Source organism: Microtus pennsylvanicus, chromosome 4, assembly GCF_037038515.1.
Source record: "Microtus pennsylvanicus isolate mMicPen1 chromosome 4, mMicPen1.hap1, whole genome shotgun sequence".
Lineage (NCBI taxonomy): Eukaryota > Metazoa > Chordata > Mammalia > Rodentia > Cricetidae > Microtus > Microtus pennsylvanicus.
Genome location: NC_134582.1, coordinates 84,265,144 through 84,387,039, shown reverse-complemented (window position 1 = coordinate 84,387,039; position 121,896 = coordinate 84,265,144). Strand labels below are relative to the sequence as shown.

Here is a 121,896-nt window from a genome sequence, read left to right as displayed (position 1 = left end):
TTTCTTCTTCCCAATCCTGTGGCTCAGATGCGAGTCCTGGACTGTCCTCCGCCCCTAAGGTCTGGGGGTCTAGGGTTGTAATGCGGGCTCCTGGACGGCCCACTGCCAGGTAAGCTGTGTCTCATAGTAGCTCGCTCTCGGGTCCCCTGACTTTTGTTCTCCACCTCTGGGAGCTGGAGCATCAGGAAAGTTCACCGGATCGCGCGAAGGAGCCAGGCAGTCCCCAGTTAGGAAGAAGGGGAAGGGGAGGTTGTTCAAGAGCCAGTAAACTCATACGCAGTTCGGGATGGGAGGGAAGCTGCCGGGCCCAGGAAGAGGAAAATCCCCCTGTCCATCCCACTTCGGGGTCAGAAGAAAGTTAAGGCCAAGGAGTTGCTTCTGGCTGAGGCAGGGCTGTGCGGACTGTGCTCACGCAGTCGGAGACAGGGGGCTCCGCGACTCGCCTCCCCTGTCGTCCCGGGGCCACCCTCTCCTCGCCGGGTCCTCCCGGACTGGCTGCTGGCTCCCCCGGGCCCGCGGCCCACCTTCTACCGCGGCCCGCCTTCCCGGCGGCGGGAGCGGGGCCCAGGCCGGCGGGCGGAGGCGGCGCCACCCGGGGCGCTGACGTAGCGGCCGCTCGGCGGCCGGGGGTCCCTTCGGTGGGGCCGCGGCTCCCCGCCCGCCGCCCCCGCGCGTCCATTCGCTTTGTGTCCCGCGCGCGGCCGGGCCCCCCGCGCACTCTCAGCCTTGCGCCCCGCGGCCCGGCGGGCGGCTCCCGGCGCGGCCCCAGCAGCCCGCGCCGGCATTGTGTGGACGCGCCCGGCCGCGAGCGCGCGCGCGGGCCCTGCCGAGCGCCCCCGGCCCCGTCCGCTCCGGCCGCGGCGCCCGCGCCCGCCGCCCCCGCCGCCCTCGCCGCGCGGCCCCCGGCCCGGCCCGGCCCGACCCGGGCAGCGCAGCGGCGGGGCGAGCGGCGGCGCGGCAACATGGCGACGGTGCCCGTGTACTGCGTCTGCCGGCTGCCCTACGACGTTACCCGCTTCATGATCGAGTGCGACGCCTGCAAGGACTGGTTCCACGGCAGGTGAGCGCGCCGCGGCCCGCCCGGCCCACCGAGCCCCGCGCCCGGGCCGCGCGCCCCGGGCCCCGCTGGGCACCGCAGCCGCGTTCGGCCGCCGGGCCGCGCGCCCTTTTGTGCCCAGGGCGGGGGCGTACGGCCGCGGCGCACAAAGCGAGGCCCGCGGCCGGGGCGGGCGAGGGGCGCGGGGAAGTTGGGGCTCCGGCCGCTATGGGGCTGGGACCCGGCCGTCTGACAGCGGGGCCGCAGTGGCCGCGGAGGCCCGGAGCCGGACGAGGCCCAGGCCTGGGGCCCCCGCCGCCAGCCCCCTGCGAAGTTGCAGGAACTTTCCCCGCGCGGGCTCGGGGCGGCCGGGCCGGGAGAGGCGGGCGCGCGGCCCGGCGCGGTTCCCCCGAGAGGCGCGACTGGTGGGCTCCGGACCTGGCAGGGCTAGGGCAGACCCGAGGACGGTAGCGAGGTGGTGGCCGGTGCCCCCAGTCCTTGTCGGAACCGGGAAACCTCCCCAGGACCTTGTCCTGGCGGGCCGGAACCCTCTGGGGACCCTGCGCGCCTATGGCCCGGGCCGGCCTGCGGGCCTAGGCGGGAGTGCAGTGACAGACCGATGTGAGTGTCTGTCTTGTGTTGGGGTGGGGGTGTTATGGCTTGGCCACCTCCTTCCTGGCCTGTTCGGTTCCCCATTTCCCTCCTCCCTGCCCCAGGCAGAGACACCCCAGTTTTGACGTGACCTTATGCTCTTTAAGGAAGATGGGGAGGGGGAAGGAGGTAAGCCCGGAGATCCTAAACCCGCCCTCTTGGCCCTTGACGGTGGCCATGACCTGGCCTTGTGCCTACTTTTCAAGAGCCTAAGTCCCTTCCTACTCAGAAGTAAGAGGAGGAGAAAGAGGTGATCATCCTGCTTAAACTGCTCCAACAGGTTCTCTTGTGTCTGACTTTGCCTGTGGGGTGTGCTTGGGCCTCAAGAAGGCTGACCCAAAGCTAGACGGGTCTGTCTGTCCCCCTGGGTGTGAGTTTTTAGTAGGTAGTAGCAGGGTGTGTAGTTCTGGATGGTCCCTGACCTTCCTTCCAAAGAGAAGACCCTCCTGTTTGCTCACATCCAGAATCTTTAGGAATCTTAAAGAGCTGGGGAGCTAAGGAGCAGGGATGTGATGGGCTGGCTCACATCTGTAGGCCCTAGGACAGAGGCTTATCCGACTCTCGTGGGGTAACCTGACTAGCCTTAGGAAGGGTGGTCTTTTATGGCTCTCTAAAAACTCTGGAATATCCTGTGCTGCCTCCCCCAAATATCTAGGGCTATAGAGAGCCCTCAGAGCTGTGTGACCCCTGGACTCTGCTCCAAATAGGGCCACTCTAAACAGTTAACTAACTGGTATCCATCTCCAAGGGGTCTGTGGCCAGATCACGGTGGAGGTCTCCCCCAATCCAGAAACGCTGGAAATCTGGTCCTCAGTAGCTCTAAGAGTGGTGGAACCCCCTTTTCCTGTCTTAATCCAGGGCCTGCAGCACCCCTGGGTACTTGTCAGCTGGGCTTTTGCCCAAGCAGAGAAAGGAGAGATGAGCTCAGTGAGCAGTCTTGATACTAGACGACATTTGTTATCTGTTTTTGTTTTGTTTCTGGAGGCCTAGTCACCTTACTACTTCTCCGAGGATTTCAGTTTGATCTGAGACAGGCAGTTGATTAGCCCAGATGCGTTTGCACCTGTTCAGGGCTCTGGGTTGTAACAGGGCTCAGTCATGGCAGGTGTTTTCTTATGCTCAAGTGCACCCTGAGTGGTGCCTGTTTGTGGGTTTAGACCTCTGACTAGCTCTGTGTAGGGTCAAGGGTTGGGGCCTAAGTGAGGCAAGGTGGGAAAGGCCTGGGCCTCTTCCTGCTCCAGTAGCCTGGGACAGATCCCTGAGCCCCTCTCAAGTCTCTTATTCAAGAGTGGGAGTGGAAGGCATGTGCTCAGCTTCGTGTGTTGTCTCTCCCTCCAGAGAGTCTTGGACTAAGACCCCCGATGGCTCTCTTCAGACCTGGGTAGCCGCACCTGGGTTGTTAATTCCCTCAGTTTACATTTTACCTCCCTTTTGAACAGCATGTATTCCTTTACACTTTTGATCTTGAGGAAACAAGACTTACCGAAGAAATTGTTAGCATGGTTTCCCCAGGAGTGGTAGAGCATACCTATAATCCCAGCACCAACAAGGTGGAAGAGGCAGGAACATCAAGAGTTCAAGGCTATCCTTGGTGTTATACATCCAGTTTGAGGCCAGCCTCAGGTGTATGAGATGCTGTCTGGAAAGTAGCAGCAAGGGCTGATGGGATGTTTCAGCAGAGAAAGGCTCTTGCTGACAAGGCCATTGACCCCAGTTCTAGTCCCAGGACCCACATGGGAGATGCAGGCTGTCCTCTGATCTCCACATCTGACCCATGACATGAACTCCCGTCCAAAATAAACTTGAACAGTAGTAACAAATGCACCCAAACACCAATAACAACAGAAGGAATTTTGCTACACATAGCCTCCAATCCACTTCTTCTAAGTGACTTAGTGGACTATGCCAGCTTTGAAATTAAGGCGAGAACTTTGGCTCAATGCTAGGGACTGAATGCCGCACTTTATTCCAACTTCTTTAGCCAGGTTTCCCTCCTTCAAGTACTTTTCCTGTTTCCAGATCCCACACAGAGTTGGATTCCTTACCCTGGCAAATGTCTCTTAAAAGGAAACTTTGTATCATTCTCTAAAATGGAGCATTATTGTAACTCCATACACAGTAACCGTAAAAATAAACACAGTAGCCAGGCGATGGTCTCACATGCCTTTAATCCCAGCACTTGGGAGGCAGAGGCAGGTGGATCTCTGAGTTGGAGGCCAGCCTGATCTACAGAGCCAGTTCCAGGACAGCCAGGACTATACAGAGAACTCCTGTCTTGAAAACAAAAACAAAACAAAGCAAAACAAAAAACCCCACAGTAATCAGAAAGCCTCAGTTTGTCCTACCTGGGGTCACATTACACATTTCCAGCAAGGCTTTGGTGGCAATTGGAATGAGGATCTCTTAAGTCACCTATGCTTACAGCGATGGGTTGTTGGTTCTTGACTGCTTCTGTGACCTAGAACTTGCTTGGGATGGCCACTTTCTAAAGCCCAGCTTGAGTCATGCTGAGTGACCTATGGAGGTCAGAATAGGATCTCATATTCCCTAGAACTGAAAGTATGGGTGATTATGAACTGCCATGTAGGTATTGGGATTTGAAATCACAGCACCCTGGCAGGTGATCTCTTTGGGGACAGCCCTGGTGCAATGGGATGAGGTGTGTGGCACACTGAAGATTGTTTATATGTATTTCTTGGAGAGGACGGTGGGGTGTGGGGAACATGGGGAAGGAGCCTCACTGTTAAGTCCATGGCATGAATAGGTTTTTTGGGCTTCCTCTCCTTAGGCCCCTGCAAGATTCTTCACTCAATCCTGCTTGGTCGTGACCGATACTCCCTTGCTTTTCTGGGATCCCTGTGGTGCCTGAGAGTTGGGATTTGGATGTAGAAGGGAATGATTCAAAGGCAGGACTTTGTAGAAAGCAGCTGGAGGCCAGTTGCTCCTGAAAGTGTCACACATGGTTCACTAGGTAGGGACCTGGAGCCCTACAGGCCTCTTTGGAATCTTACTCTTGTACAGAATCTCTTGGGTCAGAAACCTCAGTCTTTCCTTACGCCTGTTTCATCCATTGGGTGGATGGGAGCAGAGCCCACATGAGCAGCACTCCTGCCTGCCTCCAGCTTTGGAAGACCTGGCCTCTCACTTGTCACTGACTTGCTTGAAAGAATTTTGACCACTGGGAGGCAGGAATGACTGCATTAATTCATCCAACATCTTTAAGCCTGACCCTCTGACCCTCTTATGGGTGCTCATTCCATCAGAAGGTTCCTTGGAGGGGTTGCCAATAAAATCGACTTCAGAAATCTTAAAAGATGTGCAGGTGACTTACTGACAAAAGTTTCACTCGTTTCTCAGTAAATATTTGCTGTGTGTTCTAGGAGGGGCTCAGAGATGGCAGGTAGACCTCTTGCCTGTCTGTTACTGGGTTCTTCTTGTGTATGGTTTAGACTTACAGATGGACTTCTTTTTCACTCTGGGAGGTGGGGGTGTCTGGTCTCAGAGTGGCAAGTGAGATCTGTGGGAGCAGAGAAATAGGAAGGAAGGCAAGGAGGTCCAGGGAGAGGGGACTTAGGTATAGGCAGAAAGTACACTGTGGGATGGGACGGGGATCTGGGCCAAGTGTGGCAAGAGCAGGCTCTAAGGGTTGTTTTTGTTGCTTTGTCTTTTTTCTGTCTTTCTTTACCCTCTTCTCCTCTCTCTCCCCCTCCTCCTTTCTTTCCTCCTACATTTTTTTTCTTTTTGAGTCAGGGTCTCACTAACCCTAGGCCAGCTTTTAAGTCTTTATCCTCCTGCCTCAATCTCCTGGGCACTGCCATTAAAAAAAGGCTTGTACCACTCTACCTGTTTTGTTAGAATCCCAGTGGCTTGTTCTTAGGACAGATGGAAGGCAGGGATGGGGGGCCACCATGTAAGTGCAAAAGTAGGGCTCCTGGGGACATCGTGTCTGTCTGTCCCCCTGGGCTCTACCTACCCTCTTCCTGGGGTCCTATTGCTATGTCCAACTCCCTTAGACTGAGGTGGCCTGTGTGGGCTTTCATTATGTCAACTTAGCCTTAAGGTCCTTGGAGCAGAACCGCATCTGGGGTACCTGGGGACAAGAGGACTTGTGGCAGTGCTCAGCATGCCAGCTCTGCTGCTGGCCAGCAGAGTTCATGTCTCACAGGAAGGAGACATGGCCAAGAGGTGTCTGAGCTATCATAGACTCTGATACTGCATATGGGCAAGAGGCCCTCCACTGAGACAGCCTAGAGATGTATTTAGGAATAACAATCCATCATTTTAAATAAATAAACTATATTTATTTTGTATGTATAAAATTTTTTCATGTATGTATTATATATATGTACCATGTACATGTCTGGTACCTATGGAGGTCAGAATAGGATCTCATATTCCCTAGAACTGGAAGTATGGGTGATTATGAACTGCCATGTAGGAATTGGGATTTGAAACCTAGTTCTCTGCAAGAGCCACATGTGTTCTTAACCTCTGAGCCATCTCTCCAACCCCTAACCCATCATTTTAAGAGAAGGAATTCTCCCTATGTGAGTTTGCAAAGTTCTGGAAAAAGTGGGAAGAATGTCCATTCAGTATCAGAGGAGACTAGGAATCCTGACGGTGTTTCTAGAGAGGGATGCAGATGTCTGGAAGGAAGTAGCTTGGTGTGAGCCTCGTCCTAATCTCCATGATGTATGCTTTTTTTTTCCCTACTGGAAATAATTTGGCTGGCAACAGGCACAGTACAAGTACAGGATTGCAGCCCATATTTGTTTGGGGCCATTTGGGCACCAGGCATAACTACAGATGGCCCAAGATCTGGATGTCCAGTGCCAACTCCTCTATCCCAGGCCACCTTTTTTCCTACAACTTCCTCATAGTACCTCACACTTGCCAGGCTCTTACTTAGAAAGAATAAAGAAATTACTGTTGGAACTGGGCCACCATCTAATGCTGCGTGGAGTGCCCTGCAAGAGCCCACCAACTTCTCAAGTTCTCAAGCTCCATTGTGGGTAAAACAAGTCTACTGGCTGGGTCCTGAGACCATGATGGTGACAGTAGGGCTGCAGGTGCTTACCATGTTTAGGCCATGCTGAATGTCTGTGGGACTATGCAAGCCTCGTCCTTCCTGGTCTTCGTATAAACTGTGAGTGGAAGTCTAGTCTAGTAGGTCACAATGTCAACTTCCTTCTCAGCGCTGACCCGGAAGTAGCCAAGTCTCTATCATTTATGGTTTTCCTGACCCCAGCAGGTAGATATGTTCACCTCTAAGATGGTGTGGCAAGAAGGAGGTGCCTTGCTTGTGCTTTTCTTGTTCAAGGTTTGAACAGACACTGGGTGCTGATAGCCACGTGAGTTCATGGATGTGGCTGTATGGTGTGGAGTGAGCCCATCGGGAGGTCCACAGGCAGTGCTGGGTGTGGAGTGGTCCCTGACTAAGCAGCTACCCGAATAGTCCCTGCTGGGTCTCAGTGTATCCCCACCTCTCAGGCAGGGATTCCCGTCTGTGTTTCCTTCCTTCCCTGCTGGTCATCTTTAGTGCCCATTTTTCTGGCCACTTCTACTCTTAGTTTTGTGGACTTCTCTAGTCATACCCTGCTCATATCAAAGCCTTGAGTTTAAGTACAGAATAACGTATCTGGAACTCCAACTTGCTTGGCTGTCATCTCAAGCCCTGAGACCTGGAGGTCTTTTTTCAGGCAAGCAGAGCAGCCAGTCTCTTGCCTTTCTGAAAAGATAGGGGTGAAATGCAGTTAGTGTGAAGTTGGCCATTTTAAAGTAGACAGTTTACCTCGGCACCACACCAGGAAGAGTTCAGAGACATTCAGTGCATATGTGCTGTGTGACCCTCCCTCTGTCCATCAAACAGCCATGCCTCTTTCTCTGCTTGTCCTCATCCCCTACTGATGGGGCATCTTCAGGACCCGTGGATTTACCTATTCAGAATATTTTATGTAAACAGAATCACACAATATTAAACATTATGAATCTGACATCTGTTTCTATTTCTGAGGCTAATATACTTGAGGTTCATGTGTTGGTGTTATTTTATTATTTTTTGTTGCTGTCTTTTGAGACAGGGTTCTTCTGTGTTGTCCTAGAACTAGCTTTTTAGAACAGGTTTACCTGTAACTCACAGAGATCCGCCTGCCTCTGCCTCCTGACTGCTGGCATTAAAGGCGTGCATCACTACGCTCAGCTCTGAGTTGTCTTCTTTCTCTCTCTCTCCCTCCCTCCCTCCCTCCTTCCCTCCCTCCCTCCCTCCCTCCTTTTCTTTCTCTCTCTCTTTCTTTCTTTTTATGGCTGAATAATATTCTACTGCCTGGGTGTCTAGGCCACAGCTCTCCCTTGTCAGTTGGGTTGGGTTCGGGTTATCTCCTCATGTGGCTGTTGTAAATAGTGTTGCTGTGCACATTTGTGCACCAACGTTTGGTTGAACACCTGTTTCCAGTTTTTCTGGGTATACTAACCGCACATGTTACCGCTGAACTGCACCCCCAGCCCTATATTTAACTTTGTGAGTAACCAGCAGGGCATTTGCCACAGGGCCTGCCCCGTGCCCCCATTCTCGCCAGCGATTGCTGTTTCCCAGTCTTTGTATTATAATCATCCTCATGGGTGTGGGTGTCAAGTAGTGTTCGGTGGTGGCTTTGGCTTGTCCCTGATAACTGATGGTGTTGGGCATCTTGCCTCTGCTGCCTGGTGTTTTGGTCTTTGGCTTTGAGAGACATCTACCTAAGACCCCTGTCCCCGTATGCTGGAGATGGAATCTAGAGCTTTGCACTTGGTAGGCAAGTGTTCCACCACTGAGCCACACTCACTCCCTAGCCCCATTGCACACTTTATTTTATTATTTATTATGTGTGCTGGGCTCTGTGTGCATGTTTGTTTGCCACCGTAGCATGTGTGTGGGCAGAGGACAGCTTGCAGGAGTTAGTTTCCTCCTTCTATCGATTGGATCTTGGGCATCAGCCTGAAGTCGCCAGGCTTGGCAGCAAGCACTTTTACCTGGCAAGCCATCTTGTCTGCCTCTCTCTCCCTTTCTTTCTTTCTTTCTTTCTTTCTTTCTTTCTTTCTTTCTTTCTTTCTTTCTTTCTTTCCTTCCTTCCCTCCCTCCCTCCCTCCCTCCCTCCCTCCCTCCCTCCCTCCCTCCTTCCTTCCTTCCTTCCTTCCTTCCTCTCTCTCTCTTTCTTCTTTCTTTGTTTTTAAAATTGGATTGTTTGTCTTCATTTCTGAGCTTTAGAGCTGCTTTATGTATTCTAGCATTCTAGCAATTACACCTTTATCAGGTACATGATTTGCAAGTGGCTTTTTGTTTATTTTTCTATTTCTCTGAGTTAACTTTTCATGTTCTTCCCTTCCTCCTTTTTGGGTTTTTTTGAGACGCTCTTTCTCTGAGTAGCCCTGCCCTGGCTGTCATTGAACTAACTCGGAGATCTGTCTGCTTCCACCTTCCAAGTGCTAGAATTAAGGGCATGTGCCACCAGTGCCCAGGCTACTTTTCATGTTTTTGATACCATCCATTGGTTTACAAAAGTTTTTAGCTTTAATGAAATCCAGCTTGCTTATTTATTTATATTTCTTCTTCATGGTTTTAGTGTCCTAAAATCTCCTATCAAATCAATTGTTGTAAGGTTTGCTCTAGTGATTTTTTTAAGTTTCATACTCTCAACTCTTTATTTAAAAAATAGTTATTTTATGTGTGCATATGCACATGAGCACATTCACACCACCATGTATGTCGTGTGTGCGCACATGTGCATGCGCACCATCACCTACATGTGAAAGTCAGAGGAAAACTTGTGAGAATTGGTGCTATTTTTCCTATCATGTGGATTCCAGGAATCTAACTCAGTTTTCAAACTTGGCAGCAAGCAATCTGCCTGGCCCTCAACTCTTAGACTTAGGTTTTAAAAAATCTTTTATTTGTTGTTACTTTTTGTTTGTTTTAGAGACAGGGTCTCACTATGTGGCCCCGACTGTCCTGGAATTTGCCCTATAGACAAGGCTGGCTTTGAATCACAGAGATCCACCTGTCTCTGCCTCCTGAGTACTGGAATCAAAGGCATGCACCACAGACTTGGCTTCTAAGTGTTTTAAAAATTTCATTTATTTATTTCTGTGGCAGGGGGCACATGGCACAGGGTGTGTGTGTGTGTGTGTGTGTGTGTGTGTAGGTGAGAGTACAGTTTGCAGGAGTCAGTTCTCTTCTTCACCGTGTGGAACTCAGATCGCCAGCTGTGGCGGCCAGCCCCTTTAGGCATTTGATCCATTGTGTGAGGTAGATCTTGGGTTAGGCCTTATTTACAGGCTGTCTTCACTGCTGGTGATGTTCCTAAGGTTGATGCCTAAAGGAAGAAAAGTTTTTAGTTCCTGGCTTTCGAGTTTGGTGACATAATTACTTGGTCACATTGCTTTAGGCTTGTAAGATTCATGTTTTCTACATGTTTATGTGTGTGCACACACGTGTGCAAATGTGAATATGGAGGTCAGAGATCAATGTTGAGCCAGTTCTGTCACTCTCTACCTTATTATTCATTCTTTCCTTCCCTCCCTCCTTCCCTCCCTCCTTCCCTCCCTCTCTCCCTCTCTCCCTTCCTCTCTCCCTCCCTCCCTCCCTCTCTCCCTCCCTCTCTCCCTTCCTCCTTCCCTCCCTCCCTCCCTCCCTCCCTCATGGCCTGGAACTCCCTCATTTAGCAAGACTGTCTGGCTAGCAAGCCCCAAGGATGCTCCCGTTCCCTTCTTACCAAGCACAGGGTGAAATACCGCATCATGGGGTCTGTTTGTTTGTTGTTTTAACATGGGCCCTGGGGATCAGAACTTAGGTCCCTGTGGCAAGCACTTTGATGAACGCACCATCTCCTCAGCCCCAGATCCTTGTTTTTTTGAGACAGTTTTGCTGTGTAGCCCAGTCTCTCTCAAACTCATGGTCCTTCTGACTCATCTTCTGAAGTGCTGGGATTATAGGTGTGCGTCATCACTCAGCTTCCCATAGTGTTTTTTGAAAATAACTTTTGCTCTATTGTCCTCCATTGTTGAAAACCATGTGTATAAATGGAGTTTATTTCTGATCTCTCAATTCTATCCCTAACTATTTCTGTCTATCCTTAGGCCAGTGCCTCGTGGTTCTGAGTACTGTGGGTTTGTAATGTGTTTTGAAATAAGAAGTGTGAGCGTTATGCTTTATTCCTATCCACCCACAGAATTATTTTGTTGTTTGGATCCAGTATTTAGCCCCTTGCAATTTCATGTTAATTTGAGTGCTATGTTTCTGCAGAAATAAAAATAAAGAAAAGAAAGGCAGCTGGGTTTTGACAAGGATTGTGGTGTTTATAGGTTTGCACATTGCTCTCTTGACAGACTTAAGGCTGTCGGGACTTAAGATCCTGAGCACAGCATCTCTCTCTATCTGCTTCTGTCATTTACACCAGTGCTTTGTGGTATCCAAGTCTCTGACTTCCTTGCCTTGTTCCTAGATATTTTGAGAGCAGTGCTTCTGTAAGTCATTCAGTCTTACAAGTCTTTCTCTGTCCCGCCAGCCAGCTCCCAAATAATGACATAGAGATCTTATTAATTATGAAAACTTGACCTATAACTTAAGCTTATTCCTAACTAGCTCATATAACATAAATTAAACCATTTATATTAATCTATATTCATTCCCTTGGAGTTACCTCTCTTCCATCTCGCACCTTCTGTTTCCTCCCTGCCAGTCTGGCGACTCTGCCCCTTCTTTCCAGAGTTCTCTTTTTCTGCCCGGAAGTCCCACCTATACTTCCTGCCTAGCTATTGGAATTTAGCTTTTTATTACACCAATCACAGCAATATGTTTTTACATAGTGTACAAAATATCTCACAACCATTCACTGATGGTGCCTGACTTTTTTTCTTTTTCTTATTTTAGATTTGTTTATTAATTATACATAGAGTGTTCTGCCTGCATGTACATCAGGTCTCACTACAGATGGTTGTAAGCCACCATGTGGTTGCTGGGACTTGAACTCAGGATCTTGGAAGAGCTGGCAGTGCTCTTAACTGCTGAGCCATCCCTCTAGCCCCTAGGTGCCTTTTGGTTTTTGTTTTTCTTTAGTGTTGGACATGGAGTCTAGGGGCCTGTGTATACTAGACAAATACTCTACCACTGAGATATACCCAGCACCATTTCGGCCCTTTCACTTGTTTTCATAGTTCCCTTGTAACATCTAACTGGGTTTTCAGAATCACATGTGTGCCCCAACCCATTTTGAGTTTTATGCCCATGCTGGCATGGCACACCCAGATGCTGGGTGCACAATGCATGCCCTAATTAATACTTTTGAAACAGGGTTACCATCTTCTTTTGTAACCATAAGCTTTGCTGGGCCTCTGTGCCAGATGTGAGTCTAGGCATTTTTGAATGTGTGAGACTCCTTTTGTATCATGCATATGGTCCTCTTGTGCAAGTCTCCTTCTCCTTCCCTTACACCGTCATCCTGGGGGTTGCCTATATGGTTGAAGCAGTTTGGGGACTCCCAAGACTTAGGCTGGTGGTTTTTTTTAAAAAAATATTTATTTATTTACTTATTATGTATACAATATTCTGTCTGTATGTATTCCTGCAGGCCAGAAGAGAGCACCAGACCTCATTACAGATGGTTGTGAGCCACCATGTGGTTGCTGGGAATTGAACTCAGGACCTTTGGAAGAGCAGGCAATGCTCTTAACCTCTGAGCCATCTCTCCAGCCCCCGGCTGGTGGTGTTTTTGAGCTGTGACAGATGCCCCATGCAGGCAGCGTGTGACCTTACCAGTATGCAGGCTGCCCTGAGAGCTTGGTGGGTTACTCTCGCCAGGTGGACAAGCCAACTAAAGTTTAGCGGGTTAAGATTGCCCTGTTCAATACAGCAGAGTACCATATACATCTGGAGTGTCTGTCCCAGGTCTCTGCAATGGTTTCCCTCCACAGTGACAGGAAACCCCAGGTTGAGTGCAGGATCCTATCAGGCAAAGACTAGCACACTAGGAATGTTTTAGGGGGAAATGTGTGGAGTCAGAACGAGGCAGACCCACTGAGTGTATAGGCCAGATAGGCTGTAGAGTTTCTACAGGGGCAGGCCTAGACATGATTGGGGGTGGTTGGAAGTAGGGAGCAGTTCAGGAACCCAAAGACCTTTCAGGGAGTCTAGGAAAGTGAAACCATTCCAATCCCTGGGCTAGAGTGAGTCTCTATTCTTTCTCATCTCTTCTGATGTTCCTCCATGACCCTGCGAGGAACAGGGCAGGAGGAACAGTCCAGCTGCATAGTGCCCAGGTCCCCGGCCTGGGGACGGAGAGCTAGAGAGACAAAGTGCAGGTGCTACTGTGGTGGCTGGGGCAGGACAAGGAAAAACTGCCATCTCTTGTCTGTCTGTCTTTCTGTCTGTCTGAGTTACAGGCCTCCCTGCCCTCACAAGAGCAGCCTGAAGGAAGACAGTGGCTGGCTTGTGTGCTGGGTAGGGCTGTGTCCTTAGGAGCCCTGGGACATGTTCTCTGGCTGTGTGCGTGTGGAGCAGGTCCCACAAGTGGCCCATGTGGTGTGCAGGATGGGTAGCCCCTAGAGAGAATATAAGGCCACCACTTATTTTTTTCTCCCCCCACTTGGTTATTTTTTTAATTGATTTTATTGAGCTACACATTTTTCTCTGATCCCTTCCTTTCCTCTTCCCTCCCCTCCCTTCAGCCCTCTCCCAGGGTCCCCGTGCTCCCAATTTACTCAGGAGATCTTGTCTTTTTCTACTTCCCATGTAAATTAGATCCATGTATGTCTCTCTTAGGGTCCTCATTGTTGTCCAGGTTCTCTGGGATTATGATTTGTAGACTGGGTTTTTTTTTTTTTTGCTTTAAGTCTAAAAACCACTTATGAGTGAGTACATGTGATAATTGTCTTTCTGAGTCTGGGTTACCTCATTCAATATGTTTTCTAGCTCCATCCATTTGTCTGCAAATTTCAAGATTTCATTATTTTTCTCTTCTGTGTAGTACTCCATTGTGTAAATGTACCACATTTTCCTTATCCATTCTTCAGTCGAGGGGCATTTAGGCTGTTTCCAGGTTCTGGCTATGACAAACAATGCTGCTGTGAACATAGATGAGCTCATGTCTTTGTGGTACGATTGAGCATCTTTTGGGTATATACCCAAAAGTGGTATTACTGGGTCTTGAGGAAGGTTGTTTCCTAATTTTCTGAGAAATCACCACACTGACATCCAAAGGGGTTGTACCAGCTTGCACTCCCACCAGCAATGCAAGAGTGCTTCCTTTACACCTCATTCTCTCCAGCATAAGTTGTCATCAGTGTTTTTTATCTTGGCTATTCTTAAGGTGTAAGATGGAATCTCAGAGTTGTTTTGATTTGCATTTCTCTGATGCCTAAGGATGTTGAGCATTTCCTTAAGTGTTGAGAGTTCTCTGTTTAGATCTGTACTCAATTTTTTTTATTGAATTATTTGTTCTTTTGATGACCAATTTCTTGAGTTCTTTATATATTTTGGAGATCAAACCTCCGTCTGATGTGGGGTGGTGAAGATCTTTTCCCATTCTGTAGACTGCCATTTTGTCTTGTTGACTGTGTCCTTTGCTTTACAGAAGCTTTTCAGTTTCAGGAGGTCCCATTTATTAATTGTTTCACTCAGTGTCTGTGCTACTGGGGTTATATTTAGGAAGTAGTCTTCTATGCCAGTGCATTCAAGTGTACTTCCCACTTTCTCTTCTATAAGGTTCAGTGTGGCTGGCTCTATGTTGAGGTCTTTGATCCATTTAGACTTGAGTTATGTGCATGGTGATAGATATGGATCTATTTTCATTCTTCTATATGTTGATATCCAGTTATGCCAGCACCATTTGTTAAATATACTTTCTTTTTTCCATTTTCTATTGTTTGCTTCTTTGTCAAGAATCAGGTGTTAGGGCTGGAGAGATGGCTCAGAGGTTGGGAGCACTGACTGCTCTTCCAGAGGTCCTGAGTTCAATTCCCGGCAACCACATGGTGGCTCACAGCCATCTGTAGTGAGATCTAGTGTCCTCTTCTGGCCAGCAAGCATACAGACAGACAGAACACTGTATATGTAATAAATAAATAAATCTTAAAAAAAAAAGAATCAGATGTTAGTAGGTTTGTGGATTTATATCTTGGTCTTTGGTTAAGTTCCATTGGTCCTCCTGTCTGATTTTAATGCCAATACCAGGCTGTTCTCAGTACTGTAGCTCTATAGTAGAGTTTGAAGTGAGGGATTGTGATACCTCCAGAAGTTCCTTTATTGTACAGGATTGTTTTGGCTATCCTGGGATTTTTGCATTTCCATATGAAGTTGAGTACTGTTCTTTCAAGGTTTATAAAAATTTTGCTGAGATTTTGATGGGCATTGCATTTAATCTGTAGATTGTTTTTGGTAAGATTGCCATTTTTACTTTGTTAGTTCTGCATATCTAAGAGCACAGGAGAGCGTTCCACTTTCTGGTGTCTTCTTCAATTTCTTTCTTCAAAGATTTAAAGTTCTTGTCATACAAGTCTTCCACTTGTTTGGTTAGAGTTACTCTGAGACAGTTTATGCTATTTGTGGCTATTGTGAAGGGCGTTGATTCTCTGATTTCTTCCCTAGTCCTTTTATCGTCTGTGTAAAGGAGGGCTACTTGATTTTTTTTTTTAGTTAATTCTGTAACCTGCTACATTACTGAAAGTGTTTATGAGTTGTAGAAGTTCCTTGGTAGAAATTTTGGGGTTGCTTATGTAAACTATCATATCATCAGCAAATAGTGAGAGTTTGACTTCATTTTTGATTTGTAATCCCTTGATCTCCTTTAGTTGTCTTATTGCTCTAGCTGGGGCCTCAAGAACTATATTGAATAAATATGGAGAGAGTGGGCAACCTTGTCTTGTTTCTGATTTCAGTGCTATCTCTGTGAGTTTCTCTCCATTTAGTTTGATGTTGGCTTGCTGTATATTGCCTTAATTATGTTTAGGTATGTTCTTTGTATCCCTGCTCTCTCCAAGACTTTTACCATGAAGGAATGTTGTATTTTATCAAAAGCTTTTTGTGGGTTTTTATTTTTCAGTTTGTATATATATATGGTGGATTACGTTGACAGGTTTTTGTATGTTGAACCATCCCTGCATCTCTGGGATGAAGCCAACTTGATCATGGTGGATGATGTTTCTGATGTGTTCTTGGATTCGATTTGCCAGTATTGAGTATTTTGAGTTAATGTTCATGAGTGAGATTGGTCTGTAATTCTCTTTCTTAGTTAGGTCTTTATGTAGTTTCAGTATCAGGGTAATTGTAGCCTCATAAAAAGAGTTTGGCAATGTTCTTTCTGTGTCCATTGTGTAAAACAATTTGAGGAGTATTGGTATTAGTTCTTTGGAAATCTTGTAGAATTCTGAGCTGAAACCATCTGATCCTGGGCTTTTTTGGTTGGGAGACTTTTGATGACTGTTTCTATTTTCTTTAGTAGTTATAGGTCTATTTAATTTGCTTATCTGGTCTTGATTTAATTTTAGTAAGTGATTTTTTTATCCAGAAAGTTGTCCATTTCCTTTATGTTTTCCAATTTTGTGGAGTGCAGGTTTTCGAAATATGACCTAATGATTCTCTGTATTTCCTCCTGTCTATTATGTCCCCCTTTTCATTTCTGATTTTGTTAATTTGGATATTCTCTCTCTGCCTTTTGTTGATTTTCTTGAAGAACCAACTTTTTATCTCATTGATTTTTTTTGAATTGTTTTCTTTGTTTTTGTTTTGTTGATTTCAGCTCTCAATTTGATTATTTCCGGTCGTCTTGTTCTCCTGGCTGAGTTTATTTTTGTTCTAAAGTTTTCAAATGTTCTGTTAATTCACTAGTGTGGAATTTTTCTAGCTTCTTTATGTAGGCATTTAGTGCTATGAACTTTCCTTTTAACACTGCTTTCATTGCGTCCCATAAATTTGGGTCTTTAGTTTCTCCTTTTACTTCTTCCTTGACCCACTGATGCTTCAGGTGAGCATTGTTTAATTTCCATGTGTTTGCGGGCTTTCTGGAATTAGTGTTGCTGTTGAATTCTAATTTTAAGCCATGGTGATCTTATAAGATACATGGAGTTACTCAAATTTTTTTGTACCTGTTGAGCTTTGCTTTGTTACCTAGTATATGGTCAATTTTTGAGAATGTTCCATGAGGTGCTGAGAAGAAGATATATTCTGTTATGTTTGGATGGAATGTTCTATATATGTCTGTTAAGTCCATTTAAGTCATAACATTTATTAGTTCCCCTATTTCTCTGCTAATTTTTTGTCTGACAGACCTGTCCAGTGGTGAGAGTGGAGTATTCAAGTCTCCCACTATTAGTGTGTGGTATTCAGTGTGCACCATTTATTCTTATACATCACATGGGGCTGGGCACAAGCCAACATTTGGGCAGCTGTCAGTGTTTTAGTGAGGACTGATGTGCCCTACCTGGGCTGCCAGACTGTAGCAGAGACCCTGGCCCAATACTCCAGAAGTGTGGTGGTGACCTCGGGAGCAGACAAACATTCAGGCTGAAGGTCTCTGTGACTCTGTGATGTCGCCTCTCCTATTTAGGCCCCATTTCCCTATGGGAAAGACTGTGAACTGGAACTCTGAGACCCCTGAGATCCAGAAACTATCCAGAATTTGTGTTTTAAGCCAGGCAGTCTTGTAGATGAACACCGAGGAAGGGATGTGGTAAGCTTGGTGAGTGGAGATGACCCTGTGTTCTCACAAGCTACAGGTCAAGTAGCACAAGGGTCCCCACCAAGACCCTTCCCCTTTAGTGTGAGGGCTTGTCACCATGAGCGCCTGTGGTGTCTCTGCCTAAAAGGAGACAGAATTCTGCCACCCTCTGCCCAGCTGCCTGTGACAGGTGTTGGAGGACTGCCCCCTGGGAGCAGCTTTTCCTGCCCATGCTTTGCATATGGCTTGGGCACCTCTGATGCCACCCTAACCTTGTGGCAACTCCCAGTGGGCCTTGGGTATGAGGTTGTTCAGAAGAAACCAGCCATCCAGGTCCCCTGAATCATGGCCTCACTACTTGCGCTGGCAAAAGCCAGGACTGGAGGGCAGTCTGTGAGACCTGTCTGTCACCCTTGGCAACGCCTGGTGACTACACATTTATGCACGGTGGTCCCTGAATCTCAGCTGGGCACTGACATCCTGAATTGGCCATGCTTGGAGTCTGTCCATCTAGATAGCTGCTTTTCCTGGGGTGAGAGATGAAGAACTCCCAGGGTGAAGGATGAATGGCGGAGGAGCTCACCCTGAGCTCCTCTATAGTAGAAAGATTAACTAAGAAGGTGTCTCCTCCAGCCATCCTGCTTGCCTCTGGGAAGATCTGCCAGGCTCTGTTCTGGCTTTGAGCCCACTACTGTTATTTGGAGAGTGGAGACAGTAGCTGCCTTTGGCATTGAGGTTCTCATGGTACAGTGTTACCATGTGACCCACTTACCCCAGTCTGTGTTTAGCTGACCCTTAGTCTCCCAGCGCTCTTCTATGACTGATGCCTGCTGGCCTCCCTGGTCTGTTCCCTGTCTGCTGGGGATCTTGATCAGGCCTTGGAATTGTGCTGTGTGGATTGGAGGAAATCCAGCTGCCAAGCAGTCTCCTGGGTGGCTCCTCATGGCCTGGGTAGCAATCTTGTATTGGAGCCTTGTCTCTTCCACTTCTGAGTCACAGCTGGGGTGGGTCCCAGAGTCAGAGCTTCAGGGCTCTGAAACACTCTAGAGCTGCAGGCTAGAAGTGGTCAGCTCTGGATGTGCCTGGAGTCAGCTCTGGATGTGCCTGGAGTCAGCTCTGGTACTTGGATGCACTGGCAGATGACTCCAGGATCACCACCCAGCACCCATGTGGCTGATTCACAGCTCCCCATAACCCCAGTCCCGGGAATCCAACATCATCTCCTGGGCTCCGTGGGCAAATCTGTACCACATGTCCATTCTCATCCACAGACCCAGACACATATACATGTCATTTAAAAAATCAAATAAGAATCTAGAAAGAAAGGAAGAGCAAGGAGGAAGGGTGGGCAGAAGTGAGGGTATGTGGACTGCCTGGGCCGGATGCAGCCCTTCTCAACTTAAGGCACAGGCAGATTTGAGAATAACTCAGAGTGTTGTGAGAACAGAACGAGCTTGGCTGATGTCTTTCCCCTCTTACCTCTTTTTTTTTTAATTAATTTATTTATTATGTATACAATATTTTGTCTGTATGCCTGAAGGCCAGAAGAGGGCGCCAGACCTCTTTACAGATGGTTGTGAGCCACCATGTGGTTGCTGGGAATTGAACTCAGGACCTTTGGAAGAGCAGGCAATGCTCTTAACCACTGAGCCATCTCTCCAGCCCCCCCTCTTACCTCTTGAACTCTAATGCTTAATGAGGCCCTGAAGGCAGTTCTGGGAGTGGCCTAATGGGATTTATGTGCAGGGCTATCCCTGGCAACTTGTGGATCTTCTAGGGTAGTGAGTGAAGCTTCTTCCAGGGACCCTGGACGCCAGGGCTGTGACTCCTGCTTTGTACCCATGTCTCTTGGATCTTCTTTCAGTTCCTCCCACACAGAGGCATCTCATCTGCAGAACTGGGAAGGCTCTGAGAACAGGTTCAGGTGTGGAGATAGCAGCTTTAAACAGGAGAATTTGTGTTCAAGTGGAGAAACTTTCTAATCATTGAAACGTGCCCCAGGGGATACCATTTAGGGAAATGAGGTCCATGGCAGACCAGGGATGCTCAGTTTCGTGCTGTTGACATTCTGGATTAGAGGATGATCTGGAGTAGGGCCTGAGCAATGTCCTGTAGTGTCTATAGTTCTGGTCTCATGCAGGTGCTGGGAGCACCCCAAGTTGTGATAAAGTATCTTCAGCCTTTACCACTTGCTCTGAGGCAGACACAGTGGCACCCAGGGACAGGACAGGCCCCACCCCAAAATATTTTTTCTCATCTTGAGCGCCTGCAGTGCTGCCAAGTAGAGACCTGGGTTTGTCCACTTCAGTGCATGTTGGTAGCTGTGTCTGCCACATAAATAGCAAGAACTAAGGGTGTAGAATCGAAGGGTGTCAGATGACCACAGGTCATACTGATTTTGCTACACCCTAGGAGCTGAACTTTTGATGTCTGTTGCTATAGTTTTATTTTGTAATTACCTAGTGCTGCCATTCATTCACATTTAAGTTCTTCTACCCACAGTCCTGATGTTTTCCATTGGCGACAGAGCTAACAGGTTCAACGTGAGGTGTCTGGGCTGGCTGCTTCCCACCTGTTTGTTTCTTCTTTATTTGAGCCATGTCTGCCCCAAGGTCTAAACTCACTTTTGTTTTTTCAAATTCTATCCACTTTCCACCTTTCCCTCTAAGCCTAGGTCTCAAATCAGCCCAGGCTGGCCTTGAACTTGCTGTATAGCTGAAGATGACCTGAAATGTTTTTCCTGGTGCTTCTGCCTCTACCTCTCAAGAGCTGAGATTACAGGCATGAGCCATCAAGCCCTGTTTAAATGATACTAAGGATGGAAGCCATGACTTGTGCTTGCTAAACAAGTGCTCAACCAGCTGAGCTGCAGCCCAGCCCTTCTGTACACGTTTAAGGTTGGTTTGCAGAAAGGTGTATACATGGCACTCAGTTTCCCTGAGTGTTCACATTCTTCACTGTTAGAATAGAAGCCAGCATCCATCATTGCTGCCCATGGCATGGGCTGACTGACTCTGCAGCCCTCTTCACAGGCCCTCTGCTAACACCACCCTGGAGGCGTAATTGCGCTTGTACTCTCTGCCCCTCCAGCTGTCATGGTGACCTCCCTGACTCTGTCCTGTGACTGTGGAAGGTGAGACAGCAGCATAGGCTGGATCTGAGGATCCCTTTGCCTTTGAGGGGCTGCTTCTCCCCAGGTATGTCAACACACCCATGTGACACCTTGACAGCTCTCAGGGCCAGTCAGGGGAGGGATCCATTGTCACTTGGCAGGTATCATGGTGACATCAACACACACCTTTGGTCTGCTGAGATATGGGTCATGAACCCATTCTGTGACCATCTGGTCCTGACAGTGGCCAGACAACAATTTGTGAGCTTGGTGCATTTCCTCTTCACAGTTTCTTCTGCATCTCACCTTCTAGGAAGGAGAGAATTGACTCTGTGAGTCTGTGGAGTCTCATCTGGTAAAAGCAGGACTCTGAGACAGCTTGATTTGGCTGTGACTCTCCATTGGGTACAGGTTTACCTCTCTCTGTTGGGTGCTGGTTTACCATGTCATAGGGCAGCCATCTTGGGAGCATTTGGCTCAAGCTCCACTGGGAAACCGGTACTATGCGGTAGGCAGTGGCTGTGAGGACCGGGAGCTTTGCCACCTCTTGTGGCCCAATATTCTTTCCCTTGAGATGTTTTTCTGAAGGAGATCACTGTAACAGAAGTCACCTTCCATCTGAGAACACCCCAGACATAAGACAGGCAGTGTTGGTTGACTGCCACAGTCTGCTAAGCTACAGCCATTAGATTGTGGTGTGCCTCCTGCCTTCAGTCCGGCTCCTCCCTGGGGACCTTGCAAGTAACCTGGGTCCCAGGTTTGTTCCTTGTCTGCAGTGATGTTGGGGTTCTGGGCGTGGGGACACAGGAACCACTGGAACTCCTTAGTCTGTTCTGGATCCCCCCCACCTCCAAATGGCCCTGGCATCTCTACTTTGGAACATTTGGTTCTTTACCCAGAAGTCTGTGTGTCAAAACCTTGTCTTCATTCCTCACCAGGATCACCTCAGAGTGTTCTTGTTCTGGGAAATCCCCAGTCCTGTCACCTTGGAACGGGTGACAGGAGGGGGCTCTGTGGATACCTCAGGTTGCTTTCCCACTTGGAGCAGCTCCTCTGATTTTCTTCTTTAAATTTAAATTTATTTATTATTTTCTATGTGTGAATGTTTACCTGTCTGTGTGCTTATGCACATATATGTCTGGTATTCACAGAGGTCAGAAGAAGGTGTCAGATCCCCTGTAAAAGGAGTTATGATTGTGAGCTGCTATGTGGGTGCTGGAAATCTAACCAAGGTTCCCTGCTCTTAACCATCAAGTCATTTCTCCAGTCCCAGCTGCTCTGCTCTTGGCCTCAGGATTCCGGGATTTCATGGCTTTGCTTTTCTCATTCCTGGGGGAGGTTTGTGTTGGTGGCAGTGACTGACCAGCTTTGGTGACTGACCAGCCCGAGTGGTCTGTTCACACTTGGGATTCAGTGTCATCATGAGCCCATCTGGAAACACTGTCCACTGCTTGACCCCTCACACAGTATCCCTTAGTTCCTGAATATCCCTCTGATGGCCAGGACTCAGGAACCAGACTTCGTTCTCCATCTGCTATGTGTGTGTGTCTGTGTCTGCTCATCATATGTCCCTTGGTGTTAATTACCTGAGATGTGGCTAGGTGTCTCACCTGCTGTCAGCCACCTGCTCCTGGCCCTATGAGTGAGCCATGTCCCCACCATACCACAGTTGTGAAGACTGTAAATGGTGAGATCTTTCACAGTGTCAGAAGGTTGCAGAGCTCTGGCCCATCCTGTGTGCCATAACTCTCTGTTTCCTGGCTATTATCCCAGAGAGCCCACCCCAGTCCTGCCAGTTCTAGACTCCTGACCAATCACCTTCTCACGGAATGTGCCACCAGGAGGCACTGCCCTCCCCCAGTACCACTTGCTCCAGTCTAGAAGCTGTACCTCTTGTAGTCAGGGGCAAAGCCCATCTGGAGAGGGGTCTCATGAGCTAGGTCTCTACGAATCTTTGTGTTTCTTATCGTTCATGGCTTTGAAAAGGGTCAAAGAATAAGTGGTAGAAAATTCCAGCAAGATGAGTCATAGAGCTCACCCTCTAGCAGCAGGGATCTCCTGGGGCTGTCAGAGGTCTTCTGACTGCAAGAGCCACAGGACACAGCTGTCCCCGGGGCTGAGTAGAGTAAGCTCACTCCTTTGGTCTAGAGTCCTTATCTCTGCTCATAGGACCTTGGACTGCATTTGCTCTCCAGTCAGGGTTGTTTGCTGTCTCTGAGGGTTTTATCCAGGGAGAAGGCTTTAATTCCCAAGGCTTCTGGGAAGAGATATTTGCTCTACATCTGCATACAATTGGTTTCCTTAGAAACCACTGGAATAGATGCTCTGGAGCCTGCTTCAGATTTTTAAAGAGACCCTGCCCTGTATCTGGACGATCTAAAAACCCAGAGTGGTTATATAGTACATGCAAAGACATGTGAATATTCATTTAATAAATCAAGACTCCTAGGCTGAGGAATGATAGAACTGAGGGGTGATTAAATAAATGGCTGTGTGCACACACAATGGGAAATTATCCAGTTGCCAACAATGTGTTTACAGCGGCTTTAATGATTGGGGGAAATGTTTATAATGTAACATTAAATGACTTGCTGTAGGGTGACAGCTGCTATTAATTAGTTAAAACAAGCTCCAGTTTTAAAATATTTAAATTTAATATTTTAGCACTAAAGTTTTATTTTTGAAAATGAAGGGTTTAAAAGGTTATGATACTTTCTCTCAAGCACGTTTATACTTTCCAGTGGGTTTTCCAGATCAGTCGTGTTACTTTTTCAATGAAAAAAAAATGAATTCAGGACATGATGAGGAGAAGGTTTGTTGTAGATATAAGGGAGACCACAGCCGGAGGCATCTGGAAGGGTCCAGATTGAACCAGGCCCTAAGAAGAGGGTGAGGGAGCTAGAGAGGAAGAGCAGAGAGAATACCTGGGAACCCAGAGACCCAGAGGCCAAGAGACAAAGAGACTGGCATAGCCAAAATGGCTGGGTTATTAGGAATCAGAGAAGCTGGAGGAAGGAGGGCCTGGCCCTGGGCTGGTGAGTTTAGGGTAGGGGGTGGCATATGCCTGCCAGGATGTCTCTGTAACTGGTCATGGGGATGCTGGGAGAGGCTGAAACTGCCAGTGTCACCTCAGTCAGCTATTTGTCCCGAGTATGAGACCTAACACTTTTATAGTTAGAAATGAAGTAAGCTCGGTGTGGTAGTGCACACCTGCTCAAGAGGCAGAGACAGGAAGATTGACATAAATTTGTGGTAACCCTGGACTACACAATGAGACTCTGTCTCACAAAATTAAAAACGAAACAAACACACACACACACACAAGAGAAGCAAAGTAGGCAAGGAAATCAGCTGTGGGTGTGCACTGTCTGGCTTCTTCTAGAGAAGCTTTTAGACACCGGTGTGGGAGGGAGTCTCATTGTCCTACAGCTGTTGGCCACAGGCCTCTTGATACTGAAGACTGAGGGGGGATAGCCCTACTCTTTTGGCACACCCTGCCCCTTTTCCACTGTGACCTCACCCCTACAGTACTTTAGCCTACTGCCTGCCTTGTCCTCAGCCCCTGGAGGGCCTGGGAGCTAAAGGCTCAGCCCAGCCTTGGCGGGGCAGGGAGTGGGGGGTGAGTGGGGCTCCTTTCTCACACTCCTGGGTCCAATAGATCCTCCTAAGAGCAGAGACCATTGTGTAGAACAGTGGGGCCATCCTGTCACCAGGTGTAATCCTTGACCCCAGTGTTCAGCTTTATCACAAGCTGAGGGTAGTGTATGGGTCAGTTCTGGACATGCTAAGTACCCCTTCTTTACCCAGTGATGGCTCTGAAGAAAAGCTTAAGCTTCTGTAGGACTCTAGGTGCTAGGATGACTTCCAGTAGGGAATCCACACTTGGTCAAAATGACATGATTCCTTAGAGATGCTAGGGTACTTAGAGACACTAAATGGTCGCTGGCAAGCAAGTTCCTGAATACTGACAGATGTCAATGATTGCTCACAGATATTGGCTCTTGCAAGTACCACCCAGTTACTCCCTGGCATTTGGCTGCTTGCAGACACTGAACAGTGCAAACTTCTAGGTATTCAGGTCTCGGTGGCTCTAAACAATTATGAACAGGTATTTGAATTCTTAATGAGGCTAAGTCATTGCTCGCACATGCCAAAATGTTTTGGGCAGCTGCTCTACCTGGAAGCAAGGTGGCCCAAGGCTGAAATATGAGGAGCCATGTCAGTAGGATCATTCTCCTCCAGAAATTGCCATATAGAACTTCTGATTTGTTTGCTTTGTTTTTTGAGATAGGGTTTCTCTGTGTAGTTCTGACTGCCTTGGAAATCACTCTGTAGACCAGGCTAGCTTGAACTTAGAGATCCGCCTGCCTCTGCCTCCTGAGTATTGGGATTAAAAGTGTGTGCCACTGCCACCCAGTGAGAACTTCTGAATTTTTATGAGCTTTGTGAAATTGAGGATTTTGAGCCAAAGGGAATATTTTCTGTCCACGTGCATTAAGTTAACATAACACCCAAATATGGGCCTTTCTGAGTGTGTCAGGAGTACAGTGCCATGCAGGAGGGGCCCATTGTGTGTGTGTGTGTGTGTGTGTGTGTGTGTGTGTGAGAGAGAGAGAGAGAGAGAGAGAGAGAGAGAGAGAGAGAGAGAGAGAGAGAGAGGAGGTATCTTCACTTGTCATCTTAGTGTTTGAGACTGTCTCTCACTGATATGGAACACACCATTGTGCTAGCCTGGCTGACCAGCGAACCTAGGATCTCTCTTTCTTTGCTTCCCAATACTGAAGTCACAGATGCACCACTTCCATGCCTGGCTTTTATGTTTGTACTGGAGATCCAAACTCAGGCTGTCATGCTTACATGACAGGCACTTCACCTACTGGGCCATATCTCCAGAGGCACATCCTTTGTGAACAGGTTGAATGCAGCTGGCATGTGTCCACTCTGTGTGTGTTCTTTACAGGTGTGTGTGTGTGTGTGTATGTATGTGTGTCTGGCGTTCAGCTGCAGGCTCATGTAGCCACAGAAGCCTAGTACTTAAAGTGCCTAAAGAATACTGGATCTGGGTCTTTTGAGGTGGAGCTCATGAAGCAAAATAGCCAGCATCCTAGTGTAAATCCAGTTTCTGTACTCCATCAGGGCAGACTCGGTTACAGCCTTGTACTAATATCTGTCTGTGCCTGTCTACAGTGCAGAAGATATCATGGTAGTTCAGATTTAATAGCTACTCTCACTTGAATTCTCATGTCCACAGCAGCCATTGCTTGCCCACTGTCCCCAGTCTCTGCCATGCCTGACCTTTAGTGTCAGGTACTTGCTCTCCAATGGCCAGGTTTGGAGATTGGTTTTATACTAGACGCTGATTTCAATTTAGGTGCTGCATGTCACTGGGTCACCCAGTTCCCATGCTCCCCTGCTTATTTGACACAGAAATTCAGCTGCTAACTCTGGTCACCAGGTACAGGCCACCTCTTTATCATGGTTAGGGATGACCTCGAAGCCAGGAACTCAGCACCTTGTTCTGCTCCATAGGGGGTCAGTCCTGTGGATTCCCCACACTTGGCCTGGTTATGTGTGCATGTGATGTCTGTGCATATAGTGTTTATGTATATGTTGTATATATCATATGTGTTCTATTCTGCTAATAGTATGTGATATGTTTGTGTGAGTGTGGTGTATGCAGTATGTAGGAGGTATTTGGTTGGTGTATGAGCATATTTTGTGTAGTATGTTTTTATGTAGAAGTGTGGTATTTATATGTGTGTGTGTGATGTTTGTGTGTGATATGTTTGGAGTGTATATTTGCTTGGTGTGTATTATATATATGGTGTGTATGTGTCTATGTCTTGCAGTAGCCAGGTGATGGATGTGGTAGGACCTTACCAGCCTTGTCTGGTTCTCTGAGATTCTGAGGAGGTGGCTGTCATCTGTAGGTCTTGGCACCAGGCATTTCCTTTGAGAAGAAAGTTACAGGATCTGAGGGGTGGACAGAGCTTTCTAGAGAGCACTTCTGTGATTTTCACCTGTGACAGCTCTACTGTGGCCACCTGCAGCTGATCTTGCAGAGCCTTACATAGCCCTTTCCTATAGTGTGGGCTGCCCTGCTCAGCCACCTCAGCTGGGGTCTGAGAGGATGCCCCTCCACCCCCAAGATGAATGTGACACCCTGCATGCGGTCTTGTATATCAAAGGTTTGCATGTTTTTAGAATCAGGCAAGCAGCAGACATTCTGGGTTCACATCCTAGCACCCTTTTGAGCCGCAAGAACAGGGCTTAGTTCTATCTGATGGTCCAGGCAGCTGGGCCCAAAGAGTGAACATTCTCAGAACCCTTTGCAAGCTCCATGGAAAGCTGAGCCTCTGCTGTAGGCATTTATCCAGTGCCTTCGAAGAGCAGCTAACTTGCAGCTGTGTGCCCTGGTTGTGCCTCTGAAGAGGTGTGGTCCTCAGAGCAGTGACAGGGCTCCTTCTGTGGAAGCTGACAGGCCAGCGAGGCAAAGAAAAATAAATTACTTTCTTCAAACATAGGCATATACCCTAAATAAGTAAGTGTAACAAGCACGCACTAAAGGACTCCGGGCTTTGGCCCTTGAGACTAGCCAGACTCCCCTGCCTCCTTGCCACTGAGCCCAGATTTCCTGCCTGTTGCTTACATTTCCACCCCCTTGTTTCTTCCTGGGGACTTCCCACACTTTCTGAGAACAGGGTGTTTATGTGGGGTGTTTGCTACCTGCCCATGTCTCTCTGCACACTGCACTTAGAGTGCCTCTGGGCTCGGGGAGCCATCCTAGTCTGCTACCTGCTACTCAGTTCTGTGTGATCCGGTGGTAAGCCTTGGTTTCCAACAAAGTCTGCTCATGACGGCACCCGGGACTCAGGGTCCAGCCTCCCTTCTCCTGACCCCCTTCCTGCCCCATCATGGACTTGCTTCTCCTTCAGGAAAGTTTTCCATCCGAGTAGCTTTGCCCTGCATCTCCCACATCCCAGCCGAGAGCTCTGCAGGTGGGCACACACAGAAATTCTTTCTTCCCTTCCCTTCACTCTGTTCCCTTCCTTCATTACTTTTCTGGGAGTGGAGTGATGGGCCCTGCACACACTAGGTAGGGCTTTTGTATCGAGCTGTACCCAGCACTCTTTGCACAGTTGCACTTTTGAGACAAAAACCTCATGAGTTATGCAGGTGGATCTTGAACCTAAATCTGCCATCCTCTTGCTTCAGCCTCTTATGCAGCTGAGGTTAGAGGTCTGTGCTGCCAGACCCAGCCTGATTTTTAATAGACAAGTTTTAGACTGATTTTAAATTTGCAGAATGACCAAGCAAGAAGAACAAAGTCCCTGTATACCTCCCCTACCCTACACAACACCCTATTTCCTTATCAGAATCTTTTACATTTATGTGGTGTATTTGTGACAGTTGTTTTAGAAGAAAGGCATTCTTTGTCTAACATTATTTCATGTGTATGGATGTTTCACCTGCATGTATGCCTGTGCACCACATGTGTTCCTGGAACTTGCAGAGGCCAGAAAAGAATGTTGAATCCCCTGGGACTGGGGATTGTTTCTACATTTTAATGTTTATGACTGTGCACAGGTTTTAATGGCAACACAAGTTTTCAGCTCCTTCAGGTAGGTACCAGGGAGAGCAACTGCGGAATCACATGATAAGAGTGAGTTAATCTTCCAAGAAATGGCAAAGCTGCAACACTCTGGCTGTGACATGTTGATGAGTGAGTGTCCAGTCGCTGCCTTTCCCCACCAATGTTTGCTGTTGTCAGTGTCCTGGACTTCCATCATCCTCGTGGACATGCTGTGGGGCCTTGCTTTAATTTGCATCTCCTGGTGACATGATGTTGACAGCCTGCCATGTGCTCTTGCAGTGGCCATCTAGAGATCTTCCTGGTGAGGAGCTTGTCGAGGTCTAGGGCCCACTTTAAAATGGGGCATTTTTCTTGTTGAGTTTTAAGAATTCTTGCAAATTTTGGATACCAGTCTTTTTTTTGTTTGTTTGTTTGTTTTTCGAGACAGGGTTTCGCTGTGGCTTTGGAGCCTGTCCTGGAACTTGCTCTGTAGACCAGGCTGGTCTCGAACTCACAGAGATCGGCCTGTCTTTGCCTCCCGAGTGCTGGGATTTTTATTGTTTTTTATTGATTTTTATTGTTTTTTTAAATATTTATTTATTTGTTATGTATACAATATTCTGTCTATGTGTATGCCCGCATGCCAGAAGAGGGCACCAGACCTCATTACAGATGGTTGTGAGCCACCATGTGGTTGCTGGGAATTGAATTCAGGACCTTTGGAAGAGCAGGCAATGCTCTTAACCTCTGAGCCATCTCTCCAGCCCAGATACCAGTCTTTTAACAGATGTTTTGCAAATATTGTCTCTGTGGATCATCTCTTTTAACCGCACAACAGCATTCTTTTCAGAGCAGAAATTTTAGATTTTAATAAAACCCCACTTATCCACTCTTTCATAAATCATGGCTTTGGGTTTGCATCTAAGTCATCAACAGGGGTGGAGAGATGGTTCAGCAGGTGAAGGTCTTCACTGCAAAGTCTGGCTTCCTGGGGCTGGTCCAGGGAGGCCATGAGAAGGCAGAAGAAGAGACTGAGTGTGCAAAGCTGGTCCTCTACCCTCCGTATGTGCGCAGTGGTATACATTTGCTCTCATATGCATGCACACCTCTCCTCTTGTACATATTAATAATACTAAATTTTAAAGTCATCTCTAAATCCAGGCTCATCTCGATTCTCTCATGTGTTATAGGAATTTCATAGTTTTACATTTTACATGTAATCCATGATTCCTTTTTCTAGGAAGTATATTATATCTCTGCCTGATTCTTTTTTACTCTTTTGCACGTGGATATCCAGTTGTTTACCAATACTCTCTTCTGTGTCACAGGCCGGATAACTGTATCCATAGGATCTGCCTCTGGCCTAGTATTTCATTCCATGGGCCTGAACCCTTATAGCCACATGTTTTCCATCATGGCTGCCTTACAGCAGAACTAGAGCTAGCTGGTGCCTGTCCTTTGTTCTGTTGTGGTGTGCTCTGGGCCTGTTGTCTCTCCATATAAACCTTGGAATCAGTGTGTTAATTTCCATAGAATGATGTGTTGATATTTCTCCAGTATCATCTAGATCCTAGAGATCAAGTTAGGAGTAGCTGGCATCTGACAGCCTTCCTGTCCATGAACATGGATTATCTTTCCATGTTTTTAGTTCTGGGATTTCTTTCATTAGGGTTTTATAGTTTCCCTTATATTGACTTTCTGTGGAAATTTACACTTTTCTCATTTCATTTTGATGGTAAGACTGTATAAATGATGTTCCATTTCTTAATTTTCAGTGTTCTTTGCTGGCATCCAAAGGGAAATTGATTTTGTGTATCAGCCTTCCTGTCTTGTATCTCTGTCACATGCTTTAGCTCCAGGAGACCATCGTGCCACTTGTGAGGAGTGACCATCGCTTTCCTCTTCCCAGATGATGTTCGTCTTCTTGTCTCATTGCACCAGTCAGGGCTTTCACATGGGATAACTGGAAAGCAGCAGGGACAGATATGCTTGCCTCTCTCTCTCCTCCCTCCCTCCCTCTCTCCCTCCCTCCCTCCCTCCCTCCCTCCCTCCCTCCCTCCCTCTCTCCCTCCCTCCCTCCCTCTCTGCTTTCCTCCCTTCCTTTTCTTGAGATCATAATTTTCTTGATCTTGGCAGGATTCTGGTTTCTCACTGTGGGGTTTTTGGTTCATGGTAAATGTTTTTTGTCACAAGTTTCTATCTGTGCCCAGTTTACTGAGAGTTAATCATGCATGAGTTTTGAATTGTATCAAACATTACGTAATTTTTTTCTAACCTGTTGATATATTATGTAAATTTCCTTTCAAATGTTGAACCAGCTGTACATACCTGGAATTAATCCCAGTTGATCATGGCATATAATTCTTTATAAAGTTGGGTTGAATTTGCTAGTATTTTACTGAAATTTTTGTATCTATATTCAGTATTCATGAGAGATTCTGGTCAGATTCTTGTAACATCTTTGTCTAGTTATGTATTAGGGTAAGGCTGCTCTTGTGGAATGTATTAGGAAGGATTCCCTTCGCTGTGATTCTTTGAAACAGACTGTAGGGACAGGTGTGACTTGTATTGTATTGTAAAATATCAGAAGTGATTCACTAGTGACTTTATGTGGGCCTGGTGCTTTCTGTTTTGGAAGGTTGCTGATTACTGATTGAGTTCTTCAGAAAATAAAGGTCCTCTCAAGTGTCTATCTTTGTGTGCATTTTAGCTGAGTGTGTTTTAGGAAATCGGTCCATTTCAGGTGAGTCAGTGAAATCTGAGAGCATGGAATTATTTAGTTTGATTTAGTGTCTCTGAGTAGGTTTCTGCTAGACCTCACATAGTTGGGTCTTTTCATTTTTGCTAGCTATTCTAATGGTCTCTGCCTTTTAATCAGTACATTTAGGACATTTATTTATATTTAAATTGGTATTTAATATAAATTTATTTATATTTAAAGTGCTATTGATACAAGTGGGTTACTATTTACTACATCTACTACTGTTTGTTATTCATGGCTATGTATATGTACACACACATTTGTGTGTATGTGCTTGTTTGTGCATAGGTGTGCATGTGTAGATGTTCACACACCTTTGTGCCTATGTCCAGAGGTTGATATTACATGTCCTTCTCAATTGTTTCTTTACCTTATTTTTTGAGACAGTGTGTCTCACTGAATCTAGAACTCACTGGCTACACCAGATGGCCAACGAGCTCCAGGGATCCTGTCCCTACCACCCAGTGTTGGGGTTATAGGAGTGTACCACCGTGCAGCCTTTTATGTGGGTGCTGGGGTTAAACTGAGTCAGCATATTGTATCACACTTGACCAACTGAGCTATATCCTCCACTCTCTTCTTTTTTTTTTCTTTCGTTCTTTTTTTTTTTTATGCCCGCTTTGGTTTTAATTAAGCATATTATAGGATTTTAGTTTTTCCCCCCTCCTGTCTGGGTAGCAATAATATTTTCTAAGTAAACATTTTTAGTGGTTGCTGTGGTGGTTTGAATGAGAATGTCCCCATAGGTTCATGTATTTGAACACTTGGTCCCCATTTGGTGGCACTGTTTAGGGATGTTATGAAACTTGCAGGATGTGAAGCCTTGCTAGAGGAAGTGTGTTTCTGCGGTCTCTGTAGTATGTTTCTGAGTTTGTAGCCTCACCCTACTTCTACTTTGCGTTTGTGATTGAAGATGTCATCTCTTAACTTCCAGCTATGGCTGCTGGCTGCCGTGACTCTCTGAGATTATGGACTCTTCCTCTGGAGCCATCAGCTGAATAAACTCTCCCATAAATCACTTTCAGTCTTGGTGTTTATCACAGCAACAAAAGTTACTGATACACTTAGTTGCTTTTGAGTTTACAATGTACATTTATGACTACTCCAAGTCCTCTCTCACGCAGGACTCCAGCTGTTCTTGGTCTTTTAAGGATTCCTTCCCATGCTTTATAACATTGCTATTTTTTTAACTTGATATATCCTTAAACAACAGGCACAGTATACACTGTTGCTATTATTTCGAACAAATACTTATCAGTTGGGTCAATTGGGTCTAGTATGAGAACTAGAAGTCAGTGAGATGGCTCAGTTGATGAAGGCAGTTCTGCCAACTGACCACCTGAGTTTGATCCCTGGGTCCAACACGGTGGGAGCCACATAGGTGCCATGGCAACACATGCGTGTGCATCTTGCCAACACACACACACACACACACACACACACACACACACACACACACTAAATAAATGTTATGAGTATTTAAAGAATATGAGAATTAAAACTTTTGACTTGTTACTTTAATGGCATCCTTTCATTATATAATTTGAGTTTTCAATCTTTATAATCTTTCTTTTTTCTAAAGGACTTTAACATTTCTTGGAAAAAGAAAAAGAAAAAAACCGTTTCTTGGAAATACGGTACACTGGTGACTAGTCCTCACAAATTTTGTATAAAATAGAGATTATTTTCCTTCATCTTTGAAGAGTAGTTTTGCTAGACATGGTGCTATATACCTCGAACCCAGCCCTTGAAAGTTGAAGGCAGAAAAATCAAAAGTTCAAGGTCATACTTGGATATATACTGAGGCCAACATGGACTGTGTAAGTTCCTATCTCAAAAAGAAAAACTAATTAATTAAATTGACTGATGCATAATAATAAAAACTCAGAGTTAGAAATTGGTGTTCAACCTGAAGATCCTAAAACCAAAACAGCCAACCACTGGGTCTTACCTTGACCTTAGTCTGAAAATGGCAATCCTACCTCCAGGAATCTCAGGAGACTGTGTCTGAGAGCTGTCTTCCCCCGTCTTATATCCCTCTCTAGGGCTGAGATTAAAGGCTTGCACCACTGTCATTAAAGGTATTCACCATCCAGTTTCTATGGCAAACTAGTGTGGCTACTGGGGTAAAAGGTGTGTGTCATTATGGCTACTGAGATTAAAGGTGTCTGTCACTGTGGCTACTGGGATTAAACGTGTGTGTTACCATAATCTGGTCTGTAAGGCTAACCAGTGGGACTGCTTTATTTTCAGATCTTCAAGCAGTCTTTATTTATTAAAATATAATTGAAATGCCACTACAATTGACAAGGGAGCTGGTGAGCTGGCTAAGCCAGTAGGAGACATTGCACACAGACCTCATTAGTGATCTTTGTTCATTCTCAGAACCCACAGAGGAAGGAAAGAACTACTCCTGCAAGCCTCTCTCTGACCACCATATGCACATGAAAATTTTAAAGATTGCTAGACTCCAAATTCCCATATGTTCCCCAATTCTTCAAGCCCTTTAAATAGTTTGCCACATACTCTTGTTGTCCCATGGTTTTTGAGAAATTGGATGTAAATCTTGTTTCTTTGTAGATAAGGAGCTTTCCTCCTGCCCATGGGTTTTTCTCAAGGTCTTCTCGTTGTGTTTGAGTGTGCATGCATGCACACGTGTATGAATATGCACATGTGCATACATGCTCACACATGTGGAGGTTAGGGGACAGCTTTTGGAAGTAGGCTCTCCCTTTCTACCTTGTGGATCTTAGGTATTGAGCTGAGGTCATCAGGCTCAGCAGCAAGTGCCCTATCCGCTGAGCAGCCTTGCCCTCTGCTGTCTGGGATTTTGCTTTTGTCTGTGTTTGCTTTTGGTGTGCTTTATATTTTCTCTTGCAAATATAGTTTTGAAAATAAGCATTCTGTTTACTTACACCCTGCCACACAGAAGGGTTGGTGTTTCATACATACCTGTGATGCCTCTTCTCTGTCTCTTCTGGAAGCTGAGCTCACGTGGTTCAGTGTGTTCCACCTGGAGCTCCATGGTCTCTGTTACTGACGCTGTATTTCTTCAGAGTTGTACCTTGGGAAGTACCTCTCTTCACACTTGTCCCCTCACGTGGTGCCGATGGTGGCTGGTCAAAGGAGTCAAAGTGTCCTGGCCAACCAAGTCTCTTGCTTAGGTTTTATGAACTTGAGTCACCAGCCAGAGGTATGGGCTGGATGAGTGACAATCACTTCCTTCTGCTGCTCAAGAGCATCCCATCCTTGCTGCCTTGAGCCACCTTCTTTGAAAGGTCTGTACGTACCAGCAGTTGCTTTGGCTTGCATTCTGTAAAGATTCATTTGTGAGTGTCAGTATATTTTTAAGACAGGGGCCTCAAACTCAGAGATCCCCTGCCTCTGCCTCGCTAGTGCTGGAATTAAAGGTGTGTGTCACCACACTCAAACAGAGAATATATTTTAAAATAGATATATATGCTTATAAATTCAGATAGCTTTGATTGAAACAAAATCAGATTTTCATGATTACAAATCTTACAAGGGCTATAGGTATAACTCAGTAATAAAGTACCTGCTGAGAGCGTGTGAGGTCCTGGTTCAAGCCCTAGCTCCATAAACGCTAAGGTTTTCCATTTCATGGTGCAGATGCTAACAAATACTAACCTTGGGGGATAGGGAGGTGGCTCAGTTGGTAAAATGTGTGCTGTGTGAGCATGCGGGTCTCAAGTTGAGTCCTCAGCATCCACTTAAAAGCTAGGTGTCTACCTGAAACCCCATTTTGGGGTGGAGTGATAGGTGGTTCTCTGGAGTGGGCTGGCATGCCAGCCTACCAAGTCAGTGAGTGACCCTGTCTCAGAAAGAAAGGTGGAGAGCAATCATGCTTACTTACACACATGCATTCACACCCACATATGCTTGCATACACTTGAACATGTGCATGCATATATTCCTCGTGCATACACAAACAAATAAAATGCCAACTGTCTCACCCATGAACTCACGCTGGCAGGGGCTCCTGCTAAGACAGATGGGGGTGCTTGTTTTCCACCATCAGTGTTAACATTTGGATACTTACACTCCCCAAAGGCTTTTGTGTTGGGTGCTTGGTCCCAGCCTGTTGTGCGGTTGGGAGGTGACAGAACCTTGAGGAAGTGAAAGCCAGTGGAAGGAAGAAAGGTCTCTGGGGTACTGTACTGGACGGGCATACCCATTCTTCCCCACAGCTCTCTCAGACTTCTCCTGTGACCTGTTCCCACTGTAATGCTCTGTACCACAGGCCCAAAGAGGTGGGCGAGTGACTCTGGACCAAGGCCACTCAAACTCCGAGCCTGAACAAATCTTCTGCCTTTACAGTTGATGCTCTCAGGTGTTCGTCACAGTGGCAGACAGCTGAGGAACACAGTCAGCGACACCCTTTTCACTGCAAGTTCCAGTGGGCGTTTCTTACTGCAGTGTGTCCTTTTCTATCACTGTGTAAATGACAGCTTAGTCACTAGTCAGCCGGATACCATTTCCTCACCTGATTTTCATACAGAAAATGGTCTTTTCGCAGCTACACCCTCAACACACAGTTCCGCACTAGGCCAGAGGCTTGTGACTCATCTGCTAGTGATCATTTATTTTGGTTCCTGATGTTTTTCGGTGCAACAGGAAGCTGTTCTATTATCCTGAATTGTCTTTATTACTGTGCCCAAGAGGGATGCGGTGACCCCATTGGGCTTTGGGAGGCATGTCATTTCTGTGTCTGTGTGGGTGGGAGTGGCCGGTGCACTTTCAGGAACACATGCAGCCAGCCCTCACCTGGCCTTATCGTTCGGTTTTGAGGTAGGGTCTAACCAGGTAGCTCTGGGTTTTCCCAAAACCCACTCTATAAACTAGGCTGGCCTTGAACTTATGGTGATTCCCTTGCTTCTGCTTTCAGAGTGCCAGGCTGGCAGGTGTACACCACACCCAGCTCTTGACCTGGCTTTAATTAGAATACCAAGTGTGGGCCTTGCTGACTTCTCTCCAACAAATGCTGTTTTAAATAAACCTGTAAATGTGACTTTATACTTTTAAATGGGTCAGAAGTCAGATTTCCCAGACACAGCCCTTGAAATGCCTGTCAGTTCAGTTTCATGGAATTCTGGCTTAGCACCACATCCACTCATTCTCCCAGCTCCAGTTTGCTTCAAAGCCTGGTGACATCTCTGCTGTGTCCTGTAAGTGAAGTGATGGTGGCAATGAAATTAGAGGGACCCAAGGCTTCTCCCTTCCTCTTAGAGCGGTACAGCTACCTCTGGAAAAAACACAGCCAACCTTGAGTTCCCTAGGAAGGTCACAGAGCATTGTCATCAGGGATGTTTGAGATGTACCCAGCAAAACACATGGCTTTAGTGCTGATAACAATAAGTGACCCACCTCATACTTAGGGCAGTATGGTTTCTCCCTGTCATGCTTGGGTTTTCTTTAAGCAAATTCGTTCTACAAATAGGCCTACAGAATAGAATTCCCTGATAAGCAAGGCAGAGACAGACCCTTTGCACAGGCTCTGTGGTAGTATGAAGACTTCCTGGTCAATCTGAATGCTCCGTGGCTGGTGTGAATGCTCATGACCAGTATGATGCTCTGTGGCTGGTGAGTGCTCCATGACTGGTATGATTGTTCTATGGCTGGTGTGAATTCTTCACAATCAGTGTAAAATGCTTCATAGCTGATGTGAATTTTTCATGGCTGGTGTGAATGTTCCATGACTGGTATGAATTTTCTGGACAGTGTAAAATGTTCCATAGCTGGTGTGAATTCTCCATGGCTAGTGTGAACACTCTGGCCAGTGTGACTATTCTACAGTTGGTGTGAATACTCTATAGCCAGTGTGACTATTCTGCAGTTGGTGTGAATACTCTGTAGCCAGTGGGGATGCTCCCCAGTGGGTTTGAATATTCTATGGCACCATGCCAATGTTCCTTGGTCATAAATCACTTCCCATCAAGTTGTACCTCCAAATCCCTTCTTTCCCATCCTCTGGCATCTCACTTGCCATGTGTCTCTCTTGACTTACCTGTTATAGACATTTTAGTTGAGGGTTGCTATTAAGTATTAACACTGTGTATTGGGCTCCCCCCCCCAGTAATCTAGTTTTTTCTATCCATATGTGTTACTGAATATGTAAACTTTAGTCGAATAATATGTTATGTGTGTGATCACATGTTGTTGATCCATCTACCTGTCCTTGGATTTTGGATGCCTTACCCACTTTGGTTACCGTACATGCCGCTATTTTTTGTGAATAGGGCATTGATGGAATGCCAATTCTTAGATCTTAGATATGTAGCTGAGTAGAACTGCAGGCTCATGTGTCACTTTATTTTATGAGGAATCAATGTTTTTTTTCTGTGTCTGCACTGTTTTACGTTTTTCTTAAGTGAGGAAATTATGGAAGGGTCACAATCTCTCCACAGCCCACGATGTGAAGTTGCATCTCACTGGAGTTTTGATTTGCACTTTGCTAATGACTTGAACGATCAGTGTCGTTTCGTGTGCCTATGGCTGTGTATTCATCGTCTCTGGGGAAATGCCTGTTTGAGTCATTGGCTCATTTTAAAATTAGATTATTTTATTATTGAGCTATAAGAGTTCTTTATGGATTTGGATGCTAGACCCTTACCCGATCTGTAATTTTAAAATATTTTCTCTCATCCTGTAAGTGGCCTTTTCTTTCTCAACAGTATATTTTAATGTACAAAAGTGTTTTATAATTGAATTGAAAAAATTCTTTGACAGCCTCATACATGCATATAATGAACTTTGATCTTCTTCACACATGCCCTCTTATATTCCATTTCCTTTCCCTCTCCCATCTAAGCTCTTCTCATTTCCAACAAGTCCTTGCCAGTTTCAAGCCCTCTCCTCCTCTTCCTTTTTTGGCTCACTGAGTTTAACTGGAATTTCTTACACAAGCATAGGTGAAGGGGTTCTTTATAGAGGCACAGACAACTTACCAAAGGTACAGTACTGAAGAAAATGGTCCTCCCTTCCCTACCTAGTAACCATTAGCTGTCAGTGAATCCCTCAGGAAGGCGCAGGACTTCATGAGCACCTCCCCCATGATGAAATGTTCCCTGGCCCAGTCTTAGATGCACAGAAGTTTTTAGTTTTGATAAAGCCCAGTTTATCATTTGTAGTTGCTGCTGCCACTTACCCCTTTGCTGTTATTTCTAGTCATCCATTGCTGGATCCAAAGGTATGAAGATTTCATTCATGTTTTCTTCTAATAATTTTATCATTTTAGACCTTATATTTGGTCGATCAATTTGTTTTCAGTTAGTTTTTGTGTAGAGTGTCTTGTGGGCATTAAGGGGTCGAGACAGGCAGACCCTGAGAACTCACTGGCCAGCCAGTCTAGATAAAAATGGTGAGCTTCAGGTTCAGTGGAGACAGTAAAGCAGAGGGTAATGGAAGAAGACATCCAGTGTCCTGCTCTGGCCTCTCCATGCATGAGCTCATATGGGTGCATCTGCAAACCCATGTGCACGCAGTACAACACACACACACACACACACACACACACACACACACACAGTAAGAGAATCCATGTGTGTCTGTTTAAGGGGTATCTAGAATTATTAAGATTTGAAAGAGGGAACATGTGCTCATTAACAGGATATGGTAAATCCAGGTGCAGAGTCCTTAGAAAGCTGGGGACCATTCACATGCTGTTTCACACGACCTAACCTGGTCTTTACCACCCTCTCTTCTTCCTTATAAGAGGTCATATAGGCAGACAAGAAGCACTGCCTCTATTGGACCAGATAGTCCAAGGTCATGGGCAAAATGAATACCCACTATACACGCGCACACACACACACACGGAGAGAGAGAGGGAGAGGGGGAGGGAGAGGGAGAGAGAGAGAGAGCGAATAGACTTTCCTTATATCTTACAACCCTTGTCAAAAATAAATTGACCTCTGATATGTGGGTTTATTTCTGGGTCTAATTCTATTCTGCTCGTCTGTTTCTAGCTAGATGACAGTGGCATATTATTTGGTTACTATGGCTTTGTTGTGAGTTTTGAAGTTGTGAACTGTATGTTCTCTTCATTTTTGTTTTTAAAGATTGCTTTGGTTATTTGGGATCCTTCGCAATACCATATGAGTATAAAGTCAGCTTTTACCCTTGTTTCATCAGTGTACAAATCTTGCCTGTGTTTGAGGGACATTTCCCCCAAATGGTTTATCCTTCTTGATGCTCATATAATTGATTTCTACATTTTCTTTTTGATTATCTATTGCCAGTGTCCAGAAACACTGTGCTGTGTGTTAATCTTGCACCCTACAACTTTCCCTTTTATTTATTAGTGCTAGCATGTTTTATATAGAGGGTTTCCGTGTGATTTTCTGTATATTTAAGCATGTCATTTGCAAATAAAGATCATTTTACTTCTTTCAGTTAGTTAGAAGGCTTTTTATTTAATTTTGTCCCCTAATTATTTTGACTAGCAGCACTTCTAACATTGCGTTGAGTGGAAGTAGCAGCTACAGACACCTACCTCATTTCAGATCTTCTAGGGAAAGGCTTTTGGTTTTTCATCATTCTGTGTAATATTAGCTGTGAGTTTTTTATATTATATCTTTATCTTGCCGAGGAAGAGGAAGTTCCTTTCTATTCTTAGTCTCTCTCTCTTTCTCTCTCCTTCTTCACACACACACACACACACACACACACACACACACACACACACACACACGAAGAGCCGGGTGTTGTGGCACATGTCTTTAATCCTACTACTTAAGAGGCAGAGGCAGGCAGATCTCTGAGTTCACGGCTAGCCTAGCCTACAAAGTCAGTTCTAGGACAGTCAGGACAGCCAGGGCTATGCAGAGAAACTGTCTCCCTCCCCCAAATAAAAATAAATGAAATTATGAATAGTTCTATCTTTTTCTGCATCAGTTGAGGTACTCACATAGTTCTTCCTTGTGTCATAAGAGGTGAGAACACATTAGGGAAGATAGGGGTTGGGGAAGGACTGGGAAAGACCAGAATAAGAATGTGAGAGAGAAAGGGCCATGTGAACTGTGGCTGAGACTTGCACAATCCCTGCTGCTGTGTAACCTCCAGGGTGGGGCCTCAGAGCACACCCTTTTTTTGTAGTCAGATGTGATGTTCCAGCAATTGAAGTGTTGCTTTATTTCATGTGTTGAACTATCTTTACACTCCCGTGATAAGTCTTGCCTGACTGTGAACTATATACAGCCTCTTAGTGTGCTGCTGGACTTTACAATGTAGTTGGCGGAGGGTTTTTATACTGCTATTAATAAGAGATGTTGGTCTGGGTTTTTTTTTTATGCCGTTGTCTGGCTTTGGAATCAAGATATTATTGTTCTCATAAAAGGAATCAGGAGGGCTGGGGATAAATGACAGAATCCTTGTCTAACATATTTGAGGCCCTATATTCATTCCTAGCATGAAAAGAGGGGGTGGGTCAGAAATATTACTTTCTTTTCAATTTGTTTCTGAGAAGGATTGCTATTATTTTTTATAGAATTCACTAGCGGTGCTTCTGGGCTTTTCCTTTTTATTACTTTATTCATTTTGTGTGTGTGTGTGTCTGTGTGTGTGTGTGTGTGTCTGTGTGTGTGTGTCTGTGTACGCCCATGCTTGTACACAGGTGTGTGTCAGGCACACATGTGAAGGTTGGGGGACAACTGGCAGGTGTCTGTTTCCTCCTTCCACCCTTTGGGTCCAGGGAATTGAAATAATGTTATCAGGCTTGGTGGTGAGCACCTTTACCCCCGGAGCCATCGTGCTGGTCTCTGGAGTTTTCTGAGGGGAGTTTTTGAGGAACGACACAATGTCTTATTCAGATCTGTTCATTTTCTCTGTCATCACTGTGTACATATGTGTTGTTGGTGGCGGGAATCAATCCCCGCTCCAGACGTGCTCATCACGTGCTCTGCTGCTGAGTTACAGCTCACTCCGCTGTTTTGAATTGCTTGTTTGTAGTTTATGTGTTCCTAGGAATTTGTCCACTTCACCTCGGCTACCTAATTGTTGCTCTATAAATAAGTCTGGTTTCAGTAACCTTTCTTCATTTTGTCTGGTCAGTCTAGGTGAAAGCTTGTAAACTTTGGTCTGATTGACTCTTTCTGCTATTACTCCCTCCCCAAGTCCATATTTAATGCCGGGTGTGGTGGCGTACGCCTTTAATCCCAGTACTAGAGGCAAAGACAAGCAGATCTCTGAGTTCCAGGCCAGCCTGGTCTGTAGAGCGAGTCTAGGACAGCTAGGGCCACACAGAGAAGCTGTCTTGGAAAAACAACAACAACAACAAAGGTTCTCATTTGGGAAAACAAGCTCAGATTCAGAGATATGCTGCCCCTCGGTGGTGTTGGAGGGACACAAAAAGACAGGAAAAGGATTGACAAAGGTCAACCTTGTTATTTCCCAGAAGCTGTTCATCTTGTTTTTGGAAATAGGGTTCCTAATTGGGACTGGAGCTCACTGATTAGGGTGGGTTATCTAGCCAGTGAGTCCCCTGGAGATGCCCGTTTGCATCTCTGCGATGCGGGATTGTAAGCATATGCCACCACATCCCGCTTTTCTTGCATCAGTTCTGGGAATCTGAATTCAGAACTTGGTGCTTGCACAGCCAAACCCTTTCCTGACTAAGCCATCTCCTCAGCTCACCTTACATATTTTTAATAGGTATAAAATTTACAGTGGTTCCCTATGAGTCAAGATATCATGAGGCCATACTTTAAAAAAAAGACAAAAGAGCATATTTTAATTAAAAGTCATACTGAATACAGCTGCAACTGTATTGGACTTTTGATGACCTGTGGAGTTTGCCCCCATGTAAAAATCATCTTCCTAGAGTACCCTGGTGACTTCCAGACAGTCCGTTCCCTTAGCCCTTCCTGGGTGGAGACTCCGTGGCTGCCCTCAGGAAATGCTTCTTTAAAATACATCGGGTGGCTCTGTTTGTGCCTCTGCTCGCAGGAAGGTGTGTTGGTGTGTTTTCCAATTCAGTGACTTTTCCATTTGGGGGATTCATCTGTCCCAACAGTCTGGCCACACAACTGGATTCTCACTGTCTTCTACTGGCCTCTCTTTACCTGTAACCAAAGAGTGGAAGGTGTCAGAACAGAGCAGCATGTTTTCATTTTGCTGCTTGTGATGGTAGAAGCCTGTTGGCCTTGTGGCTTGCATCCTCTGATTCTGTCCTCATTCTAAGGGGTTTTTGGGCGCCAACTGATCAGTGCCAGTAGCTGCCTCCTGAGCAGGTTTCAGGCCCTGGAAGAACTGGGAGGGAAGAAGAAGGGGCACACTGGTCACTGTCCCTCAACCTTGCCCTGACCTCCTGAAGCTGAGTGGGACAAATTGTTGAGGTGTAGCTCAAGGTTCTCCTGTCTTCCCAGATGTTTTCTGTTTCCTAGCTTCCATAAGGGGCTGTGCCACTGGTTCCTAACACCCCCTCGCCTTCCCAGGGTGATGATGGAGGTGGTCCTCATTGAGGCATAGTGCTGGGTCCTCATAGTGAGCACCTGCAGCTGCGTGTGGATCCCACTGCAGATTCGTGTTTGAGGAGGGCAGCTCTGCAGCCCTTCCGCCCCTCCCCATCTAAGGACAACTGTTGGACAAAGCTCCACTGACCTCAGTCCCCAGCAGTGAGCAGGGGTTACCCCTGAGCTTATGGATGGAAGGCTGAGGGAGACTGATCGTGAGAGGAATAATGATCTGTCTCCTCCTGTTTCAGCTGTGTTGGGGTGGAAGAGGATGAGGCACCAGATATCGACATTTATCATTGTCCGAACTGCGAGAAAACCCATGGCAAGTCCACACGTAAGTACCTCGGCCTATCAAGGTCACAGCCCAGTGGCTCTGGTGCTGGGGACCCCTCCAGCTTAGCTGACTGCTTTCTGATTGATTCTTGCTCTCAGAAGCAGCCACACAGACTCCACCATCACCAAGGCCTTGCAAGGGCCACACCTAGCACCTATAGACTGCCCCATGTTAAGTGTGGGCTTGGGGCTCAGGTGATAAAAGAGGTATTCAGGGCCCCCAGCTTCGCCAAGCCAGACACATGTGTATGTTTGTGAATGGCTCTGCTATCCATCCTCTAGGAGCTCAGCTTACCCCACCCAGCATCCCACAGTGCCTGTTGCTGTGTATCCGATGTTTCTCCTTTCTACCCTTGTTCTCTGAGCCCTGCTGTGCAGCAGGTGCTAAGGGAATACCCAAGATGTAGGCTCAGCTCATATTGTGCAATTTCATCCAAGCAGGCTTTGAACTTCAAGGCTGAGCCCTAGTTATAAGTAGGGAGTGGACCTGTGGCCTGTAGAAACACAGGGACTGACGTGTGTGTGTGTGTGTGTGTGTGTGTGTGTGTGTGTGTGTGTGTGTGTGTGTGTGTAGTGAGTATCTACCTTACCTCTGTCCTCAGGGCTCCTGCCTATGTTGTTGTTAGAAATACTCGCATACACTGCAGGTAGACACTCTGGCTGTTTCACTGCTTACATGCCATGCCCAAGGCTGGATTGATTGAGCTGGGGGATTAGAATGGGTCACAGGGGACTGTGTCCAACTCCCTTCATAGTCACTGCATCGCTCCCCTTTCAGGAGACCCTCACCCAGGTACTCAGTGCAAGCCGAGAGACCATATCCCTGCCTCTGTGAGTTAAGTGCTGTAAACACAGAGAGATGAAGAGAGATGCAGACAGTGGGGTAGGGGCAGTGAGGTGGGGATACAGTCAATGGGAAAGACACAGGCAACTCAGGAAGTGGGAAGGGACTCCAGTACCAGAGTACTCAGCTAACCGTGGAATACAGGCAATGGGGACGGGAAATGGAGGGTCCACACTCCTGTTCAGTGAGCCAAGGCCTGTCTGAGACTCTGGGAACATTGGAGCCTGACCTAACTCCTGGTGAGGCTGGTGCTAGGTGGGTGGGATTTCCCTGTTCCTGGGCTCTGTCTGCTGTCTCTTGGCTCTTCTAGGGCCTGGCTCTAGAGTGCACATTGCTGGATAATGGGGCAGCTCTGGTTTCTGGTTGTACTCAGCATCTGCCAGTTCAGGACTCCTAAGGCACCTTCCTGACCTCCCCAGACACACTTGTGCTCCGAGTGTCTCTAAGTCACTGACAATAAGGACAGGAAAGAGTGTTCTCACTCTCCTGGCACCTTGTTAAGCTCAGGGTCTTCTTTACCTTTATATAAGAAATGAGACAGATATGGAGAGCTTCCACTGGGACCCAGAGCTGTCCTGTGGGGCCTGGGAGGTGGGGTCACCGCAGAGCAGGGTTGGATCAAAAGATACTAGCAGGCATGTTCTTAAGGAGGGGTGGGGTAAGGCTGTGTGTGCTCATCCCAGAGTCCCTAGTGAAGGTGATCTGGAAGATGTTAGGGTCTCCCTGAATGGTTCATGGTATCTCAGGGAGTCATTTCTAAGAGACTCTAGATTGTGGAGAGGAAGAAGTTGGAAAATGGGGTTGAGCCTCTTTCAGCAGTCATGAATGTTTGAAGGGGTCCTGACATGGGGGCTCTTGCTGAGTCTGCTCAGGGTAGAACGTAGGTGTGGTGTGGGACTGAGTGTTGATGAGTGTTGCATCAGTGACGAACAGCTTGATTCTTTTGGTGCTATCAGGCATCCTCACGGTGTCAACCACCTACCCACTGAGAAAGGCATGTGCACCGCCTCACCAAGACTCAGTCCCTGGGCTTGACTGGAGTTTGAGCAGAGGCTCCACAGTCAACCATGGCCCAGGTACCAGCTCCAGTTCCCATCCCTACCACCAGCTCCCAGGGAGTGACATGCACATAAGGTGCCTGCAGTTTTACCTGCATGCCTACCTGCATGTTTGTTTGTCACTTTTTGCCACAGGCTGGGTTGCTTAAATAGCAGGAGATTCATTTTGTGCCATTCTGGTGACAGAGAAGACCAAAATCAAGGTGCTAGCCCCTCTAGCATCTTCTCACAGGGTAGCGGGTGAGGGAGCCTCCTATGCTTTCTGTCTCCATCACCTGGATGTCAATTCCATGACTCAGTCTCCTCTCAGGTGCCCCACTTCCTAATCACCTTGAGGACTAAAGATTTCAACATAAGGCTCTGGGGCACAGACCAGTCAGAGTGTGCTGAGAAGTGTGTGTACATATGTCCATTTGTGTGTGCTCAGAGGCGGCTGTGTAAACACTGGGGTTAGATTGAGAGGCTTGTACTCCTTCAAACACCACGGTCCAAAGTCCTAGTCCTTTCTCTGTGAGTCTCTACTAGTCTTGGTTTTGAGCTGAGTGCCTATGAACACTGTGAGCAGTGCTGTCTGTGATGCTGATTTTAGTCACACTTCCATCTCCGAAGCCTTGGTGACAAAAGGCCTCCCATGCTTCTGGAGAGCTCCAGCCTGGGACTGGTACTAGGAGCTGACTTGAGGTTGAAAACCTTCCTCCTGCTTCTTGTTCCTTCTACCCTGGCTTGAGGCAGGGCCTGCAATGGTGGGTACCGTGAAGAGCAGGAGCCAGGGCCTCCCATGCTGCTTTTTCTTCATTAAGCAACAGGGGTGTGGGTTTTAAGGTTCAACCCCACATAGTCTGTGTGTTCTCTGAGGTGGTTTTGGCCAGTGGGTCTTGGTTAAGGCATCAGACAGGTTTATTTGACCAAGAAAAATCTAGTACAGAAATCTCAGGCTCCTGGACATGAGCCTGGCAAGGTGCCTGATGTGACAGAGGCCAAAGGAACAGTGCTGCTCTGCCACCACAGCGCTGTGGCAGAACATACTCAGCTGGGTGATGGGACCCAGTCCCCATCCTAACTCAGGCGTCACTGCCCCGTGATGTCGGTGGGAGCCCGGGTGTTCCCAGCACTGCCCTCTATTGCTCAAAGGACTGCATGACAACTTCAGTACCAGGGCCTGCATGACATCCCTGTGCCTCGGGCCATCTTCATGGCACACTGGCTGTAAGGTGGGGAAAGAGGTGTTGGAAAGGAAAGGTCCTGGCAGAAAGGTGACAACTCTTTGTGGAGGACAAGCAGAATGTGTCCCCCATTGTGGGATGGCGAGCACCTTCTAAGAGTCACCTGAGTGAGGAAGGCCAGGGCTGGCGTGGAAGCCTGACCTCCATTATGAGAACAGGGATGAAGATAAGGAGGTGTGAATGTGGGCTGGCAGGGTCTGTGGGAGAGGTTTTGAGTTTGCTGTGTTGGTAAGCTCCCTAGCTACCTTTTTGCCCCCTGCGGTGCCCAGGGGGATGTCTTCTTATAGTTTAGGGGCCTCCAAAGTTGGGTGGCAGCTGTGTTTGGAACAGACCCATCTTGTGTCTCCTCTACAGTCAAGAAAAAGCGGACCTGGCACAAACATGGCCCTGGGCAGATGCCAGACATGAAACCAGTGCAGAATGGCAGCCAGCTCTTCATCAAGGAGCTGCGGAGTCGAACGTTCCCCAGGTAGGTGATCTTTCTCAGGCGGGTGGACCAGCCATTCTTACCCAGGTGGTGGTCCTTCATTGGGTGGTTGGGCCTTTCCAGGTGAAGTGTTTTCTACGGATGATTGGCTTTTCTCAGCTGGGCAGATCTTCCACAGGTGGTGGGGTCCAAGCAATGCTGTCTACGGGGTGGACCCATCCACTGAAACCCTGCCTCCTTCCCCATCTTCTGATCACTGCACACAAGGCTGTGTGTACTGTCCCTCTCAGTATACATTACTGTTATTGGGGACTCCCCTTCTAGGGGAGGCAGGAGCGTCAGGCCTTCCATAGACTGGTCGCTTCTCTCTTGTGTGTGCACCTCTTGAGGGCACACATTGGCGCTGCTCTGGGTGGGAAGTACCACTCTCCGTCCTGTTTTCTGGCCACCTGCCTCTGCCCTTGCCACATGGTAGAGGCCTTTCCTTCCTTCTACTGCCTATACACTTGTTCTGTCTGAGTTCTGGCAAAAAAGTAGGCAAAGAGCAGTCTCAGGAAGCTGTTCTGGGTCACCCACAGTTGTGAGGCTGGTACTGTTTGTCTGATAGAAATCTTTATTTCTCTCTTACTAGTATCATTGCATAGAGAGTTTTCAATTGCTGGGTTTCTTTTGATGCTTATTATGTGATGTCACATGATTAACTGATCTATGGTTTACCCTGGCTCCTCTGAGCTGAGTGCTACTCCCCCAGCTCCCAACCTTCACTGAGATGTAGTTCACTAACTATAACACATTCATTTAAAGTCAGGAGCTCTTGACATGCATGTGCCTCCTCACAGGTGTGTGCATCCATACAGGTGTGCGCATTCTCACTGGTGTCTGTATCCTCACAGATGTGCGCATCCTCACAAGTGTGCATATCCTCACAGGTGTCTACATCCTCACAGGTGTGTGCATCTTTATTAGTCAACTTCAGAGCCTTTCATCTCCACAAAAAAATCCTGCCAACTTCTCGTTCCCCATGGCCTTGAGAATCCACAAGCACCTTTACCTTCTGAGCCCATTTTCTCATGTGTAAATCTGAGACATTTCCTAGAAATAGAATCACCCAGTATTTGGGTGCCTTCTTTTAATCTGATTATTTTCAAGGCTCATCCACATTGTAGCATTTGTCAGGACTTCATTCTCTTTTTGGTTGAATAATATCCCATTGTCTGGCTGGCTGGACCACTTGCTGTTTATATCATTCAGCTGATGGCCATTTGGGCTGTTTCTGTTTTTGTTTTCATATTTTTGCTTTCTGACTACTGTGAATAATTGTGGTCTAAATATTTAGACCCACGTTTTTGTGTGGTCATGTTTCCATTTGTTAGCGTGCAGCCACTGGGTCAGATGGAAATTCTGTGTGTAATAGTCTGAGAACCACCAGGATGCTTTGCAAGGCGGTGGCATCATGTGACATTCCCGCCAGCCTACAGGAGGGAGTTCTCCAGTTCCCCTTCCTGTCTAGCTTTTGGATCTGGCCAGCCGTCCTGTGGGTGTGAAGTGGTCTCTTATATTTTGACTTGCATGCCTTTTATGACTAGAGATGTTGAACAATTTTTAATTTACATGTGGGCTTTTCTCTTCTTAGGGAGTCTACTGAGATTCTTTGCCTCATACACTGTGTGTGTACACACACGTGTGCACCTGCGTTTGGAGGCCAGAGTATAATCTTAGGTGTTGTTTAACTGGCATGATTCATTCATTCTCTCTCTCTCTCTCTCTCTCTCTCTCTCTCTCTCTCTCTCTCTCTCTCTCTCGATGGAATCCCCCCAGCCCTTTGCCTCACACTTGAAAATTGTTTATTATATTTATATATTTATTTGCATATGTGTGTAAATGCATTCATGTGCATGAACAGGCCTGGACTTTTATCTGCTGAGCCATCTCACTGATCTTGCCTCATATTCAAAGTTTTTAAAATTTACTTTATGAGTGTTTTGCCTCTGTGTGTGTGTGTGTGCGCGTGCGTGCATGCACCACGTGCATTTTCAGTGCCCATGGAGGTCAGAAGAAGGCAGCAAATCTCCTGAACCCGGAATTATGAGTGGGTTTGAGCTGTCATGTAGGTACTAGGAACCAAACACGGGGCGTCAGCAAGAGCAATGAGTGCTTTTAACCACTGAGCTATCTCTCCAGCACCACCCCCTTATACCTTTTAAAATAATATTTGTGTCGTTGACCTGTAAAGGTTCTTTGCACATTGTAATGCCTTTTAAGAATTCTGTGTATGTGTTTGTGTCTGTGTGGCCCTATATATTCATAAGTAGAGGAGCTTGTAGAGTCTAGAAGAGGGCATTGGATCCTCAGGAGCTGGAGTTACCACCTGGCAGTGTTCTCTCTCCAGCTCCTCTTTCCATATTCTCGATGGATACTCCTTGCGCATGACTGGCAGAGACTTCCTGCCCCATAGTTTGTCTTTTTGCTTTCTTGATGGTGGCCTTTGAAGCAGAAAGTACTTTTGATGTTGTTGGTTTTATCTAATCTTCCAATTGTTTCTTGTGCTCTTGTTGCGATCTAAAGCCTTCGCAAAATCCAAGATCATGAAGATTTATCTTCCTGTCTTCTCCTAAAGGGTTTGTAGTTGTAGCATTTAGTATGTACTTTGATACATGTTGAGTTAATTTTTGCATATAGAATGGAGTAAAATCTAACTTCCTTCCCCCTCCCACCAATATCACTTGTTGGAAAGACTACCTTTTGCTATTAGATGGTCTTGCCATCTTTGTTGAAATCATTTGCTCGTAAGTGTCTTCATTTATGTCTGAACAAAATTCGAGGTACTGTCCATGTTTGTTCTTGTGCCAGGAGCACACTTGACTCCTGTAGTAAGTTGTGGAGTAGAGAGCTGTGGGTCCTGAACCTTTGCTCTATGTTTTCAAGATTGTGTTTGTTATTCTGGATCCCTCATGAGGTCCATGGACTTTTAGATCAGCTTGTGAGTTTTAACAGATTCTACAAGATGAAGTAGAAGGATTTGTTGTGCTTTCTTTTTGCCATGTAGGGGTGCAAGAGAGAGAAAGGAGAGAGAGAGAGAGGAGAGAGAGAGAGAGAGAGAGAGAGAGAGAGAGAGAGAGAGAGAGGAGAGAGAGAGAGAGAGAGAGAGAGAGAGAGAGAGAGAGAGAGAGAGATTGATTCATCTAGGTGATGGTGTCTCTCTGTGGAAAGGGTGGCCAGCATACAGGAACATAGTAGAGTTTTTCTGTCTCTCATCATTGTGGTACCTGCCTTCCATGTTCCATCACAGTTACCAGTGGACCTGTGTGCCTTGCTCTCAGTGGTGGGTGGCCGGAATCAGCACCACAAACTTGCCTACAGCTATCTTAGTAGTTTTCAGGGTGCTGTGGCAGGCCAACCTCCTGGAGCATGGGCGGCACATAGCCAGGTATCCTGAGGTGCCGGACCCACCCTTTCTCCACAGTGCTGAAGATGTGGTGTCCCGTGTACCAGGCAGCCAGCTCACTGTGAGCTACATGGAGGAGCATGGCTTCACCGAGCCCATCCTTGTCCCCAAGAAAGATGGACTGGGCCTATCTGTTCCTGCGCCGACATTCTATGTGAGTGACGTGGAGAACTATGTGGGTGAGTACTGTCCTTTGTGTATCTTATAGGAGCCTGGGGTAGGGAGGTGTTGGGATGAGGAACTGTGTTGTGTATAAGCACCCTGGCCTTATCCTTGTCTGATGAGAGTAGGTAAGGCTTAAGGCTCCTGAGCCAGGATCTACCACTGAGCCTGGAGCCCCAGTGATCCTTCTGTGGCTGTCCCCGCTTCTCTTTCCCAGTGCAGCATCACAGGCCACACTCTCCACTGTAAATGAGTGCTAAGAATCTGAGTTCAGAAGATGTAAATACTTTGCTTTACCCAATGACCCATCTCCAAGACTTTCATGAAGATTTGTTTGTTTGAGACAGGGCTTCACTGTGTAGCTCTAGATGGTCTGGAACTCTTTATGTAGACCAAACTGGCCTTGAACTCACAGAGCTCTGCCTGTCTCTGCTACCACACCTGGCACGTGGAATACTTTAAATACACAAAAGAAAGAGACAAACAGCAAGCCTGTGCACCTGGCTGTTGGCCACACCCTCCCACCAGTTGTGGGTTGATTTTCTCGTCCCCTAACTTTTTTCCCTTAAAGTGTTTGAAGACCTACGTTTGACTATATCGTTTGCGCATGAACTCCAGTGCTAATTGAATATGGTTTTAAATATACTTGCAATTCAGTCACTGCTCCACATTGATAATTCCATGATAGAGTCACAGGGGTGTCTTCTGACACTGTGACATGATGTTATCATCTACAAATGTGTTGGGCCACATTCTTGGCTATCCTGGGATACATGTGACTGTGGGCTGCAGGTTGGATACGCTTATACTTTGACCTAATTCTCCCCAGTTCCCTCAGAGAATTCCTGTTTAGAGTTGCTGAGAAGGCTTGCCATGTAATGACGACCTGAGTTTCACATTCCTAGAACCTACGTGACAAGCTAATGTGGTAGTGTGCATCTATAATCCCAGCACCCCTCCTGTGAGATGGAAGCCTGGGACAGGAATTACCCAGAAGCTCACAGCCAGCTAGTCTGGAGTAGCAACAAAGATCAAAGAGTAGGAGTGGAGACAACTCCTGAGAGTTGTCTTTTGACCTCCACATGCACACCTGCATTCACATACATGATGTGCACAATGCACCCATTTACATGTGCAAAGTTCTGGGTTTTAGCTCCAGAAATACAAAAGACTCTTTACATTGGGTCATTTGACTCAGAATTAAACAGGACACATGAGTTTTCATGTCCCTTACATATTCTTTTGTGACAGACTCACACCCCTGCCATTTTGTCAATTTTGTGGGCCCAACAGAATTTCTCATCTCCAGGATGTGATTGGTTGTCAGAGCCCCTGCTGTGGCATCCAGCAGCTCTCTGTGTCCTGGGTGTTTTCCCATGAGCTCTGGCTTACAGGCCTTGCATTCTCACTCAAGGATTTGTGTCTCTCCCTTCCCAGTGGGTGCTCCTCCATCTTTGAGGACACCTACAGTGCCTAACACACACCTGTAATGATGCTGCCATGGTCAGTGGGGCCTGGTGTCCAGGCTTCTTGTCCACAGATGTCCCAGAACTTCCACCTTGTGTTTGAGCAGCCACTGTTGACCTGTACAAAGGGCATGTTTGCCTGTCCATTCTGTATTGTTTCTTCCTCTCTCTCTCATGACTTTTCTATCCTTGGTTATTTGAAGAGCTTCGTCTTTTCCTCATCAGCTACAGAAAGGACAAAATAAGTGTTCTCTCCTCTAGTTATCAATTAATCAGAACAGCAAGTTGGTGCCTATATTAGTTCTGTATTAGAATTCTACCACTGTAATAAAATATTTGAGACAAACATTTTACAAAGGGGGAAAGGTTATTTGAACTTATGGTTCTATAGCTACAAGTCCATAATCATGGGTCCCAAAGTTTTGCATCCCTAATAAGATTGTGTGTGATGGTGCAAACTGATCATATACTATACCCATGAGATGAGGAAGCAAAGGAAGAAGGAACAAGAGTCCTACAATTCTCTCCAGGGACTTCCCTGTAATTGGGCGTTTCTCTCCCATCTACCTGTTCCCAAATACCTAGCAGCTGCTTTCCAAATTACTACACAGAGGCTTATATTAATTGTAAATGCTTGGTCAATAGCTCAGGCTTGTTACTAGCTAGCTCTTACATTTTAGGTTAACCCTTGTTTCTTATTTATGCTCTGCCATGTATCTCCTGCTCCCTCTTCATCTGCTGGCGACTCCTCTGATTCTGCCCTTCCCCTTCCCATCATAGTCTGGTCATCTGGTCATCAGGCCTATACTTCCTGCTTGGCTACTGACCAGTCAGTGTTTTATTGAACCAATATGAGTGATAAATCTTTACAGTGTCCAAGAGGATCATTCCACAGAATTTCCCTGTGATCTAGCATCCTCCCTACTTCCTAAATGTTTCTCTACCTCCAAATAGCAGCACAGGGTGGGACCAAGCCTTTGTGTAGCCATACCAAACAAATGCCTTTGAAATGCAGGGCTCCTGGATTTTAATATTATTCTGGATGTTATCTTCAAAATGTCTGTTGTTATCTCCAACTTATGTTGACTATGCACCGGTATATTAATTTTCTGACATGGTCTTTCTAACTGAGAAGAGATTCACTACTTCACAGTGTTATATTACTAGGTCCAAGAAAGGAGCATCGGTTACTTGAATCCACAGCAATTGTAGGTAGAGGAGATAAGGTCAACCCTTATCTATTCTGTGGGGGCACTGCCCACAGGAGAGTGTACAAGGGCAACCAAGGACATGTAAGTGTCCACCCTCATCACATCTTCTAGGGAGGCCATAGTACTTTCCTGGCATGCTCATGTCTTCCCACTTCCTCCCCAGGGCCAGAGAGAAGCGTGGATGTGACAGACGTCACAAAGCAGAAAGACTGCAAAATGAAGTTGAAAGAATTTGTGGACTATTACTATAGCACCAACCGCAAGCGTGTCCTCAATGTGACCAACCTCGAATTCTCAGACACCAGGTGACAGGCTGCTCTGGGGTGGGCTTTGGTGGGCTGGCTCAGGGTCAATGTCCCCAGTCTCCAGTTCTCAGGATGCCGTCAGGACTCTAAGGGCTGACTCTGGGTTTTGCATGGGGTTCTGGGGTTGTGAAACCTGGTTCAGTGTTCTACCCTGGTGTGGGGACTGTGAGGCCTTGCTTGGGGTTCTGCCCTGGGTATATGCTGCAAGGCCTGACTTGGTGTCCTACTCTGAGTGGCCTGCTGCTGTCCTGTGAGTTGCCCAGAAATCACCATGCAGGCTTGATTCTCCTTTCTCTTAAAGCGCACTGCAACAACTCAGATGAAATAGAAGCAAAAAGGAAACCACCCCACTCCCAGAGAAAGCCTCTGAGGCAGTATGAATGAGGCCCTTCCAGAGGCACATGCTCCTCACACACAGCGATGGTGTGCTGAGATGACACGCAAACACAGAAGCACAATCTGTGACATACACTCATAACACTGCACACATACAGTGCCTGTCCCACAGAGAGGTAGTCCCCAACTGCAGAACTTGCATGGGTCATATTAAGGGTGTGGAAAGAGGTTAGGGACTAGGGGTTGTCAGCGGTGCTGGAGTCCTACCTAGGTATGGGAAAGGCTGTCTCATATGTAAGATGGACACAGAGGATCAGGTTATACGGAACTACTCCAGACAGCCTGGTTAGGGTGTACGTAGACTTCAACAGAGGCAAAGTAGAGATTTGTGGGCTAGGTGTAGAGGCATGACAGACCCTGTGTGGCCCGAGGCAGCAAGAACATTCAAATCTGCTTCTCTGTCACTGCACATGGGGGCTGACATTTCAATAAACCCCAGGTGTATTAGATTATCTTCTGTTGCTGTGAAAGACACCATGACCAAAAGTAAGTTGGGGAGGAAAGGGTTTATTTCATTTTATAGCTATGGTCCATCATGCAGGGATGTCAGGGAGGGAGCCTGGAGACAGGGACTGCAGCAGAGGCCATGGAAGAACGCTGTGGGGCTTGCCTACAGGCCAGTCTGATGAAGGCATTTTCTCAAATGAGGTTCCCTCTTGTCAGATGACTCTGGCTTGTGTAAAGTTGAAAGAAACTAACCAACACATCAGGTCACCTCTGCCTTTTCCTACCTTCCCTGAAAGTGACATAGCTGATTTGACAACAACTAAATGTGACAGGGAATCTCTGGTCTGCCTATGTTTGCCCCAGAGAGAGGTGGCTTTTCTTCAAATGGTACAGGAGGCACTGGGCCATGTAAGAAACATTTCTTCAGAGAATCTTGTGATACCAACTCCAGTGGGCCACTTTAAAGGCTCACCCCTCTTCCTGGGGTAGAGACAATATCCTCTGTGGCCTCCGCAGCCCCACACAGTGACTGGACTCCTTCCACCCTCTGGAGCTCTTGGTTTACTCCCCTATAAAGTGAGATGGCTGCCCAGGGCCTGCAGATTTACGAGGTAGCATGTGGAAGGAGCCTTGTACTGTTCCTACCTTAGAATGCATTAAAAATGGAAGCTCTGGGCCCCATTCCTTGACTGCTTCCTTTTATGGCCCCAGAATGTCCAGCTTTGTGGAGCCACCTGACATTGTGAAGAAACTGTCGTGGGTGGAAAACTACTGGCCTGATGACGCCCTGCTGGCCAAGCCCAAGGTGACCAAGTATTGCCTGATCTGTGTGAAGGACAGCTACACCGACTTCCACATAGACTCTGGGGGTGCCTCGGCCTGGTACCATGTCCTCAAGGTGAGCCACATCTCTCAAAACATAGCTCACCCTTTGCCTCCTATTCTCTGTCCTCAAGATTACAGCCCCTCCAAGCCCTGTCTGTGGCCAGGAAGTTACCCATTTCCAGTGTAGGGGGAATACTGGGATGGCCAGTTCTGGGGCAGGAAGCCCACTAGATGTGTATGGGTAGAGGTACTAGTGACATATATGTATTTCCCGTTTCTAATGTCCTTAGGGCTCATTAACAATTATGGGAGGCCACTGGGTCACCTAATGCCCCAAGTAGAGTGCAGAGGTGCTGGGAAGACCTCTCAGCAACTACACTGACATCTGCAGGCAAGATGGCGGGTACCTGAGCCAGTAGGGAGGGTAGAGGGGCTTATCATGGAGGCAAAGGGGGACTTAAGAGAACAAGATGTATAGAACAACAGAAACCCTGAGCTTGGGCTCTGCCGGCAGAAACTATACATCTGCAGACTAGCAGTGCTGGACCCAGGGTGCTGGACTCACACCCTTTCTGGCTCTGTGAGACTCTAAGAAGTCATCATGGTGTCTGTTCCCAGAGCATGAGGATGAGGCTCTTTCTGCTCTGGGTGCAGAGCCTGGCCGGGCTCGCACATGACCACCCGGGAAATGATGTCTATCATTATTCCAGTCTGAAAGCCCTGAAGCTCTCGAGAGCAGACCTGTTAAAGACTTGCTGCGTGGCAGTTTTTTTTTTTTTAAGATTTATTTATTATGTATACAGTATTCTCAGTATTCTGTCTACAGGCCAGAAGAGGGCACCAGATTTCATTACAGATGGTTGTGAGCCACCATGTCGTTGCTGGGAATTGAACTCAGGACCTTTGGAAGAGCAGGCAGTGCTCTTAACTGCTGAGCCATCACTCCAGCCCCCAGCAGTTTGCGTTTTTTTATTACCCCCGGGCACACATGGGATTTGTGGTGCCGTGGAATAATGTGTGTACTGCTCCTGACCAAATCAGGCTCACACACCTAGAACCTCCCTAACAGGCAGACTTCCAAAATTAAAACAGTATTGCAGGTGGGAGTGGCGAGCCTGTAAGGATGCTTTTTAGGTCAGAACCCATCACCTGACCCCGGCAGGCTGAGAAGGGTGCCCATTGTCCCTAGCACTGGTGGACCCTGCTGCCTGCCTCTGTGCCCAGCTTCTAGTAGGCTATATTCCCTGGGAAAGAGTCTCTAGCACCTGTAGACTCTACCCCATTTGTAATGTTACCAGAACCCTGGGGGTCTCCATCTATCCCAGTGTTCCCCAGCTCCCTATGACTTCTGCCCCACTCAGCATCCTCAGCACCCAGTGTACTCTGCCCCCACCCCAGCATCCTCAGCACCCGGTGGGCTCTGCCCCCACCCCAGCATCCTCAGCACCCGGTGGGCTCTGCCCCCACCCAGCATCCTCAGCACCTGGTGGGCTCTGCCCCCACCCAGCATCCTCAGCACCCAGTGTACTCTGCCCCACCCCAGCATCCTCAGCACCCAGTGTCCTCTGCCCCCACCCCAGCATCCTCAGCACCCAGTGTACTCTGCCCCCACCCCAGCATCCTCAGCACCCAGTGTACTCTGCCCCCACCCCAGCATCCTCAGCACCCGGTGGGCTCTGCCCCCACCCAGCATCCTCAGCACCCAGCAGATTATCTTCCACCTCAGCAGCCCAGCACCAGGGGGCCTCTGCCCCACACCCCTGGTCTTGCGGCTCTACCAGTGAGCTCTTTTTGCAGGGGGAGAAGATCTTCTATCTCATCCGGCCAGCTTCAGCCAACATCTCCCTGTATGAGCGCTGGCGGTCAGCCTCCAACCACAGTGAGATGTTCTTTGCCGACCAGGTGGACAAGTGCTATAAGTGCACTGTCAAGCAGGGACAGACCCTCTTCATCCCCTCAGGTGAGTATGCAGGACCCAGGCTGATGGCTGTCATACTCACTGCCTATTCTTCATGCTGGAGTGCCTTGCTGTCCCTGACTGGCCCAGCCCTTATGGAAGGACCAGCAGTGGCCCTTTCACAGCAGGAGGCCTGGGTGGTTGGACCTGCCGTAGCCAGCACCAGGTTTCCTCAGGACTGTGTGGCAGCTGGTTTTGGCATGGGAGACCTGGCTCAGTCAGTAGCTCTGGAGGAGGAGGGTAGGTATTAGAAGTGTTTCTAAGGAACGCTTAAACTAATATAATAAAGTATGCCCTGAGCAGCTGAGGTTGCCACGTTCTCCTGGGAGGGTGAATCCCAGAGCTGAAGAGTCCACTCTGAAAGACTCCTTCCCTCTAAAGTAATTTGACCACATCTTGAGAGTGGGGCGCAGGCCCCACTGTCCCATGCAGGAGCTGGGGCCTTTCCTTATGATTATGTATATGGCTTTTTGTTTAAAATCAGGATCCAAATGAGGCCCCAGAACCTGACTGAACTCAGCCTCTGCCTCTGGCTCTAGGATCTTCCTTCCCTGAAGCCATCCTCACACTTACTTTGGGAGGCCTTTTAGTTCTCTGGATTCTGGCCCAAGCTCCATCCCCCTGGAATAACTTAGAGACAAATCTCAGCCTCTAGGAAGAGTGACAATTCCAGCCCTGCCTCTTCTCACCCCTGTGTGGGCAGGTCCGAGATTGGGCTCCCTCTCCTGATGCTGGGCTGCCCGGGTGTGTCCTGACTATGTCTGGTTGGCTCCGAAGCCTCAGTTTCTATCTGTCTGGTACTGGGGTGTTACCTCAGACACACTCCACTCTCTGTCTTTCTCAGAGGTTCCTACCTGGCAGGGAGGAACAATGAGGCAAGGCCTGGGATAGTAGGAGCTGTAGTCCGTGGTGAGTGGGGAAGGTGAAAACAGTTATGGGAAGAAGGTAGAAGCTAGCCACAGCTCTGCATGTCTCCCTCAGGCTGGATATATGCCACACTCACGCCCGTGGACTGCCTGGCCTTCGCTGGACATTTCCTCCACAGCCTTAGTGTGGAGATGCAGATGAGGTAGGAACTCCTGCAGTGCTGTCTACCCTTGGACCAGGCTGCCCAACGGGCACCATAGCCAGACTCCTGGCTGGACTCAGCTATGGGTTGCTATGTTAACATCTCTGTGTTGAGGGAAGGAGGAATGGGTTCCTTGGTCTGGGCTAGGGCAAGCCTAGTGGTGGTTTGGGATCAGGAAGGCTGTTGTCATCTTTCTTGGACTATGGCCAACCTCTCTAGTAACCATAACCCACTGCTTCAACTCAGAGTGGCCATCACTTTGGATCTCTTCAGGTCCAGGGGAGGCTGAGCTGGCTCCCTTTGGTGTGGCCTACTTGATGCTCCCTGCACTGATTCTTTCTTTTCTGTGGCTTCCAGGGCATATGAGGTGGAAAGAAGGTTAAAACTAGGCAGCCTGACTCAGTTTCCCAACTTTGAAACTGCCTGCTGGTACATGGGGAAGCACCTATTGGAAGCATTCAAAGGTACCTGTCACTCCAGGTTGGGTGACTTGAGCCTGCAGTCCTGGTCTAAGGGACATCTTGGCCCTTTGTGAGCCCTGGTCATGCCTCCTTAGGACACAGGATAAGAGGGTCCCTGGGGTCTTGGTGTAAGCTCTGACCCACCTAGACAGGGCTTGGGGGTCCTGAGCAGAGAGGGGAAATAGACAAGGCCTGTCCAAGGCCCTGTTTGGTAAGCTTCATGTGGGATGGGAAGAGATGGAAGGTCAGTCATTTCCCTGCAGGGCAGGTGCCAGGTGGTCGGGTCCCCCAGATTCCAAGGAGAACCGTTGGCAGTTGGGCTGGTGCCCTGGAGCAGTGACCTCTGGAAGGCCTCTTGCTGGGGCAGGCTAAGCAGCCACCACACTAACCTGTCGTGTCCTTCCCAGGTTCTCACAAGTCTGGGAAACAGCTGCCCCCACATTTAGTCCAAGGAGCTAAAATTCTCAATGGTGCTTTTAGGTCATGGACGAAGAAGCAGGTAGGGAGCGCTCACTTGTGTTCTTGTCTGAGGGAACAGGGAGTGGGTGGGGAAGAGAGCAAGCCTGTGTCCTACAGAGCAAGTGTAGGCACTGTCTTCCCCAGGCTGGCCTAAGCTGGCCTGCTGACACTAACCATGATCCCCTGAGGGGTGTGTTGGACAGATGTAGGTCGTCTGGGCCAGCCTGGGGTTATTGGCCCCAGGGCTAGATTCCCTCAGGAGTTTTGGCTAGGACAAGTTTCTGATAACCTGGAGAGGGCAGGAAGGGCCCCAGGAAGGGCTGGTGCATTGACCACACATCTGGATCTGGACAGGAAGTGCTAGGGATGCACTCATGGCTCCTGTTACTCAGCATCCACACAGTCTGTGGATGTAGCCTCCCAGCTAACTTGCTTTGTGACCTGGGGGTACCTTTATCTCCTCCTTATCCTCTCCTGTGCACTGGTTTCCTCCAGCCCCTGGGAACTGTTTCTCAGAGGTCACGGGGATGAAAGGGTTCCACTGACTTTCTCCTCTTGCCTGGATTGTTGCTACAGAAGGAGAAATGAGTCTGGCCTAGCCTAGGGTAACCTTGTGATATTGTCTCCTGCTAGGGGCTCTCGCTATGCAGAGTGCCTGTTCACCTGCTACTTGAGGGACAAGGGGCCACTTCTAGGTCACAGAGAAAAATGGGAGGTCTCAGAGAGCCTTAGCAGAGGCCAGGTAGGGAACCATGTCCATGGCCTGTTTCTACCCATGTGTGGGCCTGGTGGAGTGGACTGCCAGTGTTCTCCTGGGACCATTCAATGGCTGCCATCTTCTTGAGACTCAGAGCTGGGACAGTCCAGGGGTCCCTCCCACCTCACCTTAACTACATAGTCAGGAAGAGAAAGCTGGCCACATTCACTCCATAGTCAGCTAGCTGGTGGTGGCATCAGGCAAGACCCAGTCTTTTCCACTAACAGAAGCAGCTCACAGAGACAGGGCCCAGGATCTTGGGCACCAGGCCTTAAGGGCTCCATGGCAGCCTCTCACCCCATGGGAATGACTGAGGTACTGCGGTGGCCAGGTTGGCACTGACCCCACTGTTCCACAGGCTTTGGCAGAGCACGAGGACGAGCTCCCCGAGCACTTCCGGCCCTCGCAGCTCATCAAGGACCTGGCCAAAGAGATCAGGCTCAGCGAGGTAACGCCATGCCAGGGTGACAGACCCCTGGGACGAGCCTGCCAGGGAACTTTCTCTGCATTAGTGTTGTGCCCAGTGTGTGGAGAGTGCTTGGGGATAAAGGCGAAGGGAGAGAAGAGTGGGGAACCCTGAGTCCAGTCTGAGTCCCTGTTCTCCTGAGTCTGGAGGATCTGAGCCTGTGTCACACATGGGGCTCTAGGGTTCTGTGGACATGTCTTGTGTTATTGGACAGCGTGTGAGCATGCAGCATGCCCCTTGACAATGTGGAGCAAATATGGATGTCATATGGTGTGGGCTGTGTGCTCCTTTCTGACTGTAAGGGTCCCCCGAGTCCTGTCATGGTCTAGAGGGAACACAAATGATCCTCTCCTTTTCCCACACCAGAACACCTCCAAAACTGTCCGACCTGAAGTAAATGCTGTCGCCTCCTCAGATGAGGTCTGTGATGGGGACCGGGAGAAGGAGGAACCGCCATCTCCTATTGAGGCTACCCCACCTCGATCCCTTCTGGAGAAAGTGTCCAAAAAAAAGACACCCAAGACTGTGAAGATGCCCAAGCCATCCAAAATCCCCAAGCCCTCCAAGCCCCCCAAACCCCCCAAAACCCTGAAGCTCAAGGATGGAAGCAAGAAGAAAGGGAAGAAGTGCAAAGAGTCAGCCTCACCCACCATCCCCAACCTGGATCTGCTTGAGGCCCACACAAAGGAGGCGCTGACCAAGATGGAGCCACCCAAGAAAGGAAAGGTGGGGCCCTTGAGCTTTTCCCCCTAATGTGCTGAGGTCACACCAGAGGGAACAGCAAGGACTGACATGTTTTTGCTTTCCTTTGTTACTGGGTGGGGAGGGGAGACCAGCTGTGGAGTATGGTCTCCAGAGAGTACAGGGGTCCAGGGTGTGCCTATTGATAAATCTGAACAAAATACTTCCCTGTCTGCCAGCCACTAGGCCCGCACATCAGGCCAAGACCCCAGACAGATCCGCAGAGCAGTGAGGCCCCTGGAGAGAGCTAGCACAGCATGTTTATGTGTGGCAGGGTAGCACCCAGGAGGTCCACTGGATTGGTGCAGGGTGGTGGTGTTTAGGTGCTTAGTTTTCTTAAGTACTAGAACCCACCTCTGGACTAAGGCCCTGAAGATATACAAGGCATCAGTTTGAGGAGGACACTGGGGGAAGGCAGAGGGTTAGGAGAAGGGGTTGTTATGAGGGCCTGAGCCCCGGTGGACAGAGAGAGATGGGCTCACTGAAGGGTCATACTGAACCATGAGATTAAGGACTATTGGTTGTGAACTCTTTCCAGGATGAGTACACTTCTCTCCTACATCTTGGGGGCCATGCCCATGCCTTGTAATATTCCATTGGTGCTGTTTTTCTGGGGCAAGGAGGGAAGGAGAGAAGGATGTATGTATGTATGAGTAGGTTAGGTGGATGGGTGGGTTGGTCAGTTGAAGGACGATGGATGGATAGATGGACAGGCGGGTAGGTAGGTAAATGGATAAACAGGTGGATGAAGAACAGATAGGTGGTGGATGGTTGAATGAGAAATGAAGCCTAAATGAACAGATAGATAAATGGGCAGATGAAGGAATGGATGGATGAATGAACAAGTGGATGAATGGATAGATGTGTGGACCAACAGGAGTGAGCCACTGGGCTTCTGTGCCATTGTAACCCCAGCCCATTCACCTTCTCTGTCCACCTTTGGGTCATGACTGTTCTGTTTGCAGACCCCAAAGAGTGTCCTGAGTGTTCCCAATAAGGACACAGTCCACACACAGAATGACGTGGAAAGGCTGGAAATCCGAGAGCAAACGAAGAGCAAATCAGAGGCCAAGTGGAAGTACAAGGTGAGCGTGGGGTGTAGACCTGTGGGGCCTTAGGAAAGTCTGTGTGAATCTGGAGTGCACGTGACCTCCCATAAGCCACTTTCTGTGGAGAGTGTGGGAACAAACCCGAATGTGTCATCTTCTCCTTGTCTTCCTCCGTCCTTTCACCTTCTTCATGGTCTGGGTTCCCATTTCCTGAGGCTGCGCAGCACTCCAGGGTGGGTCCTGCATGCTGATGACTAGACCAGCATTAGCATCTATGACCAGCTTTCCTGGGCATGTTCTAGTCCCCAGTTACACCCACTAACATGGATTGGAATACTAGCCCCTCATTCCAGTGGGCTCAGGGACAACCTTGGTCTTGCTTTCAGAACAGCAAACCTGACTCTTTACTGAAAATGGAGGAGGAGCAGAGGTTGGAGAAGTCACCCCTGACTGGGAACAAGGACAAGTTCTCCTTTTCTTTCTCCAACAGAAAACTTCTGGGGTATGTGAGAGCCTGGGCAGGGGTGAGGGTGGACCTGCAGATGTCCCATATCACATACATGTTCCCATAATGTGCATGCAATCTACACTACACGTGACAAATACTGTGCATCGTTCTGTACTCACAGACATATCTGTCACATGCACACACCAGTAGATAGTCCAAATTGTACTTCATGTATGTATGACATCATACACACAAACATACATTTCATCATAACCTCTACCAACACTGTCCATACCAGACATACACCTCACACACCATACATATACAGACATTTATATACCCTTATTGCATGTGTGTGCACGCGCGCGCGCACACACACACACACACACACACACACACACAGTACATTTGGTTGACACCCTTCAGTGGCTCTTTCCAGAGTCACTGACTTGCTCACTGCCACTCTGTTGCATGGAACACCTTTGTTTCTGCTTCCAGAACAGTCTGCAGGGTACATGAGGAATACAGCTATAGTGAGGGCCAGTGAGGCAGAGTAGCTGGTGTGAATTAATGCTGAGGATCAAATAGGGATTAGGGCACAGGTCTCTGAGCCCAGTGGCCAGTAGGGCAGGACGATACAATCTCAGTAAATGCAAGAGTCCACATAAACTTATGGCTGTGATGGATGCCATGGGGAAGGGTGCAGATTTGGGTGTGGAGGGCCTCGGGGATGCTGAGCTGAAAGGGGAGATGCCAGCTTCGGACCTAGGTGAGTCTCAGCATGGTCACTGCGGCCTCGGTTTCAGTTGTGGGCAGGAAGATACCACACAGGCACCTGTGCCACATCCATAATCCCCACATGGTGTGGGGTGACAGACGTGTCCTGTGAGATGGAGAACAGGGCTGGGGCCAAGTGGATGCACTTGTGGTTACTTGGTGGAGTGGAACCCACACGGGCCTGGCCTTGCTACCCTGATTGGATGAGTCTGCTTCTGCCATTTCATTAGAAGTGTCATTTATGGGTCTCAAAGAAGCTTTCCATAGACATCAGTTCTATGACAGGGCCATGCGTTCAGAATATGCAGACAAAATAGATGAGCCTCTCGAGCCATACGCACAAGCATGTGCACGGGTGTGGTGGTCTGTGCTTTAACAAGACAGCAGGACCACAGCCTTTTCCGAGGATGCTGGAGGCTACTATGGCCTGGTGTGCTCTCTGTCAATGTGGCCAACATTCTGTTCAGCTTGTTGTCCTTCCTATTGAGAAAGTCTGTCCTGAAGGTCCAGAGAGGCCTAAGCCTGATCTACTCATGGGGGAAACAGCATCCCTGCCTTGCCATAGCAAGAAGAGAGACACAATATTTTATAGCCCAGTGGAGGTGCCCTGTGGCTCAGCCCTGAGGTATTATTGGTTTTTGGTTGTTTGTTTTGTAAAAATAAGTATGCATCAAAAGACATGAAAGTTGGATTTGATTTAAACTCTGGCAGGCTGGCAAGGAGGGTGGAGGCTGTGCTTGTCAGAACCAAAGTGGGTAGATCATTCCAGAACTTCGGTTGTTTAGGTTTTTCTCCACAGTGCTTGACTGGGCCTCATACCAGGTGACATGGAGGGAAGGAGGGAGCTATAGGATTGGGCCATGTCCCTTCCCATGAGCAGACTCCCCCAGTTGAAACTAAGGGTTGCATAGTCCCTGGCCAGCTGCTTGCCTTCCAGGTGGATGTTTTCTTCCAGGTCCCCGTAAGGTTCTGTTGTCTGCTAGCCTCAGGGCCCTGGGGTCACCCACTGACCTATCCCTTCTACTCTAGCTCCAAGGCCCTCAGGCCTCCGAGCAGCCCTGGTGTGTTCGGGACCTTGCAGAGCTTCAAAGAGGACAAGGCCAAGCCCGTGCGCGATGAGTATGAGTATGTTTCCGATGATGGGGAGCTGAAGATAGACGAGTTTCCCATCAGGAGGAAGAAGAACGCCCCCAAAAGGGACTTGTCCTGTGAGTGTGGTGGGCGTGGGCAAGAGGTTCCAGGTGGTCTTGGCCAACACCCCGGAGACCTCCACTTGACTCCTGTCTGTTGTGCTTTCAGTCTTGTTGGACAAGAAGGAGGCGCTCCTCATGCCCACCACGAAACCGAAGCTGGACTCTGCAGTATACAAGGTGAGCCACCAGCTCTGCCCTCGGCCTCTGCAGCACGCTTCTGCTGGATGTGCAGGGACATCCACCCTCGCCTGCCATGGACTGGGCTCAGCGTAGGAAGGACAAAGTCTTGCTCAGTCCTTGGCATGGGGATTAGCTGCTCCTCTGGGCCTGCTCCATGGGAGATAAATGCAGCAAAGCTTGTCCCCAGGTAGAGGAGTCCCGGAGTGGTTTCCTGCCATCAGATTCTTACACTAAGATGACCTCCTTGACTGACTCTCTTGGGGAAAAGGGTCATTGCTGAGGTTTTCTGGGGAGCCCAGGGAGAACATGAACCACCTGCTGGGATAAGCTTATCTAGACCAGAGGTTTTAAGTCACAGCGTCCTGATGGAATTTGGGGCTTCCTCTTAGAAAAGAGGCAGAGGGTATAAAGACCACTTTAACCTTTGTGGTTTCAAGAGCCCTAGGAAAGACTTGGCACACATATCTGTCTCATAAGAGCCTCGCCCATTGCATGAGCCTGAGTCTATCCTGTAGCATTCATTAGGCCAGACCTCCTTAAAGCTCATTTCCTCTTGAAGGACTCCCCCTCCCCCTTCCCCCAGTGTCTTACCCTGACCAGCTGCTCTCTCTATCTGGCTCCTCAGAGTGACGACTCCTCTGATGAGGGCTCTCTGCACATTGACACGGACACCAAGCCAGGCCGCAATGCCAAAGTCAAGAAGGAGAGTGGGAGCTCAGCCGCAGGCATCCTGGACCTGCTGCAGGCCAGCGAGGAGGTCGGGGCACTCGAGTACAACCCCAACAGGTGGGCTCTGACTGCATCTGCAGCGCTTAGAGCTCAGGATAGCCCGGGACTGGTCATACAGTAATGCAGACAGGGACCAGCCTCTGATTGCAGAGAGCTGGGCTTGGGGAGCAGCCAGGATAGGCCTCCTTTCATCCTTGATGGCCCCCGTTCGATTCACACATTGCTGGCTCGGGTTTTAAGCACTTCCATTGTTCATTTCTCATCGAAACTTTAATGGCATTTCCAGGTGTGCACTGACAGCTGACTGAGGGGCACAGCCTACACTTCCTAACACATCGGGGACAGTAGTTCCCTCCCAACTCTCTAGTTTCATGATATCTTAGGACTCCAGCTGTATAGGTGAGGAAACTGAGGTTCAGGGAACTTAGCCTTCTCGCGGCCCCACAACTTGGAGGTAGCAGAGGCAGGCCCAGGCTCTGGATTGTAGTTGGTATTTTTTTACTCTTTGGGTTAAGCAAATGTAACATAAAAGATTGTAACACACCTTTGCATCATTAAACAAATACTCCAGAGTGTAAACAAATGTAACACATCGTAAACTAATATTCCACAACACTGGATTGACCTGACTCAGGAGCCCAACTTGGGCTCAGGGCTGCTAAGGAGTTGTTGGGTACTGAGCTATGTTTACTTGTGAGTGCCAGTCCCTCATGATCCCTCATATTCAGGAAGGCAAGTCTCATAGGCCTCTCTTGGATGCAGATGACTGCCTTGGGCAACAGCTCACACCAACTCCAAGGCTGCTCCAGCAGGTGGAGGCCTGGGTCAGGTCTGCTGGTAGATGATATGAAGATTCCGGTAAGGTGGATTAAGGACTTGATTGAAGCAAGCTTTTCCTAAATTAGTTGGCCATATTTTATTTCATAGATTGCTGTTTTGAGCGCAATATCGTGTTCACAGTCAGCCAGCCTCAGGCACTTTCCTGGTGGGAGTGAAGCATGATGGGAGGGGTGTGCATGGCTTTGGGCACAGGATCCTGGCTCAGCCTGATATGATGCAGTGAAAGTCTTGGTGGCCACATGGCGAAGCCTGGCTGTGGCCTCTTCCCCATTGGAAGTGACAGCCCCTCCACATTTCAGACTGTGGACCTGTGCAGGACTTTACACGGTCTATGGTTGTGGCAATGCCTGGCTTTTGGGAGGAAGTATGTGTTAGCTAACACTTTGATAACTGATCTCGGGGTCTGAGAGACCCTCTCCCCCAACACCCTGGATTCCCCGTGACCTCAATGGAAAGGCATGGAAAGTTGGAACATGGGGTGAACCTGGCACCACCCAGGATGAGGGGATGAGGGCAGACGGGGCCTTGGTCTTAGCCATCAGGTACCTTGTTATGGTTGCTGTGGAGAGGGAACTCTGGGTGGCATGGAGATGGAACACAGATGGGGCCATTTGAGCCCTTATCTGTGAGGCCAGGAGGGGGCTGTCTGCTAACGAGAAACCAGAGCTGCCATGGCCTTGTGCCCCAAGTCTGGGGAGAGCGCTCTGCAGACACTGCTTCCATCCTCACACACGTGCCTGCTGTGCCTGCCGGAGCCTCGGAGACCAGCCAGCCCCTCAGCCTGCCGCAGGCAGTTCCTCTCCCAAAGTCTCCCATTTGGAGCATAGGTCATTTTTTGATGGTCTATTTGCTCTGTTTTAAGTACTGACTGTTTGGAAAAAAATAGCTGAAGAAAAGGGAGGAAAATATGTTAATTTCTTGAGGCTGGTTTGCTTGGTGTTTACCGCTGTGGGAGAAGAAGGGGATTTGGGTATGGTAATTGGAGGATTAAAGTATTATTTTCCATGCTGACTGGTTAAACTCTGCTCATTGATTCTCCAGCAACCTTGTAGATAGATGGGCCAGCTGGGTCTGGGGTCACCCAGATGGCATGGGTGGGCAGAGCTCATGCTCAAGTGGGCTCTCTTGGGGGTCCTGTCATCAGTGTTTAGGATCCTCATGGCGGATTTCCCTGTGATCTGCTTTGTACTAGGGCTTTGTACCTAGAGCGTATAAGTGAGCTATTTGTTCTTGACAGTGATCTGCCCCTGCTCTGAGAAGTCCATGAGACTGGCATAGCTCGACAGTGCCAGGGCAGCTGCTGGCCTGCAAAACATAGTCCAGGCATTGTGCATGGGGCAGAGCAGGCATTATGAGGGTGGCTTCAGCATTGCTTTCTGCAGAACTCAGGGCTGTGTGACTTGGCCTTCCATTATGACTTCAGCTCAGGAGGCAGCTTATACAGAGGGCAGTGGAGACAGTTGCTTCCCTCTCCTCAGGCTCAGGAAATGTCCCTTGGTCCATGGGGCATTGGCCTAGGAGATAGCTTTTGTCCAATCTTACCTATCCAGCCCCAGCGGGGCTGTTCCATCTCTTTGACCCCCCCCCCCCCCAGGGCCTTTGTCTCTAGAATCTTTGTGCAGCAGCTTTTCCAGGTCCCTGTTGGAGCTCTGCCTGGGTCCCTCAGCCTGTACACAAGGCGATGTGCCATCTTGAGCAGTAGAGGGAAGCATGGAGGGGACACCTGGTCTGCACAGTGCTGTGTGCTCTCACCGCCATTCATCACCATTCTGGGCCTGGGCTTGCCATGAAATCGTCTCACATACCCTCTTCTCAGAGCCCGGGCTGCCTTTTCCTGCAAAAGTCTTTCTTAAGGTGTCCAAATACTGGGATGTCATTCTCAGGTATTCAGGATATAGCAAGGTATAAGCTGGAGACAAGAGGGCTTTGATACAAGAGTCTCAGAAGAAAAGGGACCAAAGAGTGCAGGGTGGGGACAGTGGGAGCCTATGGGCCTCCAGTCCGGACCCTGCTGGAGCTGTACCCTGTGCTGCTAGAGCTTTTCTTCACCAGCTAGAGTAAGCCATTCTTTTCTAGGCTGGGCTCAGCTACAGGGCTGCTGAGCTAGAGTAAGTGTCTAAAGTCCCCAGAGAGAGCTCTCACTGGGCCAGTTTATCATGGAGCCATGTGCTCTCTCTGCCTGTGCATCACATGGACATTTGGATCCTCTGCTAGACTATGACTCGGAATCTCCTGGGGGGGGGGGGGCTAGGTGTGGGCATTCTTAAAGCTGTCCAGAAGGCTGTAGCTTAGACAGGTGGGAAGTCTAGACTGGAGGAGGTGAGCAGGCTGGGCCAGCACAGGGTGCTGAGGAGGCAGGAGCTAGATCCTGTTGGAGGGTCTGGTGGAGACTGAAGACTACCCAAAACCTAGCCCTAAGGGTCTCTGCAGTCCAGCAGCGGCCAGGCCTCAGGTCCAGGGATAGTGGTGAGCATTACTCCCTGAACCTAGTTTGGGATGCTCTTTCTGGAAGGCAGGGTACCAGTGCAGCCAAGCAGAGATGAGGGCATGGGACAGTAGATAAGGGCATTGCTAGAAGAGCACAAAAGGGCATAGTAACAAGGACTGCAGAAGAGTGTGGATGGAACCCTGTGGGCAGTCTGCATGGAGGTGGAAGAGAGGAAGTCTGGGGGTCAAGAGAAAGCTTGCAGTATGGAGGGACCCAGAGAGGGGAGCCTGGTTGAGTCGAGGCATGGCTGTGCCTAACAAGAGATGAGTTGTTACAGATAGAGATATGGTATGCATATAGGTGTGCATGGCGGGAGTGCGGGGCTGAGTACAGGTGTAGATGAGAGTATACATGCAGGTGTTGATGGAGGTGTAGGTGCAGGTGCAGGTGTAGATGAGGGTGCAGGTGTAGATGGATGTGTGTGCAGGTGTAGATGAGGGTGCAGGTGTAGATGAGGGTGCAGGTGTAGATGAGGGTGCAGGTGTAGATGAGGGTGCAGGTATAGATGAGGGTGCAGGTATAGATGAGGGTGCAGGTGTAGATGGATGTGTGTGCAGGTGTAGATGAGGGTGCAGGTGTAGATGGATGTGTGTGCAGGTGTAGATGAGGGTGCAGGTGTAGATGGATGTGTGTGCAGGTGTAGATGGATGTGTGCGCAGGTGTAGATGAGGGTGCAGGTGTAGATGAGGGTGCAGGTGTAGATGGATGTGTGTGCAGGTGTAGATGGATGTGTGTGCAGGTGTAGATGGAGGTGTCGGTGTGGGTGTAGAGGGATGTGTGTGCAGGTGTAGATGAGGGTGCAGGTGTAGATGAGGGTACAGGTGTAGATGGTTGTGTGCAGGTGTAGATGAGGGTGCAGGTGTAGATGGGTGTGTGCAGGTGTAGATGGAGGTGTAGGTGTGGGTGTAGAGGGATGTGTGTGCAGCTGTAGAGGGTTGTGTGCAGGTGTAGATGAGGGTGCAGGTGTAGATGGTTGTGTGCAGGTGTAGATGAGGGTGCAGGTGTAGATGGGTGTGTGCAGGTGTAGATGGAGGTGTAGGTGTGGGTGTAGAGGGATGTGTGTGCAGGTGTAGATGGTTGTGTGCAGGTGTAGATAAGGGTGCAGGTGTAGATGAGGGTGCAGGTGTAGATGAGGGTGCAGGTGTAGATGAGGGTGCAGGTGTAGATGAGGGTGCAGGTGTAGATGGATGTGTGTGCAGGTGTAGATGAGGGTGCAGGTGTAGATGGGTGTGTGCAGGTGTAGATGGGTGTGTGCAGGTGTAGATGGAGGTGTAGGTGTAGATGGTTGTGTGCAGGTGTAGATGAGGGTGCAGGTGTAGATGGTTGTGTGCAGGTGTAGATGAGGGTGCAGGTGTAGATGGTTGTGTGCAGGTGTAGATGAGGGTGCAGGTGTAGAGGGTTGTGTGCAGGTGTAGATGAGGGTGCAGGTGTAGATGGGTGTGTGCAGGTGTAGATGGAGGTGTAGGTGTAGGTTTAGAGGGATGTGTGTGCAGGTGTAGATGATGGTGCAGGTGTAGATGAAAAGACATAGGCAGCTGAGCCTCTGGCCAACTCAAGTTGTAAGAACCATTGGGTGACTGTGTGAGATCTGATCCAATCCATCTGCGCTCTATGCGTTTTCTTGTGACCCATGTCTATTCCTTTCCCAGAGTGTGGCTGAGAGTACAGAAGGGCCGGCCAGGCCTTCCCACTGCTAAGTCACCAGTCCGTGCACACCGCTCTCTGTCATCTGTTGGTTGTCCAGGCCAGGTGTGTGTGCAGCCCTGGGCTTTGGGCTGCAGTTACAGCACCTTGAACTACAAATTGTGGATTGTGGGCTATGAGCTCTAGTCTATGATCCAAATGTCCTGGGCTGTGGGCCAAGGGCCATGGCTGAGTGCCTGTTGTCTCTCTGTGTCCCCAGCCAGCCCCCTGCCTCCCCCAGCACACAGGAAGCCATTCAGGGAATGCTGTCCATGGCCAACCTGCAGGCCTCTGACTCCTGCCTGCAGACCACATGGGGCACTGGCCAGGCCAAGGGTGGTTCACTGGCAGCCCACGGTGCCCGGAAGAATGGTGGTGGCAGCAAAGGCACAAGCAAGCGCCTGCTGAAGAGGACTGCCAAGAACAGTGTGGATCTGGAGGACTACGAGGAGCAGGACCACCTGGATGCCTGCTTCAAGGACTCAGACTATGGTGAGTGTGGCTGCAGGACAGGGCCTCTGCCTGTAGGGAGCAGCACTGGCCAGGAACAGATCAAGGAGGTTCATGGTACATATAGTCCAGATTGTAAAATTCATCTTGGACTGGAGTGTGGTGGTGCATGCCAGAAGGATCTCTGTGTTCTGGGCCACCCTGGTCTATAAAGTGAATTCCAAGGCTAACCAAGGCTACACAGTACGACCCTGTCTCAAATAAAACAAAACACGATCCTTTGGTGGCCTGGGTAACTAAAGCCATGGTCCATTTCAGAATGTCTTCCCATGAGGAAACTCTGTCCCCATCCACAGTTCACCAGTCCCCCAGCCCTGACCGCTTGTCGTGTTCTTCAGGTCTTTGAGGATTTGTTCAAGATACATTATCTAAATGAGTCATATAACATGTGACCTTTTGTGGGTCTGTCCATACTGTGGCATGTGCCAGAATTTCCTTCCTTTTTCAGGCTGAGTAATATTCTTTCCTGTGTGTAGGAAGTGTACCATAAGTCCTTGCATGCATTCATCCCTGGGCCCTTGGCCTCTTCTTTTGGCTGCTGGGAACATGTACAGGTTCCTCAGTTCCTTTGCCGTGTTTTTGAGAGGGCCCTGCTGGGTCATAGGTCACTGTGTATTTAGCTCTCTGAGGTCTTGGCTGACAAGTGTCCATTCAACTGAACATTTTGCAGTGACAGAGCTTTGGGGTCATTGTACCCACCCTGCCTGTAAGATGGAAAAACTTAGGCCCAAGGATGACCCTGCAGAAACCAGCAAGGCTCTGGCCTTCTGCCATGGACACAGTCACCAGGCTGCCTACCAGCATAATCTGCCTGACTTAGGCACCTGATTTCTTCTTCACCCCACCTCAGGGAACATTCCATCAGTGTTGCTGGTCCAGGCTCCTCATCTACAGGGCTAACATGGGTTTAGTCCAGTGTCATTCTGGTGGACCCACAGTGCAGGGGTCACTATGGGGGGGTCCCTGAGCCAGGGATGCTCCAATGACCATGTACGCTACTAGGCAGGCACCTTCTTCCAGTTTGCTAGGAGGGTCTCAGGGCTTCAGACAGTGGAATTAGCCCAGTTGCCTCCGTTTCTCACTCCCCACTGTAGCAGCCTCCAGAAGGACTGCGTGTCTCGGGCTCCTGAGGGAGCTGAGGAGAGTGATCCAAGTGACTGAGGCTTTCAGGCACCAGGCCAGCCTGGGGTGGGTGTGGCTGGCAGCCTGTACACACACACTCCTGCCAAGTGTAGGTGCCCTTGCTGTGCAGTTCCAATTGTACAGCAAGTCTGAGAACCTAAGGACAGATCTGGGGCCACCACTCAGGAAGGTCCCTGAGCCACTGCAGCACCCCTCCCCCCCAGCCCTGGCTGTACCCAACCACTCAGGGGCCTGCTTTCCCATTGCCTCCTTCAGTTTACCCGTCACTGGAGTCTGACGAAGATAATCCTGTCTTCAAGTCCCGGTCAAAGAAGAGGAAAGGTTCAGATGATGCCCCCTACAGCCCCACAGGTAGAGCTGGGCTGGGGGCCTGATCTGTGGACGTAGGTGTGGCTCTAGACATGCCCAGAGGAGATTGATCAGCTCCCCATAGGGCCCCAACTGGGGCTCTGCTTTGTGTATTGGGACCTCTGAGCATAGACCTTACTTTAGATCCTTCTTACTTGGTCCCCTCCTTTCCAGAGTGCTGGGTTAGAAGATCTAGGAGGGGCACCAGACACATGCTGGGGTGGTGGGTGGGATCAGGCATCTCCACCTTTCAAGGTTTCCTGCCTACCTAGCTTCCCCTGCCCAGTTTGCTGGGCCTTCCATACTGCCTCATAGATTCCTCAGCATGGCCCAACCTGGGGAGAGCAGATGAGATCTGGCTTCCCATGCAGACAATTAGATATTTGTGGTCCCCCAGACTCAGAGATGGTTTGGGGTGAATGACCACCACTTCCAGCACCTGACTAACTGGTTTGCATTTTCCATGTCTTCCACAGCCAGAGTCGGCCCATCAGTGCCAAGACAGGACAGGCCTGTGCGTGAAGGGACCAGAGTGGCCTCTATAGAGACTGGACTAGCAGCTGCTGCAGCCAAGCTGTCCCAGCAGGTGAGGAGACTGACTTTCCCTACAAGAGTAAGTCTCCATTGTGTGAAGTTAGGCCTACCTCCAGACACCTCAACCACTGCCCGCTTGTGCAGACTGCCAGGGCTAGGGACTGGCAGGCAGGAGAGTGGCTCCAGATTCCAAGGAGGTACAGGGGAGCCAGGAAAAGAGCCCCATGCTCCTTACCCCAGACAGGCACTTCTCACTAACAGCATGATTACTCTTGGTGCCCAGGATGCCCTCACTGAGTACCTCTGGGGACTCCTCCCATCTCAAGGGTCCTGGCACTTAAGTGGTGCACACAGGCAGGAGCTGGGGCACCTCCACCTGCTCCTCTTATCTACTCTGATGGGTCATCTGTTGGCAGAACTCACAGTGGGCTCACATGGGCCAGTCTTTCTGCCGTAGGCTCTGTGGGAGAGCCCCCCCAGCCACTCCTCTGTGCTCCCTGCCTGGCGGAGCTCTGAGCCCCTTGAAGCCTGCATCTGGGTAGAGGCTGAGCTGACTGTGCCCCACCGTGATGTGTCTTGGGCAGATGATGGGTAGCACACCTCCACACTTTATTCTTAGGAGGAGCAGAAAAACAGGAAGAAGAAGAACAGCAAAAGGAAGCCGACTCCTAACACTGCCTCCCCCTCCATCTCCACCTCCGCCTCCGCCTCCACGGGTACCACCTCGGCCTCCACCACCCCAGTCTCCACCACTCCGGCCTCGACCACCCCAGCCTCTACCACCCCGGCCTCCACCAGCACAGCCAGCAGCCAGGCCTCACAGGAGGGCAGCTCACCTGAGCCCCTACCTGAATCACACAGCAGTAGCCTGGCTGATCACGAATACACAGCAGCCGGCACGTTCGCAGGGGCCCAGGCTGGCCGTGCCTCCCAGCCCATGGCCCCTGGAGTCTTTCTCACACAGAGGCGGCCTTCTGCATCATCCCCCAACAACACTGCTGCCAAAGGTACCCCTTTTGCCCTGTCTGCCCCTGCCCTTAGGAAGCACACTGCAAGGGGGATTCTGCCCTCCAGGCGGCAGGTCCTGGGCATCTGAGACAGTTGTGTCCATGCATCTGCATGGCCCCCGCCCTTCACACGATTGTTTGCTGCTCAGTCATGTGACACAGATAGTCTGAAGTCAGGAGATAAGGCCTGAACAGGGCTTATTGATTGCAAACTTCAGGAATCGACCTCAGCTCAGGGCTCTGATAGGCATGTGATCAGCGTTTGCCACAGGTGAAGCTGGGTGTGATATAAGCCAGGCTGGTGGGTTGAGCCCCTCTGTGGCTTAGTGTCATACCAGCCAGGCCTTGTGGCACCTTGTAGTCTCCTTCATCCTGCTTACCCACACTCCAGCCTGGGTCTAGTGGCCACAGTTTGGTGACTCTTGAGATGGCCCTGTTGCCGAGGGTGGGGCCAGGGCGGCCTCACGTCCTAGTCATGCCATCCTGAACCAAGTCTAGGATGCTGTCTGTACCTCCTAGTGTTTGGCTCCATGAGGGACTTCTGAGCCCAGGGCTCAGCCTAGCTGACTGATTTTATAGAGGTGGGTGGGGCTTAGGGGGCCTGTGGGAGCCCATCCTGCTCTACCTGTCACTCTTGACTTCTTTCAAAAAAAAAAATCTCTCCTCACCTCTGTAGGAAAACGTACAAAAAAGGGCATGGCCACCGCCAAGCAAAGGCTTGGAAAGATCTTGAAGATCCATCGGAATGGGAAACTACTCCTCTAAGGCTTGGAAAGCCAGGATCCTTCTGCTCTGCTCAGGACCCCCGGAGCCCCGCTACATCAGCCCCTCCCAGGAGGGTGGCTGTGCTGCCTGGCCCAGGGAGGGCCTTGCCTCCTCCCAGCCACCTTTCCCCAACACGAGCATCTGTCCCTTGAGCAGGTGGAGCGAGCGGAGCATGGCCGTCCCTTGTTGTGAACACGGACATCCTTTCTCAAGTTGCTTAGAGTGACCAGTTCCTGAAGGTGGCCCTGCCAACTTAAGGACCATTCCGGTTTCAGGACAGCCTCCAGGCACCCCACCAGAGACTGGTGACCTCTATGGTTCTGCTTGGGAGCATGAGGCCTTCAAGGAAGGTGCAGTGAGCCACGCTCACCAGCCCGAGTCCGAGCTGGCCCCAGGCTGGCAGCCTCCAAAGGCATAAAACAAGGCAAAGGACACAGAGAAAGAGAAGAGCTGTGGGGTAGTGAATGTTTCCTCCCTCCTCTTCCTAAGTGAGTCTTACAGCACTTGGCCAGTGAGGAGAGGTCGCCCCAGCTCCCTGGCTGGCAGGTAGCAGGCTAGATAGCGGGTGTCGCACCCCAGATGCCTGCAGACATGTGGGGTTGTCAGGACCCACAGTTAGGTTGGTGTGTTAGTGGGTGGAGGAGCCACTGTGGGGTCACAGGGGAAGGGTGACAGCTCAGCCACGTCTTAGGGTCCAGGGGACCCAGGCTAAGCCACGTGGAGGGGCCTCACTCTGGAACAGCACTTCTAGGCCGAGGCACCCTGCCCTAAGTGGGCAGACAGGTGGGCAGGGCCACAGGGCTGGAGCCAGCATGGCAGCGCTTGTCTGAACCCCTGGGTGGCATCATGAGCATGGGCCATCCCAGGTGGCGTGTCCACCCATCGACACAGAGGGGCTGGGTTTGTTTCTCAGGCAATCCTGTATTTTCATTTTAGATGTATTTCCGGAAGCATATTTTTCATAGAATGTAGCGTGTAAATAGCTTTTTAAATGACTTCTTTTTTATAAGAGCAAAAGTATCTCTAGGAATTTCTTTCTATAGAGTCCTTCATTAACCTTTATACGAGTTTTTGCTCCCCCACCCCGGCTTTGATGGACGGCTGGGTTCTGACTCCACCCCCTTTTCTTTCTTTCCTTTCCTTTTGTTACTCTTCTTATTTTCCTCTTAGGAACTAAGGTATTGCCTGAAAAACAACGGCGCCTGCGCAGCCTTACACTCTGTCTCTCAGAGCGGATAGTACAGATCCCTTCCCACACGCCCTGCAGCCGCGTCTCCAGTCTTACACCAGCTCTTCGCTCTCCTTCGTGTGTGATGGGGGTCGGGGATGCAGTTCTTTTACTAGCACCTTGTGAAGTATTTGTGTTTCGTGATGCTGTAATTTATTAATGTTTGTAGCTTTTTATATTTGTACATTTCTTAAGAGGTTTGTTTCTACACCCGTTACCTGGATGTGTTGTCCATGAGGAGATGCAGCTTGGCGGAGGCCTTATCCACTCCCACTTGACCTGTTTGGAGGGACGTCGTCCCCAGGGCCCGGGGCTGGGAGAGGGGCATCTCGCGGGCCCCAGGCTTACTCAGAACTGGTGTTTTTAAAGTTTCCTTGACCCCGTCCTTGTGAACATTTCTATAATCTTAACCCGGGCATCAAGCTGTTCTCTCTCCTTCTCTTTTTAATTTTATTATTATTTTGGCGACATGTACATTTCTAACAAAGTTTATCGTGGCTATTAAAGTGTTCTATTTCCCAGTTCATATTACTCTTGTATCGAGTCCATGAGGTCTAAGTCAACTTAGACCAAAGTTTTAAAAAAGTAAAAATATTTCAGGTTTTGTACAGAACCATGTCTTTGTCATACTTGCTTCCTTCCCATACCTTTCTGTCACCTGTGGGACTTGGGATGGGGCCAGCTCCCCTGCCTGGGCTGTGGGTGCAGCACTCCCCAGGGAGAGCCTCAGGCTGGACTCCAAAGCCACCATTCCACTCAAATGTCAAGCAGGAGTATCCATTCAGAAGAGCTCCTGGGGTCCCAAGGGTGGCAGCCTGAGGCCCTAGTCCTATAGCCCAGCCAGAGCCCAGTGCGAAGGCCTCCAATCCTCCCAGTATGTGAGGCGCCTCGACTCCCGTGGGCTCTGGCTAGGTGCATCCCTGGGGTGCATCTTTTGGCCCCCATTGATGTTATTTGCAGCCAGCCAACAGCAGCTGCCTTTCCCATTCTCTGCAATGTCATCACAGAGTGGCCATCGTGGAGGCCAGGTGACTGAGAGATGAGGCTCGTTCTGTTTGGGGAGGACGCTGATGGCAGCAGGTGAACAAGAACAGGTGTGAGTCTCTCAGACCACACCTCAACTGTGTGAGAAAGAAGGTCCAGTGACAGGAAGTGACTCTGCCCTCTGAGCAAGACCCTGTGCCCTCCCAGCCCCATGTGCTCCTGGGTTTCTATTTTCTTCATAAGGAACTGGAGGCCAGTGTGTAGCCAAAGTCATCCAGATACAAGGAGATAGCGCGAGACTCTATCAGTGCCCTAAGCCAGCCTGGAAACACTTGCCCAGGGGATGGATATGGACTGGTGGCTGGGATTCCTTGTGCCTATTGACATGTAACATATCACGTGACCTTGGGTGGGCCCCTTTTCTTTAAGCCTTGTGTTCTCTGGTGCCTGCTGGATGCTCAGAAGAGAGGCTCCAACCTGAGCTGTGGCTGCGTCAGTCCCGGGTGGGGTGGGAGGGGCCACACAACCTTTTTTGTCCCTGGGTGGGGTAGGGTGCTATGCAACCCTTTCCATGGGGGTGGGTCTCAGTGTTGCCACTAGGTGGCACCTCGGGCTCGAGCTGAGCTACAAGCTTCAGGCACCTCTCATGCCCTCAACCCCAATGAGCCGTGGGGTGGTCTGATGACCCTTCACCCCAGAGATTGCCCCCACCTCATCCCTGAAGATAGGAGTCAGCACTCAGCCCTGGTGCCTCCGTGCAGCCACACCCCATGGCCAACATCTGGGCCTCACGCCACCCTCAAGTTGACAAGCTTGGAGCCCAGGATTCCCGCAGCAGGTGGCCGTGAGGGCTGTCAGGGAGCTGAGGATCCTGGGTCTGGGAAGAACTTCCCAATGCCATCCAGTGTTTCCCAGGGCCTGGCTGCAATCCATGCCCCCTTCCAGCCAGCTGGCTTTTGCTGTGTGCCAGGCAGGCTGTATGTCTGTGGCCAAAGAACACGGGAAGGATCCACGAGGCCCAGCTCCTTCACTCTGAATCACTGGCTTTGTGAGTTGCCAGGAAGAGTCCCAGTGCAGCTCCGTTGGAGATGACACTTCCCTGTCAACCAGACCTCAGGCTGCTCAGACAGAACCATGGACCAAAATGAGGGACCATGGCTAGTTCTGAGCAGGCCTCAGGGAGCCCACATTGAGGATTTTGGAGTTGGCCCCAAGTAAGCAGAGGGAGCATAGGAGAGCCGCTTTCTCAGCCCTGCCCCTGGCGTGTTCTCATCTTCTCTATGCATGGCAGGGAGATCAGCAAGACAGTGACCCGGTTTACCCCTGTGTGCCCTGCTTATTTTGATACCTAGGTCCTTTGTCCTGAACCTGTTGGCAGAAATAGATCTAATTGGGAGCCCGTGGGGGTAATGCTCAGAATAAACACCAGGGGGCAGGGCAGGGCTGGGAACAGGCCAGTGACTGGCAGTTACTTCTCCCCTAGGGCATAAAACAAAGTTACCCGAGCTGGGGAAGGGGACAAGAAAAATGACATCGATTCAGTCAGTAGCTGCCTTAAGCACAAGTGTCAAGACCATCTCTTATACACATGACACAACCACTCTGAAAAAAGGGGAAACTGAGGCACAATGTCTCACAGCTGCTAGCGCAGACGTTAAAAGTGAAGCCTAATCAGTTCCGCGACTCTTGGGTTTCTACTCTGCTGCAGATGGTGCCCAGGAGGCAGCTCTCAAAGTTTCCCTGAGGCCTAGGCCCCTGCAAGGGTCTCGGCCACCACCCTCCACTACTCCCTCCCCTCTGGGTCCTTTTCTGTCCCCAGGCTGACCTGTGTCTGCATCCACCCTAGACTGCTGTGCCCTAAACAATGGTTCCACTTCACAGATGGGGACACTAAGGCAGGGCAGGACTGGGATAGATGGCCATTAAGGGTTCATGGCACTGGACACTGGTTCCATAGGAGAGTTGAGAGGCCCACTGTCAAGGGTGACTATAACCCTCTGAGAAGGTGGCACAGGAACTTGGAGTAAGTCACAGGGTATCGGGACTGAAGGCCATACCTTTCCGAAGTGGCCCGGTAGCTGGTGTGGTCATGTTTCCCATGTGTCTGCTGTGTACTAGACAGGGCCCCCATACTTCCTTGTGACTTACTTGGCTCTTAAGCCTAGGCCCATGGAAGGGGCAGCTGGGAACGTGCCAGGCTGTCTGGACTTGAAGGTCTTCCTGAGGAGGTGTCTTGAGCACACAGAGCACTGAGATCCCAGGGAGAGACTGCTGGTCTAAGGGGACAGACTATGCACAGGTCCTGGGGGAGGATCAAGTTGGTTGAAGAGGAGCTGGGAGGTAAGGATGAACGACAGAGGGAAGTGCCATCTTTCCCAGCCCTTGGCAAGCCCTCACCCACTCTGGCTATGGAGGCTCAGCTCTGTCATCTGCAGAGTGGGGAGAGCGACTCTCACATCCCTCAGAGGAACTCTAGGCTAACTTCTCCCCTCCAGACTCCTGGAGGAAGTAATTCTGCCCAGAGGACCATTTCCCTCTCCTGGCTGATTCTTGCATTGCTTTCCTGATGGAAGGGCATTGCCAGTTGCAAGAGAAGGAAGCAATGTGCTCCTTCCTTCCTGTGGCCAGGCCTACCTCGCAAGCCTTGCTTGCTGGTCCTGAGACGGAAGGGCAGGTGGAGACTGCCTGGCAATGTCAGGCAACCTTGAACCCCTGTGACCAGAGCCTCCTGGAATGTTCTCTTGACTCGATGCTTAACACTTAGTGTTCCCCGGTCTTGGCATCCTTATAATATAGACTTTGTCACATTTTGCAATTCACACTCTTTCTGTGCCCAGAACCGCCCTCCCCGCCCCCGCCACAGGCTCTATTGCGAGGTTGGACATGCTGGGCAGTGTTGTCCACTGTGGAGGGAGGGAAGGCCATGGGAGGAGAGTCGGCCAGTCGGTCTGCAGCCTGACAGATGGTAGCCTCTCTCCTGAGCCGCCCACCGCCCAGTCTGGGTCCAGTCGGCCTCCTCCTCATCCAACCCCCCGCCCCAACCCGGGATGCCACCTCGGCAGAAAAATGATGCAGTTCCATTAACATCTGACACGGATTTGCCGGCCCCAAACAGACGAGTGCGGTGTAAACACCCGGCGCTGGGCCCTAGCCCGGCCTCTACATGATCCCAGTAATTAATTGTCCTCCGTTGGCCAGGCCACACTAGGCCCCTTGATGCAGCCTGAGTAGTTTCCAAATCAGAATCCGGCCCTGCCCCTGTGCGTGGTGTTTACCAAACAGCGGATGTACTGGGGGTGGCAGGAAGGAGCAGAAAGAGGGGGTGAGTCCCACTTCTGGTACTGATGTCAGGGTGGGGTCCTTCTTTGCCTTCCCTAACCCAGTGACTGGGGACCTTAGTTTTCTCTTTGTAAAAATGGGGCAATTGTGCCATTCTCCCAACGTGACTGAATTTGAGCCAAGTGCAATAGGGTCTGAATGTTAGTGCCCCCCACGGCCGAATTCTGGGGCTACCTAGCCTTGAGTGGGAGAGGACAGGCTGTGTCACACAGGAGACCAGAGGCACTTTCTTCCATGTTGGTTGATTTAATAAGCACACAGGCCACCTAGATATAGTTCCAACTGTCTTTATTTTATTTTTCTTTTTGTCACAGAGAGACAGTTCTTTCTGTGCAGTGTCCAGTAGTAATAGACCAATATTTTCTCTTTTATGTGTGTCTTTTCTTATGAGACAGAGTCTCTGATAGCCCAGGCTGGCTTCAAACTCTCTATGTAACTGAGGCTAGCCTTGATTTTCCTGTACCCATCTCCTGCGTACTGGGTTTACAGGCATGTGCCACCACACTGCTTTAATGTGGTACCCGGGGTGCTGTGTATGATGGGCAAGCACCCTCCCCGCTGAGCCTCATGCACACCCGGGGACTCTTATGCAAACATTTAGAGTCCCCTGGGCAGTGGGATTGGTTCCAGGGTGCAGCTGGCCCTGGCTTGGGGAGCGTCAGAGTTTCCTTCCTCCTTTGTCAGTTGAGGAGAACAGCATGCCCCCCTTTTTTTTCTAGAGTCCCTCAGGATCTCTGACCACTTGGGAGGAGTTCCTACTGACTGTGACCTGGGAACAGTCATATTTCCCAGGGACACCACCCAGATTACAGCGATAAACTGCATCTTCTCTATGCCAGCTCCTGGAAAGGTCGTACGGAGCGGCCTGGGTCCTTACGCTGGTCAGCAGCCATCCATTTCACCCAAAAGTTGGGGAGACAAACTTTGCTTCCTTGCTCTAAGCTGCCCGGCTCTACCTTCTGGACACAGTGCAGTTCATGGCTGAGTGTTGGCATGCCCCATCCACATTTGGGATCTATGTTATGTGTCATACCAGTATCACAGGGGGCCTGGTAGCCCAATGGGCGAGCAGCTCCTGCCATGGAATTGTCATCATAACTGTCTAGGGGGTTAGGGTTGTCTGTGATAGCAACCTGCCAGGGCAGGTGGCTAGCTCCTGTTCAGAGGGAGCAGCTAAGGCTGGGGTGCATAGGCAGGTGACATTTCTGGGCTTTATTCTTTTGTATTTTCCCTCTGGGTTTGTTTGTTTATTTTTGTAGTAAACTCTGTATCATTTAGTTGTCTCCATGGCTCTGTGTGATGAAATCCTTTGCCCTTTCCTCGGATGGGCAGACTGTGAGATAATTCTGAAAGCTGTCCAGGACTTCAGGCCATGTCCTCCTGATTCAGAGAGAAGGGGCCCTGTGCAGAGACCGCACCCCCAGCGAGGATCCTCTTCTGTCTGGGTCGCACTGCCTCGTCATCCCTGTGTTCAGCTTCAAAACACAGTCTCTTCTGGCCACCTTCAGCTCAACCTGTTAACAGGGTCCTAACGTTTTGCTCCCCGACCTTCTCAACTCCCACAGCCAAGCAGGGAATGACATCCTTGGGGTGATCAAGCGTTGTGGAATAGAATATTTGTTTAACTATGAAAAGATGGGTTGCATTTGTTTGTGTTACAGAATAATTGTTTAACTATATAAAGATGCATTGCTGTTTCACGTTGCGTGATTGATCTACTAAAAAAGCTGAACAGCCAACAGCTAGGCAGGTGGGGCTGATGGGCAGAGAGAAAAAGGAAGCCACAGCCAGCCAGCCATGGGGGAAGCAGGCAGGAAAGCAGGGTGGATAGTGTAGAGATGAGGTAAACGAGCCTCAGGGCAGCACATAGATTAACAGAAATGGGTTAATTTAAGTTAAAAAGGAGCTGGCTAGAAACAAGCCTAAGATAAAGGCAAGCATCCACAATTAACAATAAGTCTCTGTGTCATTTGAGGGCTGGTGGTCCAGGAAAGCCTGCTACAGTCAAGCAAGCGTTCCCATGGCCCATTTGTCTCAGAAGACAGTCTGAATACTTGACCTCTATCTGATGGTTGGGAGCCATGCTGGGGACAATTAGTTTATGGAGGTCTGAGTGATCAGGCCCCTGGAGGAGACAGAGTGAAATAGTAGTAGTTTTTCAGAAGAGGACTCTCTGAGTGGGTGTTACAAAGAGAGATGGTGGCCTGCTTTGGGAAGGAAAGCGATTGCAAGCAAGAGACTATGGTATATAGACAGGGGAGAAGTGGGGACGTGGAGGGACAATGGGCGGGTATGTAAGCCAGCATTAGTGACACTGGGAGCTTGAATAGGTTCTGGGGCAGGGAAGAGTAGGCTGTGCTGAGCCCAACCAGCCAGATTAAGACAGACAGCATCCGAGTGACTCTGCTGGGGTCTGGGGTTATCACTGCTTCCTCCTGTGAGGGCTGGGTGATTCATGGGCATTGAGCACTGGACAGGTGGTCAGGGGCCTGGTCGGAAGGCAGGTCAAGTTGCTTGCACCTTTGTTAAGCAAACCAGGGCCTCCCAGAAGCCCAGAAGGGAGAGGCCAAAGTCTGGCGTTGCCAGAGCACCTATGTCACACCAGTACTCTGTTGTTCCACACTCAGCCCAAGGTGTCACTCATTACCTCCTGAATAGTCTGCCTCACCCTGAACTTGGCGGGGCTCAGTGAGATGGAGTCGTCTTTTCCCAGGGTGGGATGTACAAATCAAGGTATCTGGTTCTGTCAGCTTCTGTCCCTAGTTCCTACCCCACTGGTCATACAGGGGTCAAAAGTGACATGAATCTGTTCACGGCCCTTCCCATCCATCCTAAAAGCAATCATGTCTGCGGCCTGTGGGAGCTTAATGTCTCCTCTGGATAAAAGCCCATGGAGCTCAGGTCCTGGGAGCTGTGAGTCGGGCAGACTGAAGCATGTGGCTCTCTGAGGAGTGCGTGCCTCTAGAAGTAGAAACTAGGATGGAGAGAAAGCTCCAAAGATCAGGGAGGAGGGAGGTGGCCACAGGTCCAAAGTTGTGTCCAAGGTCGGGCCATGGAGAGGACAGGATGGATTTGAGGAGTCCTCCTAGAAACCTCCGAGAACTTAGGAAAGATGCTGAGCTAGAGAAGTGGGTGCTTGGAAAGTGAACCCCACCCTTCTGCAAGGTCCAAGGGTGAAGATGCTCAAACCAGTGCAGTTGGTACCAAAGATGTAGCTAACAGGACTGAATGTAGAAGTTGAAAATTTTTACTTAATTTTAATTACTTTGCTTTAAATTTAAATGGCAGAATAAGATTCAGTGAAATAGAAGATAGAAAAACAATAGGGGAAAAAATCCGTGAAACCAAAAATTGATATTTTAAGATCAATAACATCAGTATACCACTCCCTAGAAAAGACAAAACAAATAAACAAACAAAAGACAACACGAACAAAACAAAACAAAAAACCCAGAGAGGATGCACATGACAAATGCCTCAGACTGAAGCTTGGCTGTAGGGGTTGTTGACTCAGCAGGTTTAATCAGGCTGGAAATAGCAACAGGATCGGAAGGACGGCTCACTGGTTAAGAGCCCTTCTTGCAGAGGACCTCAGGTCAGTCCCCAGCTCCCATGTCAGGTGGCTCACAACCCCCTGTTACTCAAGCTCTGTGGGGGATCTGATGCTCTTTTCTGGCCTTCATGGCCACCTATTCACACACACACACACACACACACACACACACACGAGTCACACATGCATACACACACAAAAAAAATAAACAAAGTACTTTAAAAATGAAAATAGCAACAAATGCAGGGCTTGGGAGGGTTTAGCTGGTAAGAGCACTTGCTGTGCAAACGTGAGGACCTAAGTTCAAATCCCCAGCACCCACTACAAATCTAGGTGTAACCACCCACACCTTCAACTCCAAGGCTGTGGGAAGTGGAGGCAGGAGGACCGCTGGAACTTGCTGACTTCTAGCTTAGCTCTAGGTTTAGAGAGAGATTCGGTCTCAAGAGAATAGTGATAGAACAGGATACACGATGCCTTCCTCTCGTCTCCGCGCACAATGGGTGGATGGGCCTGCACATGTGCCTATATACTAACATATGCTCACAGACACGTGAATAAAGCAAAAAATTAAAGAACTAAAAATAGCAACAGTGAAACATTATGATAAACTGAATTTGACCACTTGTCAACTTAGATGACTTGGGAAATTCCTTAAAAAAATGAAAATGATGAAAAAAATTTTAAAAAACCAAACCAAAAAACCAGAAAATTCAGTCATGTCTCTGCATATAAGAAATTTGCACTCATAGTTAAAAAAGCTATCTAACAAAGAAGTCTAGGCTCAGATGGCATCTTTGGTGAAGTGCAGTGAACATTTTATGAGGATATATTCTAAATCTTTTTCTGAAAATAGAGGTGGAGCAATGCTTCTCACTGTATTCTACATGGCTGGAGTTATTCTGGTCTCAGAAGTAGAATTAGACTGGGGAGATGTCTTATCAGGGAGTTTGCTGCAAGCTTGACCACCTGAGTTTAATTCCAGAGACCCACAAGTAGAAAGAGTTAGTGCTATGGGAGAATGCACTGGTGCACTGTAAAGATTTGTTACTTGCCTGGGTTTAATAAAACATTGGTTAAATAAAAGCCAGGCAGGAAAGTATAGGTAGGGCAACCAGACTAGGAGAATTCTGGGAAGAGGAAAGGCAGAGAGAGATGCAGTCACCAGCCAGATACAGAGGAAGCAAGATGAGAATGCCTTACTGAGAAAAGGTCCCAAGCTAAACATAGACAAGAATTCTGGGTGAATTTAAGTTGTAAAAGCTAGTTAATAATAAGCCTGAGCTAATAGGTCAAACAGTTTATAATTAATATAAGCCTCTATGTGTTTATTTGGGACTGAACTGCTGCGGAACTGGGCAGGACAGAAAGAAACTTCTATCTACAAGTTAGGTTGTCCTCTGAGCTCCACACATGTGTCAGGGCACATGTACCTCTCCCCTCAAAAAATAAATTTAATTAAAACAATGAAAACCATTTTTTGTGTATACAGACTCTCATAAAATAATAGAAAATAAAATCCAACCATGTGTAAAAGTCAGTATGTTATATTTCAAAAGAGCTAATCTCTAGAAGGCAAAGCTGATATAACCATCAAATCAATTCATTTCTCCATATTGGAAGAACAAAGAAGAAAAACGTATAATCGAAACTGCTTGATAAAGTATATAGCCATGCAGCTCAATGGTTTCTCAAGCATAAAAATAGAAGGGGATGTGTTTGTCTTGATTGAGGCCATCTATGCATGCTGTTTCATGACAAGGAAAATAAATCTTTTCCCCTAAGAACAGAATTGAGGTAAGGATTCCACTCTCAACATTTTTATTCAGTGTTGTATTTTGCCAGTGCAATAAGACAAGAAAAATAAATCAAAGGCATACAGAAGTCATGACTTCCACAGATGGCGTCATCATGTTCAAAGACTTTTCTTCTTAATTCTACAAAAGATCTTCTGGAACAACTCTGAGCAAAAATACAGAGCATAAATCGGCTGTGTGTGTGCACGTGTGTGTGCAAGTGCATGCTTGTGCTCTCGTGCAAGTGTTTGCTAAGATGGAAGATACGGCAAAGACCAGCATGTTGAGGTTGCAGGATGTAATATCAGCACCAATCGATTGACCATATTTCTCCATGGGAGCAGCAGGTGTCTGGACACTAAAATGATACATATATTTCCACAAATATTGTTAGGAATACAAAACATGCTTATGAATCCATTCAGCAAGAATATTTGCAAACCTATAAGGTAAAACTATCACAAGCAATGAGAGGAGATTGCAAAGAATTTAAGCATGCCAAGAGATAAAACACATGCACTGATCGGAAGAGCCAACACTTTTAAGATGTCTATTTCCCCCAAACCAATCCCATACATTTATTATGATTCATTGGTGTGGGAAATACAAAGGATCTAGAACATTCAAAAGAATTTTTTTTTTAAACAAAATAGAAGCACTGTGCAGTGGTTGATTGTCAAGACTGGATGTGATGTAAACTAAGTGAACAGAACCAAGCAGTAGCTGCCGACAGACAGAACTGAAGAGGACATCTAGAAATCAATCTGCATGGATTTTTCAAAAGAGGACCCTGGGAATGTGATATGAAAAACGGGAGGCTTTTTACAAATAAGGTATTTGACTGGGGGTGGGGAGGAGAATTAACTTTGATTCTTTAAAAAAAAAAATCAAGACTCATCTAAGTGTCTGTTTTTCCGGTATGTCTGTATGTATGTGCACCATCTGTGTGTTTGTTGCCCAACAGAAGAGGGTTCTAGAACCCCTAGAACTGGAGTTAGAGATGGTTGTGAGCTTCCACATAGGTGCTGGGAACCGAACCTGGGTTCTCTGCAAGAGCACCAGTGCTCTTAACTGCTGAGCTATCTCTCCAGCCCCTAACTTTGATCTTAACTCATGCTTCCTTCAAGAATTAAGGCCAATGATACCAGAAAACAAAGTGAAATGTTAAAATAATGTATTTTCTCAAAGAGACAGTAGAAAATCTCCGTGTGTGGGTTAAATGTTAAGTTACATACATACACACCAAACAAAAACAAAACATAAATTAAGAACTGGCAAACTGTGCTTCATCAAAATGAATAGAAAACCCCTTTGCCAAGTCCTAACAAGAAAGTCTCAAAGCAAATCCACAAAGGGCATAAACCTGAAGACTAGGGAGACCAGGGAAGTCTCTTACAGAACAACTGAAGAAATTGACATCAACAAGGAACACCAGAAGCAGCTTTGGAGAACTAAAGATAAAGATCTCAAAACCCCTCAGATTTCAATTGGCTGTTACTAGCAAGGAAGCATTAGTTCTCAAGGGAGGGCAGACTTCTCTTAGGAAACCAGAGCATTCAGGTAGAAGTGGCCCAACCATGTCTCGTCTTTCAAGAAAAGCACTGACTGTGTGCAGGGAACCTATATGTTATGACTGAAAGAGGATGAAGATGCCCTTGGCAGACTGACTACGACAAGCCTCACTCTACTGGGAGGGTTCAACAAACCTAAGGCTTTAAGTGCTAAGCAGCACAGCTTCAAAGCACGCAGAGAAAACTCTGATAAAGCAGGAAGAACAGACAGATTCACAAGTGTTTGGGACCTCGACACTAGACCCCCAGCAAGTGATAGAACACAGGCCGCCCGTCAAATAATCACAGAATACAGTTTTTCCCTTAAATAGCCATGTAACATTAAACAAGATTGACTATATTGTGGGCCATAAAACACATCTTAACAAATTAGAATAGAAACCACGCGGAAAGTGTTCTCTGACTAAATTGATTCAATTTAGAAATTATAAAGCAAAGTCAAAAGAAAATTTCCAAATGTATGGAAAATGACATTTCTGCAAAAAGAAACCAACTCACCATGAAAATTCAGTAATAGCTGGGTATGGTGGTTCACACCATTGATCCTGGTGCGTAGGAGGCAGAGGCAGAAGCAGACAGATCTCTGTGAGTTCGAGGCCAATCTGGTCTACATAGAGAGTTCCAGGACAGCCAGGACTACACACTGAGACTCTATCTTAAAAAAGAAAAAAGAAAGAAAGAAAGAAAGAAAAAAAAGAAAATTCAATAATAAACGGAAATAAATAAAAAATAAAAGCATATTAAAGATTTGAGACTTAGTTAAATGCATGCTGAGGGAATTTAAATCATTGAACACTTATATTGACTCTTTTTTATAGCACTAGAGTTTAAACACAGAGCCTCTTACATTCCAGGCAGTCACTGGACCATGGATTACATCTTCAGCCAGAAAGTCCTACAGAAGAAATGGAAAAAGACTTGCAAATTAATTCTACAAGCTCATGATGGAGAGAATGTTTGTCCTTCCATCCCAATCTACTATCACTGGAAAAATGTGGCAAACAATGAGTAATTAGCACAATTGTTTAAAAGCCAATCAATACAATTCATTTTTTGATCAGTTAATAGAGAAAAGTCCTATGAATTTATCAACTGGTGATAAAAGGTTTTTGAAGAAATCCAGCTCCCATTCATGGGAAAGAAAACCTTCACAAATTAGGAGCAGAGAGAACACCGTCAATTGGCTACAGGTTATATAGAGAGAGCCTACGGTTAATGGCGTGCTTGATGGTAAAAGACTAGACTCTTGTACACACACAAATTACAAAGGAAGAAATAAAAATTATCCTTGTTTACAGATGAATACAGAGAATGCATAGAAAATCCTAAGGAAACAAATAAAAACAAACCTCAAAGCAAACTTAGAGACTAAAAAAAAATCAACACAGAAAAGTTGATGAGCGGTTGGTGATCGAAAGTGAACCAACGGCTCTGTTCACACCCAAAGAAAAGGAAGCAGGAACTCTAGGGTCCCAGTGTAAGATGGGTTGGGACTCCGAAATGGCAGTAGTCACAGAAAGCTGAGAGAACAAATCAAAGACACTTTGAACAAACGGCGAGGCATCTCACGTCCATGGAGTGCAGAACCCTGGGGACAATGATAGCAACTTGATATATAGACATCGCAGAATTTCCATTAAAATCTCAAGGCAATCCATTTAAATTTAGACACAAAAGCATAGGCCATCGAGCATTGTTATGTGTGGGATTGTCTTACCTAAAGCCTCTCACTGATTTCTTAACTTTCAGGACCTCAGGGTGTGATCTTATTTAGAGACAGCTTTACAGAGAAAGGAAATTCAAATGAGGTTATTAGGACAGGTCCTGACACACCCCACTGGCACTTGGGGAAGCTTGGACACACACACGTGCGCACACACAGAGTGCCAGGTGAGCACAGAAAAGGCCATCTGCACATGTCATGGGGAGAAGCCTGGAGCGATCCTTCCCTCACTGCTGTGAGAAGGAGTCAACCCTTCTAGAAGGAAACACGATTTGAACGTTAAGCCTCTAGAGTCACGATTTGAACGTTAAGCCTCTAGAGTTGTGGAAACATTTCTGTTTCTTAAACCACCTGTGTTGTGGTGCTGGGCTATGCCAGGGCCAGCAAACAAGACAGTTGGCCACAGCAATGTAGGACAAGGGGAACAGAGTGGGAGGAGTTACCTATGATCAACTTCAGAATTTCTGCACAGCTCCAGGGGTCAAGACATGTGACTGGTGAGACAGAAGAGAGGGTCCAGAGCGAGACCCTCATAAGCACACGGAATGGCTTCTGACAGAAATGCAAAAATATCTCCAGGGAGGAAGGGTAGCATTTCCAACCAGTGTTGGTACTCACGGGCGAAACAATGAGCCGAAATGATTCTCACATCTTAAAAAAAGATTCGCTTTTTAAATTCATGTATGTGTTCATGTGTGTCTGCATGTACACATGTGAAGTTGGTTGACTGAGAGGCCAGACCGGGGTGTTGGATCCCTTGCAGCTGGAGTTGCCACACGACATAGGTGCTGGGAACTGAATTCAGGACATCTGCAAGATGCCTCTCTGCAAGTCGTTCTCTGACCTCCACATGTGCAAGCACACGCATGCACTCAAATGAACTCAAAACAGGTCACAAGTGTAAATAAATGTAAAGTATAAAACCCCACGGCTTTCACACCTAGCAAGCCCAAGGCCTTGGGTTTGGTTCCCGATTCAAATGAAACACACACTCCTATGTGACTTTTAGGGAAAAAAAGAGAGAAAGACAGAAAAGGGGGGGGGGAATAAACTTATAGTTTTTAGACTTGACAAAGGGTCTTTATATTCAACACCAAACCTATCCACAAAAGGAAAATGCCTCCACTCCTCCAGGAAAGCCCCGGTTCAAAGGCTGCAGGGCCAAGAGAAGGTACACAGGCACAGAGCTCCCAAGGGCAAGCTCTAGAACACAGAAATGTCTTTCAAAATGAATTGTAAAACCAAGCCATCCCTTTGGGACCCTGGATCAGGGCAATTGGGGATTCTGTTGTTGTTGGAGATGGAAGCCAAGGTCTCTAAATACCTTGGAGCTAGGCAAGTACCCTACCCTCTCAGCCCCAGGAGGCATTTTCTTAGAGCCGCTAAGTACATGGCAATGCTAAAGGAATGCGTGGCCTGGCCTCAGCAGCCATCAGGGAGCACAGAGGAAAGCACCAAGTGTATCCCTCCACACCTATCACAGCAGCTGGTTTGAAAAGTGGAGCGCACTCAAGGTTGTAAGAACCTGGGGAACTGCCGGGCGGTGGTGGCGCACGCCTTTAATCCCAGCACTAGGGAGGCAGAGGCAGGCGGATCTCTGTGAGTTCGAGACCAGCCTGGTCTACAAGAGCTAGTTCCAGGACAGGCTCCAAAACCACAGAGAAACCCTGTCGAGGAAAAAAAAAAAAAGAACCTGGGGAACTGCACTTCTCAGGATCTTCCTGGAGGAATTGGAAATGGTGGGGTCACTCCAGGAAGCTCCCCCCAGTTCTTTAAAGCAGAAGAGTGGAGTTGTCAGGAAACACACAGCTTACATTCTGGGGCATCGATGGGAGAAATGAACATTGTTGTCACTGGAATATTTATATCAGTTTTCCCTGCAGACCCTCAAGAATGAACACTGACATCCACGGTGGTGCATCCACCTTCCTCCCCACCCCTGCCCAGCATGGATAGTCTGGACAATGGGGCTAAGTGATGGCTCAATGGGTAAGAGTGCTTGGTGTGCAAGCATGGAATCTTGAGATCGAATCCTCAGCACCCATGTAAATAGTCAAGCTTGACTATGCATGCCTGTAACCCCAGCGTTGGGAGATAGAGACAAGATCCTGAGGGCTCTCTGGCCAGCCAGCCTAGCTGAAAAGCCTTGAGCAGGATCTTGCATGCCCTAGGCAAGTACTCTGCCTCTGGGCTAGATCTTCAATCTTTGTACTTTTTATATTTTGAGACAGGTCTAACTAAGTTGACCAAAGTGGTCTTTACCTAGCTCTGCAGCCCAATAGGTTTTGAATTTGTAATACTCCTGCCTCAGCTTTCTAGATTGTTGGGATTGGGGGCCTGGACTATCAGGTAAGGCCAGGAGTTCCTACTGATTGATGTCTGAGAAATGTGACTCAGGGGGACTATTTTGAGCCATAAAAGCCAGTTTCAACAGGATATGTCTGGCATGATTCTTTTTCTAGAACATTCATTAAGTAACATAATTATAGAGATGGAGGCAGATTAGAGGTCGCTGGGGGTCAGGGGTTGATGATTATGCGAGGCTGTGAAGGGCCAGCCTTTATAAGACAGTATAGATGAAAGCGCTGAATCTAGGGACAGTCGCTTTAACCTATGTGAGATAAAATGGCAGAGCCCAGAGCATGCGCACATGCAAACACACGCTCACGTTTAGCATTTGCTGATGCCAGCATCCTCATTTTAATACTCTGCTCTTGTGCTATGATCCACTCTCACTGAGGGAAGGAAGTGTCTGTAGGATTTCTCCTGTACACTTTTCTGAAAATTGCTCTCAATCAGTATCCAAATAAGAAAATGTAAAAACCACATTGTAGAAGAAAAAATAATCTAACTAGGATGTATAGACCCCAAAATTGACAAAGAACTCTTACGGATTAATAGCAAGACAACACAGTCACATTGATGAAAGACGTGGTAAGAAAGTATGCAAATAAAAATTAGCATATGGAAAAGTACTTAAAATCATTCCTTAGGAATATGCAAATGAAAACTACGCTAAGGTTCCACCCATTAGGCATGCACTAGAGAGATCAACATGGAAATGACCCTTGGGCAGTCCAGGCTGGGGAGGATGCAGGCCCACTGTGTGAAATGCTCAGGCTGGGAAGGATGTAGGCCCACTGTGTGAGACAGGCTGGGGAGGACGCAGGCCCACTGTGTGAGATGCTCAAGCTGGGGAAGATGCAGGCCCACTGTGTGAGACAGGCTGGGGAGGATGCAGGCCCACTGTGTGAGACAGCTCAGGTTGGAGAGGATGCAGGCCCACTGTGTGAGACAGCTCAGGCTGGGGAGGATGCAGGCCCACTGTGTGAGACGTTGTGCTGGTTGCCTGTTAAATTAAATACTTAACAGCATCATCCAAGATTTTTGGGGGCGGGCATTTTCCCCAGAGTAGTTGGGTTTGTGAATGGAGATGCCCAAGCATGCAGGGGTAGAAGAGTGGGTGAGAAAACTGGTCTCTCAGCAGCGAGTCCGCTCAGTCCTGAACGGATGAGCAGCTGATGGCTTCCCACGGGGTCACAGAAGTCAGGCATTTCAGCTGTGTGGGTTTGGAGCTATGAAGGGGTAAGAGGGCCTCAGAGCAACACCAGAGAGGCCAGCAGGGCAGCTCAGGCTTCAGGGAACATTCTAGGGAGATCAAAGAGTTCCCACCTTTGTAACTCTTCAGAGTGAATTTTGAGGCAACCAAATTCACACCTCAATGGCTTCTTTTGTTTTTTGTCAGTGATAGACATGGGATTCAAGACTTTGCCCATATCTTCTTTGTTTGTTTTTGTCGTTGTTTTTGCTTTTCGAGACAGGGTTTCTCTGGAGGTTTGGAGCCTGTCCTGGCACTAGCTCTGTAGACCAGGCTGGCCTAGAACTCACAGAGATCCGCCTGCCTCTGCCTCCTGAGTGCTGGGATTAAAGGTGTGCGCCACCACCGCCCGGTTGCCCGTGCCTTCTTAGGAAAGTGTTCTATCCCTAAATCATAGTTCTTTTAGCCCAAAAAAGTTGATTTTAACATCGTCCCATGTGTCCTTGTCCCCTTTTCTGATCAGGTCTGAAGAAGCTCATCCTGAAAGTCACTTCCAACAGGGAAGGACTGTGGTCTGGGCCAGCCAAAATCTGACAGGACACCATGCATGTTCCGACATGACAGCATGTCCCCTCTTGTTCCTGTAGGCGGACCCTACTCACTGGCTCACCCCCAGCACCTTCCTGGGGCTTGATCTCCAAGGCCCTCCCCTTCCATCTTGGATCCTTTTCTCTCCCTGGTGTCCGTGGCACCTCCAGGAAGCCTTCCAGGATGCTCCAGGATGAGCCTGTTTCCCTGTGGGTTCCTCCCAGCGCATGGTGTCTCAGGAATGACCTGTTGTTTGGTGTTGTTTGATTTTTTTTTTTTTTTCCTAGAAAGCCACGCTCTGCTCCCCACTCCGCTAGGATCTCCTTCGAGGCAAGGATCTTCACTTGGTTCCTCCGCCTGCGCTGGGCAGGAGGCCTGCATCCAATCTCCGAGGCCTACCTGTGTTTGGAAATTCAAGCCTTGACAGGTGGGGCGGGCCCTGCAGTTGGGGAGGGTTCTGAGCTGATTCGTTAAAAGGTTTTATGAAAGCATGCTAAATAGACCGTGCAATTGCGAGAATAAGTTCTTCTCTGGTGGAAATTACTCAGCCATTTGGTTCTTATTTTGGCGAACGCGGCTCGGCCCTTTTGAACACACTTGATATGCCTCGGCTGCCAGAGCAACAGGAAGATATGCTTTGAATACCCTGTAAACCCCGTGTAAACACCAGGCTTACGGGTAATTGCAACAGAACCCGGCTCCGCCCCGCAGCCTCCGCGAGCCACCCCTCCCGACTACTGCCGTGGCCTGCAGTCCGCGGCTCCGCCCCCAGGCTTCAAGGTTTAACAAGAGCCAGCCCAGCGTGCACCCAGACAGAGGCTGGGCTTTAGAAGGACTTCCTCCTGGCAAGAAGGAACTGGTAGCTTCCTGGCCTCAGGCCTTTGCCTCCTACCAGCCACCCCGCTGGGTGCGATCTGCAGCTGTCTACAGCTCTGGGCTCCAATACCAAGTCTTTCCTTCCAAGACAGGGAGACTCCTGCCTTGGCTTGAGCAGAGAGGCTTTTTGGTCTCTGGACCCCTTTGCCCTGTCCACTTCCTCCGTTCTACCCCACAGCCGGGGCCCTCAGTTCACAGGACGCCTGCTGGCTCTGACTTTTGGTGGACGTGGGAACTATCGGTGGGTCTGGCCTTCAGGGTTGTGCCTCACATCAAATCTGAAGGCGGATTCTTGCTTCCTAGCTTCCAGACTCTTGTCAGGCTCAGCTGGACCATCCCTCAGGGCTGAGCTGGATGGAGATACAGATCTGGGACTGAGAAGCGCTGGCCCGGCAGCGGTGTTCAGACTGGAGTTGGGTCCTCAACCCCCACGTAAACACTGAGTGGCTGTAGCCGCCCACCTGCGGCGCTAGCGCTTAGGAGGAAGGGATGGGAGGGGCCTCCAGCAACCTGACTTGCTAGGCTAGCCAAATTCTCAAGCTCTGGGAGAGACCCTGCTTTAATATGTAAGGTGGAGGGTAATTGATTTAGGGCACCTGATGACAACCTCTGAACCCCACATGCGCTCACACATGCATCCACACACATGAACATATGCATTCTCAGACTGTACCCCCACCCACACATACCGAGAGACAGAGAGATGAAGAAATGGGTGTCCCAGAATGCCTGCTCCCTCTTCAGATGGGGTTGAGGTTTTTTTTTTTTTTAAAGGGCTCCAGGCAGTCTTCAGCTCACTGGCCTTTCTGCCCTGCCATTAGAGGCTCCAGGGAGCCCCCACCTCAGGAGGATGAAGCACTGGGCACCATCTTGGGAACAGAGACCAACTCTTATAGGCGCAGGAATCCTCACCCCTCCCTCCCCAGCCTCGAGGACTCAATCTCTGTTCTTTATCAATAGCCCAGCCTCTGGCATTTTGTTATAGCAACCTTAGGGAACCAAAGCCCAGATCTTGCTGACGGGAATGTTCTGGCACCCACAGCAGCACCTTAGATGGGTGCTCCTCCCATTCTGCACTCTGCTTCTTCAACTCTCTTGGTAACCATGGACACCTCAGAATCTCTCTCTCCCCATATCTCCATGGTGAGTGAGGATACCGTAGTTAGCAACTGCCTTGAAAGATGCAGGCAACTGGCTACCTTTGCATCATCTAGAGGCTTCCTTGCTCACACATCGAGCTAGGGATGGGGTGACTCTGTGAGACTTGGGCTTCCTGGTGGCATGGTAGCCTTTCTTTATTTAGGTAGATGATCTCAGGAGGCTCAGGGCTCTGTAGAACTTCCAGGGAGCCTAGGCAAGGTTAGTGGCATCTGTAGCTAGAAAGGCTGTCACAGAGTCAGCGCCTCCCACTTAGCTGGTCAAAGACTTCACAAGCCCAGACACATTCCAGGGCAGGGATGTGAACTCCACTTCCCTACTTTGTAATGGAAGACATGTCAAAATCTGCAGCTAGTTGCAGCCAAATGTCCCATCAACAAACAGCAAGAATGACATGGCCTTTCCTAGGGTTGGACCTGGACTTCATCCTGGCCTGTGCCCCTGGACCCTGCTTGTGCACTAGACCCTATGAGTGGATGCTTCTATCGGTGAGGACCCTTTGAGGAAGCAGTCATGCAGTGCACGCAAGGGTTGGCCCTGGTGTCTGTCTCCTGGGGTCCAGAACAGTCCCTGCTCCAGCAACCATGGCAGATGAAAGTCCCATGAAAAGCTTCATTCTGTCCACTGATGTCCATCGTGTGCCACTCCCAGTGGCCAAGCTGGACGAGGCTTCTGTGTCCCGGAGATCCCAGTGGTTTGAGAGACAAGAAACCAACTGGAACACGCCAGCTCTAGGCAGGCAGGATGGGATGGGAGCTGAAGGGAGGAAGGGTCCTTCGAAAGGACACCATCTGGAGAGAGGCTCAGACCTACAGAGGGACCCTCCAGGAAACTGAAATAGCAATAACCCACAGAAAGGTCCCGGGGGCCAAAGGCCGCGGGGTGTCACCAAGCTGGAAGGATCTGTGGGTCAAAATAATGAAGTCAAGAGAGGTGTGAGTAGCCATGTCCCCTGGGGCCGAGAGTTCTGGGTAAATGAGGGACTCACTGAGGCCCCTTAAAACCCAGCCTGTGTGTGCCCTTTCTTCCTACCCCAGACCACATACTGAGGTCTACCAGGAACGCTGGCCTCCACAGAGACTTCGTTCAGGCCGGTCAGTGCCAAGACCAGCCTCGGATCCCCCCTCACTATCCCACCTCTGCCTGGGTGCTGGTGGCTGTCAGGCAAAGCAGGCGGCAGATCAAACGGCCCCGCACCCCAGGGCCTGGCCTTGCCCATCAGGAAAACATCACGTGGCACTGGAATGAGGTGATTTCGAGCAGCCGATGTGAGGAAATGGGTATTTATGTAGCTGCGGGCATGGTTTTTATTTTCCCTAATTTTCAGATTACTTTCGATTAGGCCTCTTCGGAGTAGAAAAGGCTTGAAGTGAAATCGATCCTGCCTAAATCATTATGGCCAGCTCAGCCCCAGGCCGCCTCTGTAGACAATTACACCAGACCCTGGGGTTAGGGGGCAGACTCCAGGCAGGGGACACTTCCCGGGGCTCACCCAGACCTGAGCAGGCCCAGGGCCTTTGTGCCTTGTGGTACACAGCAGCCATTGATTCCTAGTCTCTGGCGAGAGGGGCAGGGAGGGAGCTGAACGAGGAGTAATTCTTAGCACCATCTGGACTCTATCTCTGTTCCTGCCCCTAAGTCAGGACAGGGAGGGGGCTGGAAGAGGGAGAGGAGAAAATGCCCGGGCCAAATCTAAATGCTTTCATGAATTCTGCAGTAGAAATGTTTTGACGTGAATATTTTTGTCAGTCTCTAGAGTTTGCCAAAAGAAACTCAACTCCCCACCACAGCTCAAATGTATTCTGCAGTTGGCTCTTTGTAGCCACTGCGGGACAGGCAGTGGGCCCCAGCACCTGCGAGGCTAACTGGGGTGGCATGTGGGGGCTCAGGGGTCCCAGTGATACACAGGGAAGACCCTGTGAGGGCACTTTGTTTCCAAGAAGAGACCTCAGACATCTGAGGGGCTGGGTCCGAATACAGGGGCAGCTGGGAAGCTGGAGGGAAAGAGGACAACACAAGAAGGACCCTCTGCGACAACAGGGTTTGTGTCCGGGAGATAGGAGGAAAAGACAAGCATTTTTTCTTTCTTATCCTCCTCCTGCTCCGCCTCTTCCTCCTCCTCCTCCTCCTCCTCCTCCTCCTCCTCCTCCTCCTCCTCCTCCTCCTCCTCCTCCTCCTCCTCCTCCTCCTGACAGGGTCTTATGTAGCTAAAGCTGTTCTCCGACTCTGTGTAGATGAAGATGACTTTGAACTTCTGATCCTCCTGTCTCCACCTGCTGAGCACTGGGGTTACAACCATGCACTACCATGCCTGGTTTACTGGGTGCTGGAGATGGAACCCATAGCTTCGTGTAGATTAGGCATTCTGCGACCTGAGCTATGTTCCCAGCCTCTATATGCTTTCTTCTTAAAAATACAAATTTTTAGCTGGGCATGTGACACACGCCTTTAATCCCAGCACTTGGAAGGCAGAGGCAGGCGGATCTCTGTGAGTTCGAGGACAGCCTGGTCTACAGAGTAAATTGCAGGACAGCCAAGGCTATACAGAGAAGCCCTGTCTTGAAAAGCAAAAACAGCAACAAAAATATAAATTACTATGTATTCGTTGAAAATTTCATACACGTATACAATGTATTTTGATCATTTCCACCCCAAACATTCCCCCATTTTGTGTGCTCCTTTCATAAGTGTTTCTTCTTCTTCCTCTTCCTTTCCTCATTCATTCATTCATTCATTCATTCATTCATCTATTTTAGCCTCCTGAGTACAATTTGTGCTGTCTAGATACTCATGGGCACGAGGTCACCCATTGGGACATGGGAATCTACCAGTGTACACACTTTTTTTAAAATTTTGTTTATTTTTATTTTATGTGCATTGGTGTTTTGTGTGCATGTATGTCTGTGTGATGGTGCTGGGGTTCCCTGGAACTGGAATTACAAACAGTTGTGAGCCATGTGGGTGCTGGGAATTGAACCCAGGTCCTCTGGAAGAGCTGTCAATACTCTTAACCGCTGAGCCATCTCTCCAGCCCCCAAGTTCACACTCTTAAGGAAAAATGACTTTCCCTCCCTCAGCAGCCATCATCCAAGGATGGGACCTTGGGGTCCCCCTCCCCCCTCCATGCTAGAATTTGTAACTGGTTGATCTTGTGCAAACCTTGAGGCAGTAACCAATGCTGCCGTGAGATCATGTGTGCAACGTGCCTGGGAGACATCATTGTACAATCCTCCCCATCTTCCAGCACTGACATTCTCGGTGCCCCTCTTCCGCCATGTTCCCTGAGCCCTGAGGAAGTGATTGCTACAATGTTTCCTCTGCAGCTAGCATTCCCATTGTTCTCAGCCCCTAACAGCCTTGAGTTAACCACCGCCCATTGCAGTCACAAGCTTCTATGACCAACTTGGCTGGGCAAACCTGGCAGCAGGTGAAGGGAAGTGTAGCCTGTTTTTATTGTTTTCCACTTCTCCAGTAAATATGAATAACTAAGAAGACTGTGGGCCTAACATTTTCTTATCTCCCTGAAGAGATTAAGCATAGAATTGACATGTGACCCAGCTGGTCTGCTGCTGAGGTTTAAGCTGAAGAATTGAGAGTGGGTACTCAGATGAGGACTTAATCGTCTCAGTGACAGACTAGGAGGGCAGAAGCGGTGGGTCCTTTCTGGATGCAGTGTTCTGACTGGGATGAGGAAGACTGGGACAATCAGAGGGACTGATTACAGTGGCAGAGCAGGCTTCCCAGGACACCATTCCTGGGTCACAGCCTCGTGGTGTGGGCAAGCAACCTGGTCGTGGCCTGGTAGTAGCTGAGCCTACAGAGACTTAAGTCACCCAGCACTGGATGACTGCTTACTCACAGGCCACACTGTTCATAAAGATGGATGTTTCCTCTTGTGAGGGACTAGGGGAAAACTAGCTTGGCACGGAACCCATCTGACACCCCAACACAGCTGACACTGTCCAGCTGCCTTTGTTTCCTACCCCTGTTTGTGTTTCAGTTGTGACAAACTATGCACAACATAAATTAGTTGGTCTTTACATTTTTAATTATATAATTGAGCAGGATTAAGAATATCACAATGGCTTCCAGGCAGTGGTGGCGCATGCCTTTAATCCCAGCACTTGGGAGGCAGAGGCAGGTGGATCTGTGTGAGTTTGAGGCCAGCCTGGTCTCCAGGGCAAGTTTCAGGATATCCAGAACTGTTACAGAGAGAAACCCTGTTTCCAAAACAAAAACAAACAAAAAGCCCTTGCCACATAAGCATGAGGACCTGAGTTCAAATCCCAAGACTCCATGTACAGCCACTTGCAGTAACATGCCTGTGTCATTCCAGAGCTCCTACTAGGAGACAGGAGGTGGAGACAGGAGACTCCCCAGGAGCTTAGGAGCCAGTCGCCTGCTATTCACAGCGAAGAGCAACAAAGAGACCTTGTTGGAACATACAAGAGGAGGACAGACATCCAGTGCTGCCTTCTGATCCCTACGTGCACACTGCAGCATGGGTACTTCACACGTGCACACACACACACACACACACACACAAAGAAAAAAAGACCATATTATAGTATTGTTTGCCATCCCCTCCACCCTTCTCCATAGCTTTCTCAGCATCCCCAGTTGACCTCTCACCCCATTTGCAGTTACTCCTGGACCCTGGCAACCACTGTGCAGTTGTTGTCTCTTAATTTATCTCCTCCATGTAGGTCATGTCAGGAGAGTCATGCCGTGGGCATCTTTCAGTGCCTGGCTTGTTTCACTTAGCGCAGTATCTTCATCTAGTTCACAGTGTGTCAGCATCCCCATCCTTTTCATGGCTGGAGACTATTCCATCCTATATCCAAGTCACCTTTTATTGCTCCATAGATCCCTCAGGGGACACTTGTGTTGCCTTGGCTCCAGACTGTTGGAACGGCATTGTTACGGATGTGGCTATATTTTCTTCAAGTCCTGATGAAGTGGGATTGCTGAGTCACATGCTCACTCATCATTTGACTTCCTGAAGAACCACCAGGCTGTTGCCGGGCAACATGCCACTCTCCAGTCCCATCAGCGGAGCACAGAGGTGCCGGTTCCTCTACATCTGGCCAGCATTTGTTCTTTTCAGTTCTAACAGCGGCAGCTGTGCCAGGGGTTAGGAAGTGCCTTCTCCCTACATTCTGAGCATGTTTCCTCCGTAATTAACAATGTTGAAAACCTTTCCGTGAGTTCATTGACTGTTTCAAAGTCGTCTTTGGCCAAACGACTGTTCAGACCTTTGCCCATTGTGAATTCTGTTGTGATTTCTGTTCCTTGTATGGTAGTAGATTAAACATTTTCTTGACATGTATTATTGTATGTATGTGTGTGCGCGCATTGTGTGTGAAAGTGCACGCATGCATGGGTTCCACAGCACGTGTGCTGAAGTCAGAGGACAACTTGCAAAAGTCATTTCTCTCCTTCCACCGGGTGAGTCCCAAAGGTCAATCCCGGAGGTCAATGTCACCAGCCCCTAGCCGTAGATCTTCAGGTGTGTCGTTGGTATGAGCCTCGGTGGTTTGATTTGCATGATGTCTTTTCATCACCTGTGCTTCCTTCCGGGTGTTTTTAGTGTTGGTTCTAAAGTTTAGGTTTTTGATTCATTTGGAGTTAATTTGTATAATGGTTCGAGATAAGGGCCCAGTGCTGGTCTTTCTTGTGAAGAAGATATCGAGTTTCCCCCAACATTTTTAGTTAAAGGATGCTTTTCCCAGTGAGTGCTCTTGGCAACAAAATAGAGAATCCCTCCCCGTGCATGGGAAGCCTGTCTCTCCTTCTGGGTTCCATCCCACTAGTCCGTGTGTCTGTCATCCTGCCAGACCACAGCTTCTGGTGCCCATAGCTTCGTAGTAAGCTCTGAAGTTGCAAGCATAGGTCCTCCCAGTCTATCCTTTTTAGAGATTATTTTGTTTCTCTGGATTCTTCTGAGGTCCCACGTGAGTTTAAGAGTGGGGTTTTCATTTCTATAAAAAATGCCGTCGAGACTTTGGAAGCATTTGCGGCTGTTGGTGATGCTGACAGCGGGCAGCCTTTCATGGGGTGCAGGGAACACCGGCAGGAGCAGGGAACCAGGCGGTGTCTGCTTACTGGCTCTGATTTCCTTCCCGCAGTGCTTTAGCGCATGCGCAGTCCCCCCCCCCCCCCGCGCCCTTCACTACGGGAATCAGTACTTCATCACTTTTTCATGTTAATCAAGTAATTTTCATGATTTCGTTTTTGTTTTTAGTCTCTAGAAACACAACACATTCTAGCATGTTGTTTTTGTGCCCCGAACTTTTGATAATTCATTTCTTGGTTTTGATAGTTTTTTGTTTCACTTTTTCCCCCAGGTATAATTTTCTGGCATTTCTCTTTCTCTAGTCTCTATTATATACATACATACATACACACACATATACATATGTATATGTATATATACGCATGTCATATATATGACATTTCTACGCATATCACCTATACATTGTATACTATATGTTCTATAAGGTCATGCTGTTGAATAAAGATAATTTTACTTCTTTTGAATTTGAAAGTCTTTTATTTCTTTTTCCTACTTAATTGTTCTGGTTTAAACTTTTAAATTTTCTATTTTTGAGACAGGGTCTTGATACATAGCCTTGGCTAGCCTGGTATATGCTGTGTAGCCCAGGCTGGCTTCAGACTCACAGTAATCTCCTTGCCTTAGGCTATTGAGTGCTGGGATTACACTATGGGCCACCATGTCTAGGTCAGGCTAGGCATTCTAACGTGAGGAACAGAAATGGTGAAAGTGGGCATTATTCCTTTCTAAAGATTTGTTTTTATTATTTTTAATTATGTGCTTTGTGTCTCTGTATAGTGTATTGTGCACACGAATGAAGGTGCTCATAGAGGTCAGAAGAAAGCACCGAATACCCCAGAGCTAGGATTAAAGGCAGTCTTGAGTGGCTGTGGTGGTTTGAAAGAAAAATGGCCCCCAAAGGGAATGACACTAGTAGGAGGTGTGGTTTTGTTGGAGGAAGTGTGTCACTGTGGGGGCGGGCTTTGAGGTCTCTTTTACTTAAGCTTGCCTCAGTGTGACTGTTCAGTCGACTTCCTGCTGCCCGCAAGATGTAGTAGCACTCTCAGCTCCAGCACCATGTCTGCCCGCATGCTGCCATGTTCCCTGCCATGATGATGATGGACTGAACCTCTGAACTGTAAGCGAGCCATCCCAGTGAAATGTTTTTCTGTTTGTCTGTTTATAAGAGTAGCCGTTGCCATGGTGTCTCTTCACAGCAATAGAAACCCTAACTAAGACAAGCAGCCATGTGGGTGCTGAGAACAGGAACCTGGGTCCCCTGCAAGGGCAGCAAGCACTCTTGACCACTAACCATCTCTCCAGCCCCGAGTTATAGCAATCTAATTCAAATGGACGCTGAAATGGTTTTGACAGTGTGCAATGCTATAGTCTGCACAGTTCTGTCCACTCCTGGAGGGAACTGACGTCACAAGCCACCTCGTTTTATATTGTGCGCTCAGTGATGTAGGGGCACACTGTTTTATTCATTGGTCTTTCTGATCAAAGAGCAAATAAAAAACAGAATTTTAAAAATGACCTGGCATTTATGTTTTCCCTTAAATTTATCTTCATTGGAAGTTTCTCTTTCTTTTTATTCCTTCTATTATATGGATCCTGGAGATTGAACTCACGGTGTCAGGCTTGGTGGTAAGTGCTTTTACCCACTGGTCCCATGATTACTTTTCCAAAACACTCTCACCTGAGCTTCTCTTTGTGTCTTGACCCATGGCCTCTCACCCCAGGCCCCTGTGGGTCTTGGGTCTGCAGTGTAGCTTTTACAAAGTGGTGTCTACCACGTTCCTGCCTAAGTCAGGGGAGCAATGCCAGTGTCTGCCCAGTCCTACAGGTCTCTGCTTGACTGTGAGAACATATACACATAGCAGTTTGTCAACAAGATTGTCCCTGCTCTGTCCAAGGGCTCAGAGAACATATCCATACAACAGTTTGCTAACAAGATTGCCCCTGATTTATCTGAGGGTCCAGTATTGGTCTGGGTCCACAGTCACCACTTCACAATCAAGGTCACCACTGATAATGGAGGGCACGAAAGGGAACAAAGTGCCATTTCCTTCTGGAGCATTTCCAGAGGTGCTGTAAGTCCTTGCCTGCCTCTCAGAGTTCTGATGAAGTGGATTGTGGTAGCAGTTGTTTGTTTATTTTGCTTCTGTCTTTCTGTCTGGAAACAGGAGCTCGGAGCCCCCAGTCCATCATTCCTAAGCACCCTCTCCTGATTCTCTCCTGCCTAGAGCTACGGCACTGTGCCCATGTGGGTTGCAACTGGATACCAGTGTCAACCAGGCCTTGAGTGGGTGTCCTCAATCACTAGAAGACTCTAGAAGGTGGGAGCCTTGGCACTGAAAGCATGTCCAGGCAATGCCTAAGCAGACTGGGGTTGGTCCCTAGAGGACTCAGAGTGAGGGTGAAAAACAATATAGTATTCAACTAGTAATGTCTGCCCAGGACGGAAAATGAGCAGGCTCTCTATTTGTCATTTAAGCCCTGTGGGTGGGAGGCTGAACTCAGATCCTCTGAACCAGCCTGCAGTGGTGCTGGATCTTGGACCACGGTCCTAGATTCTGATTATCTTTTCCTGCATAGCATACGACCTCCAATCTTTGTTGCTCAAAATAGCAGTAATGACATCCTCATAGGTTCTGGGAGTCAGAGACAGGCAAGACACTATGGTGACAACTAGTCTCTATTCTGAGCTATCTGGTGCCTCTGCTAGCAAGACTGGGGATTTGTGTGACTCAAGGCTGCATGCCATGCTCTCTGGGCAGGAGCATCCAGAGGACAGCCATTTTAGATGACCTGATGGAACAGACCTGTCATCTGGCTGGCTGCAAGACTGAGGCAGGGGAATTGAAAGTTTGAGGCTTGCCTAGGCTACAGCATGAGTTCAAGTCCAATCTAGGCAAACTAGTAAGATTTAATTTTGTCTCAAAATTATAAAATGAGACTGGTGAGACGACTCTGCTGATAGAGCTGCTGCCCCAGCCCGAGAACCTGAGTCTGACCGTGTGGGACCCACATGGTAGAAGGAGAGAAATGGCCTCCTAAACACAAGCCCTACAGCACACATGCACATAATATCAGTAATAAATGTTTAAAAATTTAGTTCCTCAATAAGTGGCTAAACATGCTGGCACATGTATTGTGCCACAGAGTAAAAGGAAATGAACGATTACAGCCCTAACAACCTGGACGAATCTCTAGGACATTCCATTGAGCAAAAACACCAGTCCCTGAAGTTTGCATATTACGTTCTAGAGATGGTACAATTACAGAAATGGAAGACAAATCAGTAGTTAGCACAGCTTAAGGGACGGATGAGGGGAGGGAGATAAGGGGAGCTATAAGAGCACAGCAGGAAGGCCGAGCTGATGGAGGGTCTCCATCTTCACCATGTGGGTAGAGCCACGAACCTACACTCGACATTGCATAGCACTAAATAGACCCACAGGCTCACAGGCGCTGCGGAAATTAGAGCGTGCCTTGTTTACCACCCCAGTATCAATACACATATAACATTGTACTGTGAATTTACACAATGTTACTTCAGGGGAAACAGAAGAAAGCAAAATGCCCACAGAATCTGTCTAGAGAAAATTTTTGTGACTGCTTGGATGAATTTGTAATGATCATGATAAAATATTCAGTTGAAAAATGATAAAGAACTGGAGAGATGACTCTGTGGTTAAGAGCAGTGGCTGCTCTTCCAGGGTTCAGGTCCCAGCACCCACATAGCGGCTCACAACCTTCTGTGACTGTAGTCTCAGGGATCTGATGCTCTCTTCTGGCCTCTGTGGGCACTGCACACACTCTGTACATAGATAAACATTCAGGCAAAGACTCACACACAAAGCAAAAATAAATAAAATCTCACAAAAACTTTAGAAAGAAAAATAACAAAATATCTGGAGAATTTTGACGAGAAGGCCAAAATCATAAATGACATTTTACCCAAATAGAAAAAATTATAAATATTCAAATATTTAGAAAAATTTAAAACTGTAGCAGTTGTTTATAAATAATAGTATATTGTATTTTATAACAAAATCTCTTCCTGATAGAGGACGATTGTCAACAGCAGTCTTTGCCCTAGAGGAGTTTCTATTAGGTGTCTATTTTAAATTAATTAGCTGATCAATTACTTTGAGGCGGGGTCTCACTATGTAGCCAGTTCTGGAACTTCCAGTGCAGCCCAGGCTGGTCTTGGAATTGTGGTCCTCCTTCCTCAGCCTCCTGAGCTCTGGGGTGTCGGGTGCGTGCCCCGCAGCTGGCTTAGGTCTGTGTTAAAACAGAGGCGGCAATCATGCCACCATGTGCCACACTGCAGCTCACTCCGTTAACACGTTTGTCTCCTCGCCATCTGTGTTGACGCCGCAATTTCTAGCGAGGCTTCTTCTGGCACCAGATCAACAGGCAGAGCCTGGTAATCATTTCATTGCAGACCCAATTCACAAGCGCGGGGACACGGTCCGTGTGCTGCCAGAGCTCCACCCCCGTGTGAGCCTTGCCTGATACAGATGTTGGTGCCACAGAAGTGGAATCACATAGTTACATTCTCCTGATCGGTTGGAGGTTTCTGGAACTGGTTATCTAGTCTTAATTAAAGATTTAAAGGTTCAAAAATAGCCCTGTTTTCCATGGTAGGGAAGACAGTGCCAGGGCTCTGGATGTACCTTTCTTGCTCAGTGATAGAACATTTGCCTAGCACGCAAAAGGCCCTGGGTTCAAACCCTAGCGTTGCAGGCAACAAGGAAAGAAACACAGCTAGTCTGGGTGAAGACGTGGTGAAATGTTGAGATTATTCCTGTTGGACATTTATAATCAAACAGAGAGTGTCTGTGGAGCCAAATATTTGCTGCATTAGAACATTTGTGCTAAAATAAGAACAAAGATGGTACTGAGTGGTTTTTCCTAATTGATGGGGGACTGCAAGAAAACAGGGATTCAGGAATCCAGTTCTTACTCAAGTTCTGCGTCACTGGCACAAGAGTCTCTGCCTGCCCTAATGTCCTTGTCCCTGACAGCCACGGGACTGAGTGTTCTGCAAAGCAAGCCCAGGAGCCTGTTCTGGGGATGGCTGGGTCACTGCTCATGGTAGTCCATTCTGTGAGGAGGTTATATTCCCAATATCATGTTGTCTTTGTGTTAAAGGAAAAGCATCAAGAGAAAGGAATGGGAGCCTTCAAGTTACAGTCGATAGGGGCTGAGGAGCCAACTTGAGTGACACCACATTTGAAATCCCATTGTATTTTCTGGCTGATTGAAACAGTTCTCCTTGCCTGCCTGGGAAGGTAGACCTCTGCCTGTCGTGTCTGAAAGGCTTCTCCATTTTTCTCCCTGCCTGGGAAAACATATCTTTAGTTGTAAGCCTAGAGGCCCCTCCCCAGCCCAGACAGCTGTTTCACAGGGTGCTGTCTGCTCTCCACATGACTTTCCTCCATCGTGTGTTTTTGGTTTGAGGTTTGTAACTAGCCTTGGAGCTGGGGGTGTAGCTCAGGGGTACAGCACTTGCCTAGCACATGTGAGGCCCTGGGTTTGATCTGTGGTGTCGGGAAAAGAGGAGAAAAGAAAAAGCTAGCCACTGGCTGAAACTGGATGTAAAACCCAGCACCACTCAAGGCAAGGCATGCATGATCCACGAGGAAATTTGCTTCAACCCCAAACCACCCATTTCCTGTGCTCCAGTTCAGACAGAAATTTGGGGGGATGCATGTGAGAATGAGCAGATAGGCAGGATGAAAAACAATGGTGGGGGGGGCACAATGTCAGGCAGGAGGAGGGTGTTGGTCTGTGTCTACTGGGCAGACATTCTGGGCTTACTGCTATAGTGGGAATGCGGGCGTGTTAGTTGACTGACAGACATATGAACCAAAGGATCGATCATAAATCATATAGGAGTGAGAACCTCAAGGTATTCAGGCTATGAATGCGCTGGAGTCCTCAAGAATCTGGACCTGGTAGAATCCCACATTTGTTTTCCATGATGATATGAAAAGCCACCTCCACCTCTAACGCAGTCAACTGAGTCTAATTATTTGGGAGGCCAGGAAAATACAATGGGATTCAGGTGGTCTCCTCAACCCCTATCGAGTGTAACTTGAAGGCTCCCATTCCTTTCTCTTGATGCTTTTCCTTTAACACAAAGACAATGTGATGTGGGGAATATAACCTCCTCACAGAGTAAGTGCCGGGGTGGTGGCTCAACCTCCAGCCATTCAAATCTATCTGCATTCAAGAAGAGATACATAATCAGAAGTGTGTAGATTATCCTAATCTCAGCCAAGCGGGGACTCCACAGGCAGGAGCCATGCCAGATGCTGTTTTATTACTTGGATACATGAACTCATGCCCTGGGACCTGATGTGTGACACAGGTGCAACAAATACTTCTCCAACGTACCTGTCCGCGGACTATTGGGGGAAGACTGTTGGTTCGTTCCCGGCTGGTTAGACCTGAAAGAATCACTCAGAAACTATATTATTTGCAATCTGTTTGGCCAATAGCTTAAGCATATTGTTAGCTAGCTCTTATCTTAAATTCCCATTTCTATTAATCTGTGTGACCATGTGGTCGTGGCTTACCGGCAAGGTACTGGTGTGTCTGCCTCCTATGGTGCGTAGGTCTCCAGTGGCTTCTTCCTGACTCCACCTACTTTCTCCCAGCATTCAGTTTAGTTTTTCTGGCTAGCTCTATTCTATCCTATCACATGTCAAAGCAGCTTCTATATTCATTAAGCAATAAAAGCAACACATATACAGAAGGGCTTTCCACAGTGGACACCACCAGAAGTGGCTTGCTTTTAACCAACGAGGCCGGCAGTACACCCTTACCCACTGCCCTTGCTCAGAGGCATTCCAACTCTCTAGCTCACAGGAATCTTCCTCAGCTTTCCCACACACAGGGCATCATGTTGGTCGATGGACAGTATTGTGATGATGGCACCAAGTCTAGACTGACGTGTGAGATGTGGACATGCCACAGAATGGAAATGTGACATGTGTTAGAAGTCCAAGGACTTCCATCTTGGCAAAGTTTCTCCGGGCCTGCTAGATAGGACATGTTGTTGCTGTGACAAAAGGCCTGGCAAAGCAACTTCAGGAAGGAACAGCATGTCTTGGCTCACACTCTAAAGGTACAGTCATCGTTGTGGGGAACGCATGGTGACCAGAGCATGAGGCAGTGGCTCACATTACTACCCATGTTTAGGTGGGTCTTTTTCTTTCTTTCTTTTTTTTTTTTTTTGGATTTTTCAAGACAGGGTTTCTCCATAGCTTTTTTTTGGTTCCTGTCCTGGAACTAGCTCTTCTAGACCAGGCTGGCCTCAAACTCACAGAGATTCGCCTGCCACTGCCTTCCGAGTGCTGGGATTAAAGGCGTGCGCCACCACCGCCCGGCTAGTAGGTGGGTCTTTTTACCTTAATTATTATAATCTAAAAATCCCCTCACAGGTGTGACATATGCAGAGGTTTGTCTCCAGGTGATTCTACATCCTGTCTTGTTGGTGATCAGTGCTAACATCACACAGGTGAAGTATAAACTTGTTGGCGATCAGAGCTAACATCACACACACGGTGAAGTATAAACTTGCATCTGACCACTCACAAAGTCAAGAAAGAGGCCCGAGGCTTGGTGGGCTTCTTCATACCAAGGAGACATAACTCCTACCTACTGACTGAGTGATCCAAAAGTGGCAGGCCTTCAGTGTGCTCTGGAATTGGATTCCATTGCAATAGGTCCAGGCTGTTGTGCAGGTGACTTGGAGACTTGGGCTGCCAGCTCTGGCAGATTCAATAGTGCTTGGGTGTTGCTGTGAAATATAGATGATATCTGGAGCTTTTGTGGTGAATTTCTGGTTGCTGGGAGTTGGGAGTAAGCCCCTGACAGCAATAGATGACAGCTTTCCTTTGAGTCTGCCCTTGCTCTGCTGCTGGGTCTCAGTAAAGATGGGAGGACTGGCTGTGGGATCAGTCACCAAATTATCCCATGTGGTGGCTTGAAAGAAAATGGCCACCAAAGGGAGCTACTCCCAGAGTCACAGACCACTTCCTGTTGCCTACAAGATGTAGGACCCACAGCTCCGTCTTGAGCACCATGTCTGCCTGCACACCACCATGCCGCACCATGATGATAAGGGGCTGAACCTCTGAACTGTAAGCCACCACTCCAATTAAATGCTTTTTTTTTTAAGTAAGAGTTGCCGTGGACATGGTCTCGTCACACTAAGAAACCACACAACCTGAAGCTGCCACATGTTAGCTGAATAAGCTCCATAAGCTTGGGGTCCCATCATAGTTCCACCGCAGCTTCCGACCTTGGTCTCCAAAAAATCAAAACTACTAAATTGTGAAGTCATCTAAATCAGAGTTCCTAAGGACTGTCACCCCAAGTCCCGGAGTCCTAAGAAAAATAACTCCCCAAAACTTCAACTCACAAGGGAGAAAAGAGTTAAGAGGGCTGAATTCCAGCTTCCAGAAAAAGGGATGAAAAAGGCGCAGGAGGCGATAGCAGGGCAATTTCAGCTTCAATGCACCGTTTATGTGTTGGCCTTCCTTTCCGCTGTGGACAGAGGTTCCCCAAGCTTGCAATGAGCTGAAGCTGCCTTTGCCTGAAGAAGCTGAGCGATGATACTGACAAAGGAGACAGAGACACTTGTGCAGGGTGTTGCTCTTGGGTCACCCATATCATATCATCTCTGTCACCTCAGAGGCGCATGGGTGAGGACAAGCTTCTGGAGTGCACTTCTGAGCCGAAGGCATAGAAGCAAGGCACACAAAATGGGACAGTTTAGCAGGGAATGCCTGTGTTGGTGAATGCTGAACCCCTAAAGAACCTTAGAAAAAGTGGAACCAGGAAGGTGTCAGTGTGAGTGCCTCAGTCAGACTCGCCGTGACCTGAGAAAATGTGGCCACCACAGCACAGTCAGGAAGGCTAGCCAGCTCTTGGTTGCCTCTATGCCATTGCCCAGAATCTTTCCTTGTAATGCATTTTTTTTTAACATACTGAAAACCTGAATGTGCCCAGGAGCTCCTGGGCCAAGGGCCTGGTCCCCAGCCTACGGTGCTACTGTGAGAAACTTCAGGAGTTGGGGCCAAGTGGAAGGAACTTAGGGTGTGATATATGGCTTTGTAGGTTTCATTTCCCTTAAAAGTTTTACCCTTTTAATTTTTTTAATTAATAATTAAAAATAATTTTAATTATTTTTCCCAGTTTTCTATTTGAGATTATTATATCCAGAGATTATATCTTTGGGTATCATGGTTGACGCTGGAATTTGCCCATCCTGCATAAACATGTCCGTCTAAACTGCGGCCGTTCCCTTGTGAAATGCCTTATGCTCTGTTATAGTGTTGCACGAGGTGACCCCGGAACACTACAGAAGACAGTCCTGGCCCTGCTCACAGGCTCACTGGGTCTACTGTGTCCCCCACAATTCTGGACCAGCTGGGGATGGGACTGTATTTTTCTTCTCACGGAGCCAGGATCTCACTGTGTAGCCCAGGCTGGATTCAAACTTGCTATTGTGTATTAACTCCGTGCAAGTCGCGCGGCCTGCACGTTTTCCTCACAGTTCTAGGTCAGGGCCCCAGAGTCAGTGTGTCAGCCAGACTGGTTCTTCTTGAAATTCAAAAGGGGACACGTGTCCTGAGCCTCTCCTGAGCACTGGCCCCGAGCCCCCCTCCTCCAGCCCTGGCCCTGAGCCTCCCCTCTTCAACACTGGTGGTGCTGGCAGTCCGCAGTGGGTTGAGTCAGCCCCCATCCCTGTCATGAAACACCTGAGGCAATCAGCTGAAAAGGAGGAGAATTTGATTTTGACTCCTGGCCTCCAGGGTTTCAGGCCACCGATATCTGGCTCCATTGCCTTGGGGCTTGGTTAGCACAGGGAAGCCAGTGTTTCTAGAGTGAGCTGAAGATGGGGGCCTCTCTTGTCCTCCTCATAGTATAGGGGAGATGTCTGACAATGTGTGTGTGGGGGGGGGGATAGGCCCCTCTTTTCAATGCCCTTTGTCTCCTGTTTTGGTTTCCCTGGGTTTCTCAATCACAGTCAACAGCTGTGAACCGCCTTCCACCATGTTGGCAGGCCTTCTCGCGGCGATGGGGGGAAAGCGCGACCGAGTTATAAATGAGTCCATTAAGGGAGGCGGATTCACTAAAAGGCTGCCTTTGCTCCACCTGGTCCAAAGCCTCCCTTGCATGATCGATGACTCCACAGCCTGCAGACGGTCCTGAGCCTCGGTGCATTCTTACTGCCTCAAAAGTTTCCAATTAAAGGCAAATGGCTCTTGGCAAAGTGCAAAGCATTTTTACTAACTAAAATAAATACCTGGGCAGGCTCCATGGTTTATGACTTCTTCACATAGCTGAGAATAAGCAGCTAAGGAGTGCGGGGCTGAGGGATGGTAGGAATGAGAGGCCCGTCAAGCCTGTGAAAGGCAATCCCAATTAACAGCGCTGGGGTGGGGCTCCTGGGCTCCTGGGTGCCTGGGCTGGACAGTCCCACACATGTGGACTTCAGTTGTTGTTGTTGTTGCTTGAGACAGGGTCTCATGAAGCCCAGGCTGATCTCAGACACTTTGCAGAGCTGAGACTAACTCCTGCCCCCATCTTCCAAGTGTTGGGATTACAGGTGGGTGCCAACACTCCAGTTCTGTGAGTTGTTGGGGATCAAACCCAAGGCTTTGTGCATACTAGGCAAGCTCTCCATCAACTGAGCTGGGGCCCCAGCTTTTCAGTCTTCCTACGCATGGGTGGAGTGGGCGGTGACTAGCGGAGGTCGCATGGATACCACTCTCAGTGCTTCGGCCTCCACTGTGTCCCTCTATGGCTGTGCTCCTGGGCTCTTTCTGCGTCACCCTCAGGGCTCTGTGGTAGAGGAGACTGGGCAGGGAAGGTGGCTTAGAGCACAGAGAGCTCAGGGGTCAGATGTTGCCATAGCTACCATTCCCTCTATAGGTAGTCTTTTCCTGGGAAGGCTCTCTGCCCTCAGCGGGTGTCGAGCGGGTGTTTTCTCTGTTTTCCATCCACCCTTTGAATGCAGAGCTTCCTGGACACCTGCTGGACAGAACACTTTCTGAAGTCACCAAGTTAAGTAAGAGTGACACCGACCTTGCAGCTTTTAGAGCCTTAGAAGTTTCACCTAAACTGCTGGACCAAAAGAGAATTGTCCCTTCCCTTCTTCTCCCAGCCCAAGGAATTGCCCGCCTTGCCTTCCTTCCTTCCCCTCCCCTCTCTTCCCTCCTTCTTTCTGTGCTGATGATGCTTGTGTGTGGCCCAGGACCAAGGATTAATCCAGGTCTAGCCATTGACAGATAGGAAGCTGCCCTGCATAAGGGTCTGACCTAGAAGTTGGGAAGGGACAGTTTCTGGGCAGCTGGCATTTCCAGTGTCGGTGCTCCAAAGCCATTGTATATGGCTTGAGTTGAGGGTGGAAATCATTACCCCTACCTGCCAGGCTACCTCCCACCCCCGTGTCCCACATAGCAAGGCAGCCGCGAGTCAAGACCCCACACATTTGAGTTGTAGAGAGGACCCAGTTTCAAACTGGGACTTCTGGATTAGACACAGGGCCACAGCTCAGAGTCCTTGACAGCACCAGGAGGGTGATAATGGACTAGAAAGGAATAGCTGGAGCAGCCTGGGCGCTGGGTCCTGAAAGCAGCAGACCACAAGACCCCCCATATCCACCCACTGCCTCACATGGGGTTCCAAACATGGCCAGCTGCGTTGTGGCCGCCTCCATCTGTCTGTGAACCATGCAAGTGCTCAAGGTTGAGCCTCCAGACATGCAGGACCTGGCACCAGAAGCCAAAGAGCCCTTATGTCTGAGCAGCTACCCACCACAGTCCTGTCTGGGTATCTAACAGTCTCAGGAGGGATGCAGCGAGCACCGCTGTGCAGATGGCAGCTCAGGGTAGCACTTTCAGGTCCCTGGTCTAAGGAGGAGCCATGCTGGAGGTGAGACCAGCTCAGCCTGTGCTGGGACAGTTGCTGGGGCCTCCTCTGCCCTGGACTACATTCATGGAAGCTAGGCTTGGGGAATTCTTGTGGATGGGTAGCGGTGGTCTGTGGGTTTTCTGGGTGGCTGGTGTCCTAGCTCTGTGTGAGAACCAGAGGCTGATGTCACCTCCCTCGGGAGGGTGGCACTGAAAGGAGGACAGCTGCTGGTCGCCTTCCGTGGGGACCCCAGGTACTCACAGGAGTAGACTGAGCCTCATCCTTTCTTCCTGGCTGTGTTCCACTGCCTAGGTTGGGCCAGCCTTTCTGCCCCAATGGGATCCTGTTTGTCCTACATATTGTGTGGTTTGGTTGGCATTTGCCAGTCAGCTCACAACTCTTGACTCCTCTTTCTCTCAGAATTGGGTATGAAGCTGGCTTTCGATAACTGGAGGCTCAGTTTCCTGGTGGCCCATGACCTCCCTTCAAGTTTACCATGTCCCTTAGAACCCAGCCTTTTCTGTTGATGGTATTTTAGGACTTATGGCCACAATTGGCACACACATTCATTCATCCATCCATCCATTCAATAAATAAATACCCGGACATAGTAAAAGGACAGTTTATATCACATAAGGAGGAGGCACACAGGATATGGGGCCTACACAAATGGAACATAGAACATGGAATATGGGTGTGATTACCTCAAGCTCGTGGTGACTCTGGGTGCTTGTTTCTTTGTATGTTTCATACAACACATATGTTCCTGAGTCATGCTCAGATCACTCTGGCTCTGCCCTCCTCCCAGGCTCTCCTTCCCGTGGCAGTCCTTGGGCAGGAAGGATGATGTTGCTCATTGCTGGAGTCCTGTCCATCCTGGCTCTGTGGAAGACCCAGTGGCCCAGATCAGCCCTCAGAAAGGACAGTGTCCGTAAGATAGTCTAATACGGTATTCCCAATGTGTCTTCGTTCCATCGGTTTATCCTGAGAGGCCCTACTCCCTCACTCTCATTCCTAATAAACCAGGAAACCATTCCCTGAGACTCATGGGTAATAGCGAGGACATCTGACTCTGACCTCAGACCCTTCTCCTGGAGTTCTCCAGCCTGGGTCTCCTGGGAACTCCTCCTCTTTGCATGGTTATGGCTGCCTCCCTAGGGACGGAACCTGAAGTGAGGAGACACTGTCCACTGGGGTGCTGCCCGGAGCAGAGAAACCTGTGACTGGCTAGGAACACAGAGATTTCTAGCAATGGGTACCTTCATCGCCACCCTCCACCTGCCAAGGGCCATTTTCTCATCCTGAAGTGTCATGAGATGTACTGAGTTCCTGTGAGAAGTCGTGCTGAAGTCCCGATCCCTAGGACCTGGTGATGCTCTTCATTTGGAGACAGAGCCACCACAGATGCGACACATTGCAGCGAGGCTGTTTGTATCAGCATGTGTGACATCACTGTAAGGACACAGACAGGCACAGGAGACCATGACCTCATGGCCCCAGAGGCAGGGACTGAAGTGTTACAGCCACAAGCCAAGGAGAAGCAGGCAGGACCCTCCCCGTCACTTTCAGAAAGATCATGGTCCAATCAGCACCTTGCCCTCTGCTTTCCAGACTCCATAACTGTGGGAATCTGCTCAAACCACTAAGGTTCGGGTCCTTTGGGCAGTCCCAGAAATTTATACCTCATTATCTCATCATGCAATGAAGCTAAAAAATGAACCTATCCCTCACCCAGAGGAACTTCAGGGGTTGTTCCCATGCACAGCCTAAGCCCTGATGGTGCGAGGGGGGAACTTCTGGGGCTGTGCTAAAACATCTCTGGCCACTTACTCCTGGGCCCCTGGGCTGGCTTTACGTAGACGAGAAGCCTTCCCATAGACACAAGACACCGAGCCTGTCCTCCCCCACTCCCTCTTTCCTCGCCCCCTCCCACGCTTGCTCTCCACCCTCACGCCTCGCTCTTACTCTCAAATATCCCTGACTCTTTAAAGCAATGAGAAAACACAGACCTTTCTGATTGCAAATGTTTTTAAATGCCTGCGTATTAATGACTGGTTGGGTATGCGTGCTGGCGAGTGGAGGGTTATCCTTCTTGTCTTAAATGAGAAAAAGTCATAGGAAAAATGGGCTTTGTGTTGTCAAACATTACTCTGAGCAGACGCCCTCTGAGCGCCCGGCTCTGGGGGCTTCCTGAAGCCAATTGCATTTTTCCTGGAGTGTGTTTAACGTCAGCACCCTGAGGAGCTTGGCTGAGAAGAGCCCTGAAGGCCAAATATTTACACAGCCAACCCTCGAGCCCCATGGAAATGACCTCAGGAACACTGTTTTTAATTCATGAGATGTGGAGAGGAACGGGAGGCACGGCCTTTTCAACACTTGTTTCTGGACCATGGACGCTCGGAGATGGGTTTCTGGGTAGGGACACCACGACTCTTTTCTGGATCCACCTTCCTTCCTGCGTCCTTACTTAAGTTGCAGTGTTCGAGTTTATTTCTCCCGTAAAACACAGTGGAAACAACGGCGCAGACAGGGTGTTCTGGGGAGGCAGCAGCTCTCCGGGTGAAGGTCTCAGCAGAGAGCCGTGCTGCTGGACCCAGGGCATCTATCTGGGTGGAGAAGCTTCCAGAAAAACAGCAATCCAACCAGAAGGCATTACTACTAATCTTCCTTTCCCCTCCCTCTCTCCCTCCCTCCCTTCTTTTCTACTCTCCTTTTGCCGGGCACCTCACCTCCGGGTCTGCGCGCTCTGTGCGCTGGCACCCAGTTCCTGAGCTTCGGGCAAGGCACTGGAGGTTAAAATACACAGACACACACAGACAGAGAGACAGCGACACGGGTCATCTTTGAATTCCCCAAGAATGCCTCCTTTATTGTGTTCAGGGGCAGATTATATAGAGATAGCCACGTCCCAGCCAAACCCACCAGAAACCACTCTCCTGCCATCAGGAACTCCTGACGGTCCCGTGCTCAGAGCAGCTGTAGGCCACTCAGATCAGGGGATTACAAGAAAGTCAGGATCTGGGGTCTCACTGCTCCCAACATCCATTCCTTTCATTTTTTTTTTTGAGGTGAAGTCTCATATAGCCAATCAAGGAAGACCTTGAACGTCAGGTCCTCCCAAAATTACAGGTGCAAACCCCCACACATAGTTTGTGCAGTGTTGGGGTTAGAACCCAGGGTTCATGTGTGCTCCGCAAGCATCCTTCCGGTGCTGCTGCTTCCCAGTTCCTGGTGCTGCTTCCCTCTCAAACTTGGGGACTGCCCAGCTAAAGAGTGCGTTTGCTCAGAACTGTCCTTTAACTGCCACCATGCCCCTACCTCTCCACTGTCCTTCTCCAGCCTCAACCCTCCTCTGATAGCAACACGAACACTTGACGAACCTGGTCCCCAGAGCCTTGCCTGTTTTAGGTGAAACAAATCTTCCATACCTACTGGCCTTCAGGACACCCCTTTAGCCAATATGTCAGCTCCCTTGACCACTCCACCCAGCCCCAGGCTGCATCTCTCTGAGGGGCAAATTCTGCACTGGTCCCTTGAGTTCTCCAGTAGGCGTAGGGTCCAGTTGCTTGTAGTGAATGTTGATACACCTTCTCTTTATCTGCCCTTGCAATCCTGTACCACACCCCTCCTTCCCGTTCTGACACTTCCTGGACTTGCCCTCAGGTAAGATACCTGCCCTGCAGGCTTATATGCAGGCTGCCTTCAGGAGGGTCCCGAAGGGTTCTATGCCACCTTGATCTACAACAGGTGCCTTTCTTCCCCGTTGTCATGACTCCCCCACGATGATGGACTATGACACCCACTTTGGAATGGTAAACAATAAACCTTTTTTTTTTCTCCTCCAAGTTTTTTTTTTTTTTTTTTTTTTTTGGCCACGGGAGTTTACTACAGCAACAGAGAAGTGACTAATACAGAAATCGATGCCGAGACACAGGGCTGCCGTTGGTAAACCTGACTACGTGGCCTGTCTGCCCTTTGACTATTTTGTGGAAAGCTTTGAAACTATGGGCCGGGAAAGTGTCGGTGTTGTGAGAGGAGCGCTATATGCTGCCTCGAGGAGCTTGCCATCCCGTGCACACTCGGAAGTCGGAGACAGTGAAAAACACTGGCAAAAAGCTTCCAGCTCCCAAGGTTTCAGAGGGAAGCAAGGACACTCCCGGGACCTGGGCTAAAGACCGTGTGATAAATAGGATAAAACTCTGACGACGTTATGAGTGTGTCTTGAAAATGTGTGACGCTGGATTAAAATGTAGTGGACTAATTTCTTCGGTGGAAGAAATTTCAAGACGGCACACTGCTGAGTTGTGGCACAGTTATTACTGGTTAATCGCGCTTATACTATTTTACAATTTAAAAGGGCAATAAGTGGGCAATAAAATGTTCTTAATGCCCGGTGTGGACAGGAAAAGAGCTCTAGACAGCTTCATGTTCCAGCCAAGACCCGAGCTGAAAGAGAGCCTGTTACTGTGACAGGCCACATCCAATCAGGTGACAGTAAAGGAAAATTCTTCCTGCCTGACACCTGGGACACCTGGGACGTCAGCTCTTTTCCTGTCCTCAGACTTAAACTGAAAGCCAGGCTCTCCCTGTCAGTCTTAATGCAAGAACCACACCCCCAACTCTTTTGAGTTTTGTTCTTTTGATTCAACCTGGAACCAAACCATGGGCTTCACTGGGCCCTAAATATGTTGGCATACAATAAAGATCTGGGGGTTTACATCACTTCATAGACACATGAACTAACCCCTGCCCCATCTCTACCATTATGTATAAGAACAACACACACACACACACACACACACACACACACGGATTGCTATATACACATGTATGTAAAGTTAGAATGGATGTTGGTTTGGTTTCTCATTCTCACTGAAGCAGGTTCTAGGGCTGAGATGTGTCAGGCGTCTGCTGCTGTGAAGAAGTTCCTACCCTGCACAGCTCAGGGTGCCCTCTGGTTGGTGCTGCTCACTCGCTCACAGGCTCCAGTCTGTCATGGCAGGGCAGGCATGGTGGAGCAAATTAGCTCCCGTCGTGATGACAAGGGGAGAGGGAGGAAGGGAGGAAGAGAGAGAGAGAGAGAGAGAGAGAGAGATCATGTTAGAGGGCTTTCTGTGTTTTCTTTCTTTATTCCCTCTGTCCCCCTAACCCATAGGATAGTGCCAATCAGGGTAGGACACCCCTAACCCTTTCTGGAAATTTTCTCAAAGACACCCTTAGGTACTTTTCTATGTACCTAGATAGATTTCTCAATCTAGTCAGATTGGCAGTCAATAGCAGCCACTACAGCGTGGCTCTGGTGGAATGGGAGTTTTTAAAACAGAATTGATCCTGAGGTTTCTGGAGGGTTCTTTAATAGGATTCATCTAAAGACATAAACTACTGCACGCAATAGTCAATGAAGCCCTTGCTATAGTCAATTCTGACACCATGATTGGGGATATCTCAAGCTACGGAACAGTAAGGAGCTAAGTGCCTGCGGCCTGAAGCACCTGGCTGTGGAATTTGGGGATGGCACAAACAAATGCTTGTGGATCTTGGTACAGTGAAGTGTTGTTGGAATTCATTCAGGTAATAGCCTTTTAGATACCAGCCCATTAGGGTGTGGTCAGATGTAGCACTGACCTCAGTCAGGGAAGTGCAGCGATCCTATAATAAATATCTAAAAGTCCGAGTTGTCTTTGAGACCAGATCATAGCAAGAGGATGGGAAATTTTGAGGTGCATGTGAGAAAAGGCTGGATTGCAAGAAAGAAACTTTGAAAGGAACGTTCCTTAAAGGTGCTTCTGTGGCCATCTCGGACAGTGGTACAGACAGTGCATTAGAACTGGAAACAGCTCATCTTTGCTGAAAATGGCCAAGAGCCTGGCTAAATCATATCCTAGTGTGATGTGGGAGTGTCATATATCAATCTGTTGATTTCATTGGTTAAGCAATAAAGAAACTGCTTGGCCCTGATAGGTTAAAACATAGGTGGGAGGAGTAAACAGAACAGAATGCTGGGAGGAAGAGGAAGTGAGCTTAGAGACGTCATGCTCCCTGCTCCCGGGTGGACACACGCAATGAAGCTCCGACCCAGGATGGACGTAGGCTAGAATCCCCCTGGTAAGCCACCTCGTGGGCTACACAGATTACTAGAAATGGGCTAAATTAATATGTGAGAATTAGCCTAGAAGAGGCTAGATAGAAAATGGGCCAAGCAATGTTTAAAAGAATACAATTTGTGTGTTGTTATTTTGGGGCATAAGCTAGCCAGGTGGCCGGGGTGCTGGGGACGCAGCCCCACTGCTCCTATTACAACGCTAGTGTCTGGCGGGAAACAATGAAATAAACCAATTAAATCTTTTCCTTTGTAAGAATTGCTGTAGTTGTGGTGTCTTGACTTCACAGCAATAAAACCCTAAGTGAGACAAAGACAAAGTAGATGCATCCTATCCTCCCTTAAGTTGTTTCTGCCAGGTGTTTTGTTGCAGCATGAGCAATCAAATAATACAGAATCCCAGAGTGTAGGCGAGCGACCACCGCAAGGCAGACAGAATCCCAGAGTATAGGCGAGTGGCCACCGCAAGGCAGATGTATGACATCCGCAGCTTCCCTCAGCCCTCAGGGTATGAAGAGAAACAGGGAGACCGCAGTCCCAGCAGGCTGATGAACAAAATCTTTGGCCACTCCAAGGCAGAGATGGACGAAGAAATGTCCATTGATGTGCAGATGAAGCACACGTGGGGGTCAGAGGGCAACTGGAAGGAGTCGGTCCTCTCCTTCCATTATTGTCATGGCAGGAAGCATGACGGCAGACGTGGTGCTGGAGAGGTAGCTGCAAGTCTGTCATCTGTCTCTAGGCCTGGCTTGAGCTGTCTGTGACCTCAGACCCCGCCCCCAATGACACACCTCCTCCAACAAGGCCACACCTACTCTGACAAGGACACTTCTAAGAGTGTCACAGCCTATGGGCCTATGGGGCCATTTTTATTCAAACCACCACATTCCACTCTTTGACCCCCAAAGGCTTGTAGCCATATCTTAATGCAAAATGCGTTTAATCTAATTTCCAAAGTGCCCGTAGTCTAACACAATATCAACACTGTTTAAAAGTCCCAAGTTCAAAGTTTCTTCTGAGATTCTTGCAATCTCTTAACTCTAATGACCTACAAAATAAAAATTAAAAAATCAGATCACATACTTCCAACATATAATGGCACAGGATATACATTATCATTCTAAAATGTAGGGAAGGGAGCATAGTGAGGAAATACTAGACCAAAGCAAGACTGAAAACCAGCGGCAAACTCCAAACTCTGCATCTCCACATCTGATGTCAAAGCACTCTTCAGATCTCCAACTCTGTTCAGCTTTGCTGACTGCAACACATCTCTTTCTCTTGAGCGGGTTCCACTCCTTGGTAGCAGCTCTGCTCAGCAGGTATCCCATGGCTCTGGCATCTCCAAAATCTTGGGGTCTCCAAGGCAATCCAGGCTTCACCTTTACAGCTTCACACAATGGCCTCTCTACTAGACCACCATTCAGGGACACTCTTGACACATGCCTGGCCTCAGCAGCTTTCCTTAGTCACAGAAGGAGATTCCATAACACTTTTCTTCTATCTTTGATGCTAAAGTCAGAATCATGTGGCCAAAGCTGCTAACTTCCGCTGCTTGCTGGGGCTGGAACATGGCCCGCTCGTTATACTACATCTTAACCAACTTTCTGTTTTCCTTCACTGCCTAAGCTTGGCTGTCCTGGAACTCACTCTGTAGACCAGGCTGGCCTCAAACTCAGAGATCTGCCAGCCTCTGTCTCTGGAGTGCTGGGATTAAAGGTATATACCACACCTGGCTCTAAGCTTTTCCTTTTCACATGCTGGAAGCTCAGCTTGTTGGATCTTGCCTGAGGTCACCACTCCCTTTATTCCGTTTAACACACCAGGTTTTTCTTTAATCTGTTTATCTCCTTGAATATGGGATTTAGCTTCACTCCCCTTCCTGCTACCCCTTTATTTCCTTGAACTCTACATTTTTCATTTTCCTCGCTCAGCTCCCTCCTTTTCATTGTAGATCTTCATAAGAGTGAACACTAATAGCCACATGACAGAATCAACACTACACTGTTTTGACATTTCCCCTGCCAGTGGACTTAATCCAAAACTCTTCAATTTAGCCCCAGGAAGATTTTTTAGACAAGGGTAGCCACATTCTTCACCAAAATATGACAAGAATAGTCTCCAGTCCACAAACTAACATTCTTCTCGGAAATCTCTTGAGCCAGGCCCACACAGCTCAAATCACCCCCAGCACCACGTCTTCCATGCTATTAGGCTGGTCCATTAAGTCCCCTCATCCACATTCCTCCAAACAAAAGCATGACCAGGCCCGTCACAGCAACATCCCAGTCCCTGGCACCAGCTTCTGTCTTACTTGGTTTCTATTGCTGTGAAGAGACACCATGACCCCAGTAACTTAAAAAGGAAAACATTTAATTGGGCCTGGCTTACAGTTCAGAGGTTTAGTCCATTATCTTCATGGCAGGAAGCGTGGCTACACACAGGTTGTCACGGTGCTGGAGAAAGAGCTGAATGTTCTACATCCAGACTGTCAGGCGGTACGATGTGAACTGTCAGCCCTAGGCCTCGGGTATTCTGAGACCCCAAAGCCCATCCCCTAGTGACACATACTTCCTCCAACAAGGTCCTATCTCCTAATAGGGCCACTTGCTATGGGCCTATGGGGGCTATTTTTATTCAAACAACCACAGCCTTGCTCAAAGTCTGAGGGAATTGCAGTGTTGTTGCGGGAAAGGCATGGCAGCAGGTGTTTAGGCAGCAGCTAACCTTCAGTCTGCTGTCAGGAAACAGAGACAGTCGACTGCTGGGGCTTACTCTCCCTTCCTTCTTTTCAGTTCAGGACCTCAGCCCATGAGATGGCATCATCACATTTAGGGTGCATCTTCCCACCTCAGTTACCCCAATCTAAAACACTCTCTCACAGGTGTGTCCAGAAGTTTGTCTCCTCGATCTTGTTGAGTTGACCATCAGTACTAACCATGTACACACAACCACAACCAATGTCCACCCACAGAAACATGTGTGGGCAAACACACACACACACACACACACACACAGATGTATACATGTGCACATGCACACACACACACGCACACATAAACAATAAAATAAAAAGAAGTGTCCTACAAAGACCATGCGTGCAAAATTGGTCCTCGATCAGCAGGCCAGCAGATGGGAGTGCAAGACCTGTGTCATGTGAGCAGGGCGCTTCTTGCAAAAGCCCTGAGATGGCACTCAGGGGGGGAAGAAATGCTGTCGGTTACTGGTGCTGAAGGCTGGTATGTAAATCCTGCTGTGTTCACACACACATACACACACACACACACACACACACACACACACACACACGGTACCTGCTTCTGTGAGTCCCTCTCTGCAGCTCACCTCCTCAGGAGATAAGGGGGTGACTCTGGGGATCCCACCTGCAGCTTTTGTGCTGAATAGAGTTTT

The 121,896-nt window shown here is 48.5% G+C and overlaps 1 protein-coding gene across 1 annotated transcript; it reads left to right on the top strand.

Annotated features, from left to right (window-relative positions):
* Positions 1 to 575: 575 nt before the first annotated feature.
* Positions 576 to 75,874, top strand: Phf2 (PHD finger protein 2). Its single transcript, XM_075969679.1, has 22 exons — positions 576 to 1,060; positions 42,536 to 42,621; positions 46,100 to 46,214; positions 49,636 to 49,796; positions 52,620 to 52,761; positions 54,316 to 54,502; positions 56,227 to 56,389; positions 57,368 to 57,455; positions 57,813 to 57,919; positions 58,324 to 58,415; positions 59,491 to 59,580; positions 59,965 to 60,324; positions 61,305 to 61,424; positions 61,775 to 61,890; positions 63,643 to 63,821; positions 63,913 to 63,983; positions 64,612 to 64,772; positions 69,947 to 70,218; positions 71,635 to 71,730; positions 72,204 to 72,313; positions 72,881 to 73,268; positions 73,945 to 75,874. Exons 1-22 carry the CDS (start codon positions 963 to 965, stop codon positions 74,031 to 74,033), a joined length of 3,291 nt encoding a protein of 1,096 aa, XP_075825794.1. The 5' UTR covers positions 576 to 962; the 3' UTR covers positions 74,034 to 75,874.
* Positions 75,875 to 121,896: the final 46,022 nt, after the last annotated feature.

What these genes read in the sequence shown, in the direction of transcription:
- Phf2 (XM_075969679.1), top strand. Translation starts at nt 963, where the DNA reads ATGGCGACGGTGCCCGTGTACTGCGTCTGCCGGCTGCCCTACGACGTT. An exon ending in CTCGAATTCTCAGACACCAG is followed by an intron (nt 52,762 to 54,315) that starts GTGACAGGCTGC and finishes TTATGGCCCCAG; the next exon opens with AATGTCCAGCTTTGTGGAGC. An exon ending in AGTGTGGAGATGCAGATGAG is followed by an intron (nt 57,456 to 57,812) that starts GTAGGAACTCCT and finishes TGTGGCTTCCAG; the next exon opens with GGCATATGAGGTGGAAAGAA.